The following is a 141,366-nucleotide window of genomic DNA, read 5'->3' as shown; positions in this document are numbered from 1 at the left end:
TGACTAGCAAAACACTACTTGAAGATAACTGTTCCATGATACCAACTGATGTATTATGACAAATGGTGTTGATTTTAGTCAACAATAAATGATGAAGCAGTACAAAGCAAAGGTTATAGGGTTGTTTTTTAGGGGGCGATTTTTGTCATTTTATTTGGCTGATGGAGAAGCACTGCTCAGAGAGGCCAGCTGTTACAGAGAGAGGCAACAGAGAAACACAGTGTGTAACGTTACAGCCAGAATATTTTCACATGTAACTCGTGGATTATAAATTATTTCGAACAAAACAGAGTTGGTGATTGTTGGAACAGTGGAAAAACTCACCAAGACGGTTTTGGTGAGTTTTAATTTGTTTTTGTCGTGCGTGTCTTATGATGAGTTCACAAGGCAATAAGCTAGCCTAAGAGAGAAACTTGAATTCAGAAGGTAAGCAGTTGCATTTTTCTGTTTAATAAGGAAAGTAGTTTTGTGAGTTTATTTATTAAGACTAAAAAAAAGCCAAGAGAGTTTGTGGAGCGTAGCGAACTCGCCGCTCGCACACACCTACGGGGGTTGCCCGTGCTCTATCCGGCTCGCTGCACAAACACACCTGCGTGAGTATCGGCAATCGCCGGCTGTTGGGCTGACTGTGGCCAGCTGGAAAAACTTCTTCTAGCCAAGAGTGATGCCAGGCAGGGGTGGACAACTCTAACTGCAACCTGAGCTAAGATAACATTAGGTTTAGCCAGCGAGCTGTAACTTAGCTAAAGGCATGGATTTTGGTGTTGGTTGCTTCGTAATGTTAGCTGATCAAGTAAGCAGGCCGGTTTGTATCACGGAGCCAGTGGTCCAAATAAAATATAGGAACATTACAGATAGTAACATTATACTAAATATGACTGTAAATCAGTCTGGTGTATGTCACTTCACTGTTTTGGCTCACTCGCCCCCACAGACTACGGACACGAGCAACAATGCTGACTGCCGTTCAGTCCACATACACAGGTGTCGTTAAAAACCACCACTTTCTGAAAACTCCATACAGGACCTTTAAATGAGCAGTGAACAGAATAAAATGTATGAGATAAATTATAGAAGGCATTTATGTTGCGCAGTCAGATGGACGGTCAGTCAGCCAACCTGTCAGTCAGGCTGACCAGCTGAGGGTTTGAACCAAAGGAGACAAAGCAGCCAGAGGGTTTTATTTAAAGGGATCATAAGGCTTCCCCGAACCCAGCATTGTTCTGTGTGATTGGCTTGGCCTCACACTGCGCTACAGAAGAGGCTGAGGAGTACACACACACACACACACACACACACACACACACACACACACACACACACACAGACACACCATTCTTCTCCATTGTGGTGTTTCTCTGTGGACCCATGGTTCAATAGGATTCAGAGAACAATGTCCAGAGGATATAGGAGGTCAGGAGGAGAGAGGGGAAAAACCTTTGTCTGCTCTGCTGCCCTTATGGAGACGTCCGATGTATAGGACATGGTGCTCACACACACACACACACACACACTCTTCTTCTCACTTCAACACTCACACAAACAAACTCACTGCAACACATTCTGAAGTCTACTGCAGGTATGAAAAATGTTCCTAATATCAAAGAATAACATATGAGGTGGAGTCCACGATTTTCTACATAAGAACACAGTGAAGTGCATTATAACACTGTTACATGTCTGGTTAGTTTGTTACAGTCTCGTATTCGCCATTATCACCTGTCTGACACTGGATTGGACATTTAAGAGAGAGAGACTGGAGTTTAAGAGATGTGATAATGATATATCGGCCAATAGGATTTAGTTTTTTACGTAAACAAACTTGATACAAATCCTACATACACATTTACCGTGTAAAATTATCTCGTTAGTGCTCTCTGTAATGGTGCCACTGTTTCTAAATGACTTCAAACCTGGTCTACTGTCACTTCTTACTTATCCGCTGACATACTGACACTGATGTATCTGCAATTAGCTGATATATAAAATATAACATTTTGGAGAAAAAGGAGAAGTGTTTTCTGGCTTCAAAGATGCTGAACTCTGTGACTCCAGTGTAATGGCAACAATTGAGAGGCACCTGGGGCCAAGTTTGTTAGCGAGTTAACTAGTCAAGTAGTATGAAAGCATTGGTACTGTTGCCATGGTTACCTGGAGTTCAGCATAACTTCATTCTGATTTAAACGGGTGGCTAAACAGGTGATTAGTTTGAGGTGTCCTGATATATGATATTAACAGACACCTGCCAGCCAATCAGAAACTAGTATGGCTATGATGTAAGAGATGACAGAGACAGAGCGTTACCTGTCTTCCCACAGGTTCATGTGTTGAACCTGTTCACCTCCAAAAGGGGGGGGCAAAGGTGAAGGGTGGAAAGCCAAACCACTCCTAGAGATAATCCTGTGTGTGTGTGTGTGTGTGTGTGTGTGTGTGTGTGTGTTACACAGCGCAAGAAAGAGGTTTACAGTACATCTGCGCTGCTCTGTCCTGGAGACCAGACAGCATTAATGAAGTGACGGGAGTGTGTGCATGCAAATTGCAGGATGTAGACATGCAGCATCACTGTCCGTCTAACTAGCCAGACAAAGAAAGAAAGAGAGAGAGAGAAAAAGAAAAGCCAAGGAGTGGTGGCAGCAGCAGGGGGTGTAAGGATGAGAGCGAAGAGCGAATGAGGAAAGAAAGAAGACTGACGGAGAGAAAGGTCAGGGACTCCCCACTGACAGACAGCTTTGTATGCAGCCAGCCACTGTAAAGACACCAACACACACAAATCTACAACTTCCCCGTGCAGTGCGACCCCCACTGGGCAGAATGCCCTCAAGCTTTTACATAGTTTGCAGTCAGACCAAGGCGTCACCTCCGAACTGGACCCAGACCTGCTGTCTGCTGTCCTCAAACTGAGCGGATCCTAAACTGTTCTGAGACCAAGACAACCTCTCTACTGATCCACATGAGACCACAGACCCTTACTTCACACATCACCCTGAAACTTGGTGAAGTTGTAATTATTCCGTTGCAGCCGAAACTTTAGAGAATCAGCTGAAGTGAACAAAAAGTGGAGGGTGTTGAAGCCCTCGGTAAGATGTTGACGCCTGTACCTATTCTCAGTGAACCTGCTGAGATCTGCTCATTAGCATCTGCAAACAGAACTGACATCATCATCATCCTCCTCCTCATCATCATCACCCCCCCCCCCCCCCCACTAGATAATTGTGTGAGCTGCCCGGCAGTGCTGTGCAGCAGTTATGCCACATTCCGGGAAATAAAGATGTCACAGGAGAGAGAGAGGAGGTGAAGATGGAGGAATAGATGGAGCGGTCGATGGAGGAGATGGGGGGGTTGGGGGGCTAGTGAAGGTCAGAATAAACTGGATGATGTGTGTGATATTGATGATGGAGGAAAGCAAACACTAAGTTTTAGGAAGTTGGAAGTTCACGTCATGTGCGGGAAGTTTACAGTCACGTCCGCCCCCCCCCCCCCCCGCCTTGAAGCTGTCAGTCTGATCCCAAACGCCACAGACCCAGGTTCAGGTTTGGAAGTTTTCAAAGCACAAGTCGCCGCGCGACACAATTTGCAGTGAGCTGTAACTTGCTAAGTTCCCGAACATCTACAATGTCGGTCAATGACAAAGCTTAGTTTTTACACGCAGTGCGTTTCAAGCGCGTGGACACCGATGTTGTCACTCACCAGTCCCGGTGCGCCCGGAGCTCTCCGCGAGAAAAAAAAAAAAAAGAAAAAACTTCCGTCCTCCTCCTCTTCCTCTCCCGCTTTAACTCCTCACCGCATTCAAAGCACGGTGGTCGGGACGGAGGCTGCTCGGTACGTGTGCGGACTTCTGTGCTCCGGTCCTTCAGAGTACAGAGAGAGCCGGTCGGTGGTGGTGGTGGTGGTGTTGGGGGTGGATGTCGCTGAGATGACGGCGCGGAGCACAGAGACAGAGGCGGAGTAGGCTACTGCTGCGGTGCGTAAATGTTGTGGCGACAGAGAGCGCACTGACTCCCGGTGACTTTCTCTCTGCGGCTCTGAGCTTCAGCACAACTCACCGGACGCAGCAGCCCTGCCGCCCTGCCGCCCCGCCGCCCTGTCGCCCCGCCGCTCACCTCCCACTTAAAGGGAGAGGACTGATTTCCAGGTGTTGAGCGGTGTGCACAGAAAGAGAGGGAGAACACAAAGCAAAACCAGCGCCTGCCACTGGCTCCCTGTCACACTTACACGCAAATCGATCAGCCTATTGATCACTATTGATGGGTTAGTCCCCATCAAACTGACAGCCGATATCGACAGTCATGTTACTTCAGCTCAGTTTCGTTCAGTTCAGTCCACACAGATAATGTTACACAACTTTCTATGTAACCAACAAATGAGTATTAGTACAATATCGACCAATTTATCAATTATTTCCATCAATTAATCGATTTTTTGTTTAGTTTATAAAATGTCAGGAACTAGTGGAAAATGCTACAATCAAGTCCTCACCATGGAGAAGCTGGAAGGATCAAATGTTTAATCGATTAGTGGATTAATTGACTGATTGTTTCATCTCTTGTAACTATTTAACCTCTTAATGATTCTGTTCAACCAGTAGTTTAGAGATATTCAGCACTGAAACATCTGCCACCACCCAAATACAACACAGCTCCTTAAAGCAACAAAATAAACGTGTCAAACTCAACAGTAACGTGTAAAACTCAAAGAAAAAAAAAGGACCAATTTTCTTTTCCTAACAAAAACATTTGAAAGGAAAGTTTTATCCTGAGTAATCTTTTTTTTCTTTCCAAAAGACATGATGCTTTTGAATTTTTCAAATTTCATTCAGGTTCCATTTCACCTCCATTGTGTTGACGCTGGAAAACACTCTCAGCGACAAATAGTCAAAAACTATTGTTTAACTATTTTGTAATTTGGGTGAAATGACCATTGGATGTCTTGGTTTTTCCCCTTAAACTCCATCTATAAATATAGGAAAAGCGTCGAAATACTGCATGACAGCGATGCATAAAGTGCACTAACTTTCTGAATGTATCGTGTGTTTTGTCCAGACGTTTACACTGAATGATGTATTCAAACCCAAAACCACGTTTCCACTATTACAGCAAAATATCCTGGATGTCTTATCTTTTTATATTTCTATCACTTCATATTGATACAACATATACATGTTGTATCTTTGAAAACAATCTTCTTGGGAACAGATTTTAAAATAAAACTCGACAGTTTGAAATGGTCATTTCTAAACGTCAGGCTGTGTCCACACCAGTGTGGATAAATTAGAAAATGTGGTTTTAAGTACATTTTCTGTCCACACTTGTGTTTTCATTCATGCCAAAATAATCCACTTAAAGGTCCCATGAAATGGTACCATTACTTCATTAATGTGTTGGAAACTAGCCCATCAGTTAAACAGAAATGGGCAGTTTGATTTGATATGACAGGCTTTGAAAGATCTGCCCCACACTTGTTCCCAAAACGGATGTGTTTCTGCTTCCAATTATATATATTTAGCAGAGCGATCACAGACTGTCATCAGAGTATTAGAGCGATGCTGCAGTTTGTAGTCTGATGGTGTGATACTGTACTAAACTGGGTGATGATACATCGATAGAAAATTACTTCTCCATTTTTCGAAACAAAAGACAAATGTTCGGGATAGGTCATGCTAGGATCAAGGTGCTGCGTGCCATGCGACCACGTTGGAAGGCAAATGTATTTACTGCTGTTCCAAAAGACTGCGCTCGAAGGGGGAGGGAAAAACCAGCCATCACTGAGATGAAACAATCCATTGAATATGGGGATAACACATTTCAGACAGCCTCTCCAGAAAGGCAGCCATAGTGTCACTCAGTTGACAGAAATAGCGGCGTGACAAACGAAAGAAGAGAGCTGAAGGGGGAAGTTCAAACCTTGCTCACTTTCTCACCTCTGCACAACTGGCCGACCGCTGTGTGACGTGAATGTCAGATTGTCGGCTTTCTGAAAGTGATAGAGATAATCGGACGATTCCGATGTTGGGAAGTAGTCAGGGAGGGGGTTTCAGCTCTGATGGAGTACATTGGCGCCCTTACCGCCAGAAGATCGCACCAAAGCAGGAAATGCATCCTTGAATTCACTGGTTGTCTGGGTTTGAACTGAAGTTAACTGAAGACGGAGCAAATATTCACAGGATGCAGGTGTAGTGTGACCGTCCCTTTACACCCACTAATACACCATGAGATCACTACTGAAGGTGTACTGTTCTCTAGAAGGATCAAGTACCCATTTCATGGGATCTATACATCTCTTCTTATTTAAATACGGTATTACTGCAACCATGAATGGTAGGAATGATGGAACAGTTACTCTGCCTGGTTCTGTGTGTTTCAATACATCTGATCAAACAGTAGTTGTTGCTATTGATGTCTTTCTGTTGTCAGGACCCTACAAGTATAGAATTATGATTTGATCAAGTTTTATTTGACTGACACGCTGTGTGTCAATGACAACACCTTGTTTCTGAATATTGAGTGCAAAGTGGAAGTGCTGCACTTTGTCCATGATTGTGCAAAAGTAGTCAACCATGCATCAGCGTTTCTCACTGATGAAAAGCCCAAACTGTGACTGAAAGATGTGCCTTTAAATGTCCCTGCATTAGTGTGGACGTGTTGTACAGTAAGCTCGTCTTCTTGGCATCTGTGTGAATAACGCTGGCGGTGAAGGAGGCAAAGAAGAAAAACAAGCTGTGACTGAAGAAGTGAAGACCTCATATCAAGGGAGAAAGAAAGAAAGAGTCGGCGAGGTCATGGGAGTGCACACGGTGAGGAGAAGATAAAAGGAGGCGCGGCTCTATGGGGACAGAGAGAGATAGAGAAAGAAAGAGAGGGACAAAGAGAGGAGGAGAGAGAATGAAAGAGAGGGAGAGAACGAGGTAGAGAGAGCTTGGCTGTGCATTGGGGGAGCTGATGTGCCATTTCTAATCCCTCCTGTTCGTGGCTTTGTGCCGTGGCCCAGCAGGAAGTGGGAGCTGGGCAGACAACAATTAACAAAAGAGCTGTGAAGAATACAATTAGCCATCAATGGCCAACCACGGGCCTTTGTGCCTGTCGCCATGGAGACGGCACAACACCACTATACCGAGATTACAAAACCCTTTTCTACACTTCTGTTTTTTTTCTCTCCATCTCCCTTTTCTCTTTTACCCTTTCCCTTTTTTCCACTTTTCTCTTTTCTTCCGCTTTCAAACTAATGTCCCTTTTTTTCCTCTTCGTCTTTTCAGTCTTTTTCTCTCTGACACACACACACACACACACACACACACACACACATACTTGTATGTACTGCTATACATGTGAGCACTTGGCTCATGCTGACTGTGTTGTGATGTTCTGGCTTCTTAAATTTCCCCTGACTGACAGTCTGGAGACTCAAGCACTACATGAACCTCTCGACACCCTGCGATAAGATAAAAGACCCCTGGCATTAGCCAGGACTTCTGGATGATTCCGTTCAGGCAGTCCTAGACGGCAATGTCACATTTAATACTGTGACAGCTGTAATTCTACCTGACTGCAACCTTAACCTTAGAGCTGCAGTTTGGCAGCACCTGTGGCATGTGAGAGGTAAGAAGTTCATAAAGACTGTTGATGTCATCTGGTCTGCTAAGCGTGCACCGCCATGCTGCGCAAATCTGATTTTTGTTTGTTTTTGTTAGATTTAGTCTTGCATTTTTATGCCATCTAAGCATTTTGAGGCTACAGCTGTGGCCATCTTTGTTGTGCACAGTTACCATGGTTACAGGTGTCATCCTCGTCCACCGTGAGGTTAGCGGAAGACTCTGTTTACACACACACAGTGTCCATGTTAGTCTGCTCTGCAGTGACACAACACGCTGACTCTCCTCAGTCAACTCATTTGTCACCGTCAAACTCTGTTTGAACAGAGCCGCTCTCTCTGTGTCCTGCTCATCTCGCATTAGCATTAGCACCAAGCTGGATTCAGTCACTTGTTCACGGAAATGCTCTCCACTACCTGGGTTAAGATTGAAAGAAGGATGTAGGATAAAGTAGTGAGATTTCTTCAGTGAACATCGAGAGGAAGTCGACATTAATCCTGGAACGAGTAAACCGTTCCTTCTGATAGCAACAAGAAAGATAGCCGTTACGTTGAAAGTTACGTTGATGTTACATCCACGGCACTTGATAGTTATATTATCTTATCTTTTTAGAAATGTGGGCGTGCTGCCGGCATGTTTTTATAGGTTGACCCAGCTGTTTTGTTGACGATTGTAGATTAATAAAGTCCATAAATCTGTTTCTTCCAAGAACCAGTCAGATAACATTACTGACAGAACATTACTGAATGCGTCTTATTAGCGACAGCAGTTTTACTAATCAGGAGCTACAGTGTGTGATTCCACAGATGCTTGAAGGTTGTTGAATTTGCATTTAAACAGTGAACAGTTTGTCCATTCGTTCATCTTTCCCATTATTGTTAAAATTTTATTCCTGACCTTTTTTTTTTATACATTACATCATAGTTCTCATTTTAACCTGCTCACTTTTCATTTCGTTTTAATCTTGTTTTTCGTCTTAGGAATATTGTCATTGAATATTTTTCGTCGAAATTTTAATGACCCCAACCTATGCACTCTTACTTTTCTGCCTCACTTCACAGAGGACACACTACTTCCTGCTCTGACCATTGGCATTGGACGTCCAAATTGTGAGATGTGGACTCTTGAAGATTCTTCAGGACGACGGTGCCATTGCAGTATAGTGTCTGAGGGGAACTTGTTTTGGTGGAACATTTGCACTTGGGGGGGGGGGGGGGGGGGGGGGGTCGAAAACACCACATAAAATAGTAACTTCTACTGTTAGAAAAAACAAACTTAATCATCATCTGTTTCCTTGAGGTGAAGCCTAAAACCACTGACTTCTGAAAATAGGGATGTGCAGTTAGCGGAAGGGGAGGAGAATGCCGACTGAAATAGTCCGAAAAATGTCCCATTGGACTGAAAGCCCATTTGCCCGTTATCCAGATTTGTTTGACTATTGGGGTTTAGGAATCATGGGCTGTCAGAAAAATGGGCAGGTGTGTTTTCTCCTTCTGACCAGAAACGTGGGCTTTCCTTTTGCACATGCATCTCGACCTCATAGTGATGTTGCGTTCGCAAACGTTCCGATTCCTTTCAGCGGCTATTTGGTACAGACGAAAGGAGCTGAGTCGTACTTGGTGAGAACCGTTCTTTTTGTTGTTGTGCCCAAATTTCACTGACTGGTTTGTTTTACGACAGGCAAGTGTGTCGCAAACTGCGTCAAAATCCCCGACTGAGACGCATATTCCCAAAGTGCTGTCCAAAAAATGCTCCTAAAACAAGAACAATATCAGCATATCCCACATGTTTTAATATTACATTCGGAATGAAGCCTGATTCGGAATATCCAAACAGAATATCCTGTTTACATGACCTGCATCACACTCGGAATGATAGTGTAAAAATTAGTGGGCATGTAAACGTAGTCAAGGTGTAGCCCTGATCCAGCACCGCATCATAAGTATATGATTGCAAATATTATAAAGAGTATGGTCTAGACCTGCTCGATATGAAAAGTTTCCTTTGATAACTGTTTTATGTAAATAAAATTGAATTGAATTGAACTGAACTGAATATGGTCCTGGATCAGGGCCGGACAATCTATGGCCAGATGTCAATGATAAGCAAGATAAAGAGGAGTAAACAGCCTGCCTAAAAATCTTTTCTTCATTTTTATGTTCAGTTTTGTTTATCTAAAAGTTACTGCAGCTGTGAACTGGTTTGTATGATGCGTTTTGAAAACACAATTTGTAGCATGTAGTCTTGTTGTTTCTCTCACCTGTCCTCAAAACTGGGCCTTTTGTTTCCAACAATGGAGACAAACTGTAATTTGTCAAAATACGGAAGCCCAAGGGAGAAGCAAATGCAGCTGCGAGACGCGGGGGTGCACCTGAGGAGGCATCTAAAGAAAGGATCAAATGAAATAAGGGTAGCAATTGCGGGTGCAAAACCGTCATGTAATCAACTGCAGACAAGTGAGTAAACATCCTTCAGCTGTCCTTCTGTCCACTTTCTCAACCACTGCTGATGTTCAAGGTCAAGCTGGCCCGCAGGTTCAAACCCAGGACCCATGAACACCCCCCCCCCCCCCCCCCAATAAACTGCCGCAAATATTTTCAATATTTTATTTTCTCTTTTTCTGCCAGCACTACATGATTGCAGGTGTTTTTCTTTTTCTGGTCTTCAAGTGTGGATCTTTTTGTTGTAGTATTTGTGCCTTTCACACACCATTATGTAATTTTGTTGATGGTATGAAGAGTTTCAGAACACAATGACATTTACTATTTTACAAACTGAAACATAGCTGTGTTGTTTGTGTCACCTGTCCTACAAAGCCTGCACTATTGTCTGACAATGCATCTGAACAATAGAGAGACACTGTATGTGCTGGATGCTGAATGACTTTCAGCCCGCCAATGGCAACACCGTTTTTTGATTACTATCTTTTATTATGAGTTTGAATCACATAAGCTCCATCTGCCATTTCTATGGCAAAACTCTTGTGTGACGACTTCTTCATAGAACATGAATATGAACTGTTGAGTTTAAAAAGTGTGCAGTCCTCAAGTCAAATCGAGTGAGTATCTTCAAAAGTCTTTGTGAAATTCCCTCTTTCCAACACAGAGAGGGAATTTCATACTAAAACAAGTGTAACTTTGTAAAACTCACTTCATTTGTTTAGCTCAGGCTGCTGAAGCCTCACATTAGCTTTAGCTGAACACAATTTTAGACGAAACAAGGATGTGTGGATTTTGGCCCCCATCTCTTACTATGTAATCACACCAGGAGCCTAAAAGAGTTGCAAAACCAGTTTCTGCTTTTAAATCTGTTTTAATTTGGCTTTTATGCCTCCACGTTTTGGCCTCTCGTCCACACGCAAACAGAGTTTAGGTCACTAAAACAGAGATTTTTGAAAACACCTTCTAAGGTGCCGATTTTTCACTTCATTCATTTTTTAACTCCAGTTTCGGTGTTTCCGTGTGGACAAGTGAAAACAGAGCATGAGGGAAACGATGACATCGTCACTTCAACTGGGCCCATGCCCATTGTTGCTTTGTGTAACGAGCATGAGCCTGAAACAGCAACAATGGCGGACTACAGGTGTGTTTACATTTGGTTAGCACTGCTAGGTCTAATTCCAAGTTTACGACTTAACTTAGCATTGCTGCACCACTAAAACAAGGAGTCAAATTTCTATAAATAAATAAATAACTAGCCACTATTGCTTGTGTTACTACTGTCAAAGGAAAGTAGAGTGCTGCAGGAACTTCATCCTCCAGCACCTGGACTCCGCAGGATCCTATGCCAGGATCCTGTTTGTGGACTTCAGCTCTGCCTTCAACACGATCGTCCCGGCTCTTCTTCAGGACAAGCTCTCCCAGCTGAACGTGCCTGATCCCACCTGCAGGTGGATCACAGATTTCCTGTCTGACAGGAAGCAGCACGTGAAGCTGGGGAAACACGTCTCAGACTCGCGGACGATCAGCACCGGGTCCCCTCAAGGCTGCGTTCTTTCTCCTCTACTCTTCTCCCTGTACACCAACAGCTGCACCTCCAGTCACCAGTCCGTCAAGCTCCTGAAGTTCACGGACGACACCACCCTCATCGGACTCATCTCTGGAGAGGATGAGTCTGCCTACAGGTGGGAGATTGACCACCTGGTGACCTGGTGCAACAGCAACAACCTGGAGCTTAACGCTTCAAAGACAGTGGAGATGGTTGTAGACTTCAGGAAGAGCGCAGCCCCACCCACCCCCATCACCCTGTGTGACTCTCCAGTGGACACTGTGGAGTCCTTCCGTTTCCTGGGCTCCATCATCAGCCAGGACCTCCGGTGGGAGCTGAACATCAGCTCCCTCATCAAGAAAGCCCAACAGAGGATGTACTTCCTGAGGCAGCTGAGGAAGTTTAACCTGCCACAAAAAATGCTGGTTCACTTCTACACCGCCATCATAGAGTCCATCCTCACCTCCTCCATCACCGTCTGGTACGCTGCTGCCTCCACCAAGGACAGACGCAGACTGCAGCGTATCATCCGCTCTGCAGAGAGGGTGATCGGCTGCAACCTCCCATCTCTTCAGGACCTGTACTCCTCCAGGACCCTGAGGAGAGCAGGGAAGATCGCTGCCGACCCCTCCCACCCCGGACACCATCTGTTCGACCCCCTCCCAGGAGGCTGCGGTTCATCAGGACCAAAACCACCCGCCACAAAAACAGTTTCTTCCCCTCTGCAGTCAACCTGACAAACTCTCACTGACCCCCCCCCCCCCCAGAACACAAACACAAGCTATACGTTATATTAACGTACATCACCCCTGTCCCCACTGCGCTACATTAACGCACTCACCCCCCTACTGGACACTTTATCTGGACACTTTACTTTATTCTGGTCACTGCACTGTTTGTTATTTATCTTATCTTATTTTTATTTTTATTCTTATTCTTATTTTAGCTTTTATATTCTACTTATTTGTTATCAAAACAATAGCACCTTCAGACCACAGCAAATTCCTTGTAATGTATGTTACTTGGCAATAAACAGTTTCTGATTCTGATTCTGATTCTGATTCTGAATGAGTCCTAAAACCCAGAAATTAGTTAGCATTTTTACATTTGCAGTTCCCTCGTCTCGAAGTCAGTGGGTTTTCTGAATGGGTTTTTAGTTAGATGCTTGAAATAAGATCTGTGGTTAACACAAGCTTAAGAGATTTTCACGTTTTGTTTTATCACATAAAATACGTCAGTAGATACCCCCACTCGTGAATTTTGAAGCTTTTACGTGTCTTAAAAAAGGCGGTTGCTAACAAGTGGCTAATTGAGACTACAGCGGTTGTCGCAGACATTAACGTCTTCATGCCGAACACAGAAAGTCATCTACTCACTGGTCCGCCTTTACAGCCTCGTTGTGTTTATACTCTGTATCTATCTGTCTATATATCTATATCTATCTATATTCTCTTAAAAGTGAGGCTTAGCGGTGGTGACGTTGAAGTAATGCGACCATGTTGTTGCTCTTTTGTAGCCTAATGTTAGCTTTTTACTTCTGGTGATTCCATTTACGCTTCAAAAAAGTGGTGTTCATTAGTGAAGATTATCTTGCTGAACAAAACGTTTAAGTATCGTAAACTTTTGTTTTGCCACAGAGCTTATTTTCTGCAATAATCCAAATCCCATGGAACAATCCCATTGGTTTTTAGTCGAGGGAACCAGGGCGATGACAACTTCAGGGTTTGCCCACAAAAATACGTCATCCCCGCAACACTCTATAAACTCACTACACAGAATGTTCTTCTCTGGCGGTTGACATATCGTTGATGTAGACTTTATCGCCACCTACTGGCCAGCTGTGAGCTTGTTTGAGTGGAATCGTTTTTGCATTTTCGTGTGGATGGAGATATATTTTATAAACAGTTTTTAACTGGGGAAAATATCTGTTTTCTGAAATATCTGTCTACGAGTAGACAAGACCTTAATTCTTTTCCTCTTTACTTTGTTAGGTTGTTTTACATGTCACGACAAACACAGTCACGGGAAACACAGCCTTCATCTTTTCTATTTCGGAATCGTTTTCAAAAGGAGTTTATTGATGAATCTATGACAGGATTTAGGACTAATGTAAATCCTACGGTAAATAGTTCCTCTGTAAATTGTCTCTGTTCTTTGCTTACTTTAGCCTTATTTTCTTTAAGTATTGTTTTATCTGTTGCCTGATTTTTTATTGTTTTGTCTGCAGCTTCATGCAGTTTCCCTATATTTTCCATCTACCTGACTATGCTTTAATGTTATCATTTCATTTGGTAAAATGCTTCATACCTTTGTTTTGAAAAGCGCTATATAGATTAAGTGTATTATCATTCTGTGTGTGCCAGGTGGCCAGTATCTATAGCACAGCTGTGTGAACACAGGTAGTCCAGATGTTTGACCCCCCCCCCCCCCCCCCCCCCCACAATTGACACCTGGACATATTGTTGTGAAAAAAAAGAGATGAAGATTTAACTGTGAAACTTTGAAACACTATGTGGTCACGGCAGAACATTTGGAGGGACAAGGTACATCGTCAGTATGTCATATAATATCTCATATGTCACATGTCTATTATCAGAGGACAACATTGAAAAGGCTACAGGACTGGCTGCAGTCCACCAGATTCTGCATCTGTAGCGGTTGTGAACTTTAAGTCTGAAAACGGTTTCTCTTTAAATTTCAACTTAAATGTTCAGTATATTACTGTTGGATTTGGATTTCCTCTGTATTTGATTGGTAATTTTCATTGTGTTTGTGTGATATTACTGGGGTGTTTGCTGTGTTCATATTAAAAATGTCTAAAATAGCTCGGCTGCTTTTATTAGAAAGGCACTTTAACATGGGATAAAGGCAATAATAAAGGTGTACCCGCCATACAATAGCATATCAATATTCACAAAACCATCAATATTCATAAATGTGTCCATCCTGTTGGTTTGCAGATGCTGGTAGATATAAATTGTGCTTTATGTACTTGTCATATTAAGGATGTGACCTTTTGTCAAAGAAAAGAAAAGAAGATTTAGATAAAATATCAAATCATATTCAAGAAAAGCTGATACGTGTTTGCCTTATACGCAGTCATTTCTGCTACTAGTGTGAAGGCCAAATTTCAAACCAAATCCTTTGAATCACCACCCACACATTGAGCATGTGTTGGATTAGTTTAGAAATGTCAAACTTGGTTCTACAGTTTTATTGCTCTCAGCCACATTTTGAGGGGAAACGCCAAAAGCGAAAGAATTAGTTCAGTCATTGATAATAATTGATAGAAAGAGACTCGCTGAGATTATGACATTGTAAAGGTAATTGTTATGGGTGTGCATCTCTCTCCTATAAAACGATCCGATATATATCTAGATACATGGGCTACAATGCCATTCAGGGACGTCAAATGTTAATACAGAACAATTCAGTCCAATCTGATTTGGTGCGATTCGATGCAATCTTATACTGTTCTTAACATTTGTTTAATGTAGGCATTAATTTTCCATTATAAATTAGAAAAGCCAATTCTATAAAAGCAGCATTGCTTACCTTCAAATAGATACTGTATATTTCATAAAAGACCAGGGAATCCCTCAAACAGACAAATTCTGTAACAACAAGCAACGTTCAAGATGCGACTGAGTGTTAGTCGCCTACATGACACGTTTCCTCAAACAGGACTCCAAAGACTAATCAAATAGGTGTGTTTTGATGAAAAACTGAACAAAGGCATCTACGAGGACAGCTACATATTGCTGTTTTCCACAGCTGTCGTAACTATGACAACAACAGACGCATTCGGTTGAAGGTCGCCAGTTAACAGGGTCACTAGTTAAACTGAAACACCCACATAGGTTTCACTGTGCCATCTCACCAGGTGCGTGTTGAGATATGTGGCCTTACCGCGGTACTTCATCGTTGTTCTCATCATCCGATTTGTAACTTTCAAACTTGAGGGCGGCATGGTGGCACAGTTAGCACCGTCACACGGGAGATAGAGCAGGGTAGAGTGGGTTGGGGGGTTCGAGTCCTGGCTCCCCCCGTCATGTCGAAGTGTCCTTGAGCAAAACACTGAACCTCGCCATCAGTGTGTGAATGTGTGAATGAGACCTGATCCGTAAAGCGCTTTGGGAACCATTAAGGTTGAAAAGCGTTACATAAATGAAGACCATTTACCATTTAGAATTGGGCCATCGATCGGTTCATGGTACATTAAGATTGATCCAGGGGTCCTTTAATGTTAAAGCTTTCATATTGGTGAATTGTTCCAGTAAGTAATTATGCTTTATGTTTTGACAAACACTAAAAGCATAGTTCCTGTATAATTTACCCACCCAGCTTTCCACAGGCGTATATACGTGTAGCTGGCCATGTGAGACTCATCTCTAAAAATAAGTATTTTTTCCATTGAATATCACATGAGGTCTAAACTTGACCTAAAGTTAACCCCGACTCTGATTCCAGTGCCAAATATGAGTACCAACCCTGAGCAAACCTTTTGAAGACGTGTGAGTGACCAGTATAACCTCATTTCACAATAATGTCCTCACTCTGAGACTCTGAGGACAGGAAGCAACACAGCTGTACGTACAACAACCAACTTGTCCAAAATCACACATAAAAACATGCTCAAATATCGCCTTGTAAAAAATACCTATGCTTTGACAAAACAATCTTAACTCAAGGTCCACTTACTATTATTACACTTACACTTATTATTATTATTTCAATGAGCCTTCAACCACATCTCACAGTCTTCATCAGCGGATGGAATTTGCTTGGTTGTCAAAGAAAGCTAGTAAGCGAACCTTGAGTTTAGAATATTTAGTAAAACTTTCATGCTCATGTACATGTGACTTCAAACTGTGGGAAAGTTGGGGGCGGGGGGGGGGGGGGGAAGCAATCAAGGTACTTCAAATCCCTCAGCACCAGCTTGCTGTAATTTGCATTAAAATTCATATTCCTTCTCAAAGTCAGTCAAATCTGAACTCACAGACATGAATCACACATGTTTAGACTTTACTCTTCCTGGGGATATCATTATGTGCTATGTCTAAGGCGATTAAGCTTCCATAAATTCACTTAGAAATCAGAAAAAGAAGATGTTGCAGAACTTGCATGAGAATAGTTGTTCTGTACATCCATGGGTACACTGCAAACAGGAGGAGCTAACAGCTAATGCAGCAATTTGGCTAAATGTAAACAAATGTAGGGTAAAATACGGGGCTCAAATTGTAGCAAACTAACTGACTCCATGGCAAAATTATGCATCCTGTTTACTTCCCTCAAAACCCCCAACCTATGGGAGCTGTAAAACTCAGAGCTCAGAGATTATCCCCCAATATAAAACAAAAACATGTGTCTCTGCTTCGTGTGAGGGGGAGCCCACAGTGTCAGACTCTGAAACCCCTGCTCTAGAGTACCTTTACTCTGTGGCCAACAGCATGGCCACGAGAAGACACATCATGAGGCATGAGGCATAACAACCAGCTGTGTTGTTTAAGACCAAATACAGTTTTTGTTTTAGCAGAAACATTTATCCTCCCTCCTGCCCTTCAGGTCGTGTACCTTTGTCTATGCTGATTAAGCCAGCCAAGGCTCGCTGAGCAGTGCCAGCCTGTTTGTTCTGCCAGGCTGGGCCATGCTACAGCATCTTCAGACACTTTTAGCTGTAGTTTCTAGCGTAGCCTTGTATTATTATGCTCTATTATACAGCCTGAACCTCTATGTATACTCTCGCAGCAGCAGACTTTCCATAGTAGTGTGCCAAATTGTTTAGAAGATGAAACTGATGATTCCCATGAGGATACTGAACTGTTGCAACAGCAAATAATGGGACACAGCAGAGAAAAGGAGAACATAAATAGGTACCGAGTGAATGGGTATTCAACATACTACAGCAACCTGTGACACCAGTTTGTTATGACCAGGTTTAAATGCATGAATGAAAATAATGTTACAGTAGCAGGTGCAGGATGACAGCATCAAATGACAGACAAACACAGTTAGCGACTTGCTGGTGGACATAGTGGAGCATGTAGCAGCTAAAGAGGCAGATAGTTGTTTTGGTGGAGACCAAAACAGAGCTAAAAGGAGGTGAGTGTTGGACTTACACTCATCAGGTTCCCAGGAACTCCAAATGAAAGCTAATGTTTCTTCTGCTGAATGTGTGTGTGTGTGTGTGTTAGTGTCACACACACACTAGGGTGGTTTTGACCCAGTAACCCAACAGTTATATAAAAGTAACACCAACACTGGGTCAAAACACCACGCTATATTGATATATTGATTAAAAAAATAAGTCACAAATGTATAGTTTCACTGTGGTTTGTAGCTAACGTTGTGGGAGGAGGAGAATCATGCATTTGTTGGGGACTACTTTTAGTGGCGAATTAATACACATTAGTGCGGACTGACTCAATTCCTTGCCAGTTTTGGTCTTTTGGGATTTGTGAATATATGAATATATATATTTACAGAGACCCAACAGTTCAAGAAATTGGTTTGATCGAAACAAGATTGTTGCTCCTTGTGACTGTGCTTTAAGTTTTATTCATAAAGAAATATCACTGTGATTATCCTAAAAATCGAATCAATGTGCATTAATTCAAGAAAATCATGGTCTGAACTGTCGAGTTTTGTTTCCATCACTGCTAAAACAAAGACAAAAATGATATGTGAAAGTGCTAAAAAAGTGGCATATCAAATAAAAATGAGTGACATAGCAACATACATTATACAAAATGACAAATCCATCAAAAATTAAAGGATTTGTCGACTTTCTAAACTGGTAAATTATAAAATATCAAGTGAATGTATCATGTGTCAAACACATTTCATGTCTTATCATAGTGGATAATAGGCACATGTAGTGAGGAAAGTTTATTTAGGCGTATTATAATCTGTCTGCAGTGTCTGAGAGTTCATCTGAAATCTCACTGAGGTATATGACAAATAACAGGAATCATGTTATGAGAGCAAATATGCGTTTTTTATATGCACACCAAACCAAGGCCCTGTGGCCGCAGTGGCAGTTGCTGGAGGCTTGTTGTGTATGAGCAGCCCAACGTAATCTACATGCAACATGTCATAACAACCCCGACCTCAACTGAAGTCAATTACCCACACTGTCTTCCTGTGTCCCAGTTTGCCCCTCTTTTCTGGGGTTGTCAGATCCTGATGCTAGAGATTGGAATCAGGTCACTCAGCTGCTCATCTCCACTCAACCATTAGATATATATCTGCTCTATCTGAGGGCTGCTGACTGCACAGCTACCTGCTGCTTCACCCTGCTTCTCTCTCTCTCACACACACACACACACACACACACACACACTGCACACCTCAAAGCAGGCATGTCCGGGATGATATCCAGCTAATACTTATATATTAAATAGATGCTGAGATGATGGACTGCACCAACTTTGAAAACTTGTGCACCAAAATAAAAGTTGAGGCACCGTCCATTGTTTCAGTATGCGTGACTTCACGAAATTGGGATAAAACTGTTGTGACAGCTGTTTAAATGTAGAGTTTTAATGTGCTGTAATATCACAATTTAGAAAATGCCCCTCTGGTTTGGGTTGATGCAGAACTTTGCAACATCCTACATGATTGTCAAATGCATGCACCTTCACAATGTGTGACAGACAAATGTTTTTCAGACATTTTTTTCTCTGCAGCAGCTCGTTTTACTGATCAACACTGATTAAACCAGAGCACAGGAGATAATCATTGAGCTGCACACTCCATGATGACTGGTCACCCCCACAGAATGACCCTCATAAAGAGTTTGTTGTGTCACAGAACTGGTTCAGAGCACGGAAATAGACTGAGAGGAACACCGGACAAAACAGAGAAGTAGGCCTGTAGCCGTTGCTATGGGGAGGACAGCGGCAAACTCAAACAGACTTGGTCATGATAACGAGTAAATAACTTTTGTCAGATCAATATCTGAAGGGTTCTGCTGGAAAAAGAGATGCCGTCTAGTGACAGTTACCCAGGGGTCCGTTTGGGTTTGACCAGATCCACCGCTGTACTCACTGTGGTGATGGTACAGGATAATCTGTAAGCAATAATCATATTTATGATTATGTTTTCCTCTCATATTCTTGTAGAATTACTAGTTCTTCTTTCATCAGCAATCTTGATACAGTTGTTAAATAATCAACATTTTGAGGACTTGTGGATATGAATGTATAATTAATGCATGTATAAAATAAAATGCAAATACCACATACACTTTTTGTATGAATTTAACAGGAATGTTTTGTCTGATCCATCACAAACAAAATGATACGCTGTCAATGTAAAAGGTAAAATGTAGAAATTGAAAAAGATTACAAATTACAGAAGTGTCAAGTAATATTTTCTTTAAAGCTATGTATTAGTGTCTTTAAGTCTCTGTCCTTTGGTTGTAGAATTTGCAAGTTCAGGAACTTTCTGGTCAGACCTGATTCCAGAGTAAATCTAAAACAAACAAAAAAAAAACTTTCTATCTTCTCTCTTTCAGCAATGGAGTGGTAATTACTTTCTCCTGAGAACTTCTCTCATATGAGTGAGCACCATCAAATGTGCTGAATATGAGTATAAGTGATGTTAAGTCTCCAGGAGCAGTTCTGATGGACTGATACATCCAGACTTGTTGCCAAGCACGACAGCATGAGTGCACAAACTACAAGAATCTACTACACATTTAAGTCCTATCATACCCTCCAAACACCAGCGTTACAATGAAGCTAGATGGCTGATGGGGGCATTGATTGACTTAAAGTCCATCATGAGCCTGAGGGTCTATAAGGTTGTTCAGTGCAATTCATTTATAAAAACGCATGAGCACACTTAACGTGTGTGAATATGGAAACATCTTGCTGTGGATAGTGAGATTCAACAGTTTTAAAGCACCCCAGTTCACCTGCAACAATGTGGCCCATGATATCCAGCCTAAATATGGAATGCACCATACACATCAGAGGGAGGGGCGGGGGGGGGGGGCGGGGGGGCTGACTGACTGACACCAACCTCAGAGGAAAAACCTCAAACGATTATTCTGCTTAGCTGACACAATATCACTGCGATAGCGCAGATCTGCTTATGTGTGCATTTATACAGAACAAGGTGTCTTCACCGACATGCAAAAAGGCAAAGTGATAAACAACACACACACACATATACCGACACATAACAAACCGCACAGGGCGGCTGAGAGAGAAACAACCGTTTCGATAAGCGTGTCAAAATGTTACAGATGCTCCCATCCGATAAGCGAAGTTCGCATTATTTCTGAGAAGTGAGCACACCGCAACACCTTCTTTTCCGACCCCTCATCCGCTGAATGCAGCAAAACAACACAGCGGAAGCATGTCAAGCCGAACTGCTTTTCGCAAACGTTACCCTATAGAGATACAGAGACCACAATGACTCGATTGAGCAGATAGCAATTAAGTGCACAATATTCTACAGAAAGTCTCCGGAGGACGGAGGGTGCTCTGGTTGGTGTCGGCAAACAGGACTCAATGAGGAACCTGAACATCACAGGTCAGCTGGACGGGGTCAGATACTTCTGCCAACCGATACCCATCATCTTCCACCTCCCATGTTTTCCCCTCTCTCTTCATCTCTCTGCAGCTCTGGCCCACGTAGCCCCCACCCCCCGCTGATGGAAAGCAAATAACATGCCACATAAAAGGCCTGCTCTCTGCCCATGGACACACATCCATGCACAAATTCACACAGCCGCACACAAGATAACAGGGCCTCTGCGGGGGAGGGGGGGGGGGGGGGGGGGGGGATTCAGGGAGTTGAGGGTCGAGGAGGGGTGGGGGAGTATGGCACTGCCCCACACAAAGGCAGCCCTGAAATAGCCCCCTCACACAATGAGACCTGCCACTCTGTCTATGAGATAATGTCTAATTGAAAACACTGCAGCCATTGTGCTCCTGTCACCAGCTCCATTGTCCAGATAGCCCTCCCCCCCTCCACCTCTCTTTTTCCATTGACGCGGCGCGATTGTTCCTCGCCATTGTGGCAACCCTACTCTCTCCCTCTCTTTCTCTGTCTCTCTATCTCCCCCTCTCTCTGTATTGTTATAATTTCATTACTTATTTGTTTTTTGTTCCGCTTCTCCTTTCACTCCCCTGCAGACCTTTTGTTCACCATATTTAGGCACTTCATTGGGATCTGCTGCCAATGTGTGTGTATGCCTGTGTGTGTGTGTGTGCGTGTGTGTGTGTGTGTGTGTGTGTGTGTGTGTGTGTGTGTGTGAGCAGGTGTCAGTTTCACGAGGAGATAAAAACAGGAAGCAAGATAAAATAGTTCTCTGGGATGAAATAAAGCCCTTGCAGGCATCACAGAGGGGGAGATTGGTTTTTATCATGTTCAGCTCTTGATTCTTGTAATATGAAACATGCCCCTCGTGTTTCATCGTCCTCGGAGACAAGAGGACAACAGGTATTGTCCTGACTGAATTACAGTCCGGGCAGAAACAGCCTTTTGTTGAAATTGTTGCAGCCTGCCTGTGTCCAGAAACGATGGACAACCTATCACCTAATGACACAGATATCTGGAGGAGACATGGATCATGAATCATGGGACAGACAAGGCCAGTCACCCTGAGGGGAAGCACAATAATGCACCAGAGGCCTGTGGGTCTTGTGCTCGACTATGACAAACCTGAATCTCCTGCTCCTCATCTTACAGCTGCTTTTTATATGCTTCTTCCCAACAGTAGATTTGTTCTCTCCAAACGTTCACAAACGCTGTTGTAACAACATGCTGTAGGTAAGCCACGTTTAAGATTCTGGATTACTATCTAGAGTAATGGTTGACCACTTTGGCTTTCTGAAGGATTTACATTTTCCATTTTTGATTATTTTTATAACAAAATCCTTTCATCTTCCTTCCATCATCTTGAACACATGGTTGGTGTTCTTGGTTACATTCATTTATACAATCAAATGGGATGTTGGGGTGACTAGCCAAACCCCATCCATCATATCAAAACCACACTTGACCATTAGCCAGTGCAGGGAGCTAGCAGAGCAACATCGTAGTAGGAGCTGTGTGTTTGGATTTTAGCTGGCGAAAACTTTGGCATTTCCAAAGGATTTTCTTCCGTTCCAATCAGCGGCTGATTTCCATTCATTTCTGTAGAGCATAAAAATCTAAACTTGCTTGTTGTGTAATCCATCTCCTTGAACATCAGAGCAAATTAAAATTAACATTTTGAGGCAATGTCGTGAATACTTCAATGTGCATTGAAAGTCTGAATGAAATCCCTTTTTGCAGTCAAAGGTCCATCAAAGAGATTTTCAGATTTATTGTTAAAAGTGTTAGCCATGCTAGCTGCTAGTATCTAGGGACGGCAAATGATGGTCGATCGGTTGGTCCACCACTTTAGTCCAGACTGAAATATCTCAACAACTACTGGATGGATTCAGATCAGCCTCTATTTCAGCTGTATTTAGAATTTTGTGCTAATTAGCAATTAGCATAATGATAATAATAATAATGTCACTGTGTGCATGTGAGAATGCTGATGTTAGCATTTAGCTCAAGGCCTCGCTGTGCCTAAGAACAGCCTGATGGTGTTAGCATGGCTGTATTCTCTTAGTCCTGTAAAGATTCAGTATTTATTTGTCAGTTATATTGAGTTCTTTCAGGGGGACAGTAACTAATCCAACTCTCCTGAAGAACAAGTGAAGGTGGGTGAGCTGCAAGCTGGGCTGCTTTTCCTGTTGTTGGGGTGAATGAACAGACCCTTCCCCACTATTAAGACGTATTGCTCTTAATACGGCCACCATGTTTGGAGGCACACACATCTCCTGTGGCGATTTGTCCACTCTTAAGACGTGCGAGGTTGACAGACAGCAGCAGAGACGGATGAATCATTGTTCCTGGGCCTGTGAGTGGAATGTAAATATGGCGACTTATTTAGCCGCAAGTCAGGCCACATATGTCACACTGGTTTTAGAGAATTGCACACAACAATGATAATTATTTCATCTGATGAACTTCTTTACTGTCAGATAATCAACACACTTCAAAGGCCCAGTGGATATGTGAGCATTTCATCAAAAGATGTGGGATCCTTACCATGACTGAATAAACCTGTAATGCTGAAATGAAGACAGAGTGCTGACATGGCAGCATGGAGCATAGCTCCTGGTTTCTCTTTTGGCTGACACTGTGGTTTTAAATTATTCAACAGAAGTAATTAATTAATTCAATCTTTCCCGCTATTTGAAAGCTTTTCAAATACAGAGTCTTACAAGTTTGGCATTTAATGATAAAAAAATGTTGAAACTGAATTATACAGGCTTGTAGGTTAATTATACGCACTTAACTATAATACTTAATTTGATAACGCTTTAGATCACAGCCCACCAATTACTGTGTAATTGTTTAGTGTAGACAGAATATCAATAAATGACTGGTAGAGAGGAAGATGGCAGGTTAGGGAATTAGGGGATCACAACGTATTTGATAATTACAGGGTACAGTAATATTGTTATTATTATTATTACTGGGTAACAAGGAAGGAACAGTGGGGTAACAGTGTTGATATTGAAATTAAATTGTTTATACAATCGTTTTTTAAATGATAAGTCAAACAAAAATGTACTTGGGGAAATTGTAATGTAAAACGCGTTTAGATATGGAGTGATTATAATTATTAATATAGTTTGAATGTACACTTAGCCTGGGAAGACGGTTGTGCTTTTATAGCTATAACTATAAAAATAGTTTATAGTTTCATAGGTCATGTTTGTTTTTAAAATGATGATTCAGTACGGGGCTGTAAAATAAACTCTTCTCTTGTTATTATAGTGCAGTTGCAGAGTATCGCAAAGTAGTTGGGCTCCTCTTCATGACACAGCTGTTGTGAAAGGACACATGGTGTCCTGGTACCCTGTTTGTCGTGTAATTGTTCAGTGTGTGCTGGGTGATTACACTTACATTGTAATTCAGTTCTAGGCTCCCCCTAAACGCAGGTTTGTCACACCCTTGTTTCATGTACCTGGTACCTATAAGTACCCAGTAAGTATCTCTCTGGTACGCCGTCTGCCTAGAGGCAAGTCTTAAATTTTCTTTTTTTCCTTTTGTTTGTAAAGTGTATTGAGACACCTGCACTGTAAAATTACTTACTTACTATGTTTGGGCAAAGTGAATAAGTAAACATTTCTTGAAACCAATCACAATTGTCTTGGCGCTAAGCCCAGGATGCAGCTATGGTGCCCTTGCAAAACGGTAACACTCAGACTAGATATTTACACTCAAAGCCGCATTCATTTACTTTGTTTGGCCTTTGGGGGCAGTGCAACAAGCTGAAAACACTGACATGCTATCACCTCTGCTGTTATAGCCGACGTGCTAGGAAACAGTTGCCCAGCAGACTCAGAGCAGCATTAGCGTTCATTTGATGGCATGTTTGTGTCACCTGATGAATGGAAGTCCAATATTCACTGTCTTTCGGCTCTGTTTTTGGTCTCCACCAACGCCTGAGGGAACCATTTGACTCTTTAGCTGCATCTGGACTGTATCAAAACAGTAAAGGTGCGGGGCCCAAAAAACAAAACAATGGCTTGAAAGATGCTAAAAAAACTCAAAAAACCCCACAGAGCTGAGGTCAGTTGTAGAGTTGGGTGATAATTGTTTGTGGCTTCGTCACTATGAGTGACCACATTCGTGTTACTCATAATCATTTGAGCCATTGTTCATATAAAAACAATGAGTCGTGCAGCTTTAATACATGACTAATTCATCAATTATCGGAACTGTCATTGATTACATTTTTTGTTGGCTTTACTAACAACACTGGCACTTGTCACAATTTTGCTTTCAGAATCTATACATGTATATTGAATGTTCATGCTATATTACAGGTTATTATTATCACTATATCATTAAATAGAGCAACAGTAAAGAACATATCAATCAGCACACACAATATGTCAGTCCAGTACAATCAGCATAATAAATGCACTATAAAGTTTGAGTGGCTTACTTTCATGCACTGAACATGTGCTAATGTTTTTTTTTTTTTAATGAATAATAGCTGATTAATATCTGAGAGCAGTGAGATGGTCAGTGTCTGAGATATTGCCGAAGCATTCCTCCTCCTCCTCCTCCTCCCCCTCCCCGCTCAGTGCTTCTGCTCACTGACCCCTGCCACTTCTGGAGCAGCTTTGGCCAACATGTTCATCAGATCCCCAGTGTTATAGCCAAACAACCTCACAATGAAAAATGCCTCCACATTTCCTCGGTTTCACAAACACCGTTTGAAACAAAAAGCCCTTATCGGACCTGCGTATTATTCACTGTGTTAATTGGAGGGAAAATAAATGTATTGTGCATCTCGACGGTGCTGTTAAAACAAGATAAGAGCCACATGAACCAGTCAGAGGCAGTGGCTATTGAATGGATTGTTTTATAGAGAAAGTGTGAACAAGTTAGAAACTGTTTTTCCCCTCTTTCTGCTGTGCTGAGGCCTGGCGTGGCTCATGTGACCACTCTGGTAATCCCCTGCTAGATGTCATTTATTGATTGTCACTGATTCTGGCATTACCCGTTCAAGCAGCAAAGGTCAGAGGCCAAACATGAGCAGGTACGTTGAAATATAAACACTCATAATCACCACTCAAAACAAACTGGTTTGATAACCCGATCCAACAGACATGGAGGTAAAGTTGTGTGGATTCCCCTGAACAGCAACTGCAGAAGCAGCATTTGCATTTCCAAAGCTGCCCTGAACATTACAGTGAAAAATGATGATATGTAAAAGAGAATGAGTGGGAGGTTATATTTCTTTCATTTACACAGAGAATTTCGTTACTTTCTCAGCAGCTGTCGAGCTTTTCTCCACCTCATGCCACAAGGGACCTCACCTCTCTGTTCGCTTTTGTTCCCGACAAGTACAGCCACCTTGCATCGAGAAAGTGACAGTTTTGCATGAATTAACAAAAAAAAGCAGCTTTACTTTTTGTCTCGATTTTTTTTTTGTCTCCCCAGCAGGTTTCAGAAAGGATTGTACAATTTCCACAAATCATATCAAATTAAAACCTGAAAATCCACAGAGTTGTGATTTCGAGGTTATCAGAAGAAGTTAACATATGGAAGTGTTTTGAAGGTAAACAGAGTACATGTAGTTCATTCATGTAGGCGTATGCGGTGAGGAGAGACGCCACAAACCATAACCTGGTTTCACAGCATCTACCGATGGAAAAAGGCAGTAAATTGACGTGTTACACTAAGAGATAATTATATCATGACTCACATTAGTAAACTCCATATTTGGTAAAGATTGGGCGCAGAAAATAGAAGCATGTTTACACATGTTTCTATAGCTGGTGTGCTTCCGAGAGACATCACTCCTCCCTGTGCTGAAGCAAACTGATTGTCTGCTTTGAATAAGGGGAATAAACATGTCAGTAATCCAGCTTGTTTGGTGAAGGCCTTACTGACTGACATCGACTGGCGAGAGCAGCACCACAAAGGCCGACCTGTGCGTCACACTCAGCATGAATGGCTGCATGAATAGGTGGAGGGTTCACATACAGGTTGAGACAACACGCCGCCCCAATACTCACAAAACCAAAGTCAGTGGCTTAAACAGATCATCCACATCAACACATCTGGAGACCGAGTGGGTGTTAGATATCGATATGTAAAGGCTGATACTGATGCTCTTTGATTCAGGCTGCCTATAGATATTGTGTGGCAATATTCAATATCTTTAAAGTGAGAGTTGCACATTTGACAGACGTCATCATTAGGTGACCTGACTGAGAGTGGAGGCCAGTCATTCACCGTTCCCTTGATTATAAAACTCAATGGTTTACTCTATACTGAGCAGCAGATTTTGGGCATGTCTGCATTGCACGGTGTCATCAGCGCTCACTAATCATGTTGCACAGACTGAAGAAGCAGTAAAGTAGTTGGGAAGTGTTGATCTGGATGTAAAGGTGTTTTTTGTTGAGCTGATGTGCGTTGATGCTGAGAGCACACGTAACAAATTGCATTGTGGGATTCAAAGCAGAAAATAGTGTACAGGTTGTGTCCCAAATCACTCTTCTGAGTGTGACATTGATGCACTATATAGCTCCCTCAAAAAGTCCCACCATGAAGAGCACACAATTTTTTTACTTGCATTCCCACAATGCAATGCGACACACTGCTCAGATGGTCAAACAAGGTCTGACCACACCAGCATTTAAACATTTCAATTTAATGTTTCTATTCCAATGGCTCAACAATGGCACAGCGGACTCGAAGATGACGTTTGCTGCTTCACAGTCTAGTTATGCTTGAACATACTGCAGGCATGGCCAGAGTGGAGCTGAGTTGTAGCCACTAATATAGCAGGCTAGCAGGCAACAGAGCAGGGGAGGTGAATCCATGTTTTTCATTCACCCTGCATTGAGGCCAAAAGTTGTGATGTAGCCTTTCGTTCCCACTGAGTATAAATATTCAAGTATACAGTGCTACTCTTGTAATAACAAGCTACGTAATAAATATTTAATTAAACTGTGACAGACTGTTTTTCTAGCAAAGGGCCAGTCTAGCAGTATAACTCTGACTGTGTTCCACGCACGCTATGAATATCCTGTCAGTCAGCAAGGCAGGAAACCAGACAGCCAGCGGGGTGTTTGGCTGGCCCTACCAGGCCCGCAGGGGTCAAGTCTGTCAGGTGGGGGTCAGGCAGGTGAGGCAGATAGTGAAACAAAGAACCACCACCCTCCCCCCCTCCTCCTCTTTCCCCATCCCGTCTGCCTTCCTTTCCCCTCAGAACAATCACCACCAACAGGAACAGGAAGTGATGTAGAGAGGAGGTTGATCTAACAGGGCAATTCCTTTGGCCGGGTCAGACGAGGAAAGAGAAGGTAGGAAAGACAGGCGTGGAAATGAGAAAAGACAGAAAACACACTCGGTGAGTGGTGGCAGGGTATCCTGTTTGGTGTGTGTGTGTGTGTGTGTGTGTGTGTGTCTGTCTGTAACTTTCCTATTTATAGAATATTCCAGTCTTATAATGTTGTCTGTGGTGAATTACAGTATTTATCCTACACTATTCATCTATATTTTTTTATCTTTATGAACACAGTTCTCCTTCCTGACAGATATCTGAAGATGCCAATGTGACCTTGGCTGTGAAAAGGCCATGACAGCCCTGTGAGGGCTCCACACTCCTGTGTGCATGTTAACACTAGCCTCCTCCTCATTGTTATTTTGACTCCAAGGCCTCCATGGCGGCCAGCTGGAGTGCCGGTGTCTGCAGTGTCTCCCGTCTCTCAGTCTTCCTTGAGAATGTGAGCAGGCGTGTGGCAGTGAGAGTCAGCAGCCCATTCCTGCTCTCATAGCACAAAGACAAGCATGTGGCACTTGACAGCCATGCCCGATGAGCGACGCAGGCTACCACAAGCCGCCGCAGCCCTGCCTTTTAAGATGTGGCCGAGGGGTCCCTGCCCTGAAAGGTGATACCCCGGCCTGCGCCACCGAGGCTCCTTGCGTCTTTTCTTTCCCCCCACTTGCGGGCTCCTGTCTGTCCTCGGCTGCTACTTTCCGTCACACTTTCTCCTCTGAGCAGGGGGACAAGCCTGTGTTGTATGTTATTAATACTATTGTTAACTGCACACTCAAGGCTGCCCCCCTGACTCAACTCATCATGTTACAGGTATATTGTGCACAACAGAGAAAATGCCAATCCTGCTTTATATAATACCATCTATAAATATCAGAGGGAATACCTTGGCCAATTATGGTTAGATGCAGGCTGTCATGATGTATCTGGCAACAGACTTAAAGGCTTTCTTCTCGGCCTAAAAGCAGGAGCTGAGTTTTGACTGTGGTGTTTTCTGAGATTAAATATTAAAAGAGAGATGATTTTTTTCTAGCAGCTTAATCTAAACATGAGTTGCCAATATGGAAGGGAGAAAAGTGAATGCTTACTTAAACTGCCACGCAGTTTTGTGTTTCTGTCAAACTGCCGGTCCAGTGCCTGTTGGGACAAATTGATGCGGCACAGCACCCTCTCCAGGCTTATTTCAGGGCAACGCTTTGGGACCTGTGCTTATCAACTGCTAGAAGAAAAAGCACAAAACTAAAAAAGTTAAAATCCTTAATTTCTATTCTTACTGGCAAACGTAAGGAAAAAAAAGTTACTGCAATACAAAGACAGGTGTTTTTATAGTAATTTTATTGTTGGATGCAATGTTAACATTGTGACTTTATTGTTTACTGTATGACGTGTAAGTACATCGTTGACTATATGTATTTTAATAAACAACAACAACAATTTGAATAAACAATAAACTGACTGAAGGGTGTGAGGATTTTGTTTTTGTTTTGGAATAAAGAGTGGGGCAGACGTTGGGTTAATACTGAACATGGCCATTAATGTGCTGCTCCAACAGCCTCCACTTGCCTCCTACAAGAGCATTTATTAATGTAAATTCAAGTTCCAATCTGCTGCGCTGGAAAACAGAAACCAGTGTTATCACATGCTTGGATCATGCACAGGACGTGTCAGGCAGACAGGTGCTGGACCGTCAAGGGCCCTGAAAGCCTCGGGTGTGTAAATGTCTTAATGTCTTTCGTATTTTACTCACAATATGTGCAGATGCAGATTATATCAGATTATATCAGATCTCCAGGCCCAGAAACAGACAAAGTACAGTGGGTGAGAGGAAGCCATGATATTTCTTTTCCCATGGGGCCACCTGGTGGGTCAATCTGGCCATGGCTGCCGAAGAAAGAATTATGTACATATCAAAAACTGAACAATAAACTTAGTACGTATATGTTAAGTGTAAATCAAATTAAAATGAATTGTTTGTAAATTTACTAAATTAAGAATGGGCCAGGGCCTTCATTTATTAACATTGTCAAAAGTAGTATGTATCTGAACCACCTCACATGTGAATCTATGAGAAAAAAGACTACTGTATTTTTCTTTTCTTTAATATTTCAAGTATAAAACATGTTTAGGGTGCATCAAAAGTGAATGTTGCACTCTTATGAATAATCGTTGCCCTTCTACCAACAAACCATATGACTTGAAATGACTATTTGCCAATGAGTTGAAATGAGAGTATTGGTGTTGACGTTCAGGGTGCAGGACATCGTGGATGACAGCACGGAGACACTGACTGAGTTACTGGCAGCTTGCCAAACTAAAATCTTTTAATTCACTTTAAAATATGCACGTGCTCACCTGTATGCTGTTAGTGGGTGTAACGGTGGCCTCCTACCTGCAGGGGCGCTGTTTCACGTCGTGTGACGTCTTTACTATAACTGCCACCCCGCGCGGAAGGAAACCCGCCATTGAAGCAACCTCACGCCGTGTGCGTTTCGTGAACGTGCACTCTATTAGTGAAAGAAAAGTGCAATTTTTTTTAAATCACATACCTGCCGTTGGTGTTTACCCTGAGGAATGGCGTACAGAGGACAAGGACAGAAGGTCCAGAAGGTTATGGTGCAGCCCATTGTATCCTTTTTACTGCAATAAACGACGACCGCTCGCTACAACAACTTAGCAGCAAGGCTAGGCTAACCTCTTCTCGTCATCTAGCTAATCATTCTTTTATTATGAGCGCGAACGAGGAGAGGGTTTTAACACCGCTGTGTAGGCTGTTAGAAAGACTTACTACAAGCCGCGTGTTGTGTGCTGATTTTAAATACGTTTTTTAACATTTGTTCTTTGAACTGCTTTCAAGCGGCCGCTGTAAGTTACCGAAGTTAGCATGTTAAACTGCATTCAACCATTGAGGCGTCTCTTACAGGCAAATTATGTAACTGTTACTGACATCACTGCTTCAAGTACTAGTTCAGCGTCCTAATGAAAATGAGTGAAAGTGGAGGCAGAATCTGTATTACCTCGATAATAAGATGTTTACATTGCAAAAGCTTTCTTCCTGTGTGGAAGTAACCCTTCACAGTAAACATATGCCGCTTGTATCTGTGTGTTTGAACATTGCATTTCCTTGACTCCGTGAATCAGAACCTAATTTTCAGGTATCTACAGAATGTAAGTATTTAGTTCAACCTTTTCCATCGTTTATTCTGACCAGTTGTGTGTGAATAAAATGGGATTCTCACATCTTTCCGATCTCATTCTCAGCGCTCACGGATCCAGGTCTGGTTGTATGAGCAGGTGAACATGCGGATAGAGGGCTGCATTATTGTAAGTTATCTTTTCACCATGTTTTCTGTTTTGTACTGAACTGGAATAAGAAATGTATTGTTTGGTTTATCACAGTTACTGTATTAACATGCGGCTAATGGACACTGTAGGGTAGCCATTGAAGTACAGTAAGTAGGCTGAACGGTCTGGAGAAGACTGACACTAAGTCTGTCTCTCAGTCATTTAATTTTGGCCTGTCATTAAGGTACCCATGGAATTAACTCGAGTCAGTGACAGCTGATATGAGCTGCAGCCAGCGAGGCTTGATCATCTCAACTGGAGAGAGTTACGGCTAAAAATGTGGCTGCTAGCTGAATGTTTTGTACAAGGAGCTTTGCTAATGAAACAGAGAGAGAGACAGAACCGATTTGTTTGTGTGCAAGTTCAGTGAATCTGTCATTCACACTATTACGCCCAAATCATTTTTAACATTTGCACACTCTAGTTTTCACTCGCATATGCTTGCCAAATGTTTGGATGTACACAGACTTATGAAAGGTTTGGTAGAACTCGACGGCCTAATTTATATTATAGGATATAAGAGGATGGGTTTCAATTTCACACCCCTCCAATCCATTTTTTTGTGTTCGTAAAGTACAAATCCATAGGTTTATATAATGTACTGTGCATCTGAAGACCATCAAATCACCTCATATTAGTCTGTTGGATGTCCAAATGATATGTTAACCACAGCATGCAGCAGTGAAGAAACCAGGAACATCCTGCAGTAGGAATGCTAATTTAGATTTTTTTTTTTTCTGACCGATAGTCGACCCTTGTCAACCGATCATTAACAGTTAACATTAAATGGTAAATGATCTCACTTATATAGCGCTTTTCAACCTTCATGGTTCCCAAAGTGCTTTACAGCTAAGTCTCATTCACTCACACTGATTGTCACCAAGCTGCCATGCAAGGTGCTGGTCTCCTCCGGGAACAACTTAGGGCTCAGTGTCTTGCTCAAGGACACTTCGACATGACGGGGGCAGCAGGGGATCAAAGCCAACCCGCTCTAACCAGCTTTACCTCCCGTGCAACAACCCAGCGAACGTCAATGTGTATTTTATTGTGAGTGTGTATCGGCGGCATGGGGGGGTGGGGGGGGGGGGGGGTGATGTGAACTATCGTACAAACGCACCAACGTGCTCCAAGTATCTTACCAAATTACCTCCTTTTTTTTTTTTTACTCAAAAGATGTTGGTTATTTAGAATCTGACTCTAGAAATTAATTTGTGTGTGATGGAACAAGAGAAATGCTTCAATCCAAGAATACATATCGGGCAAAATGCCCAAGAACCACTTGTACCAATAGACTTGTCCTTAAGCTGCACATACAAGTCTTTTAAGGGAACTTTTTGCTTTTTTAGATTTAATTGGCTGACACTGGCATGGCAGTTTGTACTCTCAGTTCTCTCTGCCATCTTACTCTGGGTCTTTCTGCAATGTCACTGTCCAGGGTGACATCGTCTGTTGCAGGTGACCTGGTAGCCTTTTGTTTAAGTTACACACCACCTAACTGCAACGTCCACAGTTCGATTCTAGCTGGGGACGTTTGTTGCATTTTATACCCCTCTTGATCTTTCTCCCTATGTTTCCTGTCTCTGCCTGCACTTAGAACTGTCAAATACAGGCGGAAATCCTCCTGTTTCACCTGAAACTGTAACATCACCTACAGTTTCATGTTCTGTCGTCCATTTCTGTGACAGTTGCATACCCTCAAATCTACGCCATGGACTGTTTGTTTTTAGCATGTAACAGCACTGCTCTCATAACACATTGTTGGCAGGTGTATTGGCATATTTTCTCATTGTTTTTGTCCCCAAATACAACTACTGGTGCAGCTAAATGTATTTATTTTATCATGTGCTGATTTGACTGACAGCTGTGGTGTGACGTTCTTGTTTTTACTCTTAGGTGACATGTTTATGAACAAAACATGCCCACAAACAGAGTGGGACAGGTGGCCTTACAGAGCAATTTTGGGGCATTGATTATGCAAATGATCAAATCTCAAAAAACGTGTGCCTCCTTATGAACAGGTGACATTTATCAAGTTGAAAGGATCCATTTTTGACCAATAAAAGTAAACCTCACACAAGAATATTAGAATATGGATTCAAGATACAAATCTATAAATGTTCTTGCATGAGGCTCATTGAAAATCATTTTTGGATCCCTCCCTCCCTCCCTTTTTTTTTTTTTTAGGGTTTTGATGAGTACATGAACCTGGTTCTAGATGATGCTGAGGAGGTCCACATGAAGACAAAGAACAGAAAGCCGCTGGGTAAGAGTAACCTACATTTTAGTAGTTGTTTTTTTATTAGCTTTGTCTCTGTTTAGCCTTGCTTGCTTTGCTTTAGCATTGATTTGTACACATGCGTACCAGCACACTTGACACTTTACATAAACAATTACTTGCCTCTATTGTGATGCTGCACAAATAGACCTTTTTATTACAGCAGCCATTTTGTCATGTCATTGCAGTAAAGGCACAGGTATAATTGATAACGACTACATTCCATTTAGATGAGGTGCAAGCTGGCTCCCGGGTAGGGCTTATGCATACATAGATACATGCACTGTGACAATAGATTAACTATCATCTGTAGCCAGCTTGATGGGCACTATATTGTCCAAAAGTGACCTGACACTTCGTATCTCTTTCCATCCATCATCCTGCTCTTCTGACCCACCTCCATTTGGATGTCTCTTTCTTCCTCCATTTGTCTCCCAGGGAGGATCATGTTGAAAGGAGACAACATTACCTTGCTGCAGAGTGTGTCTAACTAGGACAATGGAGACGCCTACAAATCTTACCTTGTTTTGTTTTTGCCAATTGGTGTTGTATGTTTGTGTTTATATAACATGAATATTGTAGTTGTTTCTTTCTACCACATGGTTCCATTTTGAGAATAAAGTTTTTTTTTTCTTACAGCTGTTGACTGTATTTGCAATTATTCCATGTATGTCTTCTGTCTCTGAGCTTCAGGTGTATTTGGATCATTTGGCTCCAGTGCCATCTAGTGGTACATAACACTATTGCAATGTTCTTAAGTAGGTCAAACTCTCAGCTCCAAGTGTTGTGAATCATGGAGAGAAGTGGTAGTGTACTTTTTGGTGAAGTGTCATGCAAGTCAAAAGGTTAAAGATAATCACTGCAAGACACGTTGAAGAAGAAATCGTGTGGAACACATGTCCAGATTGTGTATTCTCTATACATATACCCTGTGAGATATATCTATATATTTATTTATTTTGGAAACGGACAAACTGCTTTGGTGTCATCCCTCGTACAAAGTGGGTGGATCACACGGTTTTGGTTTTTGGGCTTTGTTTGAGAAAAGTAGCCTGGTGGTAGTGACATTGATGAACGTAATTACGTAGTAGTTCATTACGCACGCAACGTGTCCCTGTTCTGTTGACTGGGAAGCCCCTAGCGCGGAGCTGCCAACGCCCGGCGTAAAGACACAAACAGAGGATACGGTAAGGAAAACATGTATTTTTTTGTATTATTGGGCTATCGTAGTGGTCGGGTTTTAGTTTCAATGTTGTCAACATCATCTTGCTGTACATCTGTGGTGAGATACGCGGGTTGTAATTGTCAAATTAGATATCTCATTCAGCAACAGCATCCGCTAAGGTTAGCTCAGCCAGTTAGCTAGCAAGCCAATTGGGGAGTACAGTAACGTTAGTTAGTAAAGCAGACAGTCACTTAAAAGCATCGGACTGGCTAGTAAATAAACCTCTTAAGGCTCTGTAACAACCGTATTTCATGTCGAATTTATTGGTGATTTTAGTGTTGAGAATTTGACATTCCTTCGCCAGAAAAAGGTATAACTAGTTACTAGCTAGCGGTTAGCTGGTTTACGAGTTGAATAGGCGTAACGTTAATAAACGCTAGGTTAGGTTTTTTTTATAACGTTAATCTAAGCAGAGTCTCGGTTATAGTCGTACAGCGTTCCTTTATGTATGTGCTAGGGTAGTGTTAACAACACTGACTTGGTAAAAAGAGGGACAGCTAAGTTAGTTTATCGGTAGTTTAAACAGCCGACAGGAAATTAGGCCAGATTGAGGCCGGGGATGTGACCGAATACAACAGCTAATGCTAACTTGGTGTATCCAAGCTAACCGTAGCTTTTAGTGGTAATTTAGCCACCTCTCAGGTATGATGTTGAAATGTTTTTGTTGTGTTGTCAGCGATAGTTACACTTAAAGGCCGCTCGTAACAATGTTTTACACAACGTCGCATATTTAGACACGACATAAGCTGTAAGGACACTAGTGTAATAGAAAGTACATTTTTGAACAACTCGTCGTAAACCCCCCTCCAAGAAAATACTTTTGATTTATCTCTGACTTGGGGTCTGCCTGTGTCAATTTTCAAACGGGTAGATGTCCAAGGATTTCCCTCGTCAAGCCTGTGCCTGAGCGCATCGCTGAGTCTTTGTTTCAGACGAATTTGGAAGGAAGCTGTGACCAATCTTTGAGGATGTGTTGCTAAATCCGATGTAATGCCAGGCGCAACCTCGCAGAAGTGTTCCGTTTTCAATAGAAATGCACACTGCTCAGATCTAATGAGCTTATCAGAGTCTTTTAAGATATCTAGCTAGGTACAGTGTCTAGGACACATTATGTAGCCTTATGTTATGAGGAGACTGCCACATCTAACGGAGTTTCGGTAGCTTTCACTTCTAGTCTTTAAGATGGCCTGGCCTCAGAGTGCCTGCTGGCCTACAAACACAAATCGGTGGATTAAGTCTGGCGGCATTATTGCAGCTGCAGCTACCCTCTGTTGCCCATGGCCATCAGCTTACTGCAGCGTTTAGCTTAGTTTGTCAAATATTTCAGAATGATCCCCCTGTTAGAAGAGTTTTTTTCCCCCCAATCATTTATTGGTCCATGAAAACATTTTAGCCCTGCAGGGCAGGATGAGGAGTTCATACACTGTTGTATGGATGTAACAGTAATCACCGTGCAGTGAAACTAGCTGTTCTTTCACTGGCCAAAGTGCTAAAAGGATTCCTCCAGACAGTGGGTTCCCGAGGCACAGCCTTCATGGATCGTGTTGGAAAGTTGAGGATCACCCTAATACCAACCCTGTAAGGGCCTGGCTAAACTTTGGGGATCAAAATGATGCAGGACTCTCACATAAACAAATCAATCAGTCCATAGCAGCAGGGACGTAAACCCTCACTGCCTTTCTACACATGAACACAGGCAGTGGCCTTTATTGTGGCACACAAGCAAACTAAAGGTACCATGACCGGCAGTCAAACCTTGTGTCTCTGTGGAGGGTGGGGGTTTCACAGAATAGAATAGACCTTGTTGTGGAGAAGTCATAGTTATCATGTGTGAATTTAACCCTGTGCAGTGTGGGGCGCTAATGTTAAATAAACAGAATTTTAAGGTATTTAGAAAAGGAAAGACTCCCGCTGACCCTGAAAGAAAGCAGTTGTGTTGAAACTGCAGTCAAATAGTATACAGGTTGATCCCACCTACATTAGTTAACCTTTTACTGGTTGTATTTGAGACCTTCTTGACAGAAATGATCATTATTATTGGATGAAAAAATATGATATATCTCCCACGATTAATCAACAATTCGACTACTTTTTGGGAGTAGTTGACGACTACAAAAATGCAGCAGTCGTGAATGCCCTAGTGGAATGGGATGGAAACCTTATCATGAGCATTTATTATAGAGGGTACAGGGTTCTCAGGCAACTACTAGTGAGGTTAAGGTCCCTACAAAGGTCTCATTATAGTCACACAGCAGCTATCACACCAGTCTTCCATGTTTAACACAGTTAGTATGGAACTTAACCATAACAGCTTTATGTTGAGAAGCAAAAATCCTTGACTGTAACAGGTTAGGCCAGCAGTATCACGCATTCAGTGTCTGAGGGAAGTCATTTCCCATCATTGGCACGTGGAGGATGTTAATTTTGTGGATTTAACATAGTGAGCTTGTCTTAATATCCGAGTCTGTTTTGCAATGGATTGTTTCATTGACTGTGTGTTGTGGCATGCTCTAACCTCTTCACATCTGTGTTTTCCTTCTTAGGTGCACAGTTTAGTCTGCTGTTGGGGTAAGCTCTCGAGTCTTAAAGAAACGGGCCTTTAGTCAAGGTTGCCAGGTGTTGCCTCAGTCTGAGCTGCCTCCACCAGTGTGATCTGTTAGTTTGCCATTACCAGAAGTGACAAGGGGTTTCTTGATATAATAAAATTGTTGTCTTGTGGTTAATACAAAAAATGTTTTGGTCAGGAAATTGGGTTAATTATTGGCAAAGTAAGGTGTGGAAGAAATCCTTTTGGTAGCTAAATTTGTACTAGCAGCATTGGATCGTCATTTTAATAACTAGACCTAGTTTGATTACGTTGGAATAGGTTTGCAAATTTCGTGAATTTTCCCTAAGTAATTGTTGAGGCATCATGTCTTTTTCCTCCATAAAGCAAAGCCTCTGAGTTATTGCCTCTGCACGCTGCATCACTACAGCCGCTTCTAGCTAACACCGACATGATAGTTTGTTGGGAGGACGGTGTTCCTTTTCAGGTGGTACAATAGTGACGACGTACTGGAGCTCTATGTTGGAATAAGACCTTAAAGTAAAGAGCATGAAGTAGAGGGTCAGAAATGTCCCTTGGCTTCCTCTCTCATCTCTCTGCAGCAAGATATTGGGACAAATCAGATTACTCTATAGCAGGATGACACACACTCACACTGTTGACAAGATCTAAATTTCAGTTGTGTAATTGTGTGAAGTTATATAATCAGATTGTGTTTGGTCTGCTATTCCCACATCCAATATATAATATACAATATCAGAATCAGAATATAAAGGCCTCTCCAACATGATTGGAGCCCATTTTGCAAATTGATTAGTATGCTGAAGAAACCAGTAGCATTGTACTCCACGTGTTTCTGTAGGACATTCACCTGTGCTCTGTTCCCTTGTTAAACCATGTTCACACTGTAACATTTGGTGCCTGCAGCTTTGTCCCTCCTGCTTCCCTCAATGACACCCCCACCCCCACACAGTGGTGCAGAGCTCTGCAGTGGCTGGAGGAGAAGCAGGGGAATACTACTATCATATGGCAAAGAAAAGCTGCAAATGGTATCATTTGAGAAGCTGAAACCAGATAATTTTAGGCATTTTTTCTTTTGCATTTCTTTGCCAATGAATTGTCCATCAATTAATTAATTAACAATTAATTGATTGTTTTAGCCGTAGCTGAATCCCATTTGGCTGCTTCAGTTATGCTATATCCTGTCTGCTCACTGTCACACTATCAGGGACTACTGGGACACATGAATAGAACAGATCCATGGTTAATGTTATTACTAACACCTGTGCCTTTCCTATTATGATAAGTCGAACTGTTTGAAAGAGGCCCGTAAAGGGTTCTTGTAGGCATTGTTGTGCAACTAAACAGGTGACCTTTAATGGCCACGTTGCTGTTTTGATTCTGATGATCGCTTGGCCTTAGGCTCACTATTTCTTTGGTTGTAGTTTCTCTGTGTGCTACTGGTGCAGCCGTATAACTTACACACCCAAGTTTTCATAGATTTCAGTTTGAATGGTTGGGTCTATAAGCCCAAAAGAGTCCAACATCTGACTGCTATGGAGTAGTGCCATCATCACTTATACATTGTTTTAAGGGAACGCTCTTTACAGCCTCATTATGTGTAACTAACTGAGATAACAATTGGTGTTTGGTCCTATTCTGTGAGCTTGTTGAACTTGAAACATGCAGCATTGAACTTGACTGTCATGGGACAGTCCTTAACATGTTAAGAGCTTATTATTGTCAGTGCTTTATTATTTGTGCACATAGACTTATTTGCACATTTATACTGTGTCATGTGTTCTCCAGGTGTGGGTCTGTACCATCCCTCAATCCCTTAAATTAAAAAATCTAATTTGGACATCTGGACACTTCCATTGACCCTGTGGTTGATCTGGGAGGTCCAGTTAATAATCTCCCATAAACATCCCCATGTCAGGTAGATAATGACATTTTGACTCTGGCCCTGGGTCACCTCAATTTTCAGATTTAGGTCAGGCTCCAATGTTAGTTACGTTACAGTGCTTTCACCGACAGTTTGTCATTGACACGTAATGAAAATGCCTTCTGCTGTGGAGCTGTTCAAGGTCTCCCCCAGAAAATTGGTTTGCCCCCACCCCACACTCTCTTCTGCTTTTGTGTGTCCTGCTGACACTGTACAATACAGTACTAATTCAGACCTAATTAATCCACAAAGATTCAAGGCTGTAATGGATGCCAGTAGTGCCCAATGCCATCAACTAACTCTTGTATTTGTTTTATGTTCCAGATCTTGAATGAGTAGCAAAGACTGTAAAACGCAGCTATGCAGACCATCAAGTGTGTTGTAGTTGGGGACGGTGCTGTGGGTAAAACCTGCCTGCTCATCTCCTACACCACAAACAAGTTTCCCTCTGAATACGTACCTACGGTAAGTGTGTGGACGCCTGTTAGAGAGACAGACAGGCCTTATGTAAATCTGTGTTTGGTCTGTATTTTAGTCACCACATGCTGACAGTCGACGGATGCTGCCAATTCCCATCTGACCTAATATGTCCCACCTTTGTCGCTGTGATAGTGATGGAGTTACGTCAGTTAGTCGATTTCACAGAGTTTAGATTATTCTGGCTACCCTCTGTTAGCTTGCTGGATTTGCACAATTGCACAATTTACTAATATTTAAGAATGAGTTACTGTTATTACTTTCATTCTGAACAGTTCAACACAGAGTGTGAAGTTTGTCAGTGTCAGTTGTGAAAACATTAAATGTGTATTTTAATATGAATTCACTATTGAGCAAATGAGTGGCTAACCATTGGTTTTGGTCTGTGTGTTGTAGGTGTTTGATAACTATGCTGTGACTGTAATGATTGGAGGCGAGCCCTACACCCTGGGCTTGTTTGATACAGCAGGTATGCTACACTTGTTTAGTTCTGTTCATCAAGCCGTTGTCATGATATACCTTTTGCACTGAAGTGTTTGTATGACGTTGAATGGAAATCATCCACAGGCTAACTGTGTTTCGATGACAGTTTTAGGTGTGCCCTGTGGTTCAGGTGCTGGGCCTTGTTCTGCCAACAGAGACATCCCACTTTGTCCAGTGTGTTAATCCTGGTAACATGTTGGCCTGACTGTTAAACACGTTTGTATGTGGTCTCTCCAGGTCAGGAAGACTACGACAGGTTACGACCTCTGAGTTATCCCCAGACAGACGTGTTCCTTGTCTGTTTCTCCGTCGTGTCCCCCTCCTCCTTTGAAAACGTCAAAGAAAAGGCAAGTCTATCTGTTTTAGTAGAAAGATCTACTGCTACTACTGTCTCTGCCAGGGACCATGGTTAGACCATGAAGGTTGTTGATATGATAGTGGGAGCACTGAAATATTGCATGTGCAGTTCTTTTGACACATTTAAATGAAAGAACAGAAATGGCCAAAATTAGCTGACACAAATCACTTGAGTCCCCTCCGATCTACTGGCTTTTTATTGTCAAAGTGTTTTCTATTAGAGGCTATCTTTATTCCTCTTTCTAAAACGCTGAAACAAAGCTTTTCTAATATAAGTGGGTATCCACTACTAGGGCTGCACAATTAATCGAATATTAATCTCAATCACGATTTTGGCTTTATTAATTAAATGAACATGGTCGACTGCAATATTGACGTTTAAACTGCGTGCTCCGTTGATAGAGACTCTACATATCAAATCACGCACTTCCTAAACTAACAGCCAGACACCAGGGGCGATCTAAATGTTTTGGCTTCACTTTTCGGGTAGTCTCGCATAGCCAGACCCATCTCCACACTTTTTGGGGAGCTGTCATGCTGCTGTGCAACCTGCAGCGGCAGCCTGTGCAAAAATGTCCTGGAAGTTGCGGCTGCAGTCCAGAGTAGAAGAGTAAAATACAACCGAGAGCAGACGAGCAAACCAAAAGTCAAATGTCTGGACCAGGAGGCGAAGGGCTAGTTAAGCTAGCAAAGAGTGTGTGAGACTTGTGTCTGCGCCGCAAAAAGAATAACGTCACTAACGTTACCTCACTGAATCCCCGTCTTTGTCCAGCATCAACTCAGTCATCCATAACAGCGAGGCTGTACAGCGCGTCACTGTTCAAAGTTTTGGTACCATTTTATTTATATTTAGCTTCCAGAAGATGCACTGTGAATAGGGACCAGTCTTATTTTGATGCAAAGATTTGTACATTAGCAGGAATGTAGCACAACTGTTCATTTGTTTATTTGAATGTAGTACAATAAAAATATTTTGTCCCTAGAATCAGTGAATAGTCGTGATAAATAATTGTGATCTCAATATTGATCAAAATAATCATGATTATCAGTTTGGCCATAATTGTGCAGCCCTATCCACTACTGTACTCGGCAACTTGTCTGTCTGAGGCCGAAGGACAGAGGCTAAAAGAATCTTTGCATTATTTTCTGGTGGATCTGAACAGTCTGACCTTCTCTGACAGCTGATCTAGCTTGAGTTAGTGTGGGTACCACACTAATGAAAACCCAATGTTAGATGCAAGTGGCAGTGTGTTGACCGTTGCATAACCCTGTGTTTGTGTATCCAGTGGGTTCCAGAGATCACCCACCACTGTCCAAAGACCCCCTTCCTGCTAGTTGGGACTCAGATTGACTTGCGGGATGACCCATCCACTATAGAGAAGCTGGCCAAGAACAAGCAGAAGCCCATCACTCCGGAGACAGCCGAGAAGCTGGCTAGAGACCTCAAGGCTGTGAAGTATGTGGAGTGCTCAGCCCTCACGCAGGTAATATATATATGAATGCATACATTCACACACATATACACTCTTAAACACACAGATTCACAGCTCATGGCAAGAACTGAGGAAAAAGGAGGAAAGAGGAACATGCTGTGGTTGATGATTTGGTTTTGCATGCTGGTTTGGTTTCGGTGACTCTTCTAACTGGTGAGCTCAGTTGCTGCTGTCCATCAGATGTGTTTCTTGTGGCTTAAAAGCTTGCTCCAGACCAGCGTGTATCCTGGTTACAATTAAGCTGTGTTAGTGCTGGTGGAGAGAGCAGTGCAGGCTGTAAGTAGAGTGTGTGGTAGAATCTGTAACTCATCAGACTGGAGTCTTATAGGCTTCCTTGTAAGGAGTATCAGTTTCTACAAACCTCTCCAACACAAGGGTCCAGTGAGAGTGACGCTAATCTAGCCTGGGCCTTGAACAGGGATCTGTTCCTACACCCAGAGTAAAATGTGTACTCATAGTGTCTGTAATATCAGAATGGGCACAGTGCAGCTGTGGAGGACACTGACTGGGATTTGCAAATAAAAAATAAGATGTTAAGATATGAATAACTGACTGATGATGGCTTCAGTTCTCCTTTGGGAGGTAAATGACTTGAGCATTTTTGTTGGCTGGAGTTAATTTAACATTTTGAATGAGTATGGTATGTGATTAGATTCAACAAATTATATGCTATTAGTGGAAATGTTTTAATAGGACCAAAAGTAGGCAGCATGAATTAGTATTAGGTTTAATATTGTGTTGGCTGGTCTGATGAATTGTGAGTTTACGGGCTGTTAAGTCCTGACATAGTGTTGGAGACTGGAGGAGGGAAGGTGAGTCAGAGGAGAACAGAGGAGAACAGAGGAGCGTGGCCTCCCTCCCTCAAGGAGAGAACAATAGTGTTGATGGAGCTGAGGTGTAGCCCCCCCCCCCCCCCCCCCCCCCCCCGCTCTGCTCCTTCCTTCCTCCCCCTTCTCTCCTTGGCACAACTGTTGCATAGCTGCTGATGTCATTTCCTTTTTCCTGTGGGGGACTTCAGCACCCTCCCTCTCTCTACAGTAGAGTCTATCTCGGCACTGTCACACTTCACTCTTCACCTTTGTACACTGTGTTTCACTGTCCTCCTTTTTCTGCCATGTTCCTCCTCTCCCGTCTCTCTGTCTGTGTTTGCTCTGCTAACTGTTGTTCTCTTCCCTCTCCTGTCTTTATAGCGAGGGCTGAAGAATGTATTTGACGAAGCTATCCTAGCTGCCCTAGAGCCACCTGAGACGCAGAGAAAGAGGAAATGCTGTATATTTTAAACTCTGTGCCACTGCTCTCATCTCTTCCTCCTTGCTGTTATTCTCTCTCCTCCCCTCTCTCTATGTCTTTACATGTAGTGCTTTTGAAATCTACCCCAACATCTGACTAACCAATCCATCAGTCTGCTCCAGACCCCAACTACTACCCTGCATTGAGAGTGCATTACAATTATAGTTGTTTCATGGCCTGATTGACTGACTCCAGGCCTCTCTGCACTTCAACTTGTTGCCTTTTCCAATCTGTAACTGCTAACATATGGTTCATGTCATCAGAAATCTCTAATAATTAATGTCTTACAGAGGATGCAGGGTATCATTTGGGATGCAGGCATGGTGGCAGTGAGCCTTTCCCCTCTGTCCTGTAGTAGTTGATGTGGGGAGGGTTTAGACTGAAGCCAGGGCGGGGGCTTCACATGGCTCCACACAGTAAACAGAGCTTCCATTTCTAACGCTGATGTATTTTTTGTACTACCGTCTGATTAAACAGAAGTTGGAGTGTCACTATGGTTACATGTAGGGCTTTTATATATAGAGAGTGTTTGGCCATGTTGACAGCGGATCTGCTTTGCTGTCTGGCCCAACCTTCTCGATATACGACACTAATGTGCCACTAACTGTGGTGCACATCCTGCTGTCTTGGAAGCCCAGATAATAAAAAAGCTATAATTCTGTGAAATAACCTGTGAAATGAATTAATAAAGGACAAATGAACTTTCTCTCCTCTCTGTGGCTCCCTTCTTTCTCCAGTTCGTTGTCAGGGAAGACTGTAGGAGGTTTAGTGGACGGAGTTGAGCAATGCTGAGGGGCTTACTGGTTACTCAGAGCAGCTCTGGTAACTTCACATGACCCAACTCGTGGTGTAAGCAGCTCTGCTCAGGGCCAAATACAAAGAGAAAAGAAACACTTCACTTTCCAGTTGATTTGAATCTGAATAGCCGAGCCAGTGAAGTAAAAAAAAAAGAAAAAGAAAAGAAGAGGCTCCGATTCCTTCAGTTTTGTGTTGTAGCGTCGGGTTATGCTCCCTTTTTCCTCCACTTTCTTGTTTGACTTACCTTTGATTTCAGCTGCACTTTACACCCAAACACGCATGTGAATTGTGTTGTTGACACTGATCTGGCTCACACAACTAACTGGAATCACTGCATTTATAGGGAAACATTGAGTTGTTGGCGGCAGATCTGATTTGTTGATATTCTTTGTCCCTTGCAGCTCTCTCACATCCCTCTGTTTCTTCTGGCGCTCCACTAAATTAAGTTCAATGCTGCTTTTTGTTTTCACGCGGTTGTTTTTCCTGTGTTTAAGCTGTTGCTCTGTTTCCCTTTTGACCTTTTTATTTGTGTGTGTTTGCGTTGCCCCCTCATTGAGCCTGTGTGTTTGTTTGTGTTCACAGAAAGGCCTAAAGAATGTGTTTGATGAGGCGATATTGGCTGCATTGGAGCCCCCAGAGCCCAAGAAGAAACGCAAATGTGTGCTGCTATGAGAGGCTGCTACCTTTTCAAAGCACTCACACATAACACATACATACATCTTAAATACATACACACACCCCTGCCCCCACACCCCCTTCCCTTGCTCTGCTAAGGCTGGTTGACAGCACTGTCCTCTACAGGGAAGACTAGAAAGTCAGCCGCCTACCAAGTTTCAGATAATTGTCTGCAATAATAAGAAGCTTCACCCCCAAGACTGAGTCTGGGACAGAAGATCCACCTAACCTAGCCGACAGGCCGCTGTGGGCTTCGGGTAGAGTGGCAAGGCCTGGGACACGGATCCAGGCATCAAGCTTACACAAGTACAACTCATTCTGTCGAGCTTTTGATAGGTTGATTTAAGTGTTGTGGCCTAATAAATTTTTAGATGCCCAGCCATTTAGTTGTCCTCGGCCAATGTAAAGGTTTCCTGGACATAAGCCCCGCCCCAGCCCCTCCCAGCTGCCTGATTGGTGGCTGCTCATGCTGCTGGTCCCGTCCCGTCCCCTCTGTTGACGAGCACACTCATCGCCCGGTCCCTACGTTCTTTCTCAGCACTACCAGAAGAAATGCTAAAAGAGTAGTGTTGCTTTGTTTTTGTTTGCCAACACCCCTTTTCTCCTCACACACGACAAGTCTGAGATATTTATTCCATGTTCCAGATTGACTGGCTCTTAACCACTAAGGAGACTGTAGGTCTGACAGGACTCGCTAATTCTCCACACAGCTGAATGAGTAAATATTGCCATCTAGTATCCTGTCCTCTCAGTGTGGACTAACAGTGCAGAGTCGCAGTCCATTTGGAGTGAGGTAATCACTTGAAGAGCTAAAGGCATCCAGTAGTAACGGGTCCACTAGTAGACCACAGGAATTGGCCTTTTTAGATGCAGGGAACTTAAACAGTGTTAGCAGAACAAGCGGTGTGTTCTTCATGCGTGTCCAGGGACCAAGGGAGGGGAAAGCAGGGCACTTGTACACTTGGAACGGGTACAACAGACATCCGTCTAAAGTTTTTTTTAATATTTAGACAGCTGATCAATGAATGGGTCAGAGTGTGGTGCCTTCCTGCAGTGTGATCATCAGGCTGCGCGTCTGAGATGTGAAGGGCTGTGGTCTGTTGCACCCGTTCAAACTGTGCGGTACTGCGTGTAGCTGAACCTTGGTCTCTGTTCTAAACGATAGGTTTAACAGATGTAATTATAATGTAAGCTGGCACACAATGTTGATGTAGGCTCCAGGTGTTTTTACCAAATTTTTTTTTCTTCTTCATTATTTCTGGTTGTGTTTTTTATTTTATTTTATATATATAAATATATAAAAAAAAAGGTTACTTTCACTCCTTTTACATTTAGGGGTCGGAACTCATCTGAACTCTTACCTGCCAGTTTATACCAAGAAAACCTCTCATTGGTTAAGTTTAATACAACCTCCAATGGCAGAGAGACTGTTTGGTAAAGATTATTTGTGATTGGTTGGTTCTTGTTTTTCTTAACTGGTGGCTTAGAGTCCGGTCGATGTCCAGCCCGAGTCAGTATAATTATTATAACCTGTTGTTGTTTTGGTGCAAAACCAAATGCTTTGTCTGAAGTCTTTGTTCTTTGTATATGCATTCTTTTCAAAAATATTAAACTTATACCTTAATTGCCTTTACCTCTTTTCCTTTGCCATTCTTTTTTTATTGTGACTGATGAGCAGTACAATAACCTACTCACCACCAGACTCTGTGGTCCCACTGACTGTGGGAAGTACATTTTTTTCGTCCTCCAACTAAACAGCTTCTCTACCATAGCTTTCAACAACACACAAAGGTAAAACCCCTCATATTGGTGGACCTAGCATGCCAAGTGTGTACATATATGTTTGTCAGGTGATATAAGTGGGATTGGGGTTGTGCTGTGTTTTTGTGGCAGGTTATATTTATTGAGCAGTACACATCCAGCCTCTCTGCAGTTCAGCCAGCAGGAGGTGCTGTTAACCATTTTTAACATGGCTTTGTTACAAAGACTTGGATGGGGGGTGGGCTGCATGATGGGAATTGTAGAATCCAGCATTCATGGAACGTGACCCATTGATTATTCTTCTGGATACAACATACAGGGATGAGTTTGAACCCCCATTCAAAATGAAACGAACAGATGAATATTAAACAGGATCAAGCCTACAGGAGTCTGAAGCATGCATGTACAGGGTGTCGCCATAATCCAAAACAGAACGGAACAAGGTTTTTTTTCTTGCTGCAGAAGGAAAGCATTTCTTAAAATAGAAATTAAAGGACATTTGTATGAGAGGACCATTTCTAATATATATATATGTATATATATATATATATATATAATGATTGATAGATAGATAGTTAATGTTAGCTAGCTTCCTACTGAACATTAACATTTGATAGTGTCAATGTAATCTGTATGAACTTTACACAGAAATTGTTCCAGTGAGCATAATGTCACATAACGTTACTGACTTAACCAGCACATTTCTGAGGTCGGGTGAGGAGACAGCAAGACCGTTAACAAAAAGATGAATGATAAGTGATTTGATACGCCTCAGTGAGTCTTCTGAAGACTTGAATCTGGTTTGTAGTTCTTCGGTCTTGGTGAGCATGGTGGCGCAGCGGTTAGCACTGTCGCACGGGAGGTAAAGCTGATTATTGCGGGTTGGGGGGGTTTCGATCCTCCGCTCCCCCCGTCATTTCAAAGTGTCCTTGAGCAAGACGCTGAACCCTTAGTTGCTCCTGATGGAGACCAGCACCTTGCATGGCAGCTTGGTCGCCATCAGTGTGTGAATGTGTGAGTGAATGAGACTGGGAACCGTGAAGGTTGAAATGCGCTATATAAGTGAGATCATTTACCATTACATTGCAAGCTTGATTACATCTGGTGTGTTTTACTGCCACGCTTAAAACAATTGTGTCCAAGATGTGCGTAGATATACCACAATTGATTTACACCTTCCCTATCGTATTGTGTAACACTATCAAATGGTAATGATAGGAAATGGTTGAATACTGTCGTTAGCTGTTGTCTAAACAACAAATATGTTGTTTTACCTTGAAATATGGCCCGATGTCCCTCCGGATTTTCACTGTCCAATGTCTTTTCAGCTGCTGATCAATTGGGAAGCGGCGAGATGATAACAATTTGTAAGATTCCCCACGTTTATACAACTTGCAACCTGGAACACAGCAGTACGGCATGATAACAGCATTTGAGCTTGCCACCCTGGGGATGACGTCAGAGGAAAATGGCCGCCGTGTGAATGTGGTGAATAACGTTATCAGAACAAATGAGGCTGCTGATTTTAACCAGTGTTTCAAAATCTGTTCAAATCTGTCTCATGCGAGTCTCCCAGCTTTATGGAAAAGAAATATTAATCCTCCCCTTTAAACCCTTCAATGCCTAAGCTCGACTAGATAGCCAGTCCGTCCTTTGGTAAGTGGGACCATTTCCATCTTTTATTTTCAATCAGATATGTGTGAACTCTATGTGTAATGTGTTTGTAAGCCGCGTCAAACACACATTTTCCATTAACAGTAAACAGGGTTTTGCGGCCTTCAGGGGATCCACTTTTTGTTTTCCGTGGGGTCCTCCTTCATATACACTTTTTTTTTGTAAAGTAACACATTACTTTTATTACATTTGTTTTGCACTGTACACATAAATACAGTTGTCAGTTGTAAAGATAATTGTCAGAGTAGCATGAACCAAAATATTTTTTGAAAGTGAGTACAATTGAAAAAGAACCGGGGGTGGGGGGGGGGGGGGGGGGGGATCATCATCAGTACCTAAGCCAAGGAGCACCAGCACTAGCTTTGTACCATTCCCTGACATCTCCTGTCCTCTCTGGGACCTCAATGAATCAGCAACTACAAGGCCAGCTGCGTGCCCATTATTGAAGGAGGGTGGGGACACTGGCCCTCTGCCATATGATACTTCTGTGGCAAAAGTGATTTTCAAAAATTTTACTAGCATTACAATTAGGTGTATTGGTTCATCAGAAGAAAAAATATACCAAAAAAAGTTAAATGTTCAATAAAAACTATTTCCATGGCCCATTTCTATAAAATTGCATTTCAATCCATCCTCAGCAGCACCAAAACGACATCAGACAGGACAAAAGGAACCCAACTACAGAAAGTCTACAGGAAAGACGTTAGGGGACGCTTTTGGCGTCAGGCGACATCAGGACGGCAAGCTACTCTGCACTTAGCTTCGGCACACTAGTCATAAAGCGTTCGGTCATAGACCTTCAGGCCTACAAGGTAAACAGGGCATTATCACATGCAATTGTTTATACTGTATATTAAAGTGTTGTCACACTGTGACAAAGTGTATTACAGGAAGGCCTTGATTTGAGTGTTACGCTCTAATGCAGCGTTTTTCTCTTTTAAACTACGGTTGTGCGAGATCTGATGACATTTGCTAGATGTTTTTCCTTCATTGTGCATGTAGTAGACAATTGTTTTCTTTGTCATATATAAAATGGTAAATGATCTCACTTATATAGCGCTTTTCAACCTTCACGGTTCCCAAAGCGCTTTACAGCTGAGTCTCATTTACCCATTCACACACCAATGGCGACAGGGTCTTGCTCAAGGACACTTCGACATGACGGGAGCAGCGGGGGATCGAACCCCCAACCCGCTCTAACCAGCTTTACCTCCCGTGTGACAGTGCTAACCACTGTGCCACCATGCCGCATGTATTCCGCACATGCAATGGACTTCAATACCCTTGAGTGTGAGTGATACGCTGCGAATTGGCGTCTTCCTCGGGAGGTAATTAGCTAAAAGACTGAACATGAGAAGCACATGTCAACTCGGCCTGTCCTGCTGCACATTCCAAGAATTGCAACTAACTTACTAACCAGTGGTCTAAAATGTATTTCATGTTTAAATGTTGAAAGGTGAGGAGCAACACAGGACATGTGACTGACAGTGAACAGACAGACAGCTGTTGGCATGGACACCAGAGCAGGTTGTAATTTAATGTGTCAGTTGATATAGAGATAATTAATAAGGTAACGGCTCGTCTCTGATGCTGATAGAATAGGAGAGCCATGTTTTCACTGACTGCCGATCTGTTGCATATACACTACTCACAAAAAGTTAGGGATATTTGACTTTCGGGTGAAATTTATGGAAAATGTAAAAAGTTCATGCTACAGTGATATTATATCATGAAAGTAGGGCATTTAAGTAGAAGCATGCAATGGTAATTTCTTCATCTCATTCCTCATTTCTGCTCAATGTGAATCGACTTCATGTGAAAGCTGAATATCCCTAACTTTTTGTGAGTAGTGTATGTGCTGCTTTACAGTAACCAGGTGGTCACTACAGTGCATGTCAACGTCTTTTCCAATCATCTGTGTAACTGTGTTTCTCTGAGTAACCCGGTTACTTAAAGTGCACGTAACAGAACAACTCTTGCAAGGGTTCTGTGACAGGCTTTAAAATGACGAGTTTGGAGGAGTTGGATTGGATTGTAACACTATGGTTATAAAACATTATAAAACAAGTCTTTATATATATCACCTAAAAAGTGAATGTGTCAATGTTGTGTTTACAGCATTTTCCGCTGCCTCAAAGTGACCCCCCCCCCCACGCACGCACACACACACAAACACACAAACAATAAAACCCATAACAGGTCATGCAGGTTTTGAAAGAAGATCGTGGATCAAATTTCTGGGATGTGTTCGTCACTATGTCGCCCCTCTTATTGAGTTAGATTACACTCCTACATATTTGGTGCAACATGATAAAGAGAGACTTGCACACTGGAGCCCAGTAGTGACGTCAAATGTCCTCTATATGATGTAAATATCAAAACTTAAGTCACACAAATACCAGTTTCAACGAAACAAATCCACGTTCACCGTTTCTTTTCACCCCCCACTCGAATGTCCTTAGCTCAGGCAAGTGCTGCCCTCTAGTGTCTCCCCTCCTCACATACTGCTGCACACACACACACACACACACACACACACACACACACACACACACACACACACACACACGTTTACTGCAGGTGTGTGTGGTTACTGCAACATAAAGCTGTAAAGGAAAATGGTGACCACTGGAACCAGATAGCTACAGTGAAGCAAATGAATGTAGTCATCACCATCCTCAGCACCAGCTGTACTGCATTTTGTGGGTTGCCGAAGCAGCTTCTCTCTCAATATTCAAAGGACACCCAGGACAGTCGGACCACTCAGACTGGGAGGAGACCTGGATTAAATAAGAGAGATGGTGTGAACCACACACACACATCACTCAAAATCTAGTTGTCAAAGTGGAGAGCCACTAGAGGGCGCACATGTACTGTGCTACTAGTGAGCACAGCTTTTCTGAACAAGACTCTCACTGTATACAGTCACAGTCACCAGTTCATTAGGTACACCCACTGAAACTAAGCAAATCTAATCCCACAGTCCTTCATGAAGTAACACTGTTCAGTTTGTGTTGACTAGATTCACCTGTCAGATCATTCTGGAGAATGCAGTTTGCTGTGCATTTGAACTGTATTGAATTATACAGAGAGGTGTTCCTGTTATTTAGCCTATACCCTCATTCATATAAACAGGGGTTGACAAAATTATAGAAACAACTATCAGTATAACACTCCAGCTCCAGAACAAGAAGCCAGTCCAGGATGAGGATTAGACTTCCATTGGTTAACAGCACAGGCCAACGGTCTGCACACTCCTGCTAACCCCCCCTGCTCCCTGGCTAGCCTGAACACAAAGACATGCAAAGCGGTCACTGAGCCACAGCTCTCTCACGAAACCTGTAGTTGTGGTTGCTGAACATTGCAAGTATACTTTTGAGAGACGATGCTAATTTGGGGTCTGTGGAGCAAACAAAACATCAGAACTGATGTCTGCCCAACAAGGTTTAATTCTGCGTCACTCAAAGAGACGCTGACAACACGTTAAAGCCACGTGAATGAGTGCGAACCCTTTACTTAACTAACTAACAAAACAAAGCCTTTAACTTTAACTACAGAATTGTATACTTGCTTGCTCCCTGGTAATAAGCAGGAGAAAATAACTTCACTGAATGAACGTGAATCAGTTGTTAAGCGCGAGAGAACCTTCATGAATGCAAATCAGATGAAGTTCAATACCTCAGTGATTAGATATATGTAGGAGACATTTAACTGCTCAGTTAATGACAGTTGAATGTTTAAAACTCATTCATATTTGAATTGTTTACTTGTTTTATTCTTTAAACGCAACTTGAACATAACATGAAGTGTGTGAGCAGATCCATCCAGTGTTCCCTTTTTTTTGGCCAGACGAAGCCGCCCTACAATTAACAATGAAATGCGCTGCCTGTACATTTGAACATGTAGTGCGATTAAAGTTTGGGATTTTATTGCCTGTGACGGCTGTTTGATTTGAACTCTAGCTGACCCTTGTTCTTGTTACCTGGAGACAACGGATCTCACAGGCAGGCGGCTCACTGGAGGAAGTGTCAATAAAGGGGCCACAACCCGACCCTCGCCACCCACCACCCACCACCCCCACCTGCACCGTCACTGTGTTTGAAAGGTATTTCATATATCAGTATGTATATGTAATAGTCTGTTGGTTATTTCGGCTGTTATTATGGCATTCAGGTTCGCAGAATTAGAGATAATAATCAGGAGAAAATAGCAGAAAGTCATTTGAGGCGAGGCAACAGCATCCAAACATCATGGCAGCGAAATAAAATAATTCAATATAAATGTAATAACAATAAAAGCTCCCAGAATAACATTACTGGGTTTCCATCAGGCAGATGGCCCTCAGGACACAGGACAGGGTGTCTATGGACACACAGCTGATGTGTGGAGACTCCTCCTGAAGTGATGTCATCAGCACCTGTCTCCAACAGAATGTGCACGACAGCTACCTTCCTGCATTTACACTTTCATATTCATAAATAAAAATTCTTATGATTGAGGTTGATTTTCTTTTCTTTTTTTTTCCCATGTGTCAAACAGATGGGACTCTCATCTTTGCTCAAGCGTGCTCTGAATCTTAGTGAGGGGTCATAAAGATAAGAAATAAATATAAATATATATAAATATGTGTGAATCAGAGCAGGTTCAATATGAATTATTTCTTCTTTTTTTTTTTTTCCTGTCTGTATCTTTTGCTTCTCTCTGGTCTTTTCTTTTGTCTCTCCATGTTTCCTCTGTCAGTGTTGGCTTCTCTGCCCAGGGAGGGGTTTAAACCAGCAGACAGTCCTCACGTCTTATTGGCTCGTACCTCCTCTCTGTGTCTCTGCCACTGTAATGAATAGTGCGAATTGAGCAGCACTGTGACGTCGCCCCCCTCCACCCATTCACTCCTGTCCTCTCACTGCCTCTTTCTCTCCTCACCCGCTCGCTCTGTGACTGACGGTGGATGGGTGGTCATGTGATGTTTTAATACCCAGGGATTTTCAGCCAGACATGCTCTGTAGGCTCCCTTCCTCCCTCCATCCAGCCCTGTGTGAGGAGAGGTTGCCTCTTATTGTCCTGCATCCAGCCGCTCGCCCAGCTCTCCCTGCTGGAGGATCTATTGTTAGCTGATGGTGACATTTCCCCTGTCGGACTCTCAGCAGCACATACGGCAGCAGGGACGTGACAGCATCTGTGCATGTGGCTGGTAAGTGACATGCTGTGTGTGTGTGTGTGTGTGTGTGTGTGCGTGCATGTGTGAGTGTTTGGGTTGCTGTCGGGCTTACGTAATTTACCAGGGCTCCTGTCTGTCACTATTGTTAACACTAAAGGCTTCCACTGAAACTATAGAGTGTATCCAATATATACACACACAGGTTGGTCCAGTGTGTGTGTGTGTCTTCTTTCACATTGATTTTGCAAATACTGTATCAGTTATTGGTGAAATGATTATGAATGTGTTGGCTGGTATTGACTGTGGATCTGCCTGGTGAAGCCTCCCGTCTGGAGTTATTTGTGTATTGTGTGTTTGTGCGTCCTTGTGGAGAACACAGTGAGCACCAGGACACAGGTCAGACTCATATCATCGGTTCTAAGCTGCACCTCTAACGGTTGCCATCACAAACAACAACAACAGCAGCCACCATGGACCACTACCAGCTACTGCCCCCTGGGCTGGTCTCTGGCATGTGTCACCATGTTGTGTGTCGCCAACCAATGAGCTCCATGTTGGTTTCAGGTTATGTGGGTCGACAGAACAAATAGATGAACCAAAATACTTCAGGGATGAGGGTTGTTGTTTGTTGTCTCATCAAAACTCCCCTTCATCCTCCACTCCTTGTCTGGTGTCTGCACCTCTTGGGATGAGCTTTATCAATAACGTACAAAAAGAAATGACTCAAATCAGAATTGGAATCTGAACATTTCTAGAGCAGCAAAGCCACTGTGTCAACTCAGTAATATCTGCCGGAACAAATCTAAATAAATAAGTAATATTCCTGACAGTCAAAAAGTTTAAAAGAGAATGCACTCACAGCGCAAAGAATAGGAATAAGAGAGATGAGTTTTCACTCTGCACTGCACGTGTCCATGCTTTCAATTGGGATATTGTGGTGAACAGTATTACAATAATTACAGTATTGTAATTATGGAAACTCCAACATGACAATTTGACATTTGATACTCAGCTTTTTGTCTCCTGCCAGTCAAAACACTTTAAACCACTTTAAAATACAGTAATACAGTCAATGTATCAAATCTGATCTGAATCATATGGAATCAGCTTTAAGCTGCAGTGAATTGGATCATGACAGATGGATCTGTATCAGACTCAATCATCTGAGAGATGATTGAGTCTTCATATGTATTATATATTATATTATACAAGGAGACAGCCTGGACCAATCACAGGCGAGGAGACATTGAGAAGTTCAGTGACACACTGCCCTTTAAACAGACAGAAGGGGTTTCTCCACTTCTATTAAGAATGCAGTGCAGGTACAGGGACACACAGCCTGAGAGGTCCTCCCGTGGGAGTGTCTGCATGTCATCTGGCAGGGTGCTGTGCTGAATGCCACATGGCAGCGTTGAGATAATCCCAGCCAATTCCACTCCAATCCTCCCGGCAGAGCTGATCAGAGGCAAAGCAGGATGAGAGGGCTTTGATTCAAGCCCTCAAGCCCACTCTGTCTTCAGTGTGTGTGTGTGTGGACAGGCATCCAGGGTGTGTGTGCGTGTGTGTGTGTGTGTGTGTGTGTGTGTGTGTGTGTGTGTGTGTGTGTGCGCGTGTGCGTGTGTGTGTCTTGCGTGTGTGTGTTAATAAGAGCAGCAGAGAAAGGATGAAGATGCAACCTGAGAGATTTAGTATGGACCTTAATGTATGTGTGGGTGTTTGCTATACATGCCTCATGCTTGATCAAAGCATTAACATACTGTATAGTATGTATGTATGTATAGTACCCGTCATTCAACACTAGCTGTTTTGGACTGAAAGGGGAGTGTGATGAGAAGTGTGTATGACCTCAGTTGTATTTTCTTCTGTATATATATATATGTATGGGTAGGTGTAGGAGTTTCTTTTTTTATTATCATTATTACTATTTTTCTTCATTCCCTTTGTTTTAAACAGTAAAACTGGAACATGATCCCATTGTATTTCATGTAACCACTTTTCCAAATACAGCTACAGTAGTTTCACAAACTATGTCTGAAGTTGATCTCGTATTTCAAACCGTTTGTGCATTTTATCATAGCGCATCATAATAGGCTATTCAGAGCTTTTGAGATGGCCTTCTAACAGCCGAAGGTGGACGTAACTTTGGTTGTTGTTGAACATAGATTTGTTAGAACAGTCATTTTCTATGTTATGCCATGTTAAATAAACAGAATTTAAGGTATTTAGAGAAAGTAAGACTACCGCTCTCCCTGAAAGAACGCAGTTGTTACTGCAATCAAACAGTATATAGGTTGGTCCCGCCTACACTAGTTAACGCTTTACTTGTTGGGCTCACTGGATGTAGGCTGCTGGGATAAGTCTGGCGACTATTTCAGTCGCCATTCTCCTCCCCTTCCGCTAACTGCGCATTACTGTTTTCAAGGTCGGTGGTTTTAGAGCTCACTGGACCCGTTAAAAGTTAAAAGTGTTGAAAGACAAACAAGCCAGAGTATTTTTTCCCCCCTTATCCCAGAACGACAATGGGTTGAGCCAGACCTGTCTCCAAAGTGTGGAGACAGGTCTGGCTATGCGAGACTAACTCTATACTGGTTGTTTCTGAGACCTTTTTGACAGAGTTGATCATTGTTATTGGGTAAAAAAAAAAAAAAGATCTATGTTGTCAACTGCATATGTATGTCGTCGAATAGTAATTGACTAATGCTTTTTGGGAGTAGTTGATGACTACTAAAATGCAGCTGTCGTGAATGCCCTAGCTGGTTCAGGTCTGAGGTTTCCCTGATGATTTTCTTCACAATATTTCCCATGTTGGTTTCATCTCAATATGAATATGATGATCATCAGAACATGCTTCACGTCTTCATGTCTTACTTTTAAATGTGTTGACATCAGACCCTCTAATCATTCCTAATCACACAACTCATCACACAAATCTGTCAGCTGGACTCTAATCTGGAAGCAGTTTGCTTACGTTGGACTAAAGTGATAGGACTTGGTCTTGACTAAAGCTAGACTGAACATTTCATGGCTTTAAGACAAGACTAAAATGCCGTTTTCTTTAAGACATTATTTGTTACATTGTTGTATAGCTTCCTGTTTCTATCACTGCCCATCACTTTTAGGTTGACTCTGTACTCACACATGCTTCGTAAATAGTTAGATTTTATTTTGATGATTAAACATAATGGGTGGTGGCTTAAAGGTTCAACATACAGCATACTGTCAGTGCTCATACCTCATGTAACATATACTTCACTGCTTCCTGTCTCACTCTGTCTTCACTAAAGAGTCCAAACATGCTGGAAGTGTTTGGTCTTCCCTCCCACCAGTAGCTGCTTTCAGAGGTCCTGGAGAGTAGTTTTGGGAGAACATGAATTCAGGAAATCACAGGATGACAGCTGGAGTAGACAGGTTGTAGTGTAGGATAGATTGTAGGTTTTTTTTCATTCATTTAAAAAAAAAAGTATGATTCAAATGTTTTATAGTTACTGCTGGACCATATCCCTCCCTCATTTATTATAAGTTATATATTATTAATATTATTATATTAAGTGGTATTTGGTGAACCGTACTGACAACAACACAAACACCTGCTGAACAAGAACACATGCACACATCCATATGTTGCATGTGTGTGTCACTTTTACTTGTCTAAAATTGATTAAAATGTACAAAGTCTAAATACGGTTCTGAAAAGTGCTACTGAGGTGTATTTTGTCTCTTAACTTGCTTAATGGCTGCCATGTGATGAGGATTAAAAGGTTAAGTACCTGATCTCGCACACACACATACACACACACACCCTTTGCAACCATGGCAACAGCCATGATAATGGGGCAGCCCCTCTGTAGAGAAAGAACAGCAGGGACAAAGACAGTGTGGAGGAGGGGGTGGAGGAGGAGAAATTAAGGAGAGAGGTTATTAAGGTAAATGGGGAGGAGACATAGGAAAAAAGGATAGATAATAATATTCAGTCATTTTGCCTTTGGTTTGTGAACGACAGTGTGTGTCGTACAGATGTGAGTACAGGAGGCGTTCAGCTGTGACAGACGGCCATTACTAACACTAGGAGGAATCACACAAAGAGACAAAGACCATTAACAAGTCCCTGAGGAGATGAGTGAGGGAGCAGGAGGAGGAAGAGACGGGAGGGGGGAGAGAGAGAGAGAGCGGGAGAGACAGCCAATGCCAATGTTTTCTCCTAAATTATTCACACATAACAGAACTAGAGTCTGGTTATGGTTAGTGAAAGACCCAAAATGACTGCATGTCTGTGTCAGGATGCTAACTCAGCACGTCTCCGGGAGGAAAGCCACCAGACCTCCGCACCAGCAGACCTCCAGTCCACACCACCAGATGCCCACAACACTAAACCTCTGCACCGCCACCTTTCACTTCACTTCATAGATGACACACTACTTCCTGAATGAATGATGACGTCTTTACACTTCAGTGGAGGAGTCCACCACTCCCACGTGGGGTCAGACGGCCTTCACACGCAGGGGATGAACAGAAAACAACAGTTAGTGATTTTGTCTGATTGTCTCACTCTCAGCAGTCCTGTCGGGACGGTGTCAACGTTATTGTTGTTGCAAACTGAACATTTTCTGTTGCTTCCGTTTCACTTCTTCAAACCTCTCCGCACAGTCAGAATGGCAGAAGTCAATGTGACTTAACCTTCGATGACTGTTCATTGTTTTCATACAACATGCATTCGGTGACCACATCTTTTAAATTTCTTGAACTGTTTTCAAACTCAACCTAACAAAACCTCTTTGTATTTACACTCTATTTTACACATGGCCACATAATCTGTTCAATTTACATACAAACCACAAAATAACTAAAAAGTAATAAAACATAAAAATGCATGGTGATGTCTATGAAAGACTTGTGACAGGTAAGGAGAGGGGGCTGGTGAGGAGAGGGGGCTGGTGAGGAGAGGGGGCTGGTGAGGAGAGGGGCCAGGCGAGGAGAGGGGACAGGCAGAATCCAGAGGGTTTTTGTAATTGTCCAGGACGATGTGGCGTTTCACCATCTCTTCCAGTCTCAGACTGGTTTACAGCCCGTCCTAGGATGGAGTCACTTTTCGCTCCACCTTATTCTCCATCCCTCTACCCCACAGAGGAAATCTTGTCCTCATGGAGGTGGACAGTTTATGATCAGATGTCCCTCTGTGACACAATGAATGCTGGATGTCTGGACACATCTGCAGCAGATTGTCAGGATGGACCAGACATCAGAAAATATTCTTTCCAACGTGGATTACAGGAGAGGACAGAAGGTGTGATGTGGATCAGAACTTGTGGGTCGACCAGCACTGTTGTGTTTGTCTGTATCTGCAGCTCTCCTATACAAGTATGTGCAGTGGATATGTAGAGTTTAGTGTTGCATTACTGGAATTACTTTAGTTTCATTTCATTTTGTGCACCTGGAACTATGAGGCAGTGACCTTCTTATTGTTGTAATGGAGTCTTGGTTTATGCTACATAAATAAATAAAAGATACTTTTACAAACATTATACTGACACTAGTTGTAATGCTGCCTGTTGTTTATGGTCAATATATAATGAGGGACTGTTGTGTTACTCTTGGCAGACAGACTTAGACTTTTTTATTAATCCCACAACAGGGAAATTTACACGTCACAGCAGCAAAGACAGAAAGGTGCAGAAACACACAGCAGACAGCACAGTGTCAATAAGAATTAGAAGTTTTTTTTTTAAAAAGAACAACAATATACAAATAATGAATACAGATATAAAAAATATGGGGGACAAAAATAAATATATACATGGAAAAATATAAAGTATGTACAAATTGTGCAGATTTATGTGCAGTTAAACAGTCTTATAGCCGTAGGAATGAACGACCTGCGGTAGCGCTCCTTCTTACACCGTGGGTGTAACAGTCTGCTGCTAAAGGAGCTGCTCAAGGCCCCCACAGCGTTCTGGTACCAGAGTTGATCAAGTGTTTTGGTTGCATCAGTACAGTGTGGATGTGAGATGAACTGAAGCTGAGCTGCATGTTGCTCAAGAGTGTGAAGAGCTTTGAAAACATGAACTCACTGTAGAAAAATGTGACTTAGCAAAACTGCAGCGAAACACACAAGTCATTACCACTAGTGATGACAGGAGTCAGGTCAGAAAACGCTTGTATGAAAAGCTTTTGTAACCTTTTAAAATGTAATTCTGTATATAAGAGTAATTTCGAGGAGACAGGGTCGTGTCTACACGACACAGGGTCGTGTCTACAATTTCTGTACAATTTCCCCCGGGGATCAATAAAGTATTTCTGATTCTGATTCTGATACACTGAGCTTTAGTGTTAGAGCACTGCGTATCAACCTGAAACACGCCATGTCCATCTGCTCTCTGCTGTAACTGTGAGTCTGATGTCTGGTTGAATATCTATATTCTTCCTACTCTCCAGAAGAAGAAATGAACCCTCTTCCTGTTTTACAGTGCCCTGACTGAACTGAGACAGTGTCAGCATTATGCAGCTGACTATAACGAAGTAAACAATCAGAGACACAGGGCAGACAAGGGTTTAAGCAAGGCTCCCCTGTGTGTGTGTGTGTGTGTGTGTGCACACAGTGAAGACAGTGTATGTGTTGGCGCAGATACAGAATCTGACTTGTTTATGTGGCTGTTTGCAGCTCCTCAGCAAATCTGCAGTGTCATTAGGTCTACAGACTGTGAGTATACGCCCCCCCCCCCCCCGGTTATATAACCCTCACCCCACCCTTGGTGCTGCTTCATCTCTCAGCCTCCTTAAGAATGCAGATGTTCCTCTCTCATCAGATGGGAGAGGTCTGATCCACTGCAGCTATTAGCCCATCCCTATTGGCCGCACAGCGACTTCTTTAAACTCCGTAGATGGATAGAAAAGGCTGCTTTATAAGCTTTGAATTTGTCCAAAGATTTTGTTTTATTTTCACCACCAGAATGTGATTTGATTTGACTTTAAATCAACATCTTTCCTCCTTACTTCCAAATATCAAGACTGTCCAAACGGAGAAACAGCAAACAAATCCAAACAAATAATAACACGTGACTCTATATGTCATGCAGACACGTATCTAGTTGTCAGGAGGACACTGCAGGGAGAGGAGCTGCACTTTAATACAAACTGACTCGTTTTCCACATCCACTCTGCATCACAGTCACAGTCCTCTCCACGGGTCAACTCGAGGTCAAAGGTCATCTAATTTTAAATCCCAGCGCATGTACTCTGCAGCCAAGCCACGGGATTTATTTGCAGGAGGTTTAATGGCAGTGAGAAGAATCCAGTGTGTGCTGTCAGTTTGCATGTTCTTATGCTCCACTGGTTACTCAACTAATCTGGTTTAGTGTTGATGAAAAAAGTCATAATAATAGTGCTTTAATAATAGAACTTAAGGCGCGAGCACTCATTTTCAGACCATATAAATTGTAAGTGAATTCGCATCCACGCGGTCATTTGTGAAAGTGTGAATTTGAATGAATTTTCGGAATAAATTATTTTATTTTTATGCCTCAAATGGCCGTAACTGAAAATGTATGATTGTTCTCCTCTGTAGTATTTTACAGTAAATAAGAAATAATATTTGCATTGCAACGATGGAGTAGGAAGACATGCAAACATGTTGAACTGATTTATTGATGTATATGTCTGCTGTAGTAATAAGCATTTCAACTCATGTGCTCACATGAGGAGTCAAAGCCTCTGTCCCCCCCTCTGTCCGGCTGTCTTCTTTGGGGACATGGTCAGTGTCCCTGGTGCTGAGACCCAGTGGAGCCTTTCATCTGTCCTCAGCTCCACGGTATTTATTTAAAGGAGGACAGACTTTGATGTCATGAAGGAGTAAACCTGCTCAGCACCCGTGCTTAGGTGTTGGTCTTCAATGGTTCTTCATTGGTATTAAGGAACTTGGTGTGTGCCAAACAGCTTTTAACCTCATGACTGCTGCTAAACGTCATCCACTTAAGACGTTAGGGTTAGACCTTCTGTGCACTACTGTTACTCTCAACAGCCATTTGTAGGACTGTCCTCTCAGGACAAATGACAGCATCAGTCTTTTGTGCCAGCGCCCCAAAACAATATTTGTTTACATCCAAGTGACAAATTCCTGTAGCGACAGTAGTAATTATGACGGGAACAAAGGAGGAAACCAAGTGTCGTTATAGAGCAACAGAGTCAGACCACAAAACACTTCTATATGTGTCATTCTAGAGGACACAGACAAGTAATGTTATTTGTCGTTTCATTTGGAGGACTTCTTGTCTGACCTCCTGCACTACGAAGCAAGTTCAACACGCCCTTCCCCCTAAGCGGTCACACTGATAAGTGGTTATCAGCTCTGTGAATTAACCCAGGTTTTCCCAATCTAGCCACATGCGCATTCACATAAAAGGATCTTTGTTTGCAGCGTCTGACCAATCGCAAACATGGACATGTCTACTGGCATCAGAGCAGCACATTTATTTTACAAACGAAGAGCAAACTATATTATTAGAGAAGTTAAACACATCATCCAGGCTAAAAGCAACACAGCTGCAGCCGCCAAACGCAGGAAGGACAGGTGGCAAAAATCACTATGTGAATGCATCAGGCTCATAATATCTCTGCCCATCATTAGGGCATGAGTAGATCTGACTATAGTTACATTTGTGTATTCCATTAAATGAATGTGTTGCTTACCTGTATTCTTATGGAATGTATGACAATTTTAGCCTTTGTTCAGCTGCTTTCAGAACTTGACACTCATAAGACATTCCCAATGCCAGGGAAAGCCAAAGGGCTTTGCTGGTCTCTGATGCCATTTTCCAAGAGAGGTTATTGGTCAGTAGGCGGTGCTTTTATACAAGTTGATCTGTTGTCTTGAACATAACCTGCTCCAGAGCCCTTACTGGAAAGAAAAAAAATGTTTGAATGAATCCTACAATATTTATTAATGTATGGATTCATTAACAAAATGCAACTATTCTGTAGAATATTGGATTGTATAACTTTTAATCTGTGCTTGCTGTGCTTTAAGCGTGAGTCTGGACTGACTGACAATCTGGCCGAAGTAGTCGAGATGTTTTCCTCTGGAGATGAACATCTGTAGGATCTGCTTCAAGAGGGGTGACGAAGAAAAATACGTCAAAGTCATGCACCAGTCATGTTTGAAAAGTTGAAACAAAAGCAAAACAAACAAAAAGAAAAGAAATCTGTTGACATACAACAACATGCTCCTCGCCATGTAGTGTTCCTTCAGTCTTCTACAGTGTGGTGACATATATTTAGACTGAGCGGTTGTGGAGCTGCACAGAGACGAGGGAGCAGCCGGCCTCAGCAAATTATGATGGAAACACATTGATTATAGAGTGGATGTACATGCAGCAGCTATTTCTGGGACTGCACTGCCATCAACACACGCACACACACACACACACACACACACACACACACACACACACACAAACAGAAGATGATTACTATCATTATTTTGAAGCAACCCAAAAAAAAGTAGAGTTTTTTTAACGGCATCTCTAGCAAATTAACTCATACATGACTCAATTAGTGTGTTCTTTAATTCATTCTTTAAAGCTGTGTGTATTGCCAGAGGTGCAACTCTGCAGTTTCCTTCAGCTCTACTGACTGTCTTAGTTTTATAATCCAGTCACTACTTACTTCAGTCTAAACCCTCATTTCCAGCAGCAGCAGCTGTTTTCAGCAAAAAAAAAAGAAAAAACCTTCTGATGAAGCTGCTGTACACTACCTGCTCAGCAGCAAACAGCAGACAGACACAGTTAGAGACGAGCTGGTGAACATAGTGGAGCATTTAGCAGCGAAAGAGCCAGATATTTCCCTGAGGAGTTGGTAGAGACCAAAAACAGAGCTAAAAGAGAGACAGTATTGGACTGACCACTCTACATGAAGGATCATATTGCTCAAGTCTGAAAGGTGATAATATGTCAATGTAGGTTGTGCCATCAAACAATCACAATCCATCCCTGCACAGTTCATCCCTCATATCCCCGGACAGGCGACCATCATACCTTCGCCTCTCTCATGAACAAGATACTTGACCTCCTTCACTTGAGGCTGCAGCTCCACGTGAGGTGGCTTGAACATCTGAAGATGATACCTCCCATACGCCTCTTTGTGGAGAGGATACCTGGGGCTCTCTCGTTGTCGTATAGGTAAATGGTGTAAAACATTCCCCTGAGCGAAGCACTCGAGTTTGGTCAAGTCTGTGTCTGTCGCTGTGAGTTTCGACAGCAGCCTGGATGTGTGATTAGACTCCAATGGTATGTGTGTGTGTGTGTATGCGTGGCAGAGGCTTGTGTGGGCAAGTGAGCAAGACAAGGCTTGACTGGGGTGGAGGATGAGTTGCAGCCCTCCGGTCGTGTGCTTCATCCAGTCCTCTAAACGTCCTTGAAGTCACCTCCACCTCCTCTGTAGGGGCCCCTCCCTACACACCTGTGTTTGGCTAAGAAGCCCCCTGTGACTAATGCTGAGTAACAATAAGACCCATAATCACAGTGACTGGCACACAAAGGAGACTGTAGCCCTGTTTGATCTGCAGCCAGCAGAGCCTCAGACCAACGGTCAACTCAACTTTATTTGGGGGGCAGGACAAGGTCTAGGATTTGGGGATGTTATAAAATGTAGGTATCTATATCTTCTTTGGGGTAGCTGTTTTAGGAAAGTACAAAGCCTTTTTTTAAAAATGAAACTATATTTTTGGGAGGAGTTTTTAGCCATGCCCCATGGCTTTGGGGATGGTAATGGCGATTGGATTTATACAACTATACAACTATCGGATGGATTGACGTGACATTTGCGGTTCCCAGATGATGTATCCATTGAGCCTCCTGTATTTGTTGGCAATGAGAAAAATCTAGAATAACTCCAGTCTCATCCTTCAATCCAGGTTAAGTTGGTTAGGTTCACTCTTTCTTTCCACAGTAATCCCTGTCTTCTTCAAAAAACTCTCTCTATCATAATGGACTCTTTGTCCGGAGGGGTGAGTATCTGAAAATGTGGACTGTGTTTGAATGATTTGTATTTTGCAGCCTGAGGTTACTGTGTCTGACACTCAGCACTGCTGATATTTCTGTGCACCCTTTGGATGTCGGCCACGCAAACTCAATAAAAGTCTCAACATTGACTCTGGTGAAAATATGAGAAAGAGGACTTTCCCTTCTTTCTCCACTCTCCACCCACTCTGCCCTCAACCTGGACTGCTAAAATAAAAATAAAGCAAAAGGGAGCCAGACAGAGATGGAGGTCTGAGGAAGTAAAACATAGAGGCGAGGGATTAAAGGGAAAGAAAAGAATGGAGGAAAGTGACAGGAAAAGCAGTGAAAAAGGACAGCATGAAGGAGTAAGTGCGTGACTTGAGCATGCTAAATGAATGAGTGGGAGATGAGGCAGAGGAGAGGAAAGGGAGGGAAGCAGAGAGGGAGATGGAGGTAGACAGCAGTGAGGAGGAGGAAGGGAGGGGGTGATTGTTTCTGGAGCTTTGGCGGTTTCAAATTTCTCTTTTCTTTCGATTCTCTGCTCACATGCAGATTGAATCTCGTCCTTTCTTGTCCTCTGTCTTATTTTTCTCCAGACCAGCGGGGCTTTCTGCAGACCGGCCCATTTTAGCCAAGCCCCAGCATGTTGTAGGCGGCTGCTACCGACAGGAAGACTGGAGCCGAGAAACCAACAAAGAGGAGAGGAGAAGAAAGTGAAGGAAGAGATGGTGAAAGAAGGTAAGCACGGCTGCACGTGTGCTTTATTTGAAACATGAAGGAAGAGAGGGAGGGGGCAGAAAAGATGGAGGGATCTCCAGTTTCTGCTCTCTTTGTGTTTAGTTTGTGTGTGTGTGTGTGAAAGCTGCAACTGAAGCCAGACTTACTGCTGATGTGAAAGACTAAATAAAGCCATATCTGTGGTGTGTGACTGCAGGATAGAGAGCTGTGTGTGTGTGTGTGTGTGTGTGTGTGTGTGTGTGCGTGCTCTCAACACTTTTTCATGTAAACAACACTCACAGAGTTCTTGCAGAGAGGAAAATGTATCATCTTTGATTCACGAAGTTAGTGTGTTTATGAGGTTACAGTGTTTGGTTGCATGGCCTGGTGCGGAAAGTGTTAATCCATGATCCTGAAAGATGAGAGTTTTAGAACTTGAGAGCTTAATAATTGATAATAAAGAAATACTTTCAGAACTTTGGGTACTCTCTCAACTTCCAGCCTGATGTTTGATTATATTTCAAACATTCTTGGAAGCTATCTAAATAATGTAGCATATTTCTGTAATATCAACTCTTTGTGAATGACCAGTCTGGTAACAAGGGCATATTCTTCTTCTGTACAAAATTGTGTCCCTTACTAAGTTTGAATACACCAGTCGACTTAGTTAGACTTGAATGTTTGATGTTTTTTACTTTAGAAGATAGAAAGCATCGACGGCTGCTCCAGGCTCCTCTTTTAGTTTGTCTGTATTTCCCATCACGCATTACTCAGTATTGTGTTTTAAACGTGGTTGTAACCTCATGCTGTTCATAATCTTGACAAGCTGAGAGAGTTCTGTGTTTTTTGTGTAGTTTGGGTAAAGCCGCCCCTGTAAGGTAGCTTGACTTGATCCTACGCTTCTCGAGTCGGGTGTCTGTTGTGTTGTTGAGCCTCTGTGTTTGATTACAAAGCATGGAGTTGACTGCGAAGGCAAAGGAAGCAAGGCTTCAGAGGACAGTTTTGGGCAGTATGAGGGCCGTGGCTCTGGTCCCCGGCCTCCCTGGTGGGATGTGGCACTGAGCTGTGTCTCCCTGGCAGCTGGCAGGCTGGCAGGATCACAGAGACCCAGGGATGAAAGGGGACACAGAGTCACAGAACATACAACACTCTTTGGAGGACTAGAGTGATATTCTGGTTAGCCAACACATTAGCTTGATTATATATGTTGATATATTACATACACATCAGCATTTATTTAAGTTAGTAAATGTTTTAATAACACAGGTGTAGTCTTTGTCTAGTGTTCGCCCCTGTGTTAAAATATCTGTCTGTTATAGAGTGATAGCAGCGTCCAATCCTGTAGTTAGAACTTTGGTGGTGTCTACTGGACACTAATGTCAAGATAACAGGGCCTCTGGTTAGTTAGTGCATATATAGAATATCTGACATAATCTCAGCACACTGCTGGATGATTGTACTTCTTCCACCTCTCTGTCTCAGAGGGTGTGGGCAGCCACACCTCGTCTTTTCACTTGGCAGCAAGCAGATTTCACCAGAAGGCTGTAACGTGTGCCAAGCTTCACATCACCCTTCCCTGACATCCCATACACAGTACAATGACTGAACAGAGGCCTTAGCAGTGAAGGTGGCAGCAGCTTCAGGCCTGTTTATTGTTAGCTTTCTGAAGTCCAAAGAAAATGGTAGATGAACAAGGACGAGTGGATAAACACATGGATGCAACATAAAGAGCTGTTATGTGCACACGGGAGTTTTCACGGGTGCAGGATGTGTCAGCAGTGAGAAGGAGAGTGTCGGCCTTATGCGGAAAACATATGAACAGATCATAGCTACTGTATAGACTGTGTAGGTGCTCTCCAAAATGTTAAATGACACAAAATACTTTCAACTGCCATTTTAACATGAACACTGTTTGGAAGAAGTCAGTGTAGCTAAACAGTTGATCCAGCTATATTGCTATAATAATGCTATAATAATGATCACCTCTGACAGCTGCATTAATGAGTTTTGGAGAAGGTGTCTTTGTTTAGCACATATGATAATATTCATATGATGATTCAGTTGGAGGAGCAGCAGCTCTCTATGGGATTTACAGAAGATGCCGGAGTACTGCTTAAACTATGACAGCAGGGATTTCCAACTGTGCTCCCGTCAATAAATCTGCCGGATGTCCTTCAGGTTTCTGGGATCCATGACCTAAAGTGGGCGTCCAACAAGAGAAAGTTCAACCTGACTCAGGAGCTGCTACTCAGCAATAATCCAGTCTGTTCTCTGCACATCTATCACTATCTGCCTTGGATCGGCAAACCAAACAGGACAGACTACAACAGACAACAGCCCTCCATTCAGGACTTGTACATCAGGAAGTCAGGAAACATCACCGTGGACCGATCACACCCTGGAAACACCCTGTTCCAACTTCTCCCCTCTGGTTGGGCGCTACAGAGCTCAGTATGCCAAACCAATGACAAGAACAGTTTCTAGCCCCATGCCATCACTCTGATGAACAGCTGACATCAGTCACACTGTCTCAATAATCCTGTAACACCAAAACATCCACTTTCTTCTATTAGAGATTATATTTGTACAGTTTAACATGTACGCATCATCATGCACTGTCACTGTCAATATAAATCCTGCACTGTATATAATGTATACAGACATGTAAACATGCACATACTGTACATAACCACCCACGTAATCTAGCACTTTACCCATTCAATGTTGTTTCCTTTTCACTATTTGTATTGTTTACAATCTACAGAAGCACTTGACTTGTATATCGACATGCTTTTTATATATATTAGTACAATGTACAATGAGAGCATGAGAACCTTGTATGTGTCCACACACTTGATAAAGTGGGTGGATGTTGGGCAAAACACACCCAGCAAAACTAGCGTGTAGTGATGTAATTAAACATCAAAATGCTTTTGTAATGCACTCAAAACACATACTGCATAGTGTTACAACATCCAGAACAGGACTAATAGAAAGAACTTGGTTCTATGTCAAAGAAAATATGAAATTTACTTTTGAGAGCTAAATGATGTTAAACATGAGGTTCAGGACGCACCTCAGATCATGGCCCTAACAACTTACACGTGGGCTCCTGCACAATGTTAATTCAGTAGCCCAACTGATCACTTACACATGTACTCTGTTTAGACTGTGCATGTATAGGAGTGTGTTTATGTGTGTGTGTGTGTGTGTGTGTATGTCATCTCTAGCTGCAGAGGTAGGGACAAAGAGAGGGGGATGAGAGAGATTGAGAGTGAGTGAGTAATCCATATGTGTGGTCAGTGAGAGCTGCCTCAGAGGAAGAAGAGCAGAGCCCCCCACAAAAACACTGAGGTAGATTGCCCCCCCCCCCCCCCCCCCCCTTGTTTAAATTCCTCTCATTCTGGCCTCACGGACCCTGGCCACTAGTCGGCTGTCTGCAGGAGAGGGAAGGGGTTGTAAGGGGAGAGCAGTTGGAAGGCGAGAGTGAAATCTAAAGGGTGATGTCAGAGAGAGGGAGGGGGAGGGAGGAGGAGTTGCAGGGAGAGAAGACATTTGGAGGGAAAAGGAGAGGAGGGTGAACAGAGGTAGGTCTGACTGTGTCGATCTGTGTTTCTATTGATTTGCATGGAATAATTACACACACACACACACACACAATTATACTGGTTTCCATTTGGAATGGGGACCACATTTATGATCATTACCTGTGGGGACAATCCTTTCTTAAGGTTCTAGAGGTATGAAAAGAAATAGGCACAATTGCCATTGCTTAGTTAGCTTAAAGACACCTACAATTCTCTGCTTTGATGAAGTAATGACTTGACCATGCTAATCTGGGATTTATAAAAAATTGAGTAAACATGGTTGAAGGGGACTTAATTTAAATATAATTTGTTTAATTTACACAGATTCCCATTTGATTACTGGGGACCGAGCTAGAACAACAAAGTTTATTTCTACATGATATACATCTGTATCAGGTCAATCCACAGATTATTGCATTTCATCTTTCCTCTTAATATCACAAGGTTGAATCACAACAAAAATGGCAGAGCATACACAGTCGCTCCCGTGACATCCCGTACTGTACACTGCTATTTAGCTGTAATGGTGTTGTCCTTAACCAACTAGGTTATGTCTTCTAATAATTTATTTTTCATAGTTAGCAAGATGCTATCCATAGGAATGAGATCAAATACGTGCATACAGACATGGAGTCCAATCACAATAGATAATGCCAATTTGAACATCTTGTGTAGCAGCACCCAGATGCATGCAGAATGCATGATATTATAATACTTTCCATAAAGAAAATTATGGATTTAAGCTGTAAGAACCACTGTTCCAGTGTTTTGGGGTACACAGATTCTTAAGCAGGGGGGATATCATTGGGAATCATACAATTCTACAAGTACTATCCATGCCACGATCACATTACATATATGTAACCTATTCAAGAACCTTTAGACTTTTTTAATGGTGGAAACAGGGTAGATAAATAAGCCTTTAAACTAGAGACACTAGAGAAAACCCATATCTGCCACTCAATAAGTCAAGCCTTTTACTTTCCATTGTAAGTGCTATTCTTTCTTTACATCTCACACAGGTAAATATTTTTTTCTGTAACTACTACTCAGTCACACTCAGCACCCCCCTAATATAACTAGTAGTTATCTCACAGGTTTGTCATAAAACAATGACTTACATTTAGTTCCCAGTAAATATGAATTCCATTAAACTCCAAGAAATCAAACTCATTTAAATTGCACATTTGAACTTTTTAATGAATCCAGGAAGCTCTGTGAAATTGCTTTATGAAACAATCCCCAGAGGCCTGCCCAGTCTCTCTCTCTCTAACATTTCACTCCTGACCACATACTGAAGTAAAAATTGAATGTAGGCAATGCAAAACCTTGCAAGACTGCTTTGCAAAATATATTCAAATATAGGAAATGCATTCAACATGTATTCAACACCTTAAGGACACATGTAAAGTGTTATGCTGAAAATCCGAAGATAAACAAAAACTACAGTACCAGCCTGTTTGTTGGTAATCTCCCTGCATACTATTTACCCTGCACTTTCTTTTTGTAGTCCGCGGTTATAAACATAATATTTCATGTTCTAAAGAGCTTCTGGTTCGGCCCATACACATGCCTACATTGCTGTCTGCTGCCAGGGTGTTCTTTTCAGGGAAACTTTACCTGTAAGTGCGAAGAAAAAGAAATTTGTAAGAAAGAAAGTATGAGGAAGGGTGTGAGCTACAGTCCCTATAAGTTCCAAATCCTGTATCATAGTATGTATATGCCAACATCAACAGTGCAGGTGAAATTCTGAGCATTCAACTAATGGCTGAAATTACATTATCAGTCCAATATCGATTTGTGCTGAAATGAACACTGGGAAAAAGGAAAACAACAGTATTTATCATACACATTATATATCTTCTTATACCAGTTTGGATACTGTGCTTGAGGATTTCAGTTGTGATGCAAGGCTGCCTTATTATGCAACCAAACCAATAAAGTAGAATATGTTTCAAAACCTTCTTGATATCCATAATTCTTGTAAAGTAAGTAAAGTACTACGTGATAATAGCTTCAGCAACGTTAGCCTCTTAAACATAATTTCAATTAATACTGAAATTTACTTTAACTACTTAAATACTTTAGCACTAGCATTGGCATTAACTGTAGATGAACAATTTCCTTTCTCTCTGCTTCCATATTCCTCATCGCTACCCAGAACGTTTTCTGTGGGAGACATACATCTCTAGATTTGAATGCATGCCAACAGACACCAGACTTCAAAGAAAAGAGATCAAATTCGAATACAATATTTCCTTCTGCTCCATCAACCTCTGTCTGCTTGCACACATGTTGAATATGTTGTGGTCCGATGGGGGCCGATTGTCTGTAGTTTGTCAAATACTGAACACACAGTTTCTACTCAAACACTGATGTAAGGTGTAATGTGGGGACGTTGTGAATGTCCCAGAATAGAGTGATATTTTACCAAAAGGAAAATTCCTGTAAAGGTTATGGTCTGTCCTAAATATCCCATTACCATTACCCTTCCAGATGCGTCACATAAAACCGCTTGGCAGTCCTGATTCCCAGTAGATTACCATAATAATGAACTTATTTCCTTCATTTACCTGCGTCAAGGAAAACAAAAGCAACAGACAGAGAGATTCCAGGAGTAAATCTAAAGTGCTAAACATGAATGCACCTGTTGAGTTCTGTGGACTTTCGTGACCATCTGTAAATATTTTACAATAAAACCATTTCAAAATATGAAAACAAGTGTTCTATTTGATGTTATCACTGCATGGAATCATCTCTAGATTTGAATGCATGCAAGAAAACAAGGAGCCAGAAAGGGCCATAAATAAGAAAAATCAAGTAAAACCCACTGAAACTACATATAAAAAGGATAATTCTGCGGCTGTCTTATTAGTAGCTATCTTTATCTGTAGTAGCTGGTGATCTCTTTCACATGTTCAGTAAAAGGAGAAGAGGGACATGATGATTGTCTCTTGATATCAATCCCATGGGCCACCTTTAGGATAAACACAAACACAGCACCTGTAGCGTCACCACTGATGTACTGATGTGTGTGATCAGGACCAGAGGAGTTCCTGCTTTTCTGCTCACTGAGTAAACTTTAGAAGTGCACCGTCGATGCAATTAATGGGGTTTTCCTCTCATTTATTCCCACATAAAGGTTTTTGTTGATCTAATTTGGATTAGATGCTGTATGTTGTACAGACTGTGAATGCCTCTGAGACAAATGTGTGATTTTGGTCTATATAAATAAACTTGACTTGACAACAGTGAAATGCTTTAGCCTTTACTGTGCAGCTCAGACGTGATGTAAAAAGGAGCGATGTTGACGATGTGAGGACAGCTTTGCTTCTCTTTGCTTCCTAATACAAAGATTCAGCTGGTAGCATATGGACCTTTGGCGTATTATGTTATGTTATTATGGGATGCCTACACTACAAATCAAATGAAAAAGTGTGTTAGTTGAAGGAAAAGAAGATTTTACATCTGAGTGCCTTGTGACTTGTCCCTGTATTTCTTAAACTGCTTATTTAGGCCATGTTGTGCATAATGCAAACCCTACAGAATCTGTTTCAGTATGTTGTTCAGTCTTTACAAACCTCAAAGGCTCTTAACCATGAAGAGATTTCATCTGTGCTGCTACTGCTGCTCAGTCAGGACAGAGACAGTATCAACAAGGTCCAGCTGAGACATACACACACACACACACACACACACACACACACACACACACACACACAAAACAGGTCTATGTGTTGATGCTGTTTCTAATCTGTCTGCTTTATCATAGAGAAGGCAACACCTTCTGCTGGGAAGGTCTTTGAGCACAACAGCACACACACACTGAAATATACCTTAAAAGTGAATTATTCAAGGTTTAAAAAAGGAAAACACAGGTTTAAAAAACCAAAAAAACAATTAAAACATAAAAGTATAAAATGAAACAGTTGTCCCTTACAATGTGCTTTGGCTGGACTACACTACGCTACTAATACTACAATTTCAGGGTGGCTCTGAATGGCAGGTACCATATAACATTGAAATGAATGGTCGCCAGCCAGTATTCATGATAACAGTTTATAGAGAGACTGGGTTTCTTTATTGAAAGGGGGAATTCCAAACTAATCTACTAAACTAAAACAAAGAGAATCAAAGCAACCATGTGGTTACATGACCACAAGAAACGTTCTTCCTTTGACACGAACACTCAGCACTAAACAACAACACTTTGGCCACAGGTGGAGAGCAGCTGCTTCCTCACTATCGGTCTCCAAACGCTGGCACAGGGCATTCAAGCAGAAATTGGACTTAACTGGAGGAGGGATGAAGCTTACATTCACCCCTGTGTATAGCTCTCTCTCTCTCTCTCTCTCTCTCTCTCTCTCTCTCCCATGTGGTGTGTATGGCCCCCTGGCTCCTGCAGGACACCATCTCCAGTGCTGGTTTGTGTAACCATGACCACCATCTAACCTGAACCATGTAGTTTAGTTTCAATTCAATTCAATTGTATTCATATAGCGCCAAATCACAACAAAATGTCATCTCATGACACTAACAAAGATAATTGTACTCTTCATAATATGTTTCCTCAACTTAACCTGCCTCTACCATAGAGGAGGCAGAGATATTGTATTATATTATTATTATTATGAATATAGGATTAGTGTATGAAACATTTTGACTGGTTATGTTTTGAACACCTCATCACAGTGTAACATGAAATATATACAAGATCCAATCAGTCCGAAGAGAACTGAATCTGTGTGAAATGTGCTACATGCATGTAGCCCTCAGTGGTTCATTAAGTAATACTATGTCCCACATAACTTTGGTTCACTGTGGCAGTTTCAGGCAAACTGAATGACAACAGATGAACCTTATGGCTGTGATGCTGCTCAGAGATATCCTAAAGAGTTGTCAAAGGTCTTCCATGATGTTCAACAAGCTGTGTGTGTGTGTGTTTGCCAGTAAGCAAGGCAACAATGAACTGTTGAGTGTGGCATGACGACTCTTTCAGAGAAAACAGGGATGGAGTTATTATAGGGCTTTTGTCAGGGCTGGTGTGTGTGCCTGCTCCGGCCACCAGGGGACAGTGTGGCCCAGGCTTCCTGTCAGCTTGTGAAAATAGAAAGTAGGTTGTTGTTGCCAACTGGGCCAGACGTCTGCTGCCTGTGTTTGGTGCTCTGCTGCTGTGCAGTTATGAAATCAGGCCAGCAGGTGATTTATGAGATGCATCTGTTGTAGCTGCCAGGGCTGGAGAATATTCAGATAATAGCATCATCAAACCACCTGACCTGCTGGACATGTAGCCAGAAGGTGTGGAGGCTGAAGCCTGTGACACTCAGTCCTCATGCTGACTTCATAGTAGTTTTGTCTGTGGCTGGAAGCTGCTATGGCAGAACAACAGGCATGGTCCTTCATTCTTTCCACTACCTTTGTCAATTGATTTATTTATTTAATTGGTATTGAGTCGTGTATTCTGTTGAAGCAAGGCACAGTCAGCCGGCCCACATGTAAACGCAACCAAAACACACTGATATCCTGCTCATCCAAGTCATGTCTGAAGGAGGTCTGGGTCCCCTAGAAATGACCGTAATCTGCATCTAACAAACATAACGTTTTGTTATTAATAAACATGTCACTTTTGACTTGAAACGTGAGTCAATATTTAATATAACCATGATCGTTCCCTAACCTTAGGAAATGTTCCTCGTGCTTCAGTTGCATGGATATTGTAGGAAAATTAATTAAACAAACGTTTTTTTCAGATATGTTAAGTATGAACATTTTTGGACTTCTACTGGCAGATAAAGTTGTTTGCTAGAAAGGAGTTGAATGTCCTACATGTTGTCAATGTCAGTTAAGCTGAAGTCAAGTCTCTGCGGAGCATGGCCTGAGCTTCTCCATCTGCCTCATTAGAGCAGAGAAACAGGGGCTTGTTCCCATTAAAGCTGCTAATCTAAATCCTCTTCTTGGCCTTTGTCATGTCAGTATGATGATAAAAGACGGTCTAAGAGCCAGAGTGACCGAGGGGAGGCTCTTGATGCCTGACAGTGAATCTGGGGGAAAACACACACACATTACGGATGGATAACGCTTGTCTTCAGTAATTATGTCTGTAAGAAATATGTCCAAAATGCAAAAGAGAGAGCAATGATGGTTCAAGTAAGAGATGGCATCCAACCAATGTCCCAGGCTGGACTAAATTTTTCAGCTGATGCAGATCCTTTTGGATATGAACCTGGATTGTATGACATGACCTATCAGAAATGGTTATAATAATACATGAATATACTGAGATTATATATAATGACAGATGCTGGTTTACACAACTGATGACTTCTTGAACATTTCTGAAGCCCACCAGTGGTGAAAGGTAATTAAGTGCTTTTACTCAAGTATTGTACTTAAGCACAAATTTGAGGTACTTGTATTTTAGCATTTAGCATTTTCTGCTACTTTACACTTCTACTCCACTACAAATATATTGTTATTGTTACTGCACCACATTGATTTGACAGACATAGCTACTCTATTACTTTTCAGAAGTGTAAAAAATTACATATAAAAAATATTAAGTCCATTCAGGGTGTTTTCCATTCTGCTAATTATGCCTCTTCCCTTCCTCACTCCTCAGCCTCCGGCCCGTGACCCGGAGACTGATGGAAGTCTGCCATCATTGAGCACGTTCCAATCTTTTTTAAATGCGTCTGGCAGAAGATGAAGAGTGAGGGCCCAAAGTACATCCTACACAGAGGTTTTTTTTTGTTGTTTTTTTTACCAGATGGCAACACATATTTGATCACACTGTTTATTGATTGGGCAGCGGTTCAATGATACAGCAAAAGAAACTGTGGAAGCAGCTTTACTGTCACAAACTAATCAAGCTATAGATTTTATTCAAATTAATTATAGACAATTATTTCTCCCTCACTTGTTCTGTTCTGTCGGTTTTTGAGCAGCAGTCATCAGACACCAGGTGTTTATTCTTTTAAATTGTTTATTTCCACACATTTGACAGTTGAGTCACGCGTCACGAGTAGATTTCTGTCTCCTCAAAATGATCATCTGTGTATCCAAAAATAATTTCCTAGTGGTTTACTGTAGAAAGGCTTTTTTTTTTGTTGTTGTGTAATTTGAACACATTCAGTAGAAAACGCAATCCTAAGAATATATAAGCATTTAGTAAAATGATAAAAATTGATAACATGTTCTATACTCTTATCTGAGTGAACAGAAAAAAAGATATCAGAGATATCATAACAGAGGTGTTAGGGTTAAACAGAGGTTTGTTGAAGAGTGTGTGCAAACAGGCATCATGTGACATGCCACCCTGAATGTTCTCCAGTAGCTCGGTGCTCTGGAGCTCCGTGTGAGACTCCAGCTGGACCTATTTGGGACTCTCTGATCTTATCCAGGTAGTGTTGTAAGGATGTCAAACACCAGCTGCTTCCAGACTGCAGCTAATTTGTATAAAAGCACATTCCTCAGTCCTTGACCCTTAGCTTTGTCTTAATCCATCTCCTGCCTGCCAGGAACTAGCTGCCTCCTTCACTATAGCAGCCTCCCCCCCATGTCATCGTGTCTGTACAATCCAGATTCATTTCCTGACCTGAACAACACACTTCATCAGCAGTAGCATCAAGATAGAGCACAGTAGCTCTGGCCTAAATATCAAAATAAAAGCAGTCATTGATCATTATCCCAACAGACTACTTCGACACTGGATTTCCTCCCAAAATGAAAATAGTAGCCCTGAACATATCAAAGATGACCTCAATGGCAGAAAACCCCTGTTGGCTTACTGGTTCTGTCAGTGCTAGATGAGTATATGCTAGAACTTAGACAGTTCCAACTTATCCAGTGTTTTTCTTGCAGGTGTATAAAGGCTAATTTAGGAATTGCTGCCATAAGATACAGTAGCCACAGATCACACCCGGAAGTCCTCCATATCCTCATCAGTAAATGTTTTATTACAACCTGGTCTTATTGCTGAGATCTGAGGATGCGGATAATTTGTTGGGTAAAACTGAGACTCTGAGACCACTTCTTTAGTTCTTTAGTACTTTTTTGCGATTGGTTTTACTGTAGTCTGTTAGCATCTACCTACAGTATGTCCATTTGTTGTGTCCTATGTCGTATCTAACAGCTATAAACAGTAAAGATCCTTTGGAATGTTCTCCTCAAAGATTAAGATCAACACCTTACTGTCTATAGATCCTTGACAAAGAGCAAAAACAGTTTCTTAAGAGTTTGTCCTCTGACCCTGAAACATCTACATTAAAGTAAAATGTCTCACCTGTGGTCTGTGACTGAGGCAACCCAGTTTCACCACGTTGCCCCACCTCTCTTCTGTGTGTCATGTCTGTGCACTGGTAGACTGTCATTGGTTGGCTGATTGTAGGCATAGTCAGCAGCGTGTCTGGCCTCATCTATTGATCAGGCTGGTTGAGTCTTATAGAGCTCAGGGGTGTGCCAGTAGGATCAATAGGCTCACTGGCTGGATCAATGTTCATAACTATCAGTCAGACTCTTACTCTAAAACGTATTTCATAACACGATATGAGTAGTTTTCTGCTCTGTTGGCTGAGTGCAAGACAATCCCTGAGTTATTGTTGGATAATGATTGAAGAGCCTCATAATATCAGGCACGGAGCCACACACTGTACTGTACACTGTCCGGCCAGTCGGCTGTAGGTTGAAGCCATGCAGACGCTGCCAGCTCTCAGCTCTGGATTGTGGCCAGCTCTCTGCTGTACTGAAGGAGCCTTCTAGACAAAAAATGCCACAAACAGATGCTCACCGTGTTGCAGCTTCCACCTCCAACCTCTAACTTTAACACTGGGCTTGACAAGTGATGACACTCGAATGTTACATGTTCTGTTGCATAATGCAGAGTAAGGGGGTTAAAGGCTAATTCTGGTATTTTTAAACCTGGGCCGTATTTTTAAAAAAAATTATTTTCTTTTCTTTACAAATGTTGGTGTTTAAATGAGTAATAGTTGAAATTCAAAAAAAGAATGAAAGGAGGGGAAAAAATAAAAAAAGTCATTATGGTTTGTGGTTTAGTCTCTGATCACTCAAGAAGCCTTTTAACCCCAAGCAGACATATTCTGGCGGCCTCTTTAAGTATAGTACATCATAACAGAACATATCTCTGATGAGGAGCCACACAGAGCGGAGACAGAGTCCAGCTCTATGTGATTAAGTGCAGGCTCTCAGGGTCAGTGTTGACAGGATGACTTGTTAATATGTGAGTCCTGCTGAGCTTTGGGCCCAGGGGCTCCTCCTGGAGCTGCTTTTTATGCTGACCTTAATGCTGACAAATGTGACTGTGGGCCCACGAGGGATCATATATGAGCTATTCACTATAATGTGTGTTGAGGAGAGTGTTTTTTTTTTGTCTATGAGAAGACGGTTGACAAACCAGAAGAATGTAGATCACATGTCAAAATATATGTTTTTACTAACTATTAGCTAATATGCTATTTAATGCTAAATATATTTTTACTTTCTTACCGACAGTTCAACTGGCAAACAGACACAATGCTATCCAGTGCCGATATATTCATGTTACATTATCCACACATTAATGGAAATACAGAAGCTAGCACACTGCTACAATTGACTGTGAATTCAATCAGGATACCTAAGCTGAAGTAGGCACAATTAGTAATCTTTAAAGCGCTTTCAACATTTCAAAACAATATAACAAACTATTAACAGCACTGTGTTCCTTTATAAAACGCATAGTTTCAGTCCTTGATTGTGATTGGCTGAGCTGCGTTCAAAGCTGTCTATAAAGCGTTGCAGGGATGATGTATTTTTGTACGCCAACCCAGAAGTTAGCATCGGCCTGATTCCCTCGACATAAAGCTAATGGGATTTTTCCACGGGATTTTTGATTATTGCAGAAAATAAAGTCTGTGGCAAACAAAAGTTTATGATGCCCACACGTTTTGTTTAGCAAAATAATCTTCACCAATGAACACCACTTTTATGATTTTTGAAGCGTAAATTGAATCGCCAGAAGTAAAAAGCTAACGTTATAAAGGAACTACATGAAGACGTTAATGTCTGCAACAACCACTGTTGTCTCATTTAGCCACTTGTTAGCAACCGCCTTTTTTAAGACACGTAAAAGCTTGTGTATTTTGTGTCGTAGAGCAAAATGTTGAAATCTCTTCAGCTTGTGTTAACCACCGACCTTATTCCAGGCATCTAACCAAAAACCCATTCAAAAAACCCATTGACTTCCAGACGAGGGAAACGGAAGTGTAAAAATGCCAATTAATTTCCGGGTTTTAGGACTCATTCCTTCAGCACTCTTTAAACACACACCTGTGACCACATTACATGAGCATTAATTCAATTTATTACTGCGCCAAACAAATTGTTTTCGAAATGTCAGATTTCGTAGCGAACTTTGATTTACGATCCACAAGTGATGGAAAGAGATGGACAGGATAGAGGACGAAGATAAAAAATAAAGGAGACACGCTGAAATGAATGAGAGAGAAATGGAAGGAAGTCGGACCGTTGAACAGACTATGTAGTCCTTTCACTATTTTCAGACCTGGTGTGCTGAGAAAGATCTGGCTATTGATTTTAAAAGTAACCCCAAAATGGAGCTAAACCCATCAGTTTTATGCCACTCCGAAAAAAAGGAAAGGTGAACCCTAGTTTCAGCAGTTATTTTGGCCTACGCACGGGGCTGAACTGGTAGGCCACATTATTGATCCACTGATCAGCTAATCCTGGTGTCTGTGTGAAAGATTGAGTTTATCACAAGCAACATTTTCATTGGAATAGTGAAAAAAATTTGTAGAGGACACAACAAAACATCCCACCACCAAGCGTTAACAGAGGCAGACTTTCAGAAACTGTTGTTTAAAAAGTCGAACGCTAGAAAGTCGACATTGAGTTAATACGTTTTTTAATCACGTATACGTGATTAAAAAAAGATCAGAGGTTAAGATCAGAGAAAGACTGTAGCTAAAAGTAACCATCACTGAATTGGACACAGGAACCAAACTTTCAGTCAGACCATGATAACAAACTGGTTTCCTTCTTCCTCTCTTCATCTGCAAGTCAAGTACTGTCATTTTTCCTACTGACCTTCATGGTAGAGCAAAGCACCCATCCCCCAACTCCATGTCTACAGCTGGTTCACTCCTCAGCCAAAGGAGGAGATGCTCGTTCCTGTGGAGCACTGGCCAGTTCTCTGTGACTCTGGACAGATGTGTTCTCACACAGTAGCTCAGACCACTTTCTCTTTAAGCCCTGTCCTTTATGTGAAAACCAAGAGATGAATGAGAGACACTGAGGCCCTGCTCAGACCTGGTATTAACATCCGTCTTGAGTGATCCAGTCAGTGGCGTGTGGTCCATTAAGGCGTAATTCCAATTGTGAAATATATATTTGAATGAAAAATCGTTAATGTTATTGTTGTGTTGTGTGTGTATACACATTTAAGTTGTTACTCTCACATAAATCATACATTATAACAGAAACGTGCAATGACTAATAAAAAAAGTGCTGCCTACAGAGCGACAGCGGTATGTGTGTAATACTGTATGTTCGGCTTTCCCTGGTGGCTCCTGATTGGATTGGAGCACCAGAAAATTTTCCGCCCAAGAAATGTTGCCAAATTGGACGATTTTCCACCTATTTAGGAGGCTGTAGGGTGGTTTTGTGTCAGAAAAATTAGCTTGGATGGGTTGCCAAAACTTTATTTGTCATGGTGCGGACGTTTTTCTTATTTTTGTTCATTTTTATATTGATTGATTGATTATTTTCTGGTTAATAATTACGTTTTTTAACCAAACTGGCAACACTGCCCAAGTAGCTAGAGGAAGTACTGAAACGGAGTGGAGGATACCGACAGACAGACGGACAGAACACGTCACGTAGCAAGAATAAACAAAGCTTTAGCTAGCCTGCTTGCTTTTTGTGGTTGTAAATTGTCTGTGTGTGTGTGTGTGTGTGTATGTCAAACTCCGACACAGACAACAGAGGACAGAAGCAGCGCGCCTGTAAATGACACCAAAACGTGGTAGAGAGTCTCAGCGTAGTTTTTGTTTTTTTTACGTGACAGTATGGCGGATAGCATGCCAAGATTTAGTAGCCCCACCTAGTGGAAAAGCCACGCCATGCCACAGGATTCAATCACAAGTGGACTCTAATAACATGTGTGAATGCACCCAAGACGCATTGAGGACGCATTGAGATCCGACTGCTCAGACCACATTTGTAGGCTGATTTACAGAGTTTCCTGGTCAACAGATAGCTTTACTTGTTGTTAACAGCTGCTGTTAGTTAGTTAGTTAGCCATACAGCTAGCGCCTCTCTGCCCAGACTGTGAGCTCAGAGCACCGTCTATTGTTTTTCCAACCTAATTCATGTCTCATTTGTGGTCTGATAAACAGTAAATCAATTCATCAAATTCAGGTCAAAAACAACATTGTATTTGGTGTTTGTAAATGGAAATTGTGTACATGTTTATTTGCATATAGAGCGGGAAGGGAGATCCGACCACTCGAGACGCATGTTAATGGCAGGTATGCACAGACTTACTTGGAACTGTCCTCTTGTGATCGGGTCACCCAGGACTCGTGTTAATACCAGGTCTGAACAGGACCTGATACACAGTCAATGAGAGAGAGAGAGAGGACAGCGAACGAGTTAAAGACAGAGAGAGAGAGAGAGAGAGGGACCACGACAGAGATAGAGCTTATATCTACTGAGGGGACTGAATAAGCTGAGTGTTGCAATTCTCTGCCAGAAGGCAGTGAGAGAGAGAGAGAGAGAGAGAGGGAGAGGAGGGGGATAAAGAGACAGAGGAGAGGGAGGGTGAGACAGGTGGGGAAACAAGCAGAGAGAGAGAGAGAGAGGCATGCAGTCTGAAGGAGAGAGAAGAGGACAGTGGTGTGTATCTCCCTCCTCTCCTCCGTCTCTCCAGCTGCTCTCCTCCTCTCGTACATGACGGATCCAGGGGAGGATGCTGAAGTTCCGTGTGGACAGGAGAGTCAGGTAGGTGGAGGGGGAAAGGAGGAAGTGACACGCGGGGCTGGAGTTAGGGCAAGACGAGGAAGAGGAAGAGAGGAGGAGGGGAGGTTGATAGAGGAGTGGACAGCCAGGAGCTTGGAGGTCAGAGATGACTGCAATGCAGTGCCAGCAGGAAACACAGGGAAAGCATAAGTCCTGCTGTGTCTGTCTGTATGTATGTATGGTATTTGTGTACATTGATGATGAATAATGAGTACAGTGTGTTGGTTAGTGTGTGTGTGTGTGTGTATGTGTGTGTGTGTGTGTGTGTGTGTGTGAACCACGTGTCTGTGTGTGGTGTGTGTGTGTTGTACAGTGCTGCAGTGCTAAATCAGGAGCAGGAATTTAAAGATGTTTGACTCTTCTGTTTGACTTTACTACACATCAGCTGTCCTCCAGCGTCCTGTAACAGGACTGTAGTGCCTCTGTCCTTTCACATTGTGTTGATGCAGCATTAGTTTCTGTAGTTAGCACTTTTATCTGAGTCCACCTTAACTACAACGCTCACACGTCAGGCTGAACAATCTGAGGAAAACAATACACATCTACATCTACAATATTATAATATATAATACAATATTGCAAATAAATTGCGATTGAGCGTGAACTTTTATTCTTGACCTGTTAAACAAAGGAACTTCTTACCTACCCACTTACAAGCTGTCTCCAGAGCTTTCAACCACATCTCACGGCCTTCCTCAGCAGGTGGAGTTTGCTCAGACCCGGTTCGGGTCACTCACCCGCCACTAGCCAACCGACTCCTGAATGACTCTTTGGTTCTTTATCCCACCCCCCTCCAGCCTCAGCTGTGAGATCTGTCCGAGCGGCGAGTTCGCTATGTTCCCCAAGCTTTCTTAGCATCTTCAGTCAAATGAATGAACACAAACCAATGCCACAGTCACATAAACACAAGCAAAATAGCCACATATATATTGTACATTAATTGTACTTATAACAGTCATTCTGAGTAGGAACCCACAGAAAGGCTCCTTCAACTGAAAAAGACTTAGTTAAAAGACTAAAACTTAGCTGCTCCGACAGGATGGTGAGAGATAATATGTTTTTACATATACATTATTTTGTTTTCTTTGACATCCAAAACCAAACAACACATCGATGGCCGAAGAGCAAAACCTCCTATCTGAAAAATGCACTTTTTTGAGAAACCAAAAAAAACTTGTTGTTTTCTTGCAGAATGCTATTTGTTAAGGATACCCAATACATAATACGCTGTTTTGGGACTATATTACTATATTATGTGTTAACAACACCGACTAGGTATTAGTATATCATTCAACTCTACTCGCCCTCCTCACAACTTTTATACGTTAAAAGACGAACTGGTCTCTGCAATTGTGACAGTACCTGTATATAACAATATAAATTCTGTCTCATTACGGTTTAATTGTGACTTTCTCACCAGGTTTTTTCTATTGGCTGCATGCACTCCATGCACTGTAAGACTGCAGTCTATACGAAAATTTACTTTAGTACTTTATCTTTACATATTTGCTACCACTTCCTCTGAGGTGTGATCTGCAGAGCCCAGCCTAAAGAGGTTCCTGATGTTTCATCGGTCCTAGCAGGGAACTAACTGGAGCTGCCTGGTTTGCCTCTAACATCTTGCAGTTGGAGTTGTGGTCAGCTGTATGTCCTGACGGACCGATGGGGAGACTCATGCTCTCCTGACGGTCCAGACCTGTGCAGCTTTCCCGTCCCGGGCGGCATGGTGGCACAGTGGTTAGCACTGTCGCACGGGAGGTGAAGCTGGTTAGAGCGGGTTGGGGGTTCGATCCCCGGCTTCCCCCGTCATGTCGAAGTGTCCTTGAGCAAGACACTGAACCCTAAGTTGCTCCCGATGGAGACCAGCACCTTGCATGGCAGCTCGGTTGCCATTGGTGTGTGAATGTGTGAGTGAATGGGTGAATGAGACTTAGCTGTAAAGCGCTTTGGGAACCGTGAAGGTTGAAAGGCGCTATATAAGTGAGATCAATTACCATTTACCGTTTGTCACCCCTGCACATACAGTACGTGGATCCTGCTCCCTGGTTTTTACTGTTTCTCCCGCAGCTGCCTCTATGTGGGTTTGTAGGTTATCACTGAGCAGGCAGGCACCACCTGCCAGACTGTGTCTTACACACACATACACACATGTGGTGCATACCCAGGACATACACATCCCCAATCATTTACTTACAAGGCAGGGTCCAAAGACTGTACCAGTAACCAAACTGACAACATGCCTTTATTCACCACTGGCATTGTTTGTCAAGTCTTCAGCAGTGACTTTTTCCTTTGAGCTGCCTAAACAGAACCACAAAACACTGTAGTGCTTTAGTTTCCAGGAGCATACACTGTAGGACAAATGCAAATGAGTCGTATGTGAACATAATCTTTAGGGCTGGATTTAACACACACAGACAGTTCTGTTGTGATTATGTTTCAGGGATTCAGTTCAAATCAGTGACTTTATTGTTTTGACTATTGATGAGAAACCATATTCTACCAGCAGCAAACAAAAGGCCTGCTTTCAAAAACCACCAGAGACTTCACACATTCAAAACAAACCAATACTTATTTTGTTTGGTAGGTCTGAGTCATCCTGTTTTCTACTGTGTGTGTGTGTGTGTGTGTGTGTGCGTGATAGAGAAACAGAGATTAAGACTGTACAGTATGTGTGTGAGGAGGCCACACAGATATCCCATGCAGAAACTGGGCCACATGCTGAATGGAACACACACACACACACTCAGAGAGATCCAGGGCAGCAGCATGTGAGTTTGAAGCCCTGAAGGAGCTGAGGATTCTGAATACCGTAAAGTAAATGAAGCGAGAATAGAGCTGATGCAGGCAGACAGCTGCAGTGTTTTGATCAGCTGATACATCAGCTGAGTGTGTGGTGTCATCAGTGATTGGCGGTATGGTCAGCTGTCAAACCCAGTGCTCGTTTCTGCTGCTGTTACAGTATCTGAGTGTGCCATGTTTCACCAGCACCTCAAGGATAAAACAAAGAAAAGATTCTACAGGACACATCTGGAGGACTTTTTGATCATGTGATGATGACGTTTGCAGAGTTCTGTACTGGATGAAATGTGTGAATGGATCATAATATTTATTGCCATCCTATTGCAAAGAAGAAGAACTTGGATTGTCCTTGCCGTCATAAACAACCGCATCTTCAGGTTTCTGCTTGAGGTTCCCAAATCAATAAAGTGGCCATGCAACCCCCCCCGCCAAACAAACACTCAAACACACAGTTATCCACACAAGCAGGTCTGACAGGAGTCACTGTCAGATGCAACATTCAGATAGTTTGAAAGTGCACTTTTAGTTGTGAACTATCAAGAGATAATTCTGGTTCACAATGCCCTTGCTTTCATAGTTTCTGGTCACATCGCAAGAAGTTTGGCTTCAAACATGTCCATCATTCCTGCTGTATCATAACTGATAGAACAGATGGATGAAACTGTGAAAGTTGTAATAAACTGCAATTGTCTTTATCCCAATATTGATAATACCAACTGACCAATGAGGAGATTTGACTGACATCCTGTGACCTCTTCTTTAACATCTTATTACCCTCATCTGTCTGTTTCCAGTCAACATGACCCCAGTGGACCAGCTGGACCAGCAGTGAGCCCGATCCAGCTGGAAGAGCCCACACCAATACACTCCTATCTGCAGTAAGTAACCTATAAACAGAACCTACCAGCAGTAATATGTATCTTGTGATATTCTGTAATCTATGTTTTCATAAAAAATCTGGCCACTACAAATCACTATCTGTTAGCACAAGGACAAAGAAAGAAAGAGACAGAATCACTACTGGTAACAAGCCTTCAACTCTCAGCTGGTAATTAGTATTCCTCTCTTCTGAAACATTCATCACCCAGTAAACCAAAGACAGCAACATTTTGTCCACGCTCTTTCCTTTGTGCTATGCAGCCTGTGACCTCACAGCCACATATAACATATATTATGTACATGCATAATATATATAAGCTTCAGGCTATACAGGTAAATATTACAAATTCAAAGCATTCTGCCAGACAAATACTTCCAGAAGCAGCTTCAATCAGTGGGGAGAGCTGTGAAGCAAGAGAATATATCATCCAGTGCAGCTGCAGTGCATGATTCATTTCCACTGTGTTTTACTCCATGCAGTTCCACTGGATGCAGTGTGAAATGCAGCAGCACTCACTGACAGCTCATCAGCTGCCCTGTGAAGGCTGCTAGAAAGATTTCAGACTCTACATTTCAACAAGGACATCATGGAAGTATTAAACTCAGACATGTTTGATACAAGCAGAAAAAATAATTTAACTGGTTATAGTTTATAGCAATAGTTTATAGCGCATTTGGTAGATGATGCTCTGTTACAGCTGTTATTTTGTTAAAGGCAATCTACACAGTGTGCTTTCAGTGAATGCTAAGGCATCAGTGGCATGAGTTACTGCATGACGAGACAGCAGTGTGGCCTCCAGCAGCTCTAGCCTTTCTAATTACTCCACAGACTGGCCACAGCGTAGAAATCAGTTTCATCTGAGGATGTCTTAAGAGGGAGAATGGAAATGTGATGCAGCACATGCATTAACCCCCCACTGGTCAGTAGATCAATATGGGGACCCGAGAGGCTGTTGAACCCATGTTAGACCCTCATGAACATGACAGCTGTACCAGCTGTAAACTGGCCTCAGTGTTTAGGGCGATATGTTGCTCTCATGCCCTGCATATAGTGTGTACTACTGGTCTAACTCATTAACTTTATTTCATGTAGCCTAACCTTTGATCAGTTACATTTGGTGCATTTGGTGTGAATTACAATGGGGTAGTAACTATTTGCCCAGACTAAAGCCATTCCCTCAGGCAGGGACGTAGCACTGAATCCAGGACCCTATACATGGGCATTCTCTATGCCCCCCTCCCCGCATCCACGGCTATTCATTCTAGTATCTTTTTGGGCCCTCCTGACATCAAGCCCCTGTATACTCAGGCCCCCTTGGACATTCTGTTATTGAAATATACTGGGTGAGGCTACAGTAAGAAAGACAACAAGTCCTCCAAACTAAATACTTAATAACCTCAGTCATGGTTAAACCAATGTTGACTGTGGCGACCGGTGTGCACGTCTCACTCTGTAACAACACCACACTCCTTCCACCTTTGTGTCTGACAGCCAAGAGTCATTATTCACATGGCCACTAGAGGTCATAGTCAGGTAAATGGAAACACTGGTCTTCCAGCGAAGGAGGTCCCTATAGACAAGTCTGCAATGTGGCAGACTGGAGCAGATGAGACCTCGACAAATCAGTCCAGATTTGCACCATTTGTCATTTTGCACAGTCATTACAATTCTCTTGGCAAGCTACAAGACAATAAGCAGTAGAAGTGCAAATGCACTGATGCACCAGTAGCAGCTCATGCCTTCGCTCTTCTGTCCAGGCACTGTGATTTGGATATGAATGGGAAGGTGAATACTGCTGCTAAGAAGATCACTCCCTCCAAAAGTGCCAATATGGTGTCAGACCTGTCCCCAGAAGCCCAGCCTTACACCCGGGTGAGAACACACACTCATAAAGTAACCCATCCCTTGTGCATCAAACCTTAATTCCGGAAATTTAATAAATACATAACCAACATATAAAACCTCTTCCTCTTCTTCTTCCATGTCCGCTCTGACCTGCAGACGTCTCGTACTCCCAGGAAGGCGGCTATGTTTGGGAAGCGCTCCAACTCTATGCGCAGGAACCCCAAAGCAGTGGTCAGCAAACAGGGATGGCTGTACAAGCAGGTAAAACCCCAAAACTAAAAGAAGAACCAGTCACGTTTAGTACAAGTCAGCCCTTCTGTAGCTCTGGAGGCGCTTTGTCAGATCTGTCATAGTGATGTGTCAAAAGACGCTATCAAGTTGCATTATGGGAATTATAGGATTCAGCATTTTGAAGCTTGACACATACTAGGGACTACAACTCGGTTGCTGTGCTTTTGACCATTCCAATCTATAGCCAATCCTGTGTTCACTTCGACATTGTTCACCCATCCAGAGAGACATGGTAATAATTTTAAGGAGATTAAGGAGAGGGATGACTTCTTCTACTGTCAGCTCTCTGGAGCAGTTACAGGGTTTTGGTAGTGTCACAGTCCATGAACAGATTAAACAGATACCTTTTTAAGCAGATTGAACTTTAAACAATGAACAGAAGCGAAAGAACAATTGACAGAATAACAAGGTACAGGATTTTCATTTTGCAGTGCCTTTAAAAACCATTCACTACCAGAGTTTGTTCAGGTCCGATGTTCTCTGGCTGTGGGATTGTGTCTGACAGTGTGCCTGCATCAGATCAGCGTAACATTTGGCTTTCAGCAACAGTTACATCCATTACCAATGCTCAGTGCTGAAACAGGAAGTAGGGTGACCTTCATATTGCAAACTGAAAGTGTGGAGGTGTTGTGGCCTTTTGTTATTCAAAGGCTGAATAAGAAATCCCTGAAGTGACCAGAACCAACCATGACCCTGCTGCACTGGCTGCAGCAGCACTCACCTTTATGTGTTTAATCAATGCAGAACAATTCATTGGTGTTTTTTTGGCTTTTCATGGGATTTCTTGACAACAACAATCATGATAAAGATGATGATGATTAATGAGTGTGTGACGTGTGGTCCTGCAGGCCAGCAGTGGAGTGAAGCAGTGGAACAAGAGGTGGTTCGTCCTCACAGACCGATGTCTCTTCTACTACAAAGGTTTGTCCTTCATTTTGATACCTGGGACTTTTAGTTTATATATTATATGTAATGAGGAACTGTGTTGTATTTAGAGCATATATATGAGACAGGACAGTTTGCTGTGATATGCATACGTTGGCGTCTGTGTGGTCTATGTCTGACAGAAGCTCTGTCATAAATTGACATTTTATCCCGTTTTTAGCCATAATTTTATGATCCAATTTTTAGAGCCTTGTCATTTTACATACATGTTTTAACCGAGTAAAAAGGTTTCAGTCATCAGACATGTGGATTGTTTACCTGAGCCTACCATCACAACTAAGGCTAAAAGGCAAAAGGTCAGTACAACAAGCATGGCTGTGTGTAAGGACTGTGAACTCGCATACTCACAAATGAAAGACAATATCTATCACCTGGAGACAGAAATCCGGGAAAAGGACAGCGAATGTTTCGTTTCAGTCGCTTTTGCCCAGATGAAGCACATCTCGTATATGCAGTCATCTACTCTTGGTGTCCCTCTTCTCAAATGTTAAAAGCCTCGAACTCGGGCTCTTCTGCCACCCTTCCGTGGCTAGCATCAATTAATGCTGGTACCAGTGCCACTGCTGCAGAAACCGTGGACCTGGATGCAACCTCACCTCCTGGAGCCGAGCCCAATGTCCCTGGAGTTCCACACCAAATCGGACCTTCCGTAGCCGTCCTGGACTGCGGTGGTTCATGGCGAGAAGAGAGAGTCGGTGGGGGCTGCACCACAACCTCAAACCGCTACACGACTCTGTCTGATGAGCCTCTGGCCCACCTGGGTGATGCCCCCGCAGTCCCACTACAATCCGACCTGGACTCTTCTCTGGCTACGGCCGTTTGTTTTTAACCACCTTTTTAACCTTTTAAAATTCCCATGGTGGGCCGCGGTGCTGGTCGTTTCAGCAGAGTCCTTAGCCTTCACACCTGGCTTCAGTCCATTTGTAGGGCTCTCGATGTGGGTTTCATTGCCAATTTGAATCTGTTTTGGGATCAATTTTCTCTCTTTAAGAGAGACGGAATTCATCCAAACAATCAAGGCTCACGAATGCTAGCCGCTAGCATGCAGCACGTAGTGCAGTTCTCTTCACGTGACTGTTTACACTCCACACACACACACCCCGGAATCCCCCTCTCCATCTCCGGTTTCATCTTAGGCCACTGTTTCCAGCGCTAGTCCCCCCTACTGTCCTCTCTTGGCATTAACACCTCCACTGGTTAATCTCCCTATTCAGACTGTTGACACAGATAGGGCTTCTTGTACACATTGCGCTCAAATAATCTCCCCACACTCCTAGATTTCCTGTTCCTCACTGAAACTTAGTTAGAGTCTGGTGAATATAGCCAGCTCTTAGAATTGTATCCCTCCCGATTATGACTGTTTTAGCTCACCCAGGCTTAGTGCTCTTGGAGGAGGTCTCGCAGTCATTTAAAAAAAAAAATGCCACAAGTGCACTCCCATTGGTACTAATGCTTACACCAGTTTTGAGTTTTTATTATTAGTTTATTACTTTACACAGCATGTTGCCAGCCCTACTCACAACTGTGGCCATACCTTGGACCTAGTGTTCACGCTTGGTCTGACCATTGCCTCTCTCAATGTGGAGGATTTGGGTTTCTCTGACCATCAGTGTACCAAATTCTCCACCTTATTTCACACTTTCCCAAATCCTCAATTACCTGTTTGTTACTCCCGCTCTACAAATACATCCACTGCATGTAATTTCTTAGATGCCTACAAAGCCTCCCCTCTATTCAGCAGTATTAAGGTCCAACCCCTTCAGCGAAACAGACAGAACAATTAATTACAACATTTCATTCACTCTGTGGAGACATCATGGACTGTTGCCCCTCTGACAGTCAGAAAACCTAGAGCCACAAGTCAGCCATGACTGAATAGTGACACCCGTGCTCCCAGGCAACAATGTTGAAAGGCAGAATGTAAATGGCTTCATTTGAGATACTGAAATGCTGTTTGGCAAATTATCAGAAATCTGTCAAAGCTGCAAATATTTTGCCACCATCATCTCCAGAACTTCACACAGCCCCAAAGCTTTATTCCACACAATAAATTCCACCCTGTTGTTGCTACCTGTCCTGTGTCCCCAGCCATTTTTGAGGACTTTTTAAACCTTTTCTCCACCAAAAATGATCGCATACGATCTAATATTTCACCGCCTACGATCCCTCTCAGATGTCTGCCTGTTCTACCATCCTTAACGACTTTCAGCCTGTGTCCCTGTCCCACATTTATGACACAATCTCTCGTACAAAATCCACCACCTGCCCCCTGGACATTGTTCCTACATACTTTTTAAAGCAGGGGTCTCAAACTCAAATTACCTGGGGGCCGCTGGAGGCAGAGTCTGGGTGAGGCTGGGCCGCATCAGGTATTCCACAAAAAAAGCTTTGCTAAAAAAAAATCCAAACTTCTCAAACTACATTACTAACAGTTATTTAACTTCAATGGGTTCTTCTGAACACGAACGTTCCTTCTTAACATGGCGTCTCTTGCCTGCTCCTTGCTGCCAGAAACCTGGCAGCGCTTCCTCTCACATAGCTGAGCCGAACAGAACAGCCCGGTAGCAGTCGCCTTTCTTTTTGCGCTCGATATTCATGTCTTTCATGATGATATGAACATCATGACATTTGTAGATGGTAGAAAGTACCGGGTTAGTGAGCGCAAAAAAAGGCGAATTCTACCGGGCTGTTGTTGTTGTAAACGTCGTCATAGAAACAAGTGAAAGCATGAAGCCGGGACAGTGGGACGCCATTACCCCATGGAAGCGTTATTTACTGGCTTTTATTTTCTATAATAACTCCATGGATGCAGCAGGAGCATAGTGGCGTTGTCTGAATCAAATATGTTGTGTGGCACAGCAGCAGGTATGCCTGGTTCTGTTTTATTAATGTCACACACTGTGGAATCACATGCACGAGCCTCATTTGCTGTCACACAGTGCGCCAAACATGGATGTAAAGGTCTTTTAACGTCCGTTTGTACGTCTGCTCTACTCATTAGACCTCAGTGAGAATTACGCACAGGTTCTCCAACAGCTGATCAGTACGCACAGCTGCTGTGGATATTTGGGGCGACTTTACCCAAAATTCATCACGTGTTTCTGCAAACCGTCACCACTGTAAAGCGTCTAACATTAAACTTTTATATCAAGGTGGGGGCCACAAAATATTGTCCTGCGGGCCGCAATTGGCCCGCGGGCCGCGAGATTGAGACCCATGTTTTAAAGGAAGTATTGGACACTTTAGGGCCCACAATTTTACTTATCATAAATAGCAGTCTCGCAATTGGAACCATCACGTCCTGTTTTAAACATGCAATAGTCCAACCTCTTATTAAAAAGCCTAACCTGGACAAATCAGATCTAAACAACTTCTGTCCCGTCTCCAAGCTCCCATTCCTTTCCAAGGTACTGGAGAAAATTGTCTACACACAGCTACTGCCTTACCGAGACAAAAACAACATCATGCAGAAATGTGGTGGTGTGGTCACTTTTGGTCTGCCTGATTGTGCTTTGGATACAACTGATCCCATCTCTGCAAAGCGTTTTAGAGTTCCATGCACTGCCTTCTTAGAAACCTTTAGTCTAGCCATGATTTGACGCTGAGAAAGCCCCTCTTTGCTCAGAATAACAATTCGACTTCTGACACTTTCACTTAGTTCACTTAGCAATGATCTGCTGGAAACTTGAGGCCCAGCCATATTTATAACAGGTGAACACACGTAAGCTGAGTTAATTGAACGAGCCTCCGATGAGTAGATCAAATCCACAGTGTCATCTGAACGCATGCTGCGATGGAAGGGATAAAGAAATCTAACCTTTTGTACACAGGAGTTAAGTTGGTCAATGCCACAAATTTGCTTACATTTGCAACATAGTGCAGAATCAAAATATTTCGTCTTCATTTTACATGTCATAGCTTCTTGTGTTTTTAAATGTTTTTGAATCGTCAAACTTTGCAATTATTTCCAGGTTTACTTGAAAATATTTGAGATTTTCAATGTGGTCTTAGACTTTTGGACCCCACTGGAAATGTTCATCTTTCAACCACATTTGGTATTTGTATAAAGAGTGTCATTTCTGTGTGTATGTGTGTGTGTGTGTGTGTGTGTATGTGAATGTACACACACTCATCAGAGGCTTTTCTCACATGCAGATTAATGGGTCACTGAGCTAACTTTGGGATGCAGCCTGGCTCTGCTCTCTCTACAGCACCAGGGTAATGTTGGCTGCAGTGGTAAAGTCTTTAACCAAAGATGAGACAAGCAATAACAAATATGAGAGAAAGTGATTAATTTCACTCTTAGCTCTGCATTAAGCTTCCCCTTCAGTTTTTATTGTGAAAAGAGATGAAACGTTTCCTGTCAGAGAGCATGTGAATCTTTGGAATCTTTAAATCCCTTCAAACCCATCCTCTGACTTCACTTTCACTTCTTTTTGCTGTTCTTACACTTGCTAATTCCTTTGATTTGCACTAATTCCAGTTGATGATTGAATGATTGAGCAGATCTTCAGGCATAACAAATTAAAATATGAACACGTTGCGTTGGCAGTCCATATGCGTTCATTAATAAAAAATATCAAACATTAAACATTTTGTCATTAGGTTCATAAAAGATAACCCGGCTGGAGTTACGTTCCCTTCAAAACACATTAGCCAGAAAAAATGAGTATGTGAGTATAACTGAACGGAATCATTTGCTATTCAGTTAAAGCTGCTGTAAGCGTTATGTTTTGGCAAAAGAAGTGTTTAATAGCTTCACCTTCTGACAGCCATCATTGAGATAGAGTGTGTGATCAGTAACCTGGGTCTCTGGGTCCCTCCGCTGTGTGTAAACAGAAAATACATTTACTGGTATCCTGTTCACACTTTATCCAATCAGGAGAGAGAGAGCTCTACAAAGAGACGGCCCTCTGTGCACGTTCACTGTTCCGACAGCCCATTATTCCGAAACCCCAATAGTCCGAGAAATTTCCCATTCGTCCGAAGGCCCATTTCTCTGAAAATACACTCTCTCCCTGCAGTTGCGTTAGTTAAGTGACTACCGGCCAGTTAACGTGTAAGTTAATGTGTAAATCAGAGGTCCTGAACACAGAGAGGCTGCTGAGGAACGGAGTCACGGAGCGCATCTCCAAAACTCCACAGCTCCTGGAGCACATTGGACAACACTGATGAGGCACCCTCCCACAAAAAAGAGAGAGAAAGAAACAGCCATCAGCACATTAAGATAAAGCACTAACGACTAACAGGCTGTGTATGTACTAGCTCCTATTTGTAAAATACTTTGAGATTTTCTAAAGCTTCTTATTTTGTTCTAGTCATGTGATTAGCTTGTTTACATTGCACTTCGCAGCTGTAACCGTTTTTTCCCCACGGGCACTTTTACCTGACCGTTTCACCTCAACACTTCATTCATGGTTCTGATTATGTGGCTTGTAACGCAATGGTTAACAGCTGGAAACCCCTGTGTTAACAGAGACAGGTGATAACCAGCTTCACATGATCCAGGATCCCCAATGTTTTAGTTTTAGTAAAGCAAGTGACCCAAAGAGAGACAGAGATCTCAGGACAACAGCTAGCAATATGGAGGTTGGCTGCTAGCCAAGTTCTACAAACTCTGTAATAATAAACTTCAATACAACATGCAACATGCTGCCAACGATATTGTTATTTGAATAATACAGGGTCTTGGTGCTCACCTCAAACCTGCATCTTATCAGTCTTTCTGTCTGCTTTCTGTCGGCCTCTCTGGCCTCTGTTGTCTCTTTTTACCAGAAAATTCGATCTTCATCTCATAATGTGAAATACGCTTGCAAAATCTATATATCGTTATTATGAGAGCTTTGTCTTCATGTCATTATGAAATCAATGATGAAACTAAAATCTCATATTCACGAGATTCACTTACATCTCTTACATTGTAAGTACGAGAATTGTGAGATACGGATCTCATAATTATGGTAACTGTGAGATCTTTTCTTCCTATAACTGTGAGATAGCATTTTATTTTATTACTCCAGTCTTATATATGGTAACTGTGTTAGTGATCTGCCGTGAGTCCTCAGAGCTGGTTGTTGCCTTGAATACTTCCTTGTGCAGGATTCCAGTACTAAAGTCAGGATAGTCCCAGAGGATGTACACAGAAAACCTGCTCTGATAGAGCAGAACAGCCAATGTCACAGTCCCTTCTGGATTTACTGCTGCAATTTTCTTCTTTCTTTGTTTATGATTTGATACCCTTGTTTCCCTTTGTCTTCCTCTCTCTGTAACCATGTAACTAAATAACCCAGGTTAAGCTTGCGATCATTTTACAAACATGGCCTTAGAGCGCCCGAGCCTTTCTCTTCTTTTCTTTCTTATTTGACGTTAATTCCTTCTGTGCTGGGGGCTTCTCTCTTTATTCTGAACACGTCGGTTTTGTTCCAGCCTCCCCTCCGCCTCTGCCTGGCCCAGCTGTGTTTTGGAAACGAAGGCTTAGAGAGAGGGAGCAATGGACGGAGGAATGTGTGACAGTGCAATTTACCACTGCGATTGCTATGCCAGCGAGGACCGAGGGCCAAAAAATGGGCACAAGGGGAGGAGAAAAAGCACAGGACTTTTGTTGTCTGGTTGTGTTTCACAGGGTTGTCTCTGACTCCTCCAAGGACAGCTTGTGCTTATATGAGTGTGTCTGTTCAGAAAAATATAAATTGATGTTTTAGGAAAAATATGATATTTCAGATCTTTTTTTGCTTTGACTTGACTACATAAATAGCTCAATTAAACAGTTTTGAGTTTGTATTCATGATGTCTTACTTTCTAAATTAATATTTCATTTAAAAAAAAAATCCAGATTAGATACAAATCAATATATAAAAGTAGCTGAATTAGCTGTTAGCAGGCCCTGTTTGTAGTGTACCCATGGATATACATACAACTATCACTGGATTACTTTGATACTGAACATGATCAGAGAAAAAAGATGGTTGAGAACTCTTTTTTTCCTCTGATTTATAAGTGGATTTATGGAGGTTTATTCTGGATGGACATCAGAGATAATGATATTCTGTGTAATGCTGAGTAATGACTACATGATATCAGCCCGACAAATGGGGGGCGTTGGGAACAAAAATGGCTGCTGGGATTGTTATATCTCGTGGAGTGTATCGCAGTGGACGCCTCATGACGTCCCCGCAGAAAGACTAGCGGGTCAGAACTTTTTTCCCTTGTCTTGTCAAGTATGACAAATTTCACAATGAGTTCCAAACTTGACCAATAGGAGCACAGAGCGCTCTTTGCCTGCACACATGTTGACGTGAAAGAGGAATGATGTTGGTACTGCGAGGTGGAACTGTGAAACAGAGGAAAGGTCTCCGTTTTTTAGGCGTTTTTCTCTATCTCCCGTGTGACCACCATGCAGCCCTAAAATGATAAATAACCATTACCAATTATAATGCTGCAATGAATGATATATGATGATACATAATATCAAATTAAAATGTAATATCCTGTCATCTGTAATTTGAAATGTTTATCTTCTGTCAATAATGCCTAACATTTTTACACACAATGACAAATTAGTTATTTATCAGATTTGTAAGTGGTGAGTTTAATTTTTCAAAACATTGATCTGACCTTGGAATAAGCTTATGGTTGAACTTAAATGAAATACTGTACGCCAGCTATATGTTGTAGCCTATCCTTTTTTTTTTAAACAGAGACCCCCAAAATCCATAGTGTAATGCGCAAACTGCACACATGTCATCCTCATGGTGGCGCTAGAGGAAAAGTCAGGGAAGCACCAAGGTCAGTGAGCGTCATCATCTGGAGAACATAAATGTGTGTACCAAATGTCGTATTAAATGACATATTGTCACTTTAGTTTGCATAGTATGTACATATGATGATTGTTAATGACTGATTCTGCTGTCACACAACACTTCAGACTGTGGAAGGTCAGATTTGTCTCAGGCTTTTATGTTGTTCAAAGGTCACAAGAATCTCTTAAAGGGGACCGCTTAAAGGGGACCAGTTACATTTCCAGGTCTATATGTATATACAGTTAGCAGTAGTTAGCAATTACCTCAGAAACAAGTAAAGCATTCTGTCCATCAAGAAACGAACCAACTTTCCTTCTCAATGGAAAAATCACTTTCTGCGAGACACTGAACAACCTCCAAAACCTTGAAGAGTAAAGTTAGTCCTGAGCAGAGCGGCTGAACAACTGAAGAACTCAGTGGGTGGATGAGCGTGTCCCTCTACTTCATGAGCGTGCTTTCACTGCTGTGCCTGGAGCTGGAGATGACCATATAAAGAAATGCTTTACTTTTATATACGTTTACCTCATTACTTGAAACTTTGGCAACGTTTAATATGAACATCCGATATTGTAACATTATATATATGACAGAAAATAAGGAAAAGCATAATAGGTTACCATTAATGATTAGGATAAAAGGAGAAAACATTTGTCTGTGTGGAGCCCAGTCTCCAATTTGTTTGAAGTGTCACACTGGCACTATTGATATGATGCAACTGAGGTAACTGACCAAATGATGTGTTGGGATTTATTTTCCACCATGTTTTCTTGTAAGAACTCCAGCAGAGGGCACAGGCCCTTCATTGTCTGCTGAATGTTGTTGAGAACATTGAATAAGAATGAGCCGGTTCTGGTTGACACACCTTTGTGAAATAGGCACTTGAAGCAGTGCCATTGGATTGGCTGTCAGGGAGGAGGAAGGGTATGCTCCTGATCAGTCTGCGCGTGAGAGCTTACAGCTGCAGTGCTGAAGAGGAGACTGCAAATCTCAGAATCAGGAGGAACAAAGAAGATTCTGTCCTGGTTGAACAACATCATGTCCTTTTCTCTGCTCTCGCTATGGCTCTCAGCCCATTGATTGGTACAGAAGACGTAAATGGCTCTCCAATAAATAGTTAAAAAAAAATTTCAACAGCTACAGTAATATCCTGCTACAGCTGGGCACTGTAGCTTTTAGCAAACGCTACTCAAACAGGAGGAACTAGTGCATTGTTGGGGACTATTTTCAACGGCGGATTAGTACACATTTAGTGAGTATCTGGGGCAGCAGGATGGTGAATGTGTGATTGAGCCAAAATAAACTACAGTGTGTGTGCAATGACGGAACACGTCACCCAGTGCAACAGTGTGGGCTCTGCATCTGTCTGTCAACAACAAAAATATAGAATATCACCATGTCACATGGTCCGTGTCTTCAACCCTCTTTGTTTTTTTTTATCAAAGGGAAGTAATGTTACATTTTATGTTATGACAACCTTTAAGAATCTGCAGGTAATTACACTGATCTAATTCATTAATTACTACTAATTAACTACTTCTAATTAATCAGTGTCAGTTTTGATTGATTGTTTAAATGGTTCACCTGAATTATGAAACAAATTGTTTTAAAGATGTTTAAACATTCAGACCGTTGATATTTTTCGTGCTGAGGTTTTGAGGATGATTCAGACATGGCTGTGAACAGTTTTCATTAGAGCTGTTTTGGACTAAATAAATGGTCCCTGTTAAGACTGGATTATCTGTGGACCAACAACAGGTAATTTTGGTGCTGTGCTTCATCAGCAGTATAAAAAATTGATTAGTTATATATGATCATTGCACACATGAACACATCCTGACAGTGTGTTGTTCAGGGTTCATTGACCATTGGAAATACTTCATTAATAACTATAATAGATACTTCATGTCATGTCATTCATTATTTGCTCACAGTAGGAGTTATATTGTTGACATTTTGTCAGTAAACACTTAAACATGTCCTTATTTGCTTACAACAAAATAGTGTGTTATGAGCCCTTTATTAATGGTTTATATGCTGCTTATAAAGGCTTAATGCAGCTGTTAAGCTAAAGAGTTACTGTCATGTGTGAATACTGTGACAGAGATGATGATTTAGGTCATTTCCCCTGAGAAAACACCCCAAATTAGCTTCTCCAAGATGTGAAATGTCTTCGTTCTGTGTTTTACATCATTATCCAATGATATTTTTCCTCTTGTCACTGTGTGCTATCTTCACTTTGTGTAGCTTCCTGTGTGTTGCATTGAGTGTTTTTGTACTCAGATAGTCTGACAGAATGCACTTTCATGCTTTCATTCTATAAATACAGACATCAATAAATCATAATTCAAATGTGTGTGGGAGAAACGAGCTGTCACTTGTGTGTGTGTGTGTGTGTGTGTGTCTGTCTCATTGGTGCAGCAGGTACAGTTGGCTGGGGGCCGAGATTCCTGCAACACTGAGTCACATGGGCTGATCATTATCTCGCGCAAACACACACAGAGCAGGGATCAGTGTATTGTATATGATTGCACAAGCCCTTCCCCCTCCCTCAGATCTCTCTCTCTCTCTCCTCCCTTGCCCTGGTTTGCTCTCTCTCTCTCTCTCTCTCTCCCTCTCACACACACCCACACATCAACACACACACACTCAGTCAGCGGCAGAGAGAGCGTCGGTGCAGAGCTACGTTCGGGAAGTAAGAGGTAGGAGGTCACACAGAGAGGAGTGTATCCCTTTTCAAACTGCTGAAATTTTCATGCCTCGTTCCATTATTGAGTCAGCACTGGTGCTCCCCTTCCACAGTGCTCCTATTTATCACCGCTGGATCCTGGTGTGTGTGTGTGTGTGAGTGTGTGAGCATTTACCGCTGCTTATGACAGGGACCCTTGGACCATAATGGATATCTATTCTCGGAAGCTGTCACCGTGGGAGCAGAGTGTGCTGGGAGGAGAGCAGCTCTGATTCCTCTCTCATGTTTGGACTGTGAACACTCCTCCTCTGTTGTGCTGTCTTTTATCTTGCAGGTTGAATGAACCAGCTCAGGGTGTAATTGTTATTTCTCTCACACAGCAGTTGTAGCCATGCATCCGGTTGTTATTCTGTTCATTTTTCCTGGGATGTTTTCACACTTTAATTTTTCCCCTTCACAGATGAGAAGGAGGACACGGTGTTAGGGAGTTTGCCACTGCTCAGTTTCCGAGTCGGAGGAGTGGAGCCTTCGGATAACATCACCCGCAAGTTTGCCTTTAAGGTCAGTAAGATCCTGGTGGAGGGACAGAGGGTGCTGGGAGGTCTATGTGTAATTGCATTTCATGCAGAGGATGCAGTGGGAACATAAATGAGTGCATATGGGAAAAAATATGTGGGAATATATTGGTTCCTTACAGACTGTAAGCAATGCAAGCAGCAGTATTGTTTTCCTGAGCGACAGCAGCATTTACAGAACCATCGCTCTAAAGCTGGAGGACTCCTCCTTGTGCAATGCGACCGCTTATTGCAAAAGCAGGATTTACTATTGTTTGAACTTGGTTGCATCGCTGCGGCTCAGTGAAGGGTGTTGGTTTGGTTCTGGTTGATTGATAGAAGCTGACTGGCTTCATGGCTGACACATGATGTTATTTATGACCGTTAAAGTCCCCCATGGGGACTGGAGTCTCGGTCTCATCAGAGTGGAGGGCTGATGGCAGCAACCTTGAATTAAGACTTCCGCTACAGTGGGTTTTCATGTCATGATCAGATTCTTAGTCCTTATTTTTGATCAGATGTTGCTTTATGTTGATGTTGTGTATATTGATTTATGTTGATACATATGATCATTTTGTTAATTTCTCTTAAATTATACACCAGAACCATCGCCTTGCAATTAGTTGGAAATTTCAGTAGATTGAACATGAGCTGTTTTTCGGTCACAACGCGGACTTTCTTTGCCTCTTTTTGAACTCTAACGAAGTTGAGTTATTTTGGAAGAGGCTGACATGAGCTGCTTGAGTAAACAAGCATCTGAGGACGGTGATTGGATAATGAGTACATGTTTTATCTTGGCATAGCTCGAAAAGGCCTCACATAGACAATCATTTGTGATTTCCAACACTGACACGACCAAATCCCAAAAATGCTGATTGATAAATAATGTGCATCCAGATTCAATAACATCCTTAACAGAAAGCCTCATCCTTGTAGTGTGAAGGTTTATGTACTTGTAATATTTTTGGAGGGAGGTAATGACAAAGACCAAATGGATTGTATTATTGCCGTTCAAGACAAACAGATCAAGGCTGTTTCCTCAGATCCTGATGAATCACATCAGCAGCAGCAGCACAGCCACCTGACAGAGCTGAATACAGATGAGACGATGAGGATGTAATGTAGGTTAGCTGAGTCTGGATCTGCTGAGTAAAGCTTTATATAAGTTGGAAAGTTAGCCTTGTTCCCCCTTCAGCATCAGCATGAAACACACACACAGTGACAGCTCTCTCTCTCTCGCTCTCTCTCTCTCTCTCTCTCTCTCTCCAGCTCTCTCTCTCTCTCGCTTATCTCTCTGCCCCTTCTCTTACTGCCATCGCTGTTTGTCATTATCAGTTTTCTTCACTTTTCAGAACATTTAGTGCGTTCTGTTTTTCTCTTTCATTGCATGCCCAGTGCAAGCTCTGGTGCAAAGTCCAGTGCATGTACCCAGTGTGTGTACACACATACATACACACACACACACACACACACACACATATATAGGTTCCCCACACACAACTGCAGTGGACACAGACTGAGCAAATATACTCAGTGTGGCGCTGACATCCTGCCAGGGGTTGGGGTGCTGCTTGTTAGCTTATGTTCTGACTGGACACTAAGTCCTGTTTACTGTCCAATCTCACTCATCATGCCATGACCCTGCCAGTTAATATTAACAAACTACACTGTGTAATATTAACATTAATCATATTAACAATTATCAAATATATGTGTGCACACTTTGAAGGTGCTTTACACAAATACAGCAGAGTCAAAAGACTAAATGCATCACAAAGACTAAATCTATAAATACACGGGAGGAAAATAAAAATAGGGATAAGACATAAAATATCATGAAGGAGAGTAAATATAAAACACTGTGACGAGGCCTTTGTATCAAAGTTAGTGTGAGGAAGTGATTTTAAGTCAACACTGATTGTGAGAGTGACAATCAGATACAGTCAGCTCACACTGACAAAGGAAGTGGACGTCACATCTAGGGTCTAGCCCTTTCCCCTGCTTAAAGTCTTTATGCTAAGCTAAGCTAACCACATCTTGACTCCAGCTCTGTACTGATGGCACAACTTTACAATACAAAATCACTGTTTAAAGAATCCATGGTCAGAATGTTCAAACTAGGCAACATCTTGCTAGTTTTGATAGTTTGGGGGCACTATCACACCCTATAACAAAATCAAGGAGCGTGTCTTTAGGTGGATTTTCTTTGACACAGCTAACTTTCCCAACTTGTTTTGACACATTCATTACTCAATAAATTTATTGTGGAATTCTGTTCATCAGACAGCCTGCAGCAGAACACCTGTGTACAATTCATATAATATCTGCCATCACCTCATGTCGCAACGCCTTTGTGCTTATTTTCAGTTGATGTTGAACTCTGCCCTCTCTTCAGTTCATGCTGGTCTGGGCGCAGTGTAACAGAGCTGTTTGTTTAGGTGTTGACTCTGACTTTGTCTGCCAGCCTGCTTGGTTTTATAGGGGCACATTTATTTGGTTATATTTTCACTGCCTATGTCCTCCCTCTATTTGGGTCTGTCCAGGTCAAACTGCATTTGGATCTGGGCTAATTTTCCTCAGGCCCCTTTCTGATCGGCTCTTTTTCGATTTGGAGCTCTCGACAATCTTTTAAAAAGAATAGAGTACAAAATTACCCACAATCAGACTCACATGATAACTATGTTTGTGCTGGGGTCATGAGAATTTGGGGACTTGAAACACAGACCAGAAAAAGCTTGAGAATCCCTGTCCTAAACCATCATCCCCCTGGCAGCCACGATCCAAAAATATCAATACTGGCCCTCAAAACCCACACTGGTTAACCCCACTTCAACCCGTGAGAACAGCAAAGGGCCACCAGGCTAATGTAACAGGTACCAGGGGAAATACAGACTAAAATAAAACATGGGCAGTAACCACTATGCTGAGGAAACAATTGTGACATTTTGAACCTCTTGTCCGTTGTGATGTCCCCTTTCTGCAGGAGCCCACAGTCCCCAGTATACACTGCTTAATGTGAAACCTGCAACGGCTCTTTGAAGTCTTGAAACAGCTTCTTGCAGTCTTACTTCTTTTGGTCATTCCTTAGGCATGTGGTTCAGATTGTACAGATGGATGGTGTCCTGTAACTATGAATTACATAATGACAGATCAGTGTCAGTGACATGAGTGGTTGACACGTGTTGTGGGCTCCTTACATTCTGTCTCATTGGACGAGCTCCCTCAGGGCGTCGTAGAGGCGGAGCTCAGGCTCTCTGTGGTCCTGTCCCAGCATGCCTCCTTCAAAGCTGTCTGATGATTCCTGTCCAACCACTTCTGTTTGCGAAGCGTCACTTCAAAATGATCCACAGTCTCTAGTCCTGCTGGTATCTGTCTGATAACAGAATGAACTGGCGATTGCTTTGTTGGAGGCAAGTTTCTGTCTGAACTGTGCACAAACTAAATGAAACTAAACTCCAATAAAACTTTGACTCAACATAAGAGTCATAAACAGCATTTGAAAGAAAAACAACTTGTCCAAAACAGAAAACAAGTGATATCTGACCCAAGCTTTTTTTTTTTGTCAACATATTATGTGTTTGGACATGAATGTTTCTCAGTGTTATTCTTTCCAATTGAAATGGATCAACTGGAATGTTTGTCCTCCAAGTGGAAGGCGTCATGTGTCACTGTGCTCAACAACAAGCATTGAGTTTTGGTAACATGCCAGAATCAGACAGGTTGTAAACACACCCAAGCACACAGAAGTCGGCTTTATAATACAGTCTGCATGGTAGCTTCCATCCTTAGAGATGTAGAACAGGAAAATAGATCATTATGGCTCATTGAGGCTGTCTGTTGCATGTCAGCCACTTGATATTTTTGTGTGTGAAGCTCGGGTTGGGAAGTCACAGTGCAGCTATTGTGAATCCTCTGCAGTCTCATTGAGGGAGGAGGTGCAGGTGTAGCCCTCAGCAGGCCGAAGGCTACACAATCCCAGACCACATCATTTAAGGATTCTTCCCTCAGATGGGACGGCTCGTGTGCATCAGTATGTTACCCAGATGGACTAGCCATCTGTCTGAGGGGTTTCCCTGTCTTTGGCCCAATGCATAATCCTTATTAGGAATAAACTGGATGCACATTTTGATGAACTGTCAAAATAGGGTGATTAAATGAAAGTCGCGCTACAAAAATAAGTTCATTAGAAAAGTGCGAGATCACCAAAGTCAGCAGGATTCATCCTCTGAGGACCATGGGTATCGGTACCCAGCAACAGGACCAAAGTGGTGGTCTGACATTACCATCCATGGAGCCGCACCGCAACTTTAAATTTCAATTCAATTCAATTCAATTCAATTCAATTCAATTTTATTTATATAGCGCCAAATCACAACAAAGTCATCTCATGACACTTTACAATATAGAGCAGGTCTAGACCGACTCTTTATAATGTTATTACAGAGTTCCAACAGTTCCCACCATGAGCAAGCACTTTGGCGACAGTGGCATGGAAAAACTTCCTTTTAAGAGGCAGAAACCTCGAGCAGAACCAGACTCTAGGTGGGCGGTCATCTGCTTTGACCGGTTGGGTTTGAGGGAGAGAGAGAGAGAGAGAGAGAGAGAGAGAGAGAAAGAGAGGGAGGGAGAGACAGAGACAGAGAGATAGACGTAGAGACACAGATAGACACAGATAGACAGACAGACAGACAGACAGACAGGTAGTAAATAACAAAGTCTGTCGTCACAGAAAGAAGCAGTCAGATCTTCATAATCACATTACTTTCATGTTTTGTCTTTCATCCAGCCCAGTCTGACTGAGTCTGTTTCTGACAAGAATCTAGATCTAATCTTGTTGTAGAAAATCCTGTTCTTATGTCATTGTCACGTCAAATTGTAAACAATCTCATCCAGCTAACTGAGTTGTTCCCCTACATGGCAGAGATGTCTGCTCTTTAGGAGTGTTGTTTTCAAGCAGCAGCCCCGTCAGAGAGCTGTTGAAACCTGTTGTACCTGCAGCTTTACTACCCAACTCTGTAGAGGTGTGGCCGTAGCCAGGAGACATTCAGCAAGGAGAGAAATCTCTGTCCAGCACAAGGTTTGTTGTGTCTCAGTCTTCAAATCAAACCAAAACTCAGTGCCCTTAGGGTGTTTCAGTTCTCAAAAAAAACATACGTGTGTGCTGCAAAAGAGGCTGAGGCAGCAAAACGTGTGTGTAGAACCAAGCACCTTTAACCCTTTCACGCATAGTGGTCACTACAGTGGACAGCTATTCAAAAGCTGTTTTCTTGTATATGCATGGGTTTTAATGGTGTAGTTGCACATCAACCACCACAGTGGACGCTAGTGCGTCATCCCATACACTGCCACCCACTGGCCAGCCATTGTAAGCGCAACACAAATGTCTCAAAACCAAGATGGCCAACGGAAGGCCGGAAACGCTGAGCAGCTCAGGAATACCTTGCCAATCCTTCTATAGTAGGAGACCCTAAATAAATGTATAATTTATAATAAATAGTAAATAAAATTTGGTAACATCAAGTAACAACTAAGGAGTAATACAATTGTTAAAATTTCCATTTTATTCATTGGTGTGTTAAATACATATTTCTTCAGTTGAAAACTCAAACGCATGCTGTCCATGCATGTGAAGAACTTTGTGTGAAATGAACATTTGAAAAAAATTAAGTTAAAAATTTTTTTTCATGCCTAAAGAGAAATAAAAACACTTCGTCAAAATCCTGACTGAGGCTGTCATAATTCATGCATGAAAGGGTTAAAACAACTCACAGCCTTAAATACCTTGTTCTTATGACCCCCTCATAGGGTAAATTATTAAACTTTAGGTGTGTGTGTGTGACTCAACAGCCAGAGTCATAGGGTTACACCTTTGGGTGTGTATGTGTGATGTGTGTGTGTGCAGTGGAGCTTAGCCTCACCCTTCCTGACAGCAAACAGTTCCACAGAAGTATCGGGTGGCTGTGAAAAGATGAGTGTTCATTCCTTTGGGGCGTTTGTGCTGCTTTCTCTCTGTTCTGGTGTTCATGTCACTGACTGAGGCGACACTCATCACTGTCCCCTGCTAGATGATCCTCTCCAAATGCCGTACTGGTGGGTAAGACTGGCAAAGACAGCTTTGCAATAAAATGAACCAGGCACCTGTCAGGTGTCCTAGGAGGCTGTGATGTTCAGAACCAAAGTAGAGTAGTAGTAAAGTATGACGCTAGAGTTAATATATCCATGTATCCTGTTGTGTGAGAGGCAGGAGACTGATCAACCGCGTATTGCTGGGGTAACACATGTAGATAAACACATTTACACCATCTGCATATTTTTGGTCTGTGGAAGAAAACACTCACAGACATGTTGGAGAGTATTCAAACTTCTCACAGAAAGACCCAGTCAGCTGTTGTGGGTTTGGACCACAGAATCTCTTACTGCGAGGAAACCACTGAGCGACCACAGGCTCATAAATATCTTCGAGGATTCACCCCTTTGTTTGAGCCACAGTGTGCTTCAATAATTTCATGGTTGTCTGGACATTTGATTATGAAATGTCTTTTGTTTGAAGTTAATGGAAGTTTTAAGGCTATCTAGATTCAAGTTTAATATTTCTTGTACGTTTAGAAAAACAAATTGATTAATGGCACCATTACTGGCGCCATAAGGAAGGAGGTCAGCAAAAACAAGAGCAGCAAAAACAAAGTTCACAGCAATCAGTCCAGTGTCACAAAGATGTGGTCCACTCATTGTGGATCATTATTGATGCTCTGACCACAGCTAGTCTGTGATTTTCTTATTTGTATCATCAGATGACTAAGGAGAGACGTCATTCCACCATAAACACTGTTACAGTAAATAACATTTTCAATGACTCACATTTGGTTGATACAGTACCTCCTTAAACAGCTTTTTACGTAAATTGCTACTGTTTGGACAAGCGCGCGATCGCTGTTTGTGACTCGCCTGAGATCTGTTGTGCAGATGAGCATTGCTCCCGTCCCTGGTTAAGGTTCTCACCAAGTTGTGAGTGAAATGTTCTCACAGCTCTGTCAGGTTCTTTTGCATGGCTGTATGAATCAGTTGGCAGTCTGGTACGTCTGTGAGAGGGAGAGCCAGCTGACCTGCTTTCCATCTAGGCCATGTTATTATCTGCTGCTTTACTATCTCAACGCCACTTCAAGTTTACAGGAGTCATGGGGTGAAGAAATAGCTCACGTAGATTTGTGAAGTCATACACCTTTTTAGTTGTCCTGAGGGACAGTAAGTGATAAGCTACACTCATTGGTGTCTTTTGGGTATGGCAAGGTGGATCATTATCCTTGACTTAGCCTAAACAAGTCCAAATTTCACTGGACGGTTTGATTCTTGAGGATGGAAACAGTTTGGTCCCTAAAAAATATATCTCAACAACTGCTGGACGGAGTGCTATGACATTTGGTATGGACAGTCACACTCCCCAGGGGTTTTCGGTTTTTTTTCTAGTGAATCAGGACAATTTGCCCTTGTGCACAGGAAATATAAAACAATCCAATGGGAAGACCACCATGAAATTTTCTGAGAACATTCATGGTCCTCGGAGGAAGAACCCTTCACATCCACTTCTCTTATTCTGACACGCCATGATTGTTCTACTAGCTCTAAAGATGTGTTCAGACAAAATTGCACATTTGAGAGATTGCGCAATTGCATATAAAATCAACAGTTGGAGGTTAAGTTAACCGATGACTGCTTAATGAATGAGGAAATGATTAACAACACGGATTGGCCAAAAGCAAATCTAAATGACTGTGTTTATACGACATGCATGTATGAGTCAGTATAGCTGTGTGTGTGAGGACAGCCAGGGAAGCTTTTCAGCATCTCACAGTGACTGCTGCTGCACTCTGAATGACTGTATTGACAGTATTTCCTGGAGACTGGACTTGGCAAGAACACACACACAAGTTCACACTGTATATTCAGAACAAGGCCTTGAAGATGAAGCTCTGTGAGTGCATTATGACGGCATTAATGTTAAAACCACAAGAAACATGATCTAGATTATGTTTTGCAAATGTGCTGCGTTGAAACATTTCAAGTTACTCCAACACAGTTTATTGGCCAGGATGTTAGCGGCACTTCAGATAGATGCTAATGAAATCAAGAAGACCACATAAATAATGCAAATTACCCCAAAGTCCCCCGCAACAATAAATGCTCGTGGATGCATAGTTGCCATGGCAACACGTGAACCATGCCATTTAGCTAAAAGGTAACAGGAATCTCTCAGCCATAAACTGTGTTTCAGTGAGATTTCGGGCCTGTGCTCCACTGTGTGTGTGTGTGTGTGTGTGTGTGTGTGTGTATGTTTTATGCAGAGTGTAGAAAGTGATGCTTTCATTGTTCAAGTCCATTTACTCAAATGCTGTACTTCACTTTATTTCAGTTTGGTGCTACTTTAAACTTCAGCTGTCACTACATTTCAGGGGGGAAATATTGTGCGTTTTACTCCACTACTAGTTACTTTGCAGCGAAGTATTCTACACAAAATTTAACATCAATTCAATTCAATTAATGGTCATCTATATAGCGCCAAATCACAACAAAAGTTATCTCGTGGCACTTAACATATAGAGCAGGACTAGACCGTACTCTTAGACCCAACAATTCCCACCATGAGTCAGCACTTGGTGACAGCAGCAAGGAAAAACGTCCTTTAACAGGCAGGAACCTTGAACCTTGACTTGCAATATAACAACCTTACAGAGGCCATTCTCTCATTGAAATACATTTTATATATGATAATCCTTCTGTAGTATTGTAGGTGAATATTAAGAACACTGTGGTGTTGTTTGTTTTACCTAAACAAAAGGGAGTGAATATTTCTTCCACCGCTGCACACAAGCACTTTTATGATGAAACACCGGTTGCCATTTTCTCAACTGTAATGAGTTAGTTAATGACCTGTCAATCATAGTGTCATGTGACAAAGCAAAATGGCCAAATCCAAAACGCAGCTTTTGACTCAGGAATCAGCAACTTAGGCAGCACACTGTATCCATCCCTCTGAGGCTAGCAGCAGGGTCTTTTCTCTCTCTCTCTCTGACTGTTTTGCAGAGAAACTATTAAAACATGTGGTCGCTTTTCTCTTGTGTAATATTCTGGACGTCTGATTGTCTACTAGTGCATATATTCTTTAAAGTACATACAAAGCAACTATGTGAACAATACTGCTTGCTTTGATGTACTTATATACTGTACGAAATATACATGTGCATGCTGGTAAAAGGCAAGTATATCACAAGCCTTTCAGGAGGAGGGTGCAAATAATATAGACATTTACTTTGAGCTACACAAGCGAATCCTAATCAAAAATGAAAAAAATCACAAACCTCACCGACACTGACTGGAGGGCACTTAGTGGTACAGATCACTATATCAGTGTACATCTTTAAAATGACCCGTGCACCGCCCCAGGGTCAATAAAAGGACTGACCTGTATACAGGTTGAAAAGATGCAGGCTGCTGCTCAGCACTGGGAACAGTCTGTCCACTCTCGCAGCACTCTGGCTTTACAGAGGCTGCGGTTATGGGCCACATTCCACACAGAGGTTAGACACTCCACTTCTTTCCGACTCTGGCCTGACAGCGGTGTGAAGAGAGACAGATGTAGTCAGCTATGAAAAAAATCTGAAGTGTCTAAAGAGTCCTAATGATATGGACAACAATGTGGGATTTGAAGCCAAGACTCAAGAAACACTGGAACCTTAAAAATGAGATCCAAGGTCCAAATAAAGACATAAACTATTTCAGTCCGACCACAGAAATGTGATGCCACTCTGATTGTGTTTTCTGATCAACATAATGAGGAAATGTTTCCGATTAACATAAGCAAACATAAAATCCCAAAATGTTGAGAGTGAATGAATCAGGAATCCCTCCTCTTGTTCATCTTTCCATTCTTAGTTTCTACTTTCCTTCCCTTCTTCCTCCCTTGCTCTGTTGGTCTCTCCCCCTTTTTATTTTTTTTTCTCCTTATATTCTCTCTATATCTTATCTGACCATCTCTTTCTTTTTTATGCTTTGTCTCCTTCCTTCCTTCTTCCTTTCTGCGTCCCTCTCAACAGCCTTCTTTCCTTTGTTTTTTGTTGTTGTTCCAAAAGATATTAAATATTAATAAATTATCACATTCATTTTATGTTTGTGGTTCAAAAGAAAGCAAGTGTTAAATAATGTTGATATCTGTCACCTTTCCTTTCTGCTTCATCCATCCTTCCCTCTCTGGCCACCTGAATGAATGAACAAAGGAAGGACAACGAAGGAGGGAGGCCCACACACACACACACACACACACACACACACAGTCTTCCCACAGCCCCACCTCTGTTGCTAGGTTACTGCTGCCTCTTACTATACAGCCATTTTAGCCAATCGCATCACCTCACGTCACTGCTGGAGGCGGAGCCGCACAGTGCTCCACCGTGGAAGGAAGTAACTCCTGTTTATCAGTGACATCATTTCCCCTTGATGTCTTATGGCAGTACTGCTCCTCCTCCTACATACACACACACACGCACACACACACACACACACACACACACACACACACACACACACACACACACTCTCTTCAATCATTTGGCCAAGGTCGAATAAACAACCATTCTGTTGACACACTGACAGCATCGTTCACTTCACCACTGACACACACACACACACACACACAGAGCCAAATATATAATTCTTTTTTATTAAACAATCATCACTGTCTTGTTTTGGTAGACGTGAGGGTTTATGGTTGAAAATCTGATTAAGATGTTGTGTCTACCCATCTTTGATACATATTTATAGTATGAGGAGAGGAGAGTGTGTTGTCGCTGAGGAACTGGTAAACTGGTAAAAAACAGGAGCAGGACTGGGTCAAGATCGGAATCATTCACATGAGATTGAAATGAGATTATATCAAACTAAATTAGATCTCATTAACAGAAAGCAGTACAGTGTTTGTGGAGACCAGTTTGTTCCCACAGCAGCTTTGCGATAGAAATTGGGTTTTTTTGAAATATGAAGACAATAAGCTCTGAGGACTGACCACATGAGGCTAAAAACTTTCACTCATTAACTGTTTGTGTGGCGTTTCCTCCACTGCATGTATCTGATGTCTGAAGTTGCAGAGTGAGGTTTGGTGTTCAGAAGACACACAGCAAGTCTGTCAGGAAACATGTTCTGTCTAACAGCAGTTTGAGGCATCTTTACTTTTGATTTCAAGTCTTTTTGTAGAGACTTTTCATCACGTGGTTATTGGAATCAGTCAGAGAAAAAGGCCATAGCTAATGCTTACTGTATGTCAGTGAGCATGTCTTTGTCCAACTTCTTTGCTTGTACTGCTCTCTTGTGGTAATTATTGAAATTGCGTTGGCTTGCATATTACACAAGTATATGGCATAATTGACGCATTTATTCCTGTGCAACTGTGATTATTATTTTTGTTGTTTTATTTCATTAATTAATTAATTTTGTTTTTGAGCAATTAGGAAATTGTCAGTCGCATTGTTCTAGACATGTCTATCCACACAAGGTTTTTCTTTCATTAGGGACTTATGTGCACTTACTATCCAATAGGAGATGTTTGCGTATGTATTACAAAGATGACACATACAGTTTGTATGTGTCATCTTTGTAATGTAAGAGAGACAGCCACAGCCATAAAGAATACATATCCAGGCCCTAACATCACTCCAATCAGCAGTGATCAGTGACCTATGACACCACACCCCTTAACCTTTCCCCCCTTACTGTCTCCTCTCCCTCCCACCTTCGTCCACCCCTGTGAGTTCTGCTGGCCCTCGCTGTCTCCTGTTGTGGTAGAAAGTACAGTAGGTACAGTGTTGACATTTTTCTACCCTTCTACATGATTACGTCTCTTGTACTGCATGTCTGCATGTCAGTTGAATACCTAAAGGTTCATGCATAACAGTCTTGTCTTGTTCTGTTTGGGTTGTTCAGTTACTGACTGCATGTCAGCTCTGCTGTTCAGAGGTACACCCTGTGATTCCACCTCTACAATGTTTTAAAACTCAACTGTGAACTGGTTGGAGTTTCAAAACATAAGGAAAGAGCTGCGAGGATATTTAAGTATTTAGTGGTGAATGGAGGTTTAACCTGAGAACTGTCAACTAGAGGATTGTGCATGGATAACACTGAAGTTGCATGAAGCAGAATTACCTTTTACCTGGACATCTTTAATATCATGTTTCTTCATTGCATGAGGAGATGATGTTACTGCTGATGAAGATGATATGGATGTTGAGTATAATAACAACACTGACCGGTCTGTGTTACTTATGTGCTGCCTCTCTGTGTTTTGTCTCCCTCTGCAGGTGTGGTTACAGGAGGAGGAGGAGGAGGAGGAGGAGGAGGGTGAAGACGGGGAGTTGAAGGGTTCCGTTGTGTTTTGCATGCAGGCGGAGCATGCTGGGACCAGGACATACTACTTCAGCACAGACAGTCATGAGGAGCAGGAAGAATGGATTAGAGCCATGAGCGACGCTGCAGAGGTCAACGCTCCTCCAACACAGAGGTGCTGTTCACACACATTCACGCAGAGACATACTGAGCATACAGCACACACACATAGGCAACCATATTCTCCTGAGTCTATGTGATTGGCACCGGTCCAATATGTCCAGTCATGGTATATTATATGGACTCATATGTGCTATTAATATCTCAATGTTCTATGAATATGATTTGAATATTAAAATTTTCTTACTTTGATGCCATCTGGTGGTACTTTGATGCCATCTGGTGGTGACACTCAGGGATGACACTGTCATCGGCACACAAGTTGTTTTGTGGTATTTATACTTGCATATTTTCTTCCATTCATCATACATCGATCTAACAATATCTTTAACAAGCACTGATGTCTTCTTAGTAACAAAGCTGAACACTTGTGGAGGATTTCTTGAATAAGAAACAAATGTTCTCCTAGGTCTACATTTCTTGGATTTTATGCTCAAATAAAAAATAAACAAGAAATTGTTACTGCGGAATAACATATGCTACAAACTTCACATTAAATGTAGCTAGGCATTTGGCTCTGTAGCATGGTGCACAAGCTGCCAGGCATGTCAAGACAGGCATGTCTACTCAGGGAAACAAAACTGAAAATATATTTGGACCAATCAAGAATGTGAAAAACAAACAAAATAACAACAAAATATACAGAAAAAGTATACTCTGAGTACTGACCCAGTTCAAGCACTGCAGAAGATGCAGATTAGAACAGCCTGACCTGCTGTCAGTCAGAAGACGTTGGTTTGCCTCTTGGCTGCACTTATGATGAAGGAAGACTTTCACCAAAATGATCCACTGACTGAGTTACCTGTCCATAAGACTCCATGGTCACACCTCTTGCTTCTTTTGTAATAAGTCAGAGTAAACATAAACCAGAATAGACATAAAAAGCAACAATGGATCATGTTGTTTGTTGGCCTGGACCACCTGGGTATTGACAGGAAAACAAAGAAATGTGCAAAACTCCTCATTTCTAATAACACAAAATGACCATTTAGGGTTTGTTACATGTGTTGATCATAGACTGCTGTTGAGATCTTTATTGAGAGTTTTAAATTCACTGCGTGTCTGTTCTCATGCTTTCTTTTTCCTTCAAATTTCACAGAACAAACTTGGACATCACAGCTGATCTCAACCACACCATGGTGACCAAGGCACCTGACCCACAAACACAACAGCATCCACACACACAAACACACAATGAAACTGACAGCGACCTTCCCCACTACCCTAAGATCAACGGAGTTGACAGCCTTGAGACACCCCCACCCTCCACCCCCCACTCCGATCAGGAGGCAAAAAAGAATGACGGACGACGAGGAAAAGGTGGAGGAGAAGGTGAAGATGAAGGAGGAGGACCTAGTCCTGACCATGCCCCCCACCCAAATCACCATCCAAATGGTTGGGGCAACTACGGCCCTCGCAACACCATGCCCCACAACAGCAATAGCAAACCCCCTCCACCCAGGAGTCACAGTGCACATCGTGCCCCTCAGGGACACCCAGAGGGGGGTCCCGGCCCATCGCACGACCCCAGGGAGGAGCAGGAGAATGTGGTGCTGAGGAGGGGCTTTGTGCCCAGGACCGCTCCAGAGAGGGTGGCCCAGAGGAAGAGCTCCATGGCCCAGCTGCAGCAGTGGGTCAACCAGCGGCGAGGCATGACCTCCCAGGAGGACATCAACAGGTAGCTCTGTGGTTCATGGGGATACTGTCAGGACACTGATAATGCTGCTCTACTGTAAATCATTTACATTGACCAAGTGATCATTTCACTAGGTGCATGCAGGTGTTATGAAGCTGTAGAACAGCTACTGGCATTTCAGTTTCACCATAACTTTGTTGAAATCCAGAGATTCCTGACAAAACTAGTATCATGTACCTGAGCATAGAGCACAGCACAGCCCATGGACATTATTTTAAAAACTCCTGTCCTACACCTTCAAAATCCCTCATTTACAATATTTGGTTCATAAAGTGGCTTATTTAATGAATTGAATTTCCATGTGTATAGTAATAAAGGTGAAAAGGTCTTATTAAGGTAGCATGAGATGTCTGTCAAAATACAGTGGGGCTCCAAGACAAAGGTGTAATTTTATTCTTTACTTTAGTCTAGCTTTTCTTTAACAAATTTAAGAGGCTACACTTGATGAATAAACTTTTGACTGCTGCTGGTTTAAACTCCCTCCATCTAGAGGTCCATGTCCTTCGGTCTTATTTACATGACCTGACATGACATTGGATAAGGCAATAATCTCCATCTTTTCCTGTCCTTCCAGCCCATCTCGTTATTACCCAGTGAGCCGTGGGGTCTCAGCTGATTACTATGGCTACCCTGGTGGCCCCCAGTATGTTGAGGACTACCCTCTGTACCCACCAGGGGTCCGGCCTGACAGCATCTGCTCTGTCTCTGCTGTGGGGGGATACGACCGACGCTGGGCTGTCGAGGAGAAACGTCACTCGCTGAGAGACGGGCCCCATCACCTTTATGGACCCCCAATGCCCAGAGACCAATGGGGGCCACAGTACTATGGTGGGATGGAAACATCCATGAGGCGTCTGTCCATCCAGCCACGCTCCAGGTCTGTGCCTAGGTCGCCGTCCACGTCATCGGGGGGGCCCTACTCACCGGTGCCACCCAACTTTGCCTCGCCAGCTCGATCGCCATCTGCTCGTTTTGACCGGTTTCCAGGGAGGATGAGGGACGACGTCATCTATGCTGATCCATCTGTCTACAGTCTGAGGAGATCCCTCAGCTCACCAAAGGTGAAACAATGAGTGTTTGTGTGTTTGTAACATTACATAGTGGATATAAAAGGTAACTGCCACCACAACCTGACAATTTATTTTGTTTTAACAAGCAGCCACAAACTCACTTACTGAGATTGTTTGTTCTAAAATCTGTGACAGTTACTAAAGGGACCAGATATCTTTTATCACATGCTCTTCCTGATAATTAGACCATAGGTTGTGATTTAAATGAAAATAAGTAAATGGCATGAGGATTGAGGATTAGAATTAAGGCTCAAAATCAAAACGGAATTTTAAAATGTTTCTATTCCCACACCATTTCCAGAAAATAAAGACTTAAATTACCTTAAGTAGTACAAAAAGATTCTCAAAAAGTCAATGGGGATGAAAGAAAGGATGAGAGATTAATGTTTTGTTTCCATATGCTTTAACCATATTCATTTTACTCCACTCTAACAACTTTCATTCATTCTTGCCTCCATTCTTCCCTTCCCTCTTTCCTTATTACCTTCCCTCCTTCCTTCAGTATGACTACCCTGGTGATAGGAGGTCCTTAAGCCAAGGATTATACCACTACAACTACCCTGCATCCCCTTCCATCCACAATAAAATGGTATGTTTCGCTAATGTGCTGTAATACGTATCCATCTACTGGATCACACACAGTCCTGGGTAGTAGGCACAGTCTACAGCACCTATGGCACTTAATACAGTGGTATGTGTAGCCTGGCTTTGCCGCTACAGCCAGCCAGCTGTGGAGTTTCTTCTGCACATCTGTCCTCTGTCTATCTGCCCTTACCCTGTACACATCCCTCTCTGTCTGGACCTTTACTCTTTCTTCTACTCCTCTTTACTGTCCTGTCCATAACACCCCAGTGGGACCACTCTCCTGTGCATGAGTGTGAGTTTACACAGAACAGAAACATTGCTTAATGACAGAGAGGAATGATCAATGGAGGAGGAGACCAGAAGCCACTTCATAATGTTGCATGTTCAATTTTGCCAGTAAAAAAAACAAAACAAAAAACACAGCCAGGCATTTTCCCCAGTAGATTAAAGATGTGGTCTCATGTCATGAAAGATAACCTGTGGAGTTTCTGACCCCTAGTGGGGCTGTGGAGCAATGCTTTATGAGCAGGTCTTGTTCCACCACCTCTTGTTCCACCAGCATGAGGATGGCCATACTCACACTAGCATGAAGGTGGCGTGATACACAATCTGCTGATGGACAGCTGATAGCAGTAATGTGCAGAGAAACACTGCATTGCTTCAGCGAAAAGCAGGGAAGAGGAAAGCTGCTAACTAGCTTCTAACATGACTGTAAACACTGCTGGTATCAAAAACTTCTAAATGGTTTATGAGGAAGGAAACACTTTCAGCTCAGTTTGTTAGGCCTCGAGGATACACAGTGTGAGTAAACAGCTGTGTTTGAGCATTAAGGGGCCTTGGTCTACTATCTCTTCACCTTAGAAATAGTAGTTTCACAAAATAATCTTAACTCAAGAAGTTTTCACCCATATTTTATGGTCTTCGTCATTAGATTGAGTTTGCTCAGCGGTCATCAAATGGAAGTCTGCACCTCTATCCAACACATCAAGTCCTCTGTATTTGAGGAAGAGTACATCAGTGATGAGGAGGATAGAGAAAGGGAGGTACAGTAGCTCAGACAGGCACTCTGGGTCATTAGGTATAAGCAGTGGTCGATGAGAATCCCACTTTGACTTAAGACCAAAATGGACACTTGACTGGAGTGATGTATGACATCATCATGATATCACATGTGACAGCCTCTTGGAGGGGTCAAAGGGGAGCAGGAGTCAGTGGATGACTAGAGAAAGATCAAGGGGGACATTCACATCTGACAGAGACCATCTTTGAACAGAGACAGTGCCATGTCCCTCCATACTCGACGGAAGTTTAAATAACTTACTAATAACTTAATAACAACTAACCCATCTCCATGACAACTGATCAAAATCCATCTGCTGAGGAAGACTAGCTAGCAACAGAGACTTGCATTTTGAATTTGAAAAGCATTTATTTTGTTTGTTAAGACCCCACAAACATTGAAATGAGCAGCTTTTAGTCAAAACGGCTATTGAATTCTCTTCAAAGTGTTGCAGTTGATCATTGGCCAGGAGCTGTAGCCCTCCAGTGTGATTGGCTTTGGTGCTTTGCTTTGCTGCTGTCTTCTCTGAAAGCCTTCTGTCTGTACCGTATGTGTCTGTGTGATTTCCATGTGTGTCGCTGTTGCCGCTGCTTGGCTCAGGAGGACATATTAGACCTTCAGCTCCAGCGCAACCTGGATTACTTAGACCAACAGGTAAGGGGACACACACAGTATTGTTTGCATTACATATTACAGACACTGTGTTGCCCAGTCAGTGTCGACAGTCTCCTTTCCTGTCTTCTTACCTTCCAAAGAATGCTTGCTTGTAAATTAGCTTTAAAACACTATTATTAGCTTATATTCTTCCAGTCTACCTGTTGCATAAGCTTGTTGTCAGGTCTCTGTAATCCGAGCTGAATCTTCAGGTGCTCGAGGGAAGCCACCTAATTGGCACGGTTACCCGAATGGTGGAGCGCTCATCCTCAACTGCAAAGCTCTTTGTACAAGTAAGAGAGGAGAGAGCACCACAGGGAGGCAGGCTTCTACCGGCAGCACTACTCCAGACCTGCTTCTCTTATGCTACTAATTGCATTTTGCAGCTGGGCTCTCTTCTGGATGGCCTTTTTGACTAATTAGGGAACTTCTGAGCCAGTGTTGGCAAGTCCAGTCTAGTCCAATTTAGTCCTCACTACGGGCCTGGACAAAGGCCTGTATAGACCACTAATAGACCAGATATTCCTACCCAAGCCTGCCTCTCTTCTCTTCAGTCCTTGTCTCGTCTGCATGTGGTCCATACTGTCACTCACAGTCAAATACATCCACTGTTATGTTCTCCTCCATCACTTCTTAAGCTCACATCATACTTCATGCTTCTGCTTGGCTGGGTTCTGTGAGGGTCTGTGTGACATAAATTTCATTCAAGACATGTGGGAACACGTTGACCAACGCAGACACTCAAAGCAGTATTTACAGACCTGTTTGCACATCTGACCTGCTGTTCACTAATGCGTCCATGATGAGTATTTCAGGGCCCTGATATGAGTCCATGCGAACCACCCTTGCAGTAATATATTTTGTATGGAATGTGGACATTACAGGCATTCTATGGACCCTTGCAGACACAGGCAGATGACGAAGCTTGCGTCACGTGAACCCTGGCGGTCACTCATGGCTACGCGCATGACAATTTGAACTTTAGCCCATTTCCACTGTTGGTGCTTCAGGCACAGCAATGAGTACACTGGATAATGAGTTTTGCTTCTCAGGCAGCATTTTCTCTTTGGGATGCAGGACCCTAAACCCTAATCTCAATCATCTCTAACCTGGAATTGACCTCTGCAGCCAGACATGGGCAAAAAAGTACCTTTTCCTCTGTAATAACTAAAAGAAAAATTAATAAATCAAAGATTAACAATTAAATAGGCATTAAAGAATAGGCTGTATGTTCACGTAATGTCAATGTATATGTCAACTATATTCCATAGTCTTTGAGAGTGAAGGGCCTCCATATGCTTCAAACAAACTAGGGTGTGAATAGCATGCCATTAAAGCCTCCTCCTGGCTGCATCCCACTGTTGTTTGTGTGTCTTTGTAGTCTTGACGTGATGAATCATGCATGAGGATAACGGCCACACTTTGGACGGGTCTCTCCTCAAAGGCAATCATTGTGTTGCACTCCATTAAGCTCATTTGTCACATCATAAAAGTATATTTCTTGTTCATCTCACTTCACATGGTGCATGATGGTTCCAGGCATCACTGTCATCAATCATAATATTTGAAGTCAGATCTTAGGAGGACACGCTGTAAATGTGGATGTAACAGCTGAATTCAGGGTATGGTGGAGGGGAGCTGGGGAGGAAATAACTTTCCCCTGAACTCCTCTCAGTACCAAGATGTATCATGACACATTTCAAGTTCGTTCTTCATTCTGAGACATGAACCAATGAGCTTCTGTGATGTTTATGAGGTAATGTGCAGGTATGTGCAGGGGTGGAATGCAACAAGTACTGTACTGAAACTCGAGATGTTTGAGATAAACTGGATGTTAAGCTGACAAGGATGGAGAGTTCCTTATGGTTTTAGAGCATTCTTTTACTTTTAGAACATAAACATATGGTAATCTTATAGAATATCATGTATTGCTGTAGATTAAACTGTCCAACAGTATATAAAATAGTTAAAATGAGCTCAACCTTAAACATCTACAGCAGTAAAATGCAACATACACATTAATGCAGCAGTAACTTTTTCAGGTTTTGAATGCAGGACTTTTACTTGTAGTGGAGTATTTCCCAGTGTGGTATTAGTACTTGTCAATACTCCTTCCACCCCTGGTTATCAGTATGCCAACATGTTGTTTATATCAGGTGGAAGGATGGCTCCATGGATTCTTCCCATCCAACTGATGGCATATTATTACATGCTGAAACCTAATCACCTGCCATCTGCTGCAGGTTTCTTCATTTAGACGTCCTCTCCTGCAAAGGAAATGGTGATCTTGATGATGTTCTGAATAAATGATGAAGCTTTACATTCCTCAGAATAAAGAACAAAATGTAAACATTGAACTTTTGCTTTTCCTTCTTAGTTAGTGCCTATACTATTTGATTAATGTTGATAATTTGGATGATTTTTTTTAATCTTTGTTTTCACAGGTGCCTCCTTTCCATGAAGTCTACAGTAGAGAGTTACATCCCACACTGAAGCTCAACGAGATTGAAACCAGTGTATGACACACATAAAGTACACACAGTAAACATACACTCACCACACTCTTACAACAGATGATTCAAATGGCCAAAAGTATATGAACACCCCGTCTACTTATTTTGATCTAGGCCCCTAATCTGAATGCTACAGTATACAATTATATTTCAGACAGTAGTGTTCTTCCAACTTTGTGTCAACAGTTTGTGTTTGGCTCTTCCTTGTTTCAACCATATACAACACCTTTGGGACGAACTGGAATGTCGACTGTGAGCCAGACCTTATTGCCCAACATCAATGTTGGACCTCACTAATGCTCTTGTGGGTGAAAGCTGAACAGGGGTTGCTGTTAAAGCAGCAGATTAAGAGTGACATGTTCAATTATTACACATGGGTGTAGTGTTTGGTGTACATATACTTTTGGCCCTATACTGTAAGCATGTACTCACACAGATACATTCCTTTACTCTCTTTGTTTTATGTTTTCTCCCTTCTTTCCACAAAATATATGTGGTAACCACCTCTTTGTTTCCACAGAAACTCTTGGGTCGACTATGTGAGCAGAATGGAGTTTTGAAAGACCATGAGGCTGTTGTCCACAGACTGAGAATGGAAAAGGTACACAATTTTCCTCACAGTATTATACATTGTGAGCCTAACCAAATGTGTGCTGTTCTAATAAAAACAATTAGGTTATCTGTGCTTTTAGCACTTCTTAACAATTAACAGTTGTGAGGACCTGTTATACTGAAGGAAACCCATAAAGCTTATCTCATCTTACCGTATGTAAAGTTTCTCATTGACCAGAAAAATAGGAACAATACAATGCAACAGCCTTGTGATGACTGGTAAATGATCTCACTTATATAGCGCTTTTCAACCTTCACGGTTCCCAAAGTGCTTTACAGCTAAGTCTCATTCACCCATTCACTCACACATTCACACACCGATGGCGACCGAGCTGCCATGCAAGGTGCTGGTCTCCATCAGGAGCAACTTAGGGTTCAGTGTCTTGCTCAAGGACACTTCGGCATGGCAGGGGGAGCGGGGGATCGACCCCCAACCTGCTGTAACCAGCTTTACCTCCCGTGCGGCAGTGCTAATCACTGCGCCACCATGCTGCCCTGATGAACACAACCTTACCCAAAATGTCTGGTCAGGACTTTAGTTTGTGTGGTGATTCCATTTTACAGTCATTTTTGAGGCCCTTTGTGGTGCTGTTGTGTGGGACTTCTTTACACTGAAAGTTGTTTCTATTATTTCATTTCTCACAGTCCAATACAACAACCAAAACCAGTTGAATCAACACCTCTCTGACACAGTGTCAACAACAGTTGGACTGTTGTATAGAATTACTGTGCATTGTAACTTTCTACATTTCTGGTAATTCAGTATAAACAGTAGGCTGTGATAACATACTCCCACCCATTGTCTTTATGTTAACATTCAAAATACATTTGACACCTTTACACTTTCAACCCATAACTTGTTATAAGTCATTTTGTTCGAATAGATCTGTTGTTTTATGTCTCAACATCAAATATTACAGAAATAAAACCATAATTAGCTCTTAGCTCAACTTGTTTACCTACTGTTCAGGGTTAGGAAAAAAGGGCAGGAAAGTTAATTTCCAATAAACTCTTTCTTTTTGCTGGCCATGCTTGCTGTTCCCAGGACAGCCTAGAGGAAGCCCTGGTGGCTACTCATCAGGAGATGGAGCTGTACCATAACCAGCCTTTGGCCATGGAAAAGCTGCGGTTCAAAAAGGAAACCCTGCAGAACCAGCTCATCAACATCAGAGGGGAGCTCTCCCAGGCCTCCAGCGTAAGGACATAGCTGCAATTTGAAAAGATGACCTGTCTTTATATTTTGGAAGAATATAGTATATTTACGAACTTGGTCCTACCTTGCCTATTATTCCTATATTTTATTACACAATTTTAGGCTTTAACCACCACTCGAATGGAGTTTGAAGCATTAGAGGATGAGGCCAGCGCCATTCATGGAGATCTATGGGAGCAGCTTAATGCAGGAGGGCAGGTAAAAGGTCACTCCATCATCAGCTGTAATTTGTATGAGAAATGGAAAGCTTGTTTCCAAATGGATATTTGCCAACAGCCATTTATCAATCATTTATATAAAAACTACTAAGTAAGACATAGTTATCCATCATTTCCTTTCAAAATGTCATGTTAACAAAAAACAAACAAATACCCAAGCTGACATAATTATATATATATATATATCATATCATATGAATGAACCATATATATCATATGAATATGACAGGAAAGCAAGGCCAACAGTACTTGACTGTACTGGACCTACAATGCATCCACCATTACAAAAAATGTATAAATTGTAGTAAAGACCCAAAGGTATTCAGTAATAACAAAGAGGTCAAGATGAATTTTGAAAAAAATATATATGTATATATTAACATGTATATGCTAATTACATACAATTTTGTTTGTCTGGGTTTTGGCAGAGTGAACTGGTTCGTAAGCACATCCAGAAAGAGTTTTGGAGAGTCCAGGATGTATTAGAGGGACTGCACAAGAATAACTCATCCAGAGGCACTGACACAGCCAAGCACAGAGGTAACACACTGGATCTGGAAAATAATCACGTGTTTAGTGGAAATACCAGTGTCTCTATCATGTATATTCTAATGATTCTATCCCTGCCACCCCACCTCTCTCTCTTTCTCTTGCACAGTGGCCAGCGGTGCATCAGGCTCCTTTAGCACCAATAGTCCAGCCAGTCCCCTGAGCTCAGTAAGCCTCACCAGTCCACTCAGCCCCTTCTCCCCAGTGCCCGGCTCCCAGGCCTCCCCCACCAAACAGCTGGGCCCGGAGGTAAGCACCGGACACACCCAGCTGGGGACCAACCCCAATGCAAAACCTGGCACAGGCCCATGCTCAGACTCTAGAACCAATCCTGAAGTGCATAAAAGATCAAACCCCAAACCCCGTCCCAAGTCATGTATAGTGCCTCATTTTAAAACTGACCCTAAGCCTAGGTGTAGACCCAAAAGTTGCACGGAACCTGACACAAGTCTGCATGCCGAAATTTTTAATTACTATAGTTGTGAAACCCATGACAACTCCTTTCCTCAGCTCTCCCTAGCTTTCCAAAATCTTAGGGACTCCTTGGGTAGATTAGACCCTGTGATAGAGGAAACTGACCAAAACATCAACTGTAGAACCAACTCAAACTTTGACCAACCTATAAACTCAGCCAAAGCCAGAGCAGAAGAACAGATCAGTATTCTCCAAGTACAATGCCAGGATTCCGAATATACCAATCAGTATTCAGACACAGTCCAAACCCACTCTGACATTCAGGAATTTAGTTGGTTAACCTCAAATGTTTGCAGTCAAGAAGTCAAGATTGGTCTCAGAAAAGATGTTTATCCAGACTCCCACCCATATCACTTCTCGACAGGATACCATCATGGCCTCAGAAACCTGTCCTCCAACAGACGCTTTTCTATGCCTGAATCCCAGATCCTGCTTCTCCAGGACTCCTATCAGACTGATGTTTTATCTTTGCGCTACAGCCCAGATCTTTATACACCTTCAGTCCCTTGTTTTAGAAGTGCTAGCCCTGAAACCCAACACCATCACCAGCTAGCTTCTCGGCCATCTTGTCATGCTGGTGAAGGTACTAGGCCACTTAGTTACCCCAACAATCAAGGGGGACTTGACATTGCTCCAGTGATTTGTTCCGTAACACAGTCTGATTCATCCAATAATCACCCAAGTAAAGTGTTCATGCAGACCCATCTTTAAAGAAAAGGATATCCACCTCTCCATTGTTGATTCTGATAATTCTGTCTGCTTTGATTTATGATTTGTCATAATTTTTGTCCCCTTTTGTAAAAGCATTGGTGCTGTTAATTGCATTTGCAAACAGATTCTATGGTCTACAGGGATCCCATCAAACAGAAAGAGTTTGCATGCATCCCTGATCTAATTTCTCAAATTACGCTATTTGGCACTGTTGTGCTGCAATCTTATTCACATAAAGATTTTGGGGACATAATGTCTTTAGTCTTGAGATGGAAGACAGAACAACTGGCCAGAGATGCAGTAAGTTAAGGATTCACTTGTGCTATGTAAAAAAATAGTTTTCTCATCGATGTCAATCTTTAATAAAAAACCTCCATGGTATGAAAAACTAACTGCTGACCTGAACTTTCCTGTTCAGAGTTCCTGTTAGTTATTTGACTTTGTTTTGGTTTACTTAAGGAGGTACCTGAGCATGATACAAGTTGAATTGTTATGTGTTGGACTAAGTGCTGCTGTGAAAGTTCTCTCTCAAATAGCAATGATAAATTTTACCCTTCCAATTCCACTTCCAAAGAAGGACCTAGTCTGTTTCTTAGCAATGCAATGCAGGTATTTCATTGGCCACCTGGGGATTTTAATGTCTAACTCCTGAACATGGGATCAAGACCCCACTCCACAGAATCATTCCCATAAATCCGTTCTGCTCTGCACTTTGCCTGGCTTATTATCACTCCTGATGTGCAGCACTCTCTCTTCCTCCTATCCTTTCTCTCCTTCCTTCCTTTCCTCCCTCCCTCCTGCTCTTACGGTGATCTAGGAAACCGTTCCCCCAAGGCCTCCCCTCCCCAAGTCCTATTATCCTTTGGAGCCCTCCCCTACCTTCCCTCCCTCCATACCCCCCCCACCCTTTGACAGCACCGCCTGGCTACGCAGCTTGGGCATCGATGATGGTTACCTTGATGGTGAAGATTCTCACATCAGAAAGGTATTTGGGTGTTTCTGCCCCTGTCCTGCCCTCGCTTCACCCAGTCCTAATTATTGTCCAATTTCATATTTCATCTTCCTCTTTCCAAACGTCCATTTGTTCAAGCGCTCAACACATTGCCTCTGATTATCCCTATGTGTCTCCATATCAGCCTGTATTTGACCTCCCAAAGCACACACAAGTGACTGCTCGCCCTTTGATCTTTTCAATGCATCTGCTACTAAAAGCCATGTCAGCTGCACGCTGTCACAGAAAGGGTAATTTATTTTTAAATGTGTTTACATTACATTTCAGTTCAAAATGCACTGCAGGTGCTTTGGAGCGAAGGCCCTCCCTTGACAAGGATGAGCAGCAATTAGCACTTGTTATGAGTCCTGGTACCGAATGTGGAGTTCTCTACAGTCACAGATCAAACTCTCCATGTGCCTATTTGTATAGTGTCTTGATAGTGATGTAGTCATGCTAGTTGGTCACACCAGGAAGCACCACAGAGAAAGTAATTCACACATTCTCACCAATTAGGTGGTGACCACTTTCACCCTCACTGTGATTCCATTGAAATTAGATGATTTTGGTCTGAAATTTCAATGTCATACATGCTGATGTGATCAGGCCATTACCGTGTCTGCAAGTAATGTATTGCTTCTGCCATTACAGGAATACCAGGCTTTTTTAACATGATGTGCCCATGAGTAATGCATTCTCTAATGCATTGTTTTATCAGCAGCTTTGGATGTACTGGGATTTTCACCGCCTTCTTGTTTAATGTTGATTACATGACACATAATATCAGTTATCCATCTTGCAGCCAAAGTTTGGAGAACAGAACAATATTAGTGACGTGCAGGACCAGGTCCAGGACAGACAATCCACCATGAATAAAGGTACAACAACAACCTAAATTGACGTTTCCTTTCTCAGCTGATGATCATAATCCAGCAATTTACTCTTGGGTTGGTACACAGAACTTTGTGGAGCATGGGATTATGCTAAAGACACTCCTACTGATTTTTGTAAATTACAGATGAAAGATAAACCATAATCCAATTCAGTCTTTTGAGGTGTGATTGTATCGTTAAATCAGAGTGAAAGGAAACACATACATTCCCTTACAGTATTATGTTTGAGAATTCAACTCCCTCTTCTTTCCCATGGTTTTGAGCTTATCTCTTGTATCCCTTGCCAGTTGGTATTGTTCCTCCTAGAACGAAGTCCCCCACCGACGAATCACACAGCAGCTCTGCTGGAGTTTCCCGCCATAATGGCAGAGTGCCTAATGGAATCTCTAGGGTATGTCAACCTAAACTACATAATAATATCCAAATGTCTATCTAAACCACTGCATGCAAAGGAGTGTAGACTGAAGTCTTCAAACTAAATATTGTGTAGAATTTAAACCATCAAGGACCAGTGTGCACAGGAACCCTGTGATAGAGCAGGGACCATGCCTCTGTCCCAATAGTCACATTTGTGGTATGAGAACTTACATCGGTCCTTACATTGCTTAGCTCAGATACTTTACAGTACTTACACATGCAGAGCATACAACATAAAAATAGCCAAACAACATTCTGATTACCAACTTACCATTTACCACCAAAGCATGAAAACTGAGCGGTAGCTGAGGGGGTTGAGATGTTGATATTCACATATTTGGGATATTATTCATGTGAAAGAACATCTGGAACAAGTCAAAGAATGTCATCGAGGTCCTGCCAAAATGTTCTTGGATATGAGTAGATGTTAAAATTACTTCTTTCCAGTCATGAAACAGTACCCTAGGATTGAACCTTGGGGAACTTCACATGTCATGTTGGTTTGCTCCCATGCATAGTTGCCAGGTGAGACAAAATGGCCTCTGTCCTTGAGATAGGACCTCTTTGTCTCAGAATCCAACTCAGTTCTCTGTCTAGTAGTATTTTAGTGGTATTGTATGGTCAAATGTGTCAAAAGCACTAGTTCCAATATGGCTAAGTGTGTTTCTATGCATCCTATGCACCTACATCTTTGTCACAGGAGCGTCCGAAGAGCGCTGTGTTTCCTGCAGAGATCAAGTCTAAGATGAGTGTGGAGGAGCAGAATGAGCGAATCCGCCGCAACCAGAGTAGCTCTGTGAGGGATAAGAGGCGGAGTTTAAACCTCTCAGGTGGCCAGTCTCCAGCCAACTACAAAGTGGTATGATCAACCATGTGATGACCCTTAACATTTTAAGTGCCAGTAGAGTAAAAATGTGACCATGTGTTTACACTCCCAGCTACTTAATCTTTGACAGTTGTAGAGAACTAGAAAGCTTTGATCAACTTTGTGCACATTTAACACTTGCAAGGCAATGAAACAATCATTTTGTTAGAGAAACTTGATATGTATGTACAATTTCAATGGTGAAAATAGCTCAAAGAGGACATGTTGTGGTTTTCCTTATTTTCTGTCATATACATAGTGTTACAATGTTGGATATTGCTATTAAACGTTACCAAAGTTGCCAAATAATGAGGAAAACATAATATGTAAAAATAATCCCTGTGAGCCAAAAGCTCTTCAGACTGCTCAGAATGCTCCATTCGCTTTTCATGTCTACCTCTACAATATATATCTATATCTATATTCTTAGTTTGCTGACTCTAACCATCTGACTCTCGGAGCCCGGGACTGAAAATCTCCTCCTCCCGGTGGTCCAAAACTCCTGTGCTGGTGGTGTAAACACCAACACTCCCCTGCTCAGAGCTAACTGAGCTAAAGTTAGCAGTAGTTAGCGGTTACTTTCTAAAGCTTTCTGTCCATCAAGAAACTCCATAAATCACAGAGAGTTGAGGCAGAGCAGCCGGAGGACATCAGAGGGAAAACCAGAAAACATTTTATCCATAAAGTAATCAAGTTTCACCAAAATCAGTGAATAAAGTTGTGTGTGTTTTTTTACAGTAATCAGTGAGGCCCAGTCCCCAGAAACACATCATCTATTGTTTTTCCATCCTTCTTCTTGTCTCATTTGTGGTCTGATCAGTGCCCCATATCTCTATTTTCCAAGCTAAGTTACTGTAGATGTCATGCAGTCGACCTCAGGGGCTTGAGTATGAAGCGATGTGGGCTTTGCGCAGAGCACACAGGTTTCTCCCTGCCCCTCGTGGACTGCAGGGAGCTAGCCAATCAGAAGAAAGTGGGCTTTTAGGGACAGGAGCTCAAATGGCTTGTGTCAGACAGAGGGTGAACTGAGGGGCTGCATGAAGGGCCAGAATAAGATGAATAAGGAGTTATTTGATCTGCAAAGCTACTCTCGTGGCGTCCCAGAATAAAGATATAGAGCTGGAAATGAGCATAACAGGTCCTCTTTAAGAAATAGCGTAAGCCTCAATAACACCTAGTTATATTCCAGGCCATTGATGCTGTCTGTAGTCTGTCTGTAGTGGGACACGTCTGTAGTGCAGGGGAGTTGAACAGTCTAAATTGGGGGTAGGAACAATCCCCATCAAACAGGTTATGCCAGCTTGAGGATGCTTTGATAATTCTGTATCTGTGTGTGTATCTGTGTGTCTGGACAGATTCGTAGGCGACTGACAGCTCATGAGATTGACATCAAAGACTTGGAGGCAGCGGTTCGAGGCCAGGGGCAGGAGTCCCCTCGGGAAGAAATTGCTCGCCTGAGACGGTTACAGATTGAACCAGAACACTACGACCTAAACATCAGCAAAGAGGTGAGATCAGTTCTGTTCATGACCCTGGGAGATTTTCCCGCATCATGCATCATACATTTAATCTATTGTCTGTCTATGCACATGCTCAGTAAACAAGTAAAGACTCATGCAAAACTCTCAAACAGATGGGTGTAGAATAAAAAAAAGACCAGGTTGTGGCAGGAGTGGCAGGCTGGGGTCGGCAACAAGCAGTAAAACTGCAGAGGCAAACAAAGCAGAGCAGGGTCCAAGTCCAACAAGGCAGGAGTCCAGAAACAGGCAGGCAAAACAGGCAGGGTTTACACGATCTGGCGGGGAATGAGTGGAAGTGGGTTGGTATATATGCTGCAAGGGTAATGAAGGGGGTGGGAAACAGGTGTGGGGGAAGAAATGACAAAACCTAAACTGAACTAACTTTTAAAACACACAAGGTACATATCCTGATAAAACGTTTTCCTGGCTCACTGTTTAGATGGTATTATCAGAATCAGAATCAGAAATACTTTATTGATCCCCGGGGTGAAATTGTACAGTACCAGTGCTCCCATTCAAGAGTAGAAAGTAGCATAATTTAGAGCTAAAAGTATGTACAAAATATAAAAATAAGAAATAGAAAAAAATATATATACACATTTGCAGTATTTAAGTGAAAAATAAGTAAAAAATATATACAATAACAATGTATATGTATGTGTGTATATATATATATATATATATATATATATATATATATATATATATATGTATGTATTGCACTGTTGTGTATGACTATATATGTATTGCACTGAAACATTTAAAGAATAAATAGTGAGGTAGTATATGGGTATATATTGGTGTGTAAGTGTATTTGTGTCCGTATTTCTTCATGTGCATCATGTTTATTGTAGCTGATGGCTCCTGACAAGGTTCTGATCCCAGTGCGCTACCTGGATGTGGAGGATAACACTCCTCTGAGCCCAGAGGAACAGAAGGAGAAGCAGAAGAAACTGGAACGGATCAAGACCCTCATTGCCAAATCAAAGTGGGTTTTGACTCTCACAGATTGACTTATTAGTCAGTTTTCTGTGCTGCTTTTTTGTTTCATAACATTATAAACCCATACCTATTGGTCAAATTTTATAGCATGCCTTCCTTGCACCTTCCTTTAAAAGAAAAAGTGCTGATCTCTCTGTAAACTATACAGTGTGTTCGTGGTGACAAATGGCGATGGGTCTTTTTTTTCGTGTATTAAATTGTTTTTGAAGTAAATTCAGAAAAATGATAGTTTGGTTTTGCCATCTGTATTGAAATGGCTGCATTAAGACTTTTGACGTTTTGAGTAACAGAAATAAACGTGACAAAAACAAAATAAATATTGATTGTAATAAAAAATCTAGTTGTAAAAATGGAAATTTTAACATTATTTCCATTATATATGTTTTAAATTCTGATAGGTAAGGATCAAACTGGGTTTTTAAAAAATGGGTTTTCATCAACACAAAGAAGCTATTTAACCTCACTGATGCTGTCAAACGGCTTAATCACTCAGCAGCCCACAAGAAGGCATTTAATCGCATAGAATGGACTTACCTTCACGAAGAGCTAAGACAACAGGACCTGTATTCTGCAAATGGATTCATTCCATTACTTTTAATTACAGAGGAACCAAGAAGGGTTGTCCCTTTCTTCATTACTGCTCATTTCAGCAATAGGACCACTTGCTTACAAAATAAAAAAATTACTACTACTAAGTTACTAAAGTACTAAAGTAAGTACTAAAAACATAGAATACAAAGTTTCCTGACATGCAGATGATATTATCTTTGTCAGATGTAATATAACCATTATCTGACTAACAAAATCACCACCCTCCTCCTCTCTTTTGTCTCTGTCTTTGCGTCTCCTTTCATCATCCCACTGTCAGTTTGCAGAACGTGGTTCCTCTCCTGGACGGCCCAGTGGAGGGTGGAGCTCCACCCAGCTCCCAGCAGCAGTTGCAGGAGCAGGAAAAGCGTATTGAGATCTCCTGTGCTCTGGCTGCTGAGGCTTCTCGTCGCAGCCGCCTTCTGTCCGGTGAGGACTCTCTCCACACGGCTGCCACCGACACCATCGCCACGTCACTAACCCTCTCCCACTAACTGCTCACTCTGATCACACAGCACAGGACAAGCCACGATGCTTAATCCCAACACTACATCATGCACATTTCAACATCATGCACAACTCTGAAATCTAATGCTGATCTTTGTGTGTCGTTTAAGATTCAAATTTTGGTAAACTAAAAATGTAACCTGCCAGGATATCTTTACAGGCTAAAACTTTTAACATCCATTTCTCATAGAGCCACTGTATATCATTCAAAAAATGTATAGCTGGGAGGTGGGACTTTTTGATTGATTTACTGCTGAAAAGTTATAGGTCATTTTTGTGGGCTTGGCCATTAGTTTGGTTGGTTATGATGACGTTTTACTCATCAACTTCTTTGCTGAGTTCTGGGAGTACCTCTTCAGTCTAACAGGACAAGAACATGAACAGAGCAGACAGCTTCAGATCACTGTTAAAATTATTACTGACTTACTTCTTCATTCAAACAATGTGAGTTTGTTTGGCTGTACTGTAAATCGATGTGCCAGGTGGTCTTCTGTTGTATGTCTGACAAAAGTAGCTGCTCAGGAAGTGTTTTCTGTAGTATTAATTTCGCATTTGTTGTTACCATCAGTAATCACTGGTGTTGCCCAATTAACCAGGACCGGAAATTTAAAGTCAAAAAGCAGGTCACTGGTCTCCAAATTATTTTACAGCATGAACTTGGAATCCTTTTGAAGAGCTTGGCAATGTGCAGAAGGGCACATGAGGTCTTTACTCATTAAATCCTTGTGCAAATGTCAGAAGTTTGAAACAATCAATGAGGGTAGCCTAGCTGTGCGAGGTGCACATCATTTAAAGAGATTTTGGAATGGTCTGAGTGTGCGTGCCTCTGATAACAAGTTGGCACAAGGCAGAAACACAAGTGAACATAATCCATTGAAAAGACCTAAGCCAGCAGGGATATGTGAGTCTCTTTGATCATTGGTATGGGTTAGGGTCACGGGTCTAACATTAACAGGTCAGTTCTGGTAATGAACTTTGCAGGCACAGGGGGGTATGGGTTTGTAAAACTTAACCCTGTGCAGAACACTGATTTCAGGTGCACTCATTTTCAGTTTGACCGCCAAATCAATTGTTTGCTGTGTTCCTAGATCTCAGCAATAAGAGTGGTAAGATGTTATCATAGTCGGAATGATGGCCAAAACTGTAAAAATAAGAAAAAAGAAAGTATTTTCTTTGTCTCTGCACTTCTGAATATGATGTAGTCTCTCTTCATTACACATTTTGGAATGTGTATGTATCTACACCACAGCAGTTACAGATACTCAGTATTTCATTACATACATCTTGAAGTCATGATGTCATCAGGCATCATGCGTTAATGCATGATCCCATGTTCCCATATTCAGCAAAACAATTGTATTTCCATAAACAGAAGCAGTTTGGCTGTTGAGTTTGTTTTGCTGTCACGTACCTTTGTGTCTTTTAGAACTGTATTAATGCACCATGCTGTGTGTCATAAGCAATATTACAGCAATTCTGCAGAGCTGAGACAGATAACTAAAGGTTCATCACACAAAAAATAACACAAAATGACTGACACAGACTGATAATTGCTTGATAAATATTGAAAAATGCCATGAAATGTTGTACAGACATTCATGGTCCCCAGATGATGAATCCTTATGAATTTGGTGATCTTCTCAACAGCAGGTCAAAGTTTTTACTTAATAAAAAAAGTAAACATATTTCAACATCCACTAGATGGATTGTTGTGAGACTGAAAATAAATTTGAATTGCTTTGGTGCCCTGACGCCCTAACTAAATTTAATTTTTACAACATTTTGCCTTATGATCAAATACCAGCAAAACTATTCCCATTTCCATCAGCCTCAGCTGCCCTTTGACTTTAAGCTAATTGCTAAATGTTGCATGCTGGCACACTGAACTTAATAGTAAACTGATTAACACTCAGTATGTTAAAATTACATCACTGTGCTTCACACAGCTGCTAGCTTTAGACTTAAGATAAAATTATTTTTTAAAACAACTAAATAATTGATATACGGTAATGCACCATAAGTTTAAGTCAATATGACTTTCCTTCACTCACAGCATTACAGCCTCATTTTGAGTCCAGAACCTTCTTAGCAAAAATACAAAAAATGTATCCATAAGCTCCTTTAACTGGACTCGTGATCAGCTCACAGTAGTGCTGAAGACTTCAACTTAACGGCAGTCACACATGCATCATTTAATTATATTTAAAAGATGCACAGTGATCCAGGGAACCAGAATCAACAGTTTTCTGTACCCTAAAAGTCTACAGTCTACTATTTTCACAGTCACACGTTTGAATACACAGGAGTCCCTCCTCTTCACCTACTTACCTCCCTTTGATTGGTTCACTCCTTGTTTTTCTTTCTATTTTTTTCCCTTTTTTCACTCGCCCTGCCTCCATCCATCTCATTCCAGCCCAGTGCGCCCCCAGTCCCCCCACCTCCCCGACCAACCTGGCCCCTCCCCCTTCCTCTGCTGACTTCCCCAACTCTGCCCACACCATGAAGGTGTGAGTCATACAAGGTGAGTTCACCTCCGTTCACCACACCACATCCACCAGTCCCCTTCTTCCCCTATCCTGTTTAGACCCTCTGCTTGCTTCACTCTGTGGTACTGCTTTTGCAAACAATCCTCCTGATTTCATCTAATGAGGTGTATGAAATGACACATTATATTTGACTGATATAAACATCAGCACTGCTATTCAAAAACAATAAGTTAAAGATGCAGATGACCCATTTTTGGTCCAAGTGCTCTATATCACCCACAAACTTGTAACGTAATGAAATGGCCCTAGGTTTCATTGGTCAAATTCATTTCTGACAGCCAAATTTAAGAAGAAAAAAACCTCTGAGAGTTTTTCACATGGCTATTGTCTTTGGTTTGCAACACGCAATAGAGACAACAGGAATTAACTACTGCTACTGATTGCTTTTGAGCAAAGATCTTGCACATACATTTGGACTTGGTTGTGTTGGGTCTATCCAAGCATCGTTTTTACTGAGCTTGAAGGTCCATTCTCCAAACTCTCAACGCAAGGTCCAACTCGTTTCACATCTCACATTACAACTGAGTAACTCCATCTGCTGATGAAGACCAAGAGATGTAGATGAAAGTTTCAGACAACAAGTAAGTTGGACCTTGTGTTGAGAATTGTCTCAAGTAGATGCCATCCACTGTAGCAGAATATGTTGAGTCACACAGGCTAGTGGGACATAAGCTACAACTCTGCCCTTCAGAAATCTGCCCTTCAGTAGCAGTGATTACAAATACATTTTTCCTCAAATGACTCAGAAACTTAGAAATTCCCCATGCTAGTTAACTTTCAGGTAACCTGGTATTATCTTTGTAGCTCTCTTACCCTGCCTTTCTTTGCCTCTTTTCGTCTGTAGCTCAAGCCCTGGCTGCTGTCAAGTTTGATGGAGCATCTTTCTGAGGATTCTCTGGACAAACTTAACAATGGAGATGGCCCCAGACAAATTTAGACAAACATATTTTCTTTAGCACCTAAACTGATACAACAAAAGCACGGAAAGCTAACAAAGGAGGTTCCTATTAGGCGAGAGCAAAAAGAGTTGTAACCTCACGCCCCCAAACTCCAATTCATCCAACTCACGGCGGTCTCCCACTATGTGTGCCCTGTGGCACACAGGAATGCTCCAGATTTCTTACCAGCTTCATGTTGTGTAATATTTCTATATAATTTAGCTCAGGACATATTCTACAAAGTAGAGATTACTGATGAACTATATTAATGATGAGATGTTTTACACTCATAGTGACAAAATGTCGGTGACCTGAGGTCCGATGTTGATCAGTTCACAAGAGAACACTGCATGTGAGAGGCCCACGCCGCAGATGAAAAAGAGAAAGTTTGGGATGAGGCCAAATGAATGTCACTGAGGTCAATGAGTAGACAAGAGTCTCACTAAAACCTCCAGAGAGGCTTTGAACATTCTTCTGGACACTGAAAGCCAAAGGAGGCTGTTGATTTTTCATTTCATCTAATCTCCATATCAACTTTGAAAAACCACCAATGGCTTGTGGCCCAGTGAGGAGTGGGACTCAGTGACATATTCTTATACTTTGACAACTGACCGAAACAAGAGTGAAGCCTCTCATCCTTTGTAAAAAGCTGAGGACTCTCCTTCTGAACTCACTGTGATGCCTGTTTCACCCAGACCTCCTACACTACTCCCACCCTATCAACCTCGTCTGCCATCAGTTACACTCATATGCAACCATTAGCACTATATACATTTGACTGCTTCACCTGGATTATGTTTTTTAATTTAGTATTTTCTAACCTGGTATCTTCACCCTCTCCAATATTTGCTGTCATGCTTGAGGTTTTTACCCAAGTTCTTGTAGGATTGTGGATTAAAGTCCCTGACATACTGGTAAATGGATAGTTCTGTACACTACATTGAGTACGCAGATGCAGGCATGCTTGTAGGCTGTACGGATCGTCCCAGACATGTACGGCAGATGAAATTTATGTCACATGAATTTCAGCAGTTAGGCGGAAAGTATAATTTAGGTTGTACTCCTTTCTACATTGAAAGAGGCATCTTTATAGCCTCCGCCTGCTGTCAATGCTGCAATGCCATTGAACTAGGAGGTCAGCATATTTGCCTAGAGGAAAATCAAGGCAATGTGCACAGCTAGGACTCAGCTGCTCTTCACTGGAAATAATGACCTTGTTCTGTGCTGTGTTGACTTTACTCTCTAGTGTGGAAGGCAGTCAGATTGTAAAGCTGAAATCCTTAACGTCTTTTAGTTAAATTACGGGAATATATGGTCACCTTGTCTCATCTGCATGATGTATTGTTAGGCACTAAGACAGACACATTTACTGTGGTTGGACAGTTCAGTGTTCAAACCAGAGCTGTCAGACGGGAAGTGACATGCTTTCCCCCAATGTTGTGGGTAAAGCTTTAAAATAAAGTGCATAACACCAGCAGTGGAGTATATACTTGGGTATACCATGTGTATTTCAACTTTTACAATAGCTGATTCAAAGAAACAGCAGGCCATGACTCAATCCTCTGCCCCAGATGTAAAGAAGCCTTTTTCTGAGGCTAAACAACAAAGCCTAAGAGGAGAGAAAGAAATTGCTCAAGGGTGAATATGAGTCCAGACCATTTTTCAATTCAGTATTGTGCTCATGGCAACTACACTATGGTAAAGTGTGGTGAGACTCTTTCTGACATCATCTGGTGGTTAGAAAATGAAAATGTTAGCACAGACTACTAGTTGGGTTACAGCCATCCACCACCCTGACCTCCAAACCATCACTGCTCTGTATGATCCTCACATTTCTGAACTGTTTTGGCACAAAACATTGTTATTAAACATAAACCTCTACCCCAGAACCCCCTCCCTCCATCTCAGGTGCATATGAATGTAATTCATATGAGACATTATCCTGAAGAGACACGACCACCTCACCACCAACTATTGTGTGCAGCTCCTGCATTTCAATGGACTTCATCTAGTGTTCCAGAAATTCCCCCAGTGGTTGTGTACACATGTATAGGTAAAGTATGTTGGACATGTGTTTATAAATGGTATGTTGTATGTGAAAAGTGAAAATAGAAGTGACCTTAGAAGAGTAACTCTGCTAGAAAAACACGTATCTGTGTAATGAGGAGTTAGCTAATGATGCAGTCATTTGAGAGGAATTATATACTGCAGAATACTGTCATGTAACATATCCCACCAACATTTCATCCAATCATGCAGTGCCATAAGTCTGAAACGTGTCTGTGTGTTTTATATGTTGTGATGCATGGACATATTAATGACATGACTTACAAAGGAGTTTGAATCTGGAGGAAGTGCAATGATTGATGGTACCAATTGGAAATTTCAAAAATCTACACAGTGGCTTTAAGTGGAACTCAAAATGCTTTAAGTGGAACTCAAAATGGCCAATATTATATAATATATTTTGAAAAATGTTTACATTATTTAACTATGAATGAAGTAAATAAATTAATTCATAATTACATTTTGAAGAAACTAAAATGCATAAATTAACCAAATGAAATAACTGAAAAAAATCAACTCATTATTGTGACATGTTACATAATCATTCTTATCTTCATAGTAACACTGTTTTAGTGTTCATTTTTATTTCATTGGAGTACATTTTGGGGTTTTTTACAAGTCTGTTTTTACTGCATAATAGCATTTGCCAATGACACTTTTATTTCATGTAATTTGTCCCTATTTTGAGCCCCTGATCAAACAGAGTAAGTATGTGGCTGGGTGGGAACTTGTGACTACATCTGCTGGTAATTTAGAACTGGATTTTATCAGTGTCTGCCGCACATAAAAGTCCAAAACACTTCATGATTTATATTATAAAAAAGCCACTAGAAATTCAGACTTGCTACAAAATAAAAATTGTTCTCACTGGAGAAAAAACGCAGTCTTTTGGTATCACTGTAGGTTTGGCCATGCCTCTTCATTGCAACATCCTTCAGATTTGAACGCTGTGACTATACACACACACCTCCCCTTTGTTATGTGTATGCTATTTATGCTTTTTTTTTGCCCTGACACACTTCAATGTTCAAGTGACCTGTAATTGTAGAAAGCTATTGTAAGTCCATACTCAGAGACTCAGAGACAATATGTTACAGAAAATGGAACTGTATGCGGAAATCAGTCAACGGCTCTCACTACGCAAAAACAAAACAAGGATTTAAGAGAATACTTCTATTTTTTCTTATTTTAAGTTTTTTTTTAGAAATGGAATACGTTCAAAAGAGGCAGCACATATTTTTTTAGATGCATGGATATTCGATGACAAGTTGACAGGTTCAATTTTTACACTCAATTACGTTTTGCATTTTTCACAAAGAACTTTGTTTTTATTTTATTGCTCTTGAGGATTGTTTGAAGGAGCAGAACATAGATATTTTTGGATTACTTGGAATCTGATGTGTTAAGAAATGACAGCCAAAAGGTGGTGTTCAGTATTTGATACTAGATGTAGCATTTGTGGATCATGAAAATACAGAATATATACATTATATACATTTGTCAATGTATATAATATTTTGGATTTCAGTTACAGTATAGCCTATCACTTGTAACCATAGCTACTTTGGGGAAAAATAGACAAACTGCTTGAACTATGCAAATGATTAAAAAAAAAGACAAATAATACGCTTGCTTTCAGAAGACCTTGCAATAAAGTGAATGTATACAAATAATGTGTTTCTTTAGATGCTTCTAAATTCATCACAGTATTTTGTATGATAAAACATGTCTCGCTGCCTGGAATGATGATATATTTACTGCTGTTATTTTAGTCCACTTGTTGATAATGAAGTTCACTGCCAAAAAGACTACTGAGGTTAACTGTCCAGCCACATTGTTACCAATAGGCTCCTGATGATATTCTACAGTCTTTGTTATATCAAACTGTATGTCTGAATGAATAAAGTGCAAAAACAAAGACAGACTGGATTCTTTCACATCAAAGTAGATGAGGAAATGGAAAGTCTGTCATTTATTGAAGACAGGTTGCATTTGTAATCACCATAATTTACCATTAAAATAAAATACATTAAAATTTATAAAAACAGATATCATGAAATATATATATGTGTGCGTATATATATATACATATACAGTACATTTATTTATTACTGACCTTTAAGGGTTAGGAGCAGATTCTGGACACAGGAAATGTGTGATTTGTGCGAAAGTTTATTGAGCTGCTGCTGACGGACGGCTTCCCAATGTCAGACAAAACACCAGAGACAAAATATTAAATCTGTAACCTACAGTAGGATGGTTTGGGTAAAATTATTCATGTCTGTTTGGAAGGTTTGTTTCCAAACTTGTCTTATTGTCTGCCTGCTCATGTTTCTGATCCGTTGGACTGTCATTGTGTTCTTACATCAAGTGTCATTATTACCAATGACTGCCGAAATTATAACAGTTCAATCCCAAAGTTGTGATACCGATTCTTTATTCTTTTACCACCCACTGTTCCACTTGAGGGATGCAAGCACAATGGAGAACTTTGAAAGACTGCTATTACAACAAAAGTTACACAAATATGAACATGTATTGTATCAGTGGATTTGAGTGTACAACTGTAACCTTATAGTATTGTGTCTTCATACCTTCTGTGGTCTGAAAACTTTATGTCAAAATTCACCACAAAGACATAAAGATTTGGGATCCTGCTTGCGCTGCCACCTATGCTCTGCCATACCCATTCATCTTGAGGGGACACCTCGAAGGTTTGAGATTTGATAACTGGAGGGTAAAGCAACTGACTACTGGTAACTGGTTGAACGGGTATGAACATTAAAGTAACATTATGCAAGAGTTGGTGTTTTATGCGACTTGGCGCCCCTACAGTTTTCGGAGTGCAATTTCTCGTCATGGACAGCTGAACACATGCATTTGTTGACAAGCTGAAGGATTTGGATTTGGTGGGCTAAGGCAAGGCAACTTTATTTATAGATAATATTTCATTACAAAGTAACTCAATGTGCTATATATTTCTTGGCATAACATTGCAAGCATATGCAATGCACAACATTTTATGTTGGAATTGGATTTTTATAAATTTCAAGATTAACCTGCAGATTGTTTTTTTGCCACTTGCGCTCAGCTTTCCGGCAGATTCTATTCTGTATCTTCACATTCTCAGAATTCCTCCAGGGTGATTTATAGGATCTACATATACATTTAGTTTACACTGGTGGAACTTGGTTCAAGATTTTAGATAGCTTAGCAGAAAAGTCATCATGTCATCACAGGAAGTCAAGGGGGGTAAAATACGCTGGAAGCGCTAAATAATAATAATGGTTAGCAGTATTTTCATTAATGTGATGCTTCTGAACCAATTACAGCACAAGTTGCTGCACAAGTACAGGTGTTAAAAAGTCATCATATAAAACTGCAATAAAACTTGGTTTATGATCAAAAACTAGCCATACGACTAACACAGCCAAACATCAAGCAAGTGCAACAACACAAGACATAGCAAGCCAGCTGATACTATTTACTAGTCCAACAGCAATCCAGTCTGAGATTTGCTCTTGTCTGGCCTCTTGCTCTGTCACTCTCTCTTCTTCTCTTCTTAGCTTCCTCTGTCAATGTCCTCTTCGGCCTCTTCACCTCTGCCACGATGTCCATACTGAGAATACAGAGGTACACCCATGTGTGACGTAGTTCTGTAAAGCGTTACACACTTCTCCCTTTCAACCAAGTTACATAGTGCAGGAACAGGCGTTCAGGGCGCAGAGTGGGAATGAGATTTGAAGCTGCTATTTTAAGGTAAAATAGTGACATAATGTTGCTGTAACATATGCAAAGTATGGACAAACAGGGCTGACTTGTTTCTGAATGTCATGTTTCAATTTTTCAATTGTGGTTTTCATTGTTCAGATCAGTGGATGAAGAGAAAGTTGACAATATTGAATTACAGAGTCCAATCTCCAAAAGAGTAAAATGCTTTCTCATAACACTATACCACATAGTGCAAAATAGCCTGTAACACTCAATATCTACAACAATGGCGCGTATAGCACCTTCTGATCATTGCGTAAACCCAGACACTAAAAACTCAAAGTATTTACATCAAAACTGGATAAACTGTACATGTACCGTAGTTTTGCTGTTTTTGATTTCCTGGACACACAAATAAAAAAACTTGTTCATTCATGTTTGTTTGGGGGTTAGGGTTTTCATGTACAGTATACATAGATTATTGGGCATCCAGTCTTTCCTTAGGCCTAAGATTTTGTCCATATAACACCTGATGTCTGGCACTGGCAAAACCCTTTTGGCATGGCAGAGCCACCATCTGCAGTTTTCAGCTGTGATGCCCTCACAACCAGCATTCATTGCGTCCAGCGAAGACAACAGTTGGTGATCATAGACCTGCTGTAAAAAAATCCTCAACTGTATTGAGGAAGGTTGAGTTGAGTGGGAGGAACTCCATCAAAGTCCGATGGCAGGCAGACCATTCCCTGACTAGAATGGAGCAGTGAAAACTGACATTGTCTTGGCTGGTATCGCCAGACCAATTTGCAAATGCCAATTAGTCTGGAACCTGTTTTGGCTATCATGTCGTTGTTGAATGAGAATTGCATCTACACAATGACAATTGCATTTAGTGTTTTGCAAAATGTGGTTTAGCATTTGCATATTGTGTGAACACAGTAACAAATTAAATAGTGCCTTGGATAGTTGCGTTGATGGTGTGGGGTTTTGCATGGCCTTTAATTAGTCTCAAAACCCATGCACATGAAAACCAGGCGCATGCAAGCGATATGAGCACACAGAACTGTATGAGCGGAAAAGCATCCTCGCAAGGGAGCATTTCTGCTCTTTGTGCACAAATGCTGTACCATGAGCACGGGGCTGTGATGAGCACTCACTCGACCCTCCCTACGCACTCGCAACTGCTCAACACTCGCTCGCTCGTCAGGTAGAATTTTGAGACTTTAGAGGTGGGGATGGAATAGACAGTGGCTGATGTCTCCCCTAATTTTTTCATAAGAACATTGGTCCATAGCGTTACTAATGGTCAGAAACTCCACAGGGCACATTTTAAGAAGAAAGAAGGAGAGATAAAACAGTACATTCTTTC

General features: G+C 42.0%; 3 protein-coding genes across 4 annotated transcripts; all 3 read left to right on the top strand.

The window, feature by feature from the left end:
• Positions 1-30,903: 30,903 nt before the first annotated feature.
• Positions 30,904-34,688, top strand: snrpe (small nuclear ribonucleoprotein polypeptide E). Its single transcript, XM_070902903.1, has 5 exons — positions 30,904-31,058; positions 31,572-31,598; positions 31,692-31,754; positions 33,960-34,038; positions 34,489-34,688. The coding sequence occupies exons 1-5, from the start codon at positions 31,005-31,007 to the stop codon at positions 34,542-34,544; spliced, it is 279 nt and encodes a 92-aa protein (XP_070759004.1). The 5' UTR covers positions 30,904-31,004; the 3' UTR covers positions 34,545-34,688.
• Positions 34,689-35,185: 497 nt separating this feature from the next.
• Positions 35,186-46,971, top strand: LOC139282977 (cell division control protein 42 homolog). 2 transcript variants are annotated; one of them, XM_070902905.1, is made up of 6 exons: positions 35,186-35,237; positions 40,090-40,230; positions 40,639-40,711; positions 40,963-41,072; positions 42,369-42,566; positions 45,246-46,971. In XM_070902905.1, the coding sequence occupies exons 2-6, from the start codon at positions 40,126-40,128 to the stop codon at positions 45,333-45,335; spliced, it is 576 nt and encodes a 191-aa protein (XP_070759006.1). In that variant the 5' UTR covers positions 35,186-35,237; positions 40,090-40,125; the 3' UTR covers positions 45,336-46,971. The 2 variants fall into 2 exon arrangements, with proteins under 2 accessions (XP_070759006.1, XP_070759007.1); XM_070902906.1 differs by lacking the exon at positions 45,246-46,971 and adding an exon at positions 43,766-43,855.
• Positions 46,972-82,202: 35,231 nt separating this feature from the next.
• Positions 82,203-138,207, top strand: plekha6 (pleckstrin homology domain containing, family A member 6). Its single transcript, XM_070902305.1, has 25 exons — positions 82,203-82,234; positions 85,849-85,932; positions 87,692-87,806; positions 87,936-88,040; positions 88,919-88,991; positions 99,961-100,061; positions 112,396-112,595; positions 113,700-114,278; positions 114,871-115,357; positions 115,869-115,955; positions 120,110-120,181; positions 120,699-120,779; positions 121,836-121,985; positions 122,106-122,201; positions 122,650-122,761; positions 122,880-123,019; positions 124,773-124,940; positions 125,755-125,824; positions 126,127-126,230; positions 126,957-127,115; positions 128,477-128,629; positions 129,514-129,629; positions 130,512-130,660; positions 133,152-133,259; positions 134,129-138,207. Exons 1-24 carry the CDS (start codon positions 82,203-82,205, stop codon positions 133,247-133,249), a joined length of 3,531 nt encoding a protein of 1,176 aa, XP_070758406.1. The 3' UTR covers positions 133,250-133,259; positions 134,129-138,207.
• Positions 138,208-141,366: the final 3,159 nt, after the last annotated feature.

Source organism: Enoplosus armatus, chromosome 3, assembly GCF_043641665.1.
Source record: "Enoplosus armatus isolate fEnoArm2 chromosome 3, fEnoArm2.hap1, whole genome shotgun sequence".
Taxonomy (NCBI): domain Eukaryota; kingdom Metazoa; phylum Chordata; class Actinopteri; order Centrarchiformes; family Enoplosidae; genus Enoplosus; species Enoplosus armatus.
This window is presented reverse-complemented; position numbering and strand designations above follow the sequence as displayed.

Excerpts from the sequence above, each read along its gene's own strand:
- snrpe (XM_070902903.1), top strand. The coding sequence starts at position 31,005 with ATGGCGTACAGAGGACAAGGACAGAAGGTCCAGAAGGTTATGGTGCAG. Across the intron at positions 31,059-31,571 it reads AGGTTATGGTGCAGCCCATT|AACCTAATTTTCAGGTATCT; the intron begins GTATCCTTTTTA and ends TCCGTGAATCAG. Across the intron at positions 31,755-33,959 it reads GGATAGAGGGCTGCATTATT|GGTTTTGATGAGTACATGAA; the intron begins GTAAGTTATCTT and ends TTTTTTTTTTAG.
- plekha6 (XM_070902305.1), top strand. The coding sequence starts at position 82,203 with ATGCTGAAGTTCCGTGTGGACAGGAGAGTCAG. Across the intron at positions 114,279-114,870 it reads TCCCAGGAGGACATCAACAG|CCCATCTCGTTATTACCCAG; the intron begins GTAGCTCTGTGG and ends CTGTCCTTCCAG. Across the intron at positions 115,956-120,109 it reads CTTCCATCCACAATAAAATG|GTGCCTCCTTTCCATGAAGT; the intron begins GTATGTTTCGCT and ends TTGTTTTCACAG.
- LOC139282977 (XM_070902905.1), top strand. The coding sequence starts at position 40,126 with ATGCAGACCATCAAGTGTGTTGTAGTTGGGGACGGTGCTGTGGGTAAA. Across the intron at positions 40,712-40,962 it reads GGGCTTGTTTGATACAGCAG|GTCAGGAAGACTACGACAGG; the intron begins GTATGCTACACT and ends TGGTCTCTCCAG. Across the intron at positions 42,567-45,245 it reads AGTGCTCAGCCCTCACGCAG|AAAGGCCTAAAGAATGTGTT; the intron begins GTAATATATATA and ends TTGTGTTCACAG.